Source organism: Crassostrea angulata, chromosome 7 (genome assembly GCF_025612915.1).
Source record: "Crassostrea angulata isolate pt1a10 chromosome 7, ASM2561291v2, whole genome shotgun sequence".
Lineage (NCBI taxonomy): Eukaryota > Metazoa > Mollusca > Bivalvia > Ostreida > Ostreidae > Magallana > Magallana angulata.
The window spans coordinates 4641551-4785729 of record NC_069117.1 but is presented as its reverse complement, the minus strand read 5'-3'; the positions used below and the strand labels follow the sequence as shown (position 1 = coordinate 4785729).

Genomic DNA, 144179 nt, shown 5'->3' with positions numbered 1-144179 from the left:
AAACGAAGTCATAAATTGTATGTATTTTGTTTGTATGCGACTATTTCATCTCACTGGCGTCGGAAGCAAATTGAAAGTGGGGGGGGGGGGCTAGACTAATCCTCAGAAATATTGAGGGGAAAAAAACTAATTCCCTAAATCATGGAAATCCTAATCCGTGGGGGGGGGGGGGGGAGTATACCTATACTTACAAAAAAAAAAACTTACCTACAAAATCCCCCCCCCCCAAATCCAAAGGGGGGGGGGGTATGCCTATGACTCCAACTTCTCAATCTTTCAAGGTAAATTTAGGAACAATTACCTTTGCTGCGAGAAAAAGGGGGGGGGGGGGGCTGAACCCTCTAAGATGCTATGTCCCTTATGGTTAGGTCTAACTTTGCAAAAAAATTGGGGGGGGGCTTAGCCCCCCCCCCCCCCTAGCCCCGCCGGTTCCGACGCCTATGCATCTCAAGAATGGTGTATATCACAATAATGGACTATATATATGATCAAATAACTTGAACCCCCCCCCCCCCCCCATTTAACCAATTCTTATGTAGTATCGAATCAAAATCAAATATTTATCCAACATTATACAGAGGTTGGCTAACATATTAGACTCAACATAAGTCACCATTGTCCATGACCTGTCCATCTATGATGTCACTTAAGACAATTTTGTGTTTGCAAATGCACTATATCATTAGTGGTCAAGGTAGTGCTTATTTCACATTTTTATTCCATATCATTGGAGGTTACGATTTTTGACCGCTAATGATATAAATCTGAAATTATATCATTATAGCGGACGGTTAGGTACTTCGTTAATGATAAAATTATATCATTAGTGGTCAACATCCTGACCACTAATGCAACATTATATCATTAGTGGACGGTGTATCATTAGAGGTTGCTACAGAGCGGTTTTACAAGTCTGTTTTTAAATAGATTGTCAATCAACACAATTATCCACGTTTTCAATCAAATGAAAAATTAAATGGTTGAAATCGGAAAAATCAACCTTTGAAATGTCAAATAACATAAGTCGACAAATATAGCGGACAGTATGAAAGAGTTATAGTTTTGAAACTGAAACTTTTAAGTACATATTACAGTTAGACCGTAAGGATCAAGTTACAATTCTGTTCAAAGACAGTTTAAAACTCTGAAGTCGGAGTCAATTTTCAACAAGGTCAATTTTCAACGTGTTGATGTCATAAGAGGTTTGAAATATATTTTTCAAGCTGTGGAAAAACGACCCCGGGTATAAATTTCACGACTTTTGGTCTCAATTTTCGAAGTTTTACAATAATTTTTGAATATTATAAAATTGCTTATCTTCAAATTTTTCATCAACTAAAATTATCTAGCACAACTCCTTTTTGTTTAATGATGATCAATTTGAATTTTTTGAAGTAAACAGACGAGGTTGTCAAACATATTAGACTCAACATTAGTCACCATTGTCCATGACATGTTCATCTATGACATCACTTAAGTAGGTTGTGTTTGCAAGTGCAAATGTCGTCACTTTTTCCTTGATATTTTGCCTTTGTAAGTATAGAGTGCAGGTATACTCAAGTACGATTATGAAATAGCGTAAATTGCTCAAACCCAGGTTATACGAGTATAACTTGGGTAAACATTGAGTTTATTCCTTATAATTTAATTTTCTGTAACTTACTGTACAAATTTTGAGCGTTTATTTTAAAAAAGTGATATTAATCTGTTCAAAATTCAAACGTAACGTCAAGCGGATTAGTACGTTTTTTGACATTGGTGCATTGTGACGTGTCTTGTGAGGTGCAAACCAGGTTATCCAAAATAACTGAATTTTTCTATCCAATCAAATGCCGCATTACAACCAGAATTAAATTATATCATATTATATCATTAAAGGTTGCAATCCATCCTCTAATGCAATTGAAAATGTGTGCAAATGTATATCATTAGTGGTCAATATCATTAGAGGTTACGATTTTTGACCGCTAATGATATAAATCTGAAATTATATCATTAGCGGACGGTTCGGTACTTCGTTAATGAAAAAATTATATCATTAGTAGTTAACATCCTGACCACTAATGCAACATTATATCATTAGTGGACGGTGTATCATTAGAGCTTGCTACACCGCTCCTATACAAGCTTATCGTAGAAGAGAGGTTTTACAATTCAATTCAATTCAATTTATTATCCTTGAGCTTTACAACTCAGTGAAGTGAACATATTAAGGCAATATAATCATGTACATATCTTAAGATATAAATGAACATAAATGTATAAGTAGCTTAAACTGTAGTATTATTACAATGCTGCGCTCTCATTTTGGAAGCGCTAGATAAATATTTTCCTAAATTATTGAGTTCCTTTGTATTGTTAACACTTAAAAGTTTAGCTAGCTTAAAAACACTTGGTTTTTTGTAATAAAAACTCTTTGTATATTTCTTTCGTAATTCAGCGTAAAAAGGACATATGAGTATAAAGTGGAACTCATCTTCTAAATCTTTTTTATTACAATGATTGCAAAATCTTTCATTTCTTGGCACCTTGTTGTGTCGACCTTTTTCAATATTTAAAGAGTGTGATGAAGTTCGAAAAATACTTATAATTTTTTTTGAAGTATAATCAATCGGTCTCCTAAGATAAGTTTGCAAACAAAAATTATCCACAAGGTGTTGATATAACCTACTCTTCGGAGATGTCGAAAAAGATGACATCAAACTTTGTTTATTAATATCTAATATTCTACATTCAATTATCTTGTAGGTTTTACATTGATTTGAACAAGTTTCGTCAAACAAATATTTTAGACCCATGCGAGATAACTCGCTTTGTATGGAAACCATCCAGTTATCGTTATTGACAAGCATGCTTTCGTATGCCTCCTTCAAGATAATGTTATTTGTATTAATTTTTAACCAGTATTTGAAAATTCGTAGTTTTCTTCTAATTTACAAAGGAAATCTACCCAGTTCATAATACACTAAATTATTTGTAGTTTTTTTGTTGACCCCAAGAATTCTCTTACAAAAATTGAGATGTACCTTTTCTATATCGGGTGCTTTGTGGAAACCCCAAATTTCACAGGCATATGAAAGAATACAAATCTAATTTTCATTTTATTGTTTGGTGGCGATCCTTTTTCGTAGATCATATATTAACAGCAAAGCAGAAATATATTTTGATTTTTAATTTTAATCTGCTGACAAAATATGATGCATATTTTTCAAAACATTATAACTTTTCTTTTGAAACAAATATACACATACATTGATTATGTTGGAAAATGTGAAAACGTATTTGAGATACACACATACATGTTTAAATATAAATCACACCGTAAACCTGATTGTCAAAATGTATACATATATTCAACACGTATAAGCTGTTAGTTTCCATCATCACAGAAAACTAATTAAATCTTTCCAAATGAATTCACAAGAATTGAAAGAATATTTGAAAAACCAATAACAAATGTACATGTATAGTTTATAATAAGTAAATATCGTTTATCTTCTCATCAACTTGAGATTGAGCGTGGTAGGTTTTATAATATCCAAAGAAACGAGAGAGTTTGAAAACTATGTTCAATTGCAATATCACAATTATGATAACACTTTGAATTCTGTCTTTGAACTCATTTAATTACTGCCAACAAAGAATATCAAAGAGTTGTGTAATTTGTGCAAATACCTTTATAAACGCTTAAAATTAAGATAACAATATCATACTATTTTTGTTTTGTCTTGAGAATATGCTCTCCATTTTCCTATTTACTAGAATATGTATAATCTCTGTTTTACCATTGTCATTGTACTATATATACACTGCTATCCCGCAGACTAATTTAAGATCGTGACTTTTAAAAATATCTACATGTTTGTGCAACTTATTTATGTATATACGTTAGACCAATGAATCGTTCTTGGTATTAATAAACAATACAATAAGGACTTCTATAGGAGTAATAACTGTCCTGACTAATCAGACGCCTGTATGCTAAACAGTACAAAACTTCTCTCTGTGGGCATAATGCAGGCATGGGCGGTCTAGAAAAGTTGCCCAGGGGGACAAGTGATAATTTTGTTTTCCGGGAGGAGTGAGGAGTCTGAGGCATTTTTTCTGTTAATTTACAATGAAATTAAGAAGTTTGAGTTTCAAGGATGGACCCCGATCCTTTTCGATCCGTGCATGGTACACGTGAAGTAACTTGTCAGTCATTCATTTTATAAAAATTAAGAAAAAGCCAACATTTAACTTAATTTTATCATAGAGTTAAAACAACAACAAAGTGTCATAAATACAACTAAAATCAAATATTTAGCTAGCACACTATTGCCGGTATTATTTCCATTCGAAAAAAAATACGTTTTGCAGCATGCACGTTTTCTGCGTCTGTCCTTTCCCCACATTCCTCAATATCATCCAGATGTCTCCTCAAGATTCGAGCCTCTGCCTTCTCAGAGATGATAAACTCCACTGAGTTTACTGACACCTACTTGACTTGTTGATCTTTGTCCTTCATTAATTTCCTCTCCTTTTCTAATTCTCTCTTTATTTTAAGCAGTTCCTCCAGTCTTTGTAGTTTGGCATCGTTTGCCTGATAATAATATTTGATAAAACATTCAAACGGAATCAAAATCTGTCTAATTCATATTTTATTATATTAAAAAAACAATTTTACTAGCAGTGTCCCACTTATGTTCGTGACAAAGATATGAACACTCAACAACTTGATATATATCATAGATGTTCTGTACCTTTTCTGCAGTTTTGTTTTTCTTCTCTTTTTTCTTCCCTCCATCTGCTTTGTAACTATTTCCTTTACTTGCCCCTTGATAAGACATAAATTTTAAAAGTTTGTTCAAATTGTTGTGGCTTTTTGCAGTACGTAAACTATGGTAATGGCAATGTTATACATTTTATTTTAGTGTTCGCTCGCCTAACCAAGTATAATCAATTCTTTGCATGTGTAAACAAGTATGGAAAATGGCGAGTAACACTTTTATAAAAAGTGTAGAGGTTGCACTTTTTAAAATGTGCAAATTATATGTGCATTGATCAACCTACTAGTCTACATGTTTTGCAACATAGAGATCATTTCTAGATAAAAACTAACACTCTCTGCAACAAGTAAAACAGATATCATTTACATCTAGTATGTGTTGCTTTTCACTGTAAGCAGTGTGGAGAATAACCAAAAGGCAACAATTATTGAAGAATTACGTTATGTTAAAAACTTTATAAGAACACATTTGATCTAATAAGAGGACGCACTGGCATTCAAAGTCCATCTAGCCAAGATTAGGACCAATTCCAGCAATAATGTTTATAACAACTAAATTTACCCATGCAGTTTATAATTTTTAAGTTGGAAATATTTTGCATGCGTTCAAAAACATCTTCGCAACAATTAAAAAAGTACTTTGATAATAATGCATGCTTTGCTGTATTGGTTGCTTTATTTGATGTACATTAATACTTAAACTGATTTGAGGTCGGAATGAAGACAATGTCAAACATGTATTATACCTACGTACTATCCTTATATTATTAATGCATAACAAGATTGAATATGAAACATCTCGGTATTTTATTATTACACCATTTAATTTCAAATTTAGAAGACACTTTATTTCTGGTTTAATGGGTAATTTCTGACCAAGCTGTGTATTATATGGTGCCCTATTTATGGCCAGCGTACTGTGGCTGGGGTGTGAATTATATCTCATATCAACGATTGCATTGTTTAGAAAATATTAGGCGGAAGAAAGTTTACAGAAGATTAATTTCCATTTATGTGAAGAATTGGCACTATTAACACACTGTGTTAACCTGCAAATCTTCCAGCTTTGGAACATGACAAAAAAAGATTTCTGATCAAACTCTTTAATGGATTGATTTTAATTTCTGAATGGACTAACCACGTTTGATATTACAAGTTATCTTTAGGCTAATGTAGTTCTTGATCAGTGTTCTTACCTTTTCTATTCATTGAGAGTTTCGCCCTTTCCTCTTTTACCTTTTCTCTGTATAACTTATCACAGGGGTGATCCCATTTATTCTCTCCAGTAGCAAAATTGAAGTAGTATATATCTCCTTCTGAATCTTGACTAAACAAGAAACACTAGTATACATGTAGATATCATTTTCTTGATCTATTTATTGTATGACTTCAATCTACTAAGTCTGAAGAATAAGATGTCTACATGTTCCAGTGTCATAAAATATCTCTTCATTTTATTAAGACATGTAGTCTTACCATGGTTTCCAATGGTCTGGTAGAGGGGCACATATCCCCTCCCTAGCGATGTAAATCAGGTGGGGCTCTGTTTTAGGATCAATCCCAATAATTTCTGCATAATCACAAACTTCTAAAAAAAATATTGATGTACATTGATTAAGATAAGTGAACATGAATTCGCAATCCAAGATAATGCGTTTCAAAATAATTCTTTACGTTTATTACCAAAATCTGACTAGATCACATTGAGAAATAATCATGAACAGCGTCGTAAAATTTAGAAATCTGATTGGTCCATTTAAAATTATTATTTCTATTTACTTTGACGTAAAAGGATCGGTGTTAATTCCTTTGAGTTATGGCGCATTTGGATTTACATTTTGCACGAACATTTCCGCCAGTTTTGTTTTGTTTTTTTTAAAAACGGGAAAATCTAATAATATGTAAAATGATCAGATTGAATATAAAAAATAATGCGAAGAATTTCTATAAAAGTTGGATAAATATTTTTGTGAAATTTTCGTGGCATTTCGAAATCAAAGCTAGATATTTTTCTTGGTTTCGCACACTGCACAATATACCTATTGATGTGTCGTCACATTGTGTAATTATATTGTAAATATTGCAAGGCATTCCTGCAGTAACCCCAGTAAGAAGATCACCGCGGTCAGTTATACGCCATATTAACTCCAATAAACATCTCTATATTTTATGCTATTGTTTATTCATTAATCAGGTGCTTTGGAACACACAAAAAACCCATACAAACAATAAACCTATCGTATATTTCAAGATTCTGCCAGTGAACATTCAGATTGTTCTTTGTATACTATAATATAATTTCAATAAAATTGTGTGTTTCTGTCTTGTTCTCTCCAAACTTTCCAGATGTTTATTTAATATATCAAAAATATTCACTTACTCTACGGGCACTTGTGGTAGAACAGATTTATAACTATCTATTTCATATGTATTTATTCGTTTTTGGATTTTCTATTTTCGCTTTGTGTAGTATATTCATGAATATTATTAATCTACAGTTTTATTGTACGTGCGCGTATGGTTCTTTAATTTCATTCATTCATATTGTTTTCCCTTGGACTGAAAAGTCACACTTTCATTGGTTTAAACATAGCACGTATTTGGAGTAGTTGCCCTTTGAAATTCTTTAAAATCAGAGTAGTTTTCCTTAGAATATTGACGTCACATTGTTTTGTCTGGAGCAGAACAAAATGGCAGCGTCAAAATTTGATCAAATCTCTGCAGAGGATAGGGAGAAAACTTTTAAAATTGAATAGCAACAAAACATTGTAAGTGAACATAGGTGAAGCAAAGATTTTTAAAGAGTATTTGAAAGGTGAGATTGAAAATTTTGAAGAGTTTAAATGAATTAAATTGGACGAGGTGTTAGGCATCTTGTACATGGCTTTGCGTAGATCATCGCTATTTGTGAATAAATATGTCGCTTGATAGTCCTCGGGAAAACAAAACACTTATTAGGTTAGTTACTGACTCACTACAGAAATATATTGGGTTGATCAATCTCATAGATGGCTTGGCTTCGCCTTTCCATCTATGAGATCAACCCAATATATTTCCGTAGTGAGTCAGTAACTAACCTAATAAGTAATAGTATTATCCAATAAATTTGATTCTCTATAAGTATATTAAGTAACCGTTCAAACTAAGTAAAATTGGACAATATTTCATTTTCAACGACGTCGGATAATCCTGTGTTTATCAGCTGCATCTTGTGGTATGTTAATATTATATTTATAAAAAAAAATATAGTTATATATTTCTTTACTACCATGATAGTGATTAGGGCATATTAATTAAATTGCAAGGTTTATACTTCATCGTATTTTTGGAGTTAAACTTGCCATAGTAATTTTTAAAACTTGTTTGTAAGTTCTATAATATTAAATTGTCACGAGTTTTACCTTATAAATGAATACTGAAGTAACGGTTGATTTTTGCCAACGAAATATCGAAACTAAAACATATTAAACGTACATGTAAATTTGTATTTTGTTTTATGTATTTTTCTTTGTTTATAGGTCCATGCTTTAAACCCTTTAATAAATCTGTTAAACAAAACGGCTGTCTTTTGGATTTCCTTACTGCTCGATTACACATGGCGCTGCAAGAAAACATCTTCAAGCATACCGTAGGAATTTATTTTCCAAATATGCAGCTAAGTTTCAATCATAGTAGTGAATTTATCTGAAAGAACTTGTTCGACTTTCTATTGTGGCAGTGAGAAGATATCAAGTTGAATGTTTTCCTGTGTTAAAGTCCTTATATTTTCCGCGGTGTGAATTTTGTTCGTGAGTACTGTTGTTACCATTGTTATTTTATCACCATGAAGAAAGCTGAATTGCAGTATAGTGTTCATCAATTAGAAATCAAACTATTAGAAGCAAAACATAGATCACAATCCAAACAAGTTATTGAAAAACAAACTTTTATACCCGAAACAAGAAAATTAAAGACTTTGAAGCCGCCCAATGTCAAAATCAAATGTTTCTATTAATGATTGGATAGATGAAATTGAAATTGTATTCTCAGCTGGAAACGTTAGTCTATAGTTAATATTTTTGGTCTTCTTACAAGGTTGAAAAGCTGCTCTTTCATTTTATACACGATGCGATTTCGTTTTTAAAAATCATAGATGGTATAAAATTAAATGGGTAAAATGAAATTAAAAATGCAAACGTGACATACCCTTTTCACTGGGTTGATAATTTTCATCATGTTTTTCCTCCAGGACCAAATCAGTCCTATTATTGATCACAGTTTTTTCCTCATTCATTTGTTGTGAGTGTTTTGCGTTCAAAGCTCCATCCACCTTATAAAGAAATGTATGTTTAATATGCATTAATTTTCTACGTATCATAATGGTGATTAATGTTTTTTTTACAGATGTGTGTATGTACATGTACACAATAACTGTTTCAAGTAGAATAATAATAATAATATTTAATAGGTTTCATAAATTGAAAATCGATTGTGAAATTCTATCGTGTGACCATCTCAACAATCAACTCAATCATTTTCCCCGAGGAAGTCGATTGAATATCGGATAAAAAATTGTATAGTGAGACTTGACCGCATTTAGATATAGCGAATATTCTAAATTGTTCAAAACCGTACCCATGCCAATTCTGGGGTCAATAGAAGAAATCAAAGTTCAAAGTAGAACCAATTCATTTAAACGATACATAGAAAGAACATATCCTAAGACCTAAAATGATATTTGAACCCCTGAAGTAGCACCAGATTGACCGTAGGGCCATGGTTTTAACAAATTTGAATCTATGCTATCTTAAGGTTCTTGCATAGAAATATCACAAACTGTAGCATTGTAGTTCTTGAGAAGAATATTTTAAAACAATTTCCCAATATATTTCTTTGTTAAACTTTGAACCTCTCTTGGGACCCAAGTATTAATCCTGGAGTAATTATGTTTGAAGAAATTTATAATTTTTACTATTTATACAATCTTTGGTTTAAATATTGGTATTTCTGGTGCAGTGGTTCTTGAGAAGAATATTTTTAAGACAAACACCATATTTGCACTATTTCGCAATTATCAGATTTGGTACGTTACATTTGGCCCAGAGGTTCTACGAAAGAAATCAAAATATGTGAAAATTTACAGACATACGAAAAAAAAACGGACAGACTGATGGATGACGAAAAGTATGTCACCAGGAAACCTTAATTGAATCTTCGAATTAGGTGAGCTAAAAACAAATAATTCTTACCATTCACATGAACATGACACGAGCTCAGACTTGCTTAACTTCGATGCAAACATTACCATGATTACCAGTACATTAATGTGCTAAAGTGACTCCTTCAAATTAATCAAAACACGATAAAAACAATCCTGAGTAAATTCACATTTTGTCATGTGTAATGTTTCATCTGCTTTAATACAGACCCTCAATGATGAAACAAAATATAAAACAACACAAATACCAAACGTTCGACGATTCACTAAAGATACACATTACGATTTTTAACTATCTTAAATTTAATAACTAAACAAATGTAAGATGATTTTCATTTTTATGAATGCGATGAATTGAACTGGAAATGTAACCATGAAGTCACATAAATTGCAGTTCGTTTCACACTTTACTCAGCTGTTTTCTCAGGATTAACACGATTAATAAGTTTCTTTTCAAGTATTGTCACCAAAGTGCATAGCGCAGTGGGTTAAAGGGTATACTACGAATTTGTAAATCATGATTTCGAATCCCGCTGGGAGTTTTACAATTTTACCTCTCCAAATATTTTTAAAAGCTATTTTTTGGTTAAATATTGTAAAATTTGAAAATTCTAAAACATTGGAAGTATTTCAATTATCATGTACTTTAATCCACATTAATATCGACGGGTGTCAAATACCACCTTAAGAAGCGGAACTTAAGTGAGAATAAAAGGTTATTGGCTCAATTACTTTATTATATTCTACAGTGTATGTATATAAGGACAGTTTTACAAGATGCATCCTACGTACTTTTTTTAACAAACATATTAACACTACTTAATACATAAAATATGTTTTGTACCTTTTCTGCAGTTTTGTTTTCCTTCTCTTTTTTCTCCCCTCCATCTGCCCTGTAACCATTTCCTTTATTTTCCCCTTGATAAGACATAAATTTAAACATTTTGTCAAAGTTGTTATGGCTTTTTGTAGTATGTAATTATCTATGGTGATAGCAATATTATTCATAAAAGTACTCATTTTAGTGTTTGCTCGCGTAAACAAGTATGGACCATTGTTTGCATGCGTTTAGAAATAGTACTTTTTAAACAAAATACAGTGTACTAGGCTATTAAGTTTTCACCATAGAAATTATTATAGCTAGATAAAAACAAACACTTCCTGCAACAGAAGAAACAGAGTAGTCAAAAGGAGTAAACCAATGCCCAAATGAGGATGTGTTGTATTTCGCCGTAAGCAGTCAATAATTTCGTTAAGTTTAAAACTGTACAAAAACACACTTCATTTAACAGGAAGCCCTTAATGACAATCAAAGTCATTCCCGCCAAGGTCAGGATCACTTTTGGCAAAACGTTTAATAAGAACTATATTTGCCCATACCTTTTCTAATTTAAATTTTAAAAGATTTCGCATGAGTTATTAAACATTTTTGCAACTATTCAATAAATATAAAGAGTTTTTGCATTTTCAATGGTTTTTAAATACAAATTTAAGCGTTGCTGTATTGGTTTCTTTGTTTGTTTATTTCAAATTAAACTTTAACTGATATAGGGGGCGGGAATGAATGCAATCTAAGAAATGTATATCTGTACACTTTTCCCTACATATTATGCTTACATTAGATCTACATAAAAACATTAACTCATAAGCCATCCCTGTCTATTATTCTACTATTTAATCTCTAAATTAAAGGGACCTAGACAAGATTTCAGATAAAATTTTATGTTTAATGTATAAAATAGTTTACTTCTGTATTTTGAATGATTTACCAAAATCTGAATTTTAGAAGTTATGTTACAAGCGTGACACAGAGGAAAGAAGTCGTTGTTATTTAAACAAAGCTCGAATCTTATATTTGTTTACAAATAATATAAAGTAAAGAAAGTACAATTTCTTTGACAAAATGACTTGTGGAAACAAGATAAACTGATTCAATGTGTTCATAAATAATTTTATCAACATCAAAAATCAACATTAGATTGAAAATGTTACCAATACAAGACACATGTAAACAATAACAGGACTCTAGCTTTGATTACAAAACAAAGAATTTTCACCTCTGTAACTTAATTTTGACTAGATATTTGGCTTTCAAATTTTGACAAAGCATTATGAAACATCCAGATTGAACATTCTTGACATTAAGAGTAAAAAAATAAATTTTGAAAAAAATTAGCTCAAATCCACTCTTAGTTCCTTTAATAGACACTTTATTTCTGGGAAATTTCTGACAGAGCTGTTTGTTATATGTTACCCATTTTATGACCAACGTACAGTGGACAGGTATCTGAATATCTTATATAAAGACAATCACACACTGTTTAGAAATTGTTTTCAAAAATAAATAGGGCAGTAAAATTTTCATTTTCATAAGAAGAATCGGTAAATCTTTAACACACTGTGCCCACCTGCAGATCTTCCTGCAGTGGGACCGCCAAGTGCTTGGGAACTTGAAACAGATAAACATATTGCGTAAGTAACCCTTGAATAATTCCCAATGAACAAAGCATAATTCATAAGCATTTGATACCTTAATAATATCCTTATGTAGTTCTGGATCAGTGCTCTTACCTTTACAATTCCTTGATTGTTTCGCCCTTTTCTCTTTGACCTTTTGTCTGTATAACTCATCACAAGGGTGATCCCATGTAGTCTCTCCAGTATCAAAATTAAAGTAGTATATTTCTCCTTGTGAATCCTTACTAAAAAAAAAAGAAACACTAATATAGATTTTATTTTCTTGATCTATTCATTGTATGACTTCAATATACTAAGTTTGAAGACTAAGCCATCTAAATATATATATATTCGTGAAATAAATATATTTCATAAAATATATCTCTATTTTATTTCAAAGCATATAGTCTTACCATGGTTTCCAGTGGTCTGGTAGAGGGGCACATATCCCCTCCCTAGCGATGTAAATCAGGTGGGGCTCTGTTTTAGGATCTATCCCAATAATTTGTGCATACTCACAAACTTCTGAAAAAATTATTGTTGCAAATTGACTAAGATGAATGAACATGAATTAACAATACCAGATCATCCGTTTGAAAATCTTGTTTAACCTTTACCAACAATGTTTAACCACATCTCATAAGAAAAAATAATGTTAAGTATCGAAAAAATTAGAAATCTGATTAGTCGATTTAAAGTCATTATTAGTCCCCTACCGGTTTTCACCGAAGGGGACTATAGCTTTCCTTTCCGTCCGTCAGTCTGTCTGTCCGTCCGTCTGTCCGTCCGTCTGTCTGTCCCACTTCGGTTTTCCACACTTTTTTTCTTGATGCGTTTGAGGAATAATATGAAATTTGCTCAACAGCTTGTAAATGTCAAACTACAGATCAAGTTTATACTTTTGTAGCGTCTGGTTGACATATTTTAGAGAAAATTAATTTTTCATATTCCATTTTTTTAATGTTCGGGTTCGATATTCTGCATAACAGTGCATTGTTTTCACAATTTCCACAAACTGGTAGGGGACGTGTATTGCTTATGCAATACTCTCAGAATGCTTGTTTCTATTTACTTTGACGTTAAAAGGACCGGTGTTTAATCCTTTGAGTAATGGAACGTTTGATTTTACATTTTGCATTGATTTTTTTTTGGGGGGGGGGGGGGGTCTTGCTTGTTTTGAGGGTTTTTTCAAAGAAGCCTAGTTAATAAGCCATGTTAATAAACGTTAGTCTATAGTAAATATTTTTGGTCTTCTTACAAGGTTGAAAAGCTGTTCTTTTATTTCATACACGATGCAATTTCGTTTTTAAAAATCATAGATGGTATAACTTGAAATTAAAAAATGCAAACGTGACATACCCTTTTCACTGGGTTGATAATTTTCATCATGTTTTTCCTCCAGGACCAAATCAGTCCTATCATTGATCACAGTTTTTTCCTCATTCATTTGTTGTGAGTGTTTTGCGTTCAAACCTCCATCCACCTTATAAAGAAATGTATGTTTAATATGCATTAATTTTCTTTGTAACATTATGGTGATTAATTTTTTTCAGATGTTTGTATGTACAGAAAAGGCACTGAGACGTTAAATTATACATGTACTTCGATTTCAAAATGTGGGCGATCCTTTGACGACAAAATTTTAAAAAAGAAAACTGATTTACCCCATAAAATTGAAAATCTTATTTTCAATCGACTCATTAGTGAGAATAATGATGTCACAAGAACTATTTCAAGTAGAATAACAATAATATTTAATAGGTTTTATAAATTGAAAATCGATTGTGAAATTCTATCGTGTGACCATCTCAACAATCAACTCCAATTATTTTCCGCGAGGAAGTCGATTGAATATCGGATAAAAAATTGTATAGTGTGACGTGACCGCATCTAAATATAGCGTATATTCTAAATTGTTCAAAACCGTGCCCCATGCCAATTCTAGGGTCAATAGAAGAGTTCAAAGTTCAACGTAGAAACATTTTTTTTAACGATACATAGAAAGATCATACCCTAAGACCTAAAATGATCTTTGAACCCCTTAAGGAGAACCAGATTGACCGTAGGGCCATGGTTTTAACAAATTTGTATCTACGCTATCTTATGGTGCTTGCATAGAAATATCACAAACTGTAGCATTGTAGTTCTTGAGAAGAATATTTTTAAACAATTTCTTAAAAATATTTCTTTGTTAAACTTTGAACCCCTCTCGGGACCCAAGTATTAATCCTGAAGTAATTATGATTAAAGAAATTTATAATTTTTACTATATATACCATCTTTGGAGTAAATATTGGTATTTCTGGTGCAGTGATTCTTGATAAGAATATTATTAAGACAAACACCATATTTGCACTATTTCGCAATTATCTTCCTTTTAGAGAGGTTTGCGCCCTTTTCTAACAACTTAGAAATCCGTGCAAGTAATGATGCTTTGTACCAGATTTGGTTACATTTGTCCCAGTGGTTTTACGAAAGAAATCAAAATACTGTAAACCAACTTTTATTCGCGTGCGAGAATTTTCTGTGAGGTTAGCGAAAGCCTCGTCGACGCGAATATTTCTCGCAGCGAACCAGTCCTTGTCATGTGGTTGTTAGAACAACACGGGTTTCGATAAGGCTAGGTCGCGAACATTAGTCGTCGCGAACCAGTTTATCGGAAGTTAATCGCGAAATAACGTCGCCGCGAATAAAAGTTGGTTTACAGTATGTAAAAATTTACAGGTATACGAAAAAACAAACGCACAGACGGATGGATGACGAACAGTATATGACCAGGAAACCTTAACTGAACCTTCGGATTAGGTGAGCTAAAAACAAATATTTCTTACCATTCACATGAACATGACATGAGCTCAGACTTGCTTAACTTCGATGCAAACATTACCATGAATTTGCTAAAGTGACTCCTTCAAATTAATAAAAACAATCCTGAGTAAAATCACATTCTGTCATGTGTGATGTTTCTTCTGCTTTAATGCAGACGCTCAATGATTAAACAAAATATAAAACAACACAAATACCTAACGTTCGACGATTCACTAAAGATACACATTACGACTTTCAACTATCTAAAATTTAATAACTGAAAAGATGTAAGATGATTTTCATTTTTATGAATGCGATGAATTGAACTGGAAATGTAACCATGAAGTCACATAAATTGCAGTTCACTTCAAACTTTACTCAGCTGTTATCTGGATAAACACGATTAAACTGGTATGGGACACGTTTGTGATTTTACGTATTAATTATCGAAATAAACAATAAAATGAAGTGTAACAATGTAAGAAGTTTCTTTTCAAGTATTGTCACCGAAGTGGGTAGCGCAGTGGGTTAAAGGGTATACTACGAATTTGTAAGTCATGAATCCCGCTGGGAGTTTTACAATTTTACCTCTCCAAATATTTTTAAAAGCTATTTTTGGTTAAATATTGTAAAATTTGAAAATTCTAAAACAGTGGAAATATTTCAATTATCATGTACTTTAATCCACATTAATATCGACGGGTGTCCCAAACCACCTTAAGAAGCGGAACTTAAGTGAGAATAAAAGGTTATTGGCTCAATTACTTTATTATATTCTACAGTGTATGTATATAAGGACAGTTTTACAAGATGCATCCTACGTAGGTTTTTTTTAACAAACATATTAACACTTAACTACTTGATACATAAAATATGTTTTGTACCTTTTCTGCAGTTTTGTTTTTCTTCTCTTTTTTCTCTTCTCCATCTATCCTGTAACCATTTTCTTTATTTGTCCAAGTTTTTATGGCTTTTTGTAGCATGTAATTATCTATGGTGATAGCAATATTATTCATAAAAGTACTCATTTTAGTGTTTGCTCGCGTAAACAAGTATGAACCATTGTTTGCATGCGTAACCAAGTTTGGAAATAGTCCTTTCTAAACAAAATGCAGTGTCTATACATTACCAAACTAGTCTTCTTATTTTGCACCATAGAGATTATTATATCTAGATAAAAACAAACATTTCCTGCTACAGGTATAACAAAGTAGTCAAAAGTAGGAAACCAAGGCCCAAATACAGGATATGTTGTATTTCGTTGTAGGCGGTCAATAATCTCGTTATGTTTAAAACTGTACAAAACACACTTCATTTAACAGGAAGCCCTTAATGACAATCAAAGTCATTCCCGCCAAGGTCAGGATCACTTTTGGCAAAACGTTTTATAAGAACTATATTTGCCCATACATTTTCTTATTTTAAAGTTTAAAAGATTTCGCATGAGTAATAAGACATTTTTGCAACTATTCAATAAATATAAAGAGTTTTTGCATTTTCAATGGTTTTTAAATACAAATTTAAACGTTGCTATATTGGTTTCTTTGTTTGTTTATTTCAAATTAAACTTTAACTGATATAGGGGGCGGGAATGAATGCAATCTAAGAAATGTAATATCTGTACACTTTTCCCTACATATTATGCTTACATTAGATCATAAAAACATTAACTCATAAACCATCCCCGTCTATTATTCTACTATTTAATCTCTAAATCAAAACGACATAGACACGATTTCAGATAAAATTTTATGTTTAATGTATAAAATAGTTTACTGTATTTTGAATGATTTACCAAAATCTGAATTTTAGAAGTTATGTTACAAGCGAGACACAAAGGAAAGAAGTTGTTGTTATATAAACAAAGCTCGAGTCCTATATTTGTTTACAAATAATATAAAGTAAAAAAAAATCCCATTTCTTTGACAAAATGACTTGTGGAAACAAGATACACTGATTCAATGTGTTCATAAATAATTTTATCAACATGAAAAATCAACATTAGATTGAAAATTTTACCAATACAAGACACATGTAAACAATAACAGGACTCTAGCTTTGATTACAAAACAAAGAATTTTCACTTCTGTAACTTAATTTTGACTAGATATTTGGCTTTCAAATATTGACAAAGCATTATTAACATCCATATTGAACATTCTTGAAATCATTATTGGTTAAGGTTAAAAAAGATAGAAAAAATTAGCTCAAATCCTGTCTAAGTCCCTTTAATAGACATTTTATTTCTGGGTAATTTCTGACAGAGCTGTTTATTATGTTACCCTTTTTATGACCAACGTACAGAGGACGGGTATCTGAATCTCTTATATAGAGACAATCACACACTGTTTAGAAATTGTTTTAGAAAATAAATAAGGAAGTAAAATTTCATTTTCATAAGAAGAATCTTTAACACACTGTGTCTACCTGCAGATCTTCCTGCAGTGAGACCGCCACGTGCTTGGGAACCTGAAACAGATAAACATATTGCATAAGTAACCCTTGAATAATTCACAATGGACAAAGCATTATTCATAACCATTTAATACCTTAATAATATCCTTATGTAGTTCTGGATCAGGGCTCTTACCTTTACAATTCCTTGATGGTTTCGCCCTTTCCTCTTTGACCTTTTGTCTGTATAACTCATCACAAGGGTGATCCCATATAGTCTCTCCAGTATCAAAATTAAAGTAGTATATTTCTCCTTGTGAATCCTTACTAAAAAAAAGAAACACTAATATAGATCTTATTTTCTTGATCTATTCATTGTATGACTTCAATATACTAAGTTTGAAGACTAAGCCATCTAAATATATATATTCATGAAATAAATATATTTTATAAAATATATCTCTATTTTATTTCAAAGCATGTCTTACCATGGTTTCCAGTGGTCTGGTAGAGGGGCACATATCCCCTCCCTAGCGATGTAAATCAGGTGGGGCTCTGTTTTAGGATCTATCCCAATAAGTTGTGCATACTCACAAACTTCTGAAAAAATTATTGTTGCAAATTGACTAAGATGAATGAATATGAATTAACAATACCAGATCATCCGTTTGAAAATCTTTTTTAACCTTTATCAATAATGTTTAGCCACATCTCATAAGAAAAAATAATCTAAAGTATCGAAAAAATTAGAAATCTGATTAGTCTATTTAAAGTCATTATTTCTATTTACTTTGACGTTAAAAAGACCAGTGTTTATTCCTTTGAGTAATGACACGTTTGATTTGACATTTTGCATTGATTTTTTGGTGTTTTTTTTCTTGCCTATTTTGAGGGTTTTTTCAAAGAAGCGGAAAATTTAATAATATGCAAGTGATGAGATTGAATGTAGAAAAAAATAAAGAGTTGCTGTCAAAGTTGGATAAACATTTTGTGACATTTTCGTGACATTTTGAAATCAGAACTAGGTATTATTTTGTTCTTGCACATTGCACAATATACCTATTGATGTGTCGTCACATTAATTTTGTTATTATTTGTTAATATTTGAGAGACAACACTGCAGCAACCTCATTTAGAAAATCACCGCGGCCATATCAATAACAATAAATCTCTCTATTTTAAGCTATTTGTTATTCATTTATCAGGTGCTCTGGGAAACAAAAAAAAATAGTAATTAACAAATCATATTTCAAAATTAGTCTGCCAGCGAACATTTAAATTGTTCATTCTTTGTTTACTATAAGATAATTTCAATAAAATTGCGTGTTTTGTCTGGTTCCCTCCGAACTTTCCAATTTACTATATTAAATATAAACTCACTCTACAGGCAATATTAAGGTTTGAAATCGATAGCAAAATTGTTCATCGGCAAATTCAACTCATTTAGACCAATACACCGGTTAGTCGTATCTATACAAATCTATGATATATAATTCTTTAGTGACCAAATTACCACTGAAAGCATGATAGAGATTTTGTAACCAAATTGTAAAAAGTGATTCAAAACACCCCCAAATAAGTGTATTTCAATAAATAAAATAAGGAGGATTTGGTGGAGTTGTGGAATAAACACCCTGGCCTTATGTTGTTACTAAATTAAACCGATTACTGTTTTCGTAACTCTTAATGTCGCTCTTACCTAGTAACTGTCGACCGTGTCTGTTAAATATGTCATGCTAATAAGCGTCAGTCTATAGTTAATATTTTGGTCTAATTACAAGGTAAAAAAACTATTTTTTTATACTTTACATGCAATTTCGTCTTTAAAAATCATAGATGGTTTAACTTAGAATTAGATAATGCAAACGTGACATACCCTCCTCACTGGGTTGATAATTTTCATCATATTTTTCCTCAAGGACCAAATCAGGCCTATCACTGATCGCAGTTCTTTTCTCGTTCATTCGTTGTGAGTGTTTTGCATTCAAACCTTCATCCACCTTTTGAAGAGAAGTATGTTATGCAATAATTTTCTATGTAATATAATAATGATTTTTTTTCAAATGTGAGTATGTACAGAGGTAGCTACAGAACTGTAGCTTCAAGAGAAATTCGGGTTGACGGATCGTGAATCTACAGTTCAATCCAAGCAAAAACCTGTACAGTTATTGCGCACAAAAAGTTGTGCACGGTATTGGACTTATCAACCTACTTTAGGAATATATTGTGTGAAAGTGTTGATATCAACAAATTTCTGACTCAATTTCTAAAATGTCAATATTTTGTTTGCATCTAGTTATCTTTAAAACGCCCCAATAGTCCCGTAAAGTGAGATGGTGTGGTTTGTTTACAAGTAAAGTAGCGCGTCTTGATTTTGACGGGAATTCAACACACTACACTTTCAGAGGTCAGTTAGCGTATTTAATAAACTATTGAGGCAGGCAAAGTTCTGAATTAGTAGTAATATATCTCAAGATTTATTTGATATGAAAATTTCTAAACAATATATTTTAAGTTAGTTTAGTACGTCCAAACCCCAGCGCAACTTTATGTGCGCGATAAATGTACAGTTTTTGTACGGATGGAACTGTAGCTTCATAATCCGTCAACCTCGAATTTTCCATAGAGCTACAGTTCTACAACTAGTGTAGATGATGCACCAAGATGTCAATGTATAAACGTATCTCGATTTTATAATATGAGCGATCTTATGACAACCAAGTGAAAATACCAATACTTAATACACACCATGAAATTGAAATAAATTCGAGGTGACTTTCAAACACTGAATAAAGCTAATGAGCCTAGACTTGCCCACCTTCGATACAAACAACACCTTAGTGTGCTAACACGAGCAGCCTAGCAGCTATTGTTCAAGCTGCTCTATAATACTATCTGTATTTTGCGTGGTTTTTATTAAACAAAAATGAAAAAGTTCATTCATTCGCACTGCATCTGTGCACTTGTATGATTCAGCAAAATGACTCGGAGTTACATATGACTTTCCGTATACAAGACACAACTTAAAGTTTATGAAAACCCTACTTCAAAGAAGATGAGGGTAAGTAGTTTTTAAAATAATTTTTAGATGAACAAGCACTGTAAAAGATTACTACAAATCTATATCCCCTCCCCCCCAAAGACTTACAGGCATTTGTATCTAATCGCGATAAAAAAAAATCATGATCAATAGTATTACATTCCATCATATACTAGTATAACATTAATACGATATAAATACAGATCCACACTCCTCAAACGATTAAAAGATATGCTGGAAATGATAACAAGATACCATTTGAGTAAAGTTACATATATTGGTGCTGTGATGACAGAAGACTACATCAATTCATTGTCATAAAAAACATAAAAAGGCGGGAGCAAGAGTCAGGAAAATCTCGAATAGAATTATTTACACTTATTTACACTTTGGTAAAAAGAGACTTGTGGGCCTTTAACGAAAAAAACACTAGCATACAATGCACAGAAAATTAAAGTATATTTTCTAAAATAGAACATATTTAATTTAATATGGCCATGTGACAATTAACCTTAAAGTTTTGAAGTTAAATACATTCTATATAAAATTGTTTACAAACAACGTAGGGCCAACGGCAATAGGTTACCCAAATGTCTCAAGTGACCTAAAAAATACACGTCACTATACAGCCATATTCGTCATCCCTCCTTAACAAAAAGCATTAACACCTGCCCCAAGGGCAGTGATTTTCATTATTTAAAAAGACGAAATTATGAACACCATAACAATGCATTCAGTTTAACTCCAAAGACAATGAAAGTGCAGAAAAATATGTATATAATATTTGAATAATTGTCACTATGTTACCATATTTGCCCTACCAAAAAGGCCTGAACCCCTGACTTATGGGCCATGAATTTTACAATATTGATAGATGGCTCCATAGACATGAACTTAGTTTTTCTAAGATATATTTGGGAGTAGCAAAGATGTTTATAAAGACGCGATACATTTTCACTATATGGCCCTATTGCCCCTGCCCTATGGCCTGAACTACTGACCCAGGAATCATTGATTTAACAATTCAGGTAGAGGGTTTTCTAGCCATGCATTTAGTTTTCTTAAATATATATGGGAAAAGAGAAGAATGTTTTCTAAGACATTTTCACTATATGACCATATTTGCCCGTCCTATGGTCTGAACAACTTTTGACCCAAGGACCATAAATTTCACAATTTTGGTAGAGGGCTTCATGGACTTAATAATTATGCATTTAGTTATCTCAAATATATATAGAGTAGACAAGACGTTTTTCTAAGATTTTATACATTTTCACTATATATATATATATATATATATATATATATATATATATATATATATATATATATATATATATATATATATATATATATATATATATATATGAGTAGTGTAGAAAATTTAAAGATAAAATACATATTCACTATATGGCCAATATGGTACCGCCCTCGAGCCTGAACCCCTTACCCAGGGGCCATGAAATTCACAATTATTGTAGAGGGCTTCATGGACATAATTACCATAGATTTAGTTTTAATAGAGAAGAAGATTTTTTGAAAATTTTGCTTTTTTTTATTTGCTAATTGTTTCCGCCCAAGAGGACCCGGGGTGGTAAAGTTATAAAATAATTTAGAGTTTTATTATCATAGTAATGTTTCAAACCAAAATTGGTAACAATTGGCCTTGTAGTTTTCAAGAAGAGGTTATAAATGTAAAATTGTTAACGCACGACGCACAGACACACAAAGACGGACGAATACCGATAGCAACATGCCTTCTGAGTGACTCATGTGACCTAAACAAAATCTAATAGTTGTTTGAAAAAGGTATTTGATAATCGCAAATTCATTATTCAACGGTCACCTCTATTGATAAAAGTTTGATTGTATAAAACAAAACAAATTCACAATTCACTAACGATACACATTCCGATTGCAACCGTTTTAATGGATACCTTACGAATCTTTCATGATTTTCATTTTTATGAATTTTAATGAGAACATTAAATGACTTTGCTGTACAATTAATTTATTACTGATTTTCTTTAAACAGCAATTTGAAAAGCTATACCTCATGTTCTTTTTAATCAAACATATAAACTTTCAACCATATAATTTGTAACCGATAGTCTTTACCTTTTCTGCAGTTTCGTTGGTCTTCTCTTTTATCTTTTCTTCTTTTGATTTGAAATTATTTTCTTTATTTGCCCCTGGATAAGAAACAAATTTACAAATTAAAGACAATATCATAAATTAAATATTTTAAGAAAGTAATTATTTTAGTGTTCACTCGCGTAAACATGTATGGGCAACTATGGTATTTATAATTATAACTCAATTGAGAAAAAGGGGATAAACCAATTAATTTCGTGAGGAGGCCTTTGCTATAAAACATTTTGCATGTGTTAAAAAAATATACACATTTTGTTACAAAATCAATCAACATTTTTGGTATTTGCGGCAAATTTTCAATAGTTGGTGAATAAAAATGTATGCTTTCAATTGCTGTATCCGTAAGCACTTGGTTTATTGTATTTGATATGAATCAATCTTTCAAAATGACATATAGGCATGGATAATGCCGATTTCAAAAATCTCTTAAATGTAAACTTACCCTTACATATTATGCCGACATTGGAAGAGAATAAAAGGATTAATTCAGAAAACGTCATTCTTTATTCCAGTATTTCATAGATAATGTAATAGGCAATTTACTTTTAAGTTCAAGTTGTGTATTTTCTAATGATCTGTTTTTGCCAATGTTCAAGGGGTATATACCTCATATGAACACAGCCAAACACTTGTTTAGAAAATTACATTGTTCAAATAGTACATGTATAAGGTCGTAAGAAGTTAAATGAATTTTTTTCATTCATGTTAAAATTGATACATCTGTAACACACAGTCTGTGTCTACCTGGCGCTTTTCCTGCCGTGGGACCGCTGCATGCTTTGGGACCTGTAAATGGACAGGATTGTTGATACTGAGGTCATTCTACGTCTTTAATCGTTTGTCTGTTATATCTGAATAGCCTGAACATTATTTATCAGCATTTGATAACACAAATCATTCTTTTGAAGTTCTTTATTATTACTCTTACCTTTTCTATTTATTAACAGTTTCTTTCTTTCCTCCATGACCATTTTTCTGTATAACTCATCACAGGGGTGATCCCAAATACTCTCTCCAGTAGCAAAATTGAAATAGTATATGTTTCCATGTGGACCTTGACTAAAAAGTGAAGCATTAACGTAGGTATCATATTCTTGAACTAAACTAGCTGCAGGTCTGCAGCTCCCGGGGGGGAGGGGGGTGGGGGCATTCAGATGGACGACCTGGGAGTTACAGTCCTGTTCGTCTGGGAGCTACAGAGCTGCAGCTAGAACTTTTCATTTTCTATAATTTCAATCAACTAAATTTGAAGTCATCTAAATTTTGTAGTGTTATAAGGTATCTGAATGATCTTTTCTTATTTCATTTTGAATTACCATGGTTTCCAGTCGTCTGGTAGAGGGGCACATATCCCCTTCCTAGCGATGTAAATCAGGTGGGGCTCTGTTTTAGGATCAATCCGAATAATTTGCGCATAATCACAAACTTCTGAAAAAAATATTTTTGCACATTTAATAAGATACATGAACATCAATCAACAATCTGAGATAGTCTGATTGAGGTGAACATTTACCTTTATTAACAATGATTAGATTTCATTAGGAAATTAAATTGTACAGCTTTGTAAAATTAAAAAATCCGATTGGTCTGCGGAAAGCCAGTATTTAATTTACTCAGACAGTGTTTATCCCATTTGAGTAATGGCGCACTTGGTTTGACATTTTGCACTCAAAATGTTATATGCTCTATTGATATTTGTTGTCTTTTTTTAATATGCGGGAAAATTGCATAGAATATTGTTCAAAGAAATGGGCAATGATCAGATAAAGATTGAATATAGGAAATACAAAATATTTAATGTATAACGCTTGATTAATATCTTAGTGACATTTTAATGACATTTTTTAAATCAAATTTGACAAATTTTTTTTATTTCCTGCCCATTGCACAATATGCCTATTCATATATCTATATCGTATTTGTATATTGATACAAAATAATGTGTGTTATGATTTAAAATTCACTTATACAAACGTGACTTACCCTCCTCACTGGGTTGATAATTTTCATCATACTCTTCCTCAAGGACCAAATTAGGCCTACCATTGGTGTTTTTGTTTCTTAACTCCATCCCCCTGATGAAAAAAAAGTTTGCATAATTTTCTATTCAAAATAATCATAAGTTTGATTTTATTTTATTATTTTGATAATAATAATGATTGATTTTTTAAATTTCAGATCTGTTTATATGAAGGGGGTGTACTAAGATGTCAATTTATATTTCAATTTAAGATATTGGCAATCCTATGACAAAAAAATGAAAATACTAATTATTAACGTACATCATGAAATGAACCTGACAGCAGTGACTGTGAATATACGTGAGCTCAGACTTGCCCACCTTCGATGCCCACACCACCAGTAAATAAATGTGCTAAAGTGATCAAATTAATGGGATTCAAATCAATCTAAACACATATAAAGTTCTGTTTTGCAAACATGACTAAGAGATATTGTTCTTGTTGTTCTTTAACTACTCTCTGGGAGTTTATTAACGAAATGACTCAGTGGTTACCTATGACTATATGGTCACACTGGCCCTACCCAAGGGTCCTGAATTCCTAACCAAGGGGTTTAAATTTCACAATTTAGGTAGAGCGTTTCATGAATATATAACAATTATCCATTCAGCTTAACCCCTCCTGCTGTGGACGAAGAGAGGAAGATTTTCTAGGATTAGATACAATCTCGCTATTTGGTCATGTTAGCCCCACATAAGGGCCTAAACCTTTGACACAATCTTTATGAAGGCCTTAATGAACATCAGAGTCCTGTAATCAGTTTATCTTTCACTTCTATGGATAGAGAAAAGATATTCGAAGATTTAATACATTTTCACTATATATTCATATTGGTCCTGCCCTAGGGCCTAAACCCCTGACCCTGTAAAATGAATTTTAAAATTTTGATAAAGGGCTTCATTGACATCATAATTATGCTTTTAGTTTTTCCCCAACATGTGTGGGAGAAGAGAAGAAGATTTTTGCAAAGTTTACCCATATTTGCTTATTTTGGTCCCGCCAATGAGGCCCCGGGGGAAGTATGGTCATAAATTTCACAATTTATATTTCTATTATGCATCAAACCGAAAAGTGGTAATAATTGGTCGTGTTGTTTTCTAGAAGAAGTTAAAAATGTAAAATTGTTTACGCATCACGCACGTTGGATGACGGACGACGCACGATGGACGACGGACAAAACGGCCACTTAGTCGCTCTGGTGACCTAAAAATTAAATGATAAAAAAGTCTTATGGGTACTAAAAGATTTTTATGTTATAAACGAAATTTAAAAAAAAAAACAACTTATCGCAGATGATTCTTCAAAAAAAGTTACGGAACACTGACACTGACTATAATTGATTGTTTACTTTGTTGACACCATGGAATAAAATTCTTTTTGCGCAACGGTTATTCTTTTTATTTGGTATTTTGTAAGCATGCTGCTCTAAAATTTGTATGTTTCACTAGAGGATACTTGCAAAGGCAGTGCAATTTGTCCGAGATAGATAGATAGATAGATTCTCTCTCGTCATTAAAGCAAACCACAGCATGGCATGCAACATAATTTAAACTCAGTTTTTAATGATTTTATTTCAAAGATAAATGTTTACAATGCAAATTAGTGGTAAACATTGGTTTTTTGATATTTTATTTTGACATCCTGTCGACAATATTGTCAATCTTAAAAACGTTTTGGCGGAGGAGACGAGGTGACACATCGAGCATGCATACTCACGTACCGCTCGCGAGTAGTTTACCTTACATTAGTGCATTATAAACTTGAAGCAGTTCTTATTCATTTTAACCTGCATGACATTTGATGAACTTCAACGTAAATGCCTTATAAACTGTGGTGTAGAGTCGGATAACTATTACCGTGTCGGTCTTCGGACGTCGGTATTAGTTATATAAGGAAATGTTTACTCGTTTGCAGTGGAGGACCATTTTTACAATGTCCAGTCCAAAAAGGTTTAAGACGATTGCTATAAAATTAAACACAGGGAAACGCTGAATCAATTAACGATGGTGCTTTAATAACAGTGGTCTCCGATCAGAGTACACAATACAAGGAGTCACCAGGACAAATTGCACGAAGCCGCAATACAAAGGTACAGTCTCCTAAATTACCTAACACTGGTGACTAATAGCTTGATCAAACAATATTAAAAATACTCACTTTAAAAACTAAATAGAGTCAAATTGCTAAATAAGAGCTTGGGAGTTAAGGTAAACAACAATAGAGATAATTCGAACTGATACAGAGTATGGTAAAGTTATCAATTTCACGAATACGTTAGTCACTTTAACTCCAACTCACTCAATAAAACATTACTTTAACGAGATCAATCCTACTTTATTGATCAATCAAAGAATAGCTGTAAAACTTACTATTGTTGTGAGAACCAGTTTAACAACGATTAAATCCCAAACCTAATATGGAACGCCAGTGTTGCCTTAAGATCTCGGTGGAAACTTAATGTTAGTAAAATTCTCCAAAGGTCAAACATCGAAAAAGCTTTTTTATTATAAAGGAGAAGTTATTGAAAATGTTAAAGAATTCAAATATCTAGGTATCGTTCTGTCAAGAACTGGTTCATTTATTAAAACAAAAAAGCATTTGTGTGAACAGGCTCAAAAGGCTATGTATGCATGGTGTTATAAGAAAAATTAGAAATTTTAATTTACCAAAAAATTGTCAATTTGATTTGTTTGATAAGGTTGTTTTACCAGTTTTATTGTACGGCTGCGAAATTTGGGGCTTTGAAAATCTAGATATTATTGAACGTGTACATCGGAAATTTCTGAAAACGGTACTTAATTTTTAAAAAAGAAGTACAACACCGAATTTTATGATATAATGTTATGGAGAAACAGGGCGCTACCCGTTGTATATTAATGTTTATATAAGAATAATTACATACTGGTGAAAAATGCTAATAAGCCTTGAGAACAAAATTGTATATATACAGTGTACAGATATTTATTTCACAACATTTTAATAGCGATTGTAAAAGCCCATGGATTGATTGTATCCAAAGAATTTTGAACATGTGCGGGCTACAATATGTCTGGCAGAACCATAATTTTGTCAATATAGAATGGTTATCTGCTACTGTAAACCAAAGATTAAAAGACCAATTTATGCAAATATGGTCCAATGATATAAATTGTTCTTCCAGAGGTCAGGTGTATACAATTTTAAAACCATATTTTGGCTTTGAGAAGTATCTTGATGTTTTACCTGTAAAACTAAGAAAAAAATTCATTAAATTTCGTACATCAAACCATCGTTTTCCTGTAGAGACAGGTAGATGGTATAACATTCCTTTGAATGAGAGGCTATGTCTTTTGTGTAATAAAGGTCTCGTTGGTGATGAATTTCATTATATTTTAGAATGTTCGGCACTAGAAGAAATAAGGGGAAAATACCTTAACACAAAATATTGGAAAAGACCAAATTATTTTAAGTTTTCTGAACTCATGACTAATTGCAATTGTAAATCGCTAAGAAAATTGTGTGTATTTATTTCAAATATTTTTGATGCTGTCTGCTTTTCTTAGTTGTTTTCCTATTAGGATCCTTTATACCAAAATCTTACATAAGTAGTTATTCTATAGTCTGTCCTTTTTATTATTTTTTTCCCTGTATGAAAATGTACCTGTTTGTATGTACCTCTGACGATTTGTATTTGAGTGTATTATATATGTGTTCCTCTTGTACCAAATTATTTCGTTTGAGCGAATAAACTGAACTTGAACTTGAACTTGAAGATCAATTTTCACATGATATGAATATTGGTACATCTTTCATATGGAATGGTAACATTATTAAATGTAGTGGTAATATCAACATACATATATTCTCTGTTAACATCATTATAATATACTGTGATGACATCTTAATATTCAGGATTGAAATCTTGTAAATCTGCTAAACGATGCCAGAGTGTCTATTTGGTGCTAGAACTATTATGACTTCGTTGATTCAATTGATTTGGTAAAAATGTTTCCCGTTCTTAACGGCTTTCAAGGAATTATGTAGAAACTAAACAATTTCTTGACATTCGATATTAAATCATGGAAAAAGTAATCCCGATACCTATATTCAATTTGGCATCATTTTAAGGGGGATATGCGGCCATCTTGTACATTTGAGGATAAGAATGATAACATATCTTGAACTGGCTTGTTTCTGACTGAAACTGGCCAAAAATGTTGCCAAAGTATAAAAAAAAACAACAATAAATATGAGATTTTCCATGTTGTTAAATAGAATACACAGCCAAATGTAATTCGTTTACAGTAAACAATAAAATGCATTTGTTTTGGTGATTCATGCGGGTAATGAAAGTGGCAATCATTGCAGAAAAAAAATTACATTTAATTTCTTGCAATGTCGCCACCTTTATTATTAAATTCGTTTCTTAAATAAAACAAAATTTAAACAAGAAGCATGTAAACATGCAAGTGGGTAATTCCGATTTGTGCTTTACACCGAAGGAAAATCTAATCCCAGCACACAAAGGGAAAATAAACATTGTGATCTTTATTTTTTAAATTCCTGATAAGAAAATACAGTACAAGAATTTGCGACACTAAAAGTTTCTCTTGGAAACAAATACAAACAAACTGATAAAATGAACAATACAAATACCGTTACGAAGAAATTTCTCATAGATACATCACATGAAACAACAAAAGTCTGATTGTCAAGATGAAAACATCTAACATCATTTCAAAACGTATAAATATTACACCGTGTCATTGCATGTCGTGATCGAGCTTCAGCGTTTGCCGTAGAAGTACCCACTGGAAGAATCCATTCCAAGTTGTCCGAAACGCTTCCTCTTTCCTCCATACAAATATCCATTGGAACCTTTGATCCCTAGCCTCCAGAAGCGCTTTTCTTTGTCGCTGTCTCGTTTTCCATACAGGTAACCGCTGGATCCACCGAGACCAAGGGTCCCAAACCGCTTCTCGTCATCGCTTCTCTTGCCGTAGAAGAAGCCGGTGGATCCTCCCATTCCCAAACTTTTATACCTCTTGTCCACACCCATGTCTCTTTTCCCAAAGAAGTACCCGCTTGATCCACTAATTCCAAGACGGCTGAAGCGCTTGTCGTCACTGCGCTTTCCGTAAATAAATCCCCGCGATCCTCCAAAACCCAGCCGTCCATATCTTTTATCGAGGTCCCGCTTTCCGTAGAGATAACCGCTCGATCCTCCCATCGACAGCGTTCCGAACCTCTTGTTCATATCATTATCTGCAATAGCTTCCGGCGGAACGTCTTCGACGTCACTGTAGCCGTCCAGAACAACCCCTTTCTCTAGATTGTTGATACTGAACGCTTCCTTTAAACAGTCGTCGCTATTCTTTGTGCAGATTTGACAAAATTGAAAAGCTTTGTCCTCACTGCAACAGTCTGTTAATTTTACAGCAATAATTTGAGGAAGTCTAGAGCAGGCGATGCACGTCTGCGCGATGTTTAGGTCCGCGTCACAGCGCGTGCCCTCCCCCGTGTCACTTACAGGAATCGGGTTCTCCTTGTCAGCTGCGGAGAGGCAGAACATCCCGAGGAAAACTAATATCAGCATCTGGAAAGGGAGAGAAAAAGAAACGTCACATTTTGATAAATGACTGGCCACAATTAAATTATTTTTTTACAAAATAACAACCGTTTCAGAAAAATGGCATGTGCGAGGCAATTTTTATTAGGCAATAGTTATAGCAGACTATTTTATACGACCAATGCTTGAGCTTCTGCAAATACATTCCTGCAAAACTATGGCTCTTTTGATATTTTCAGTTTTGCTGCAAGTAAATACAGTAAATGATTCTGTATCTTAAAGACTGTGTTATTTTATTAAATTCCTTTACATTAAGAAACTGCTACCATAGTTACGCTAGTTCAAAAATTATACAACCTAATCAAGTAGGAAACCAGTCAATTTTTGTATTCGTTTGATATGTACACTAAGTGAGTTTTCATCGTGTTGTTATTAATACTGTAGAGCGACTTTTAACATAAGACGTTAATTTGTATTTGTAGCGTAAGGCGATAGCTGGGGAGGTTTATGTTTTGAGCCATTAGTAGGGGATCAATACGGCCGGACTGGGAACTCGTTAGGGATCTATTAAGGTCACGCATCACTGGCCCGAACCGATGTTATCCCACAAAGGGCGGTAATGACCTCAGTTAGATGGATGGAAGGACGAGGTAAATGGGGACCAGACCAACTGTTCACAAGTTGTTTATCTGAAGTAAGAAGAGTCAATATTTTAATGGAAGCGCTGGGTATGTTTTATATGGTGTCTTATTTAATCGAGATAGTAAATGGAAATAGTCTCAATTAATCTGCATCGGGCTCGTGTTCCGCGGCTCGGAGTGATACAGATTGAGCGGCCTCTCTCGTGGACGGTATTATCTTCTGCGGAATCTGCCGCAGAGAAAACAAATCAGAGAGATTTAAAAGCATTTATTCCAATCAACAACTTTATAATTTAAATGCGATTCACTTAGGATGGAATCCCTTTTTCTGAATAGCTAGTATTTATCAATTCACGTCGACAAATGAATTATGGATATACTGTTCCCACAAAAGAAAACCTAGTTTGCTGTCACATTGACAGCTTTTCTCTCTTAATGGTTTTCTATAATTTTCGTTCAAAATTCATTTCAAATAAATATTGCTTTCCAAACTAAAATGGGGTCCATCACCCCCCCCCCCCCCAACCACCACCACCACCACCAAACCCCGGTCCCCCTTGTGGCCCCATGCTGTAATAATTGTGAGAAAACAGAAACAAGTGAGATTATTTTTTACAGAAGTTGTCTCTCTTATCAGAGGATCACTCCACCTTAACGTTTGTCTAAATGACAGGTACTTGGCGTTATTCCCCAAAACCATTTCACTGTAGGTGAAACAAGATGAATGGTCTACCTATTATAAGAATTGATTTTAGAAAAGGGCCTAAGTTTTGATATATAAATATGGAAATAAGCAGTGTGTCATGATGTCAAATAATTCGTTCTCTGTTATAATATTTACATTGATATATTGTTTATTCTAGTTTTAATCATCATATCTAGACTAGTTCTCGGTTTCATTGGTGTTCTACAGCAATTAAATTTTAAAACTTGCTACTATCTTCTTGCAAAGATTTCTTACTACCAATTCAAAGATAAAAGAGGACATCATAAAAGGAGATTGGATCATGCACACTATTCTGTAATTCAATTTGTACGACAGCCAACGGTCTGATCCCAACTGCTTACTGAAACTGTAGACAACTTACTGAAACTGTAGACAACTTACTGAAACTGTAGACAACTTATTGAAGCTGTTGACAACTTACTAAAACTGTTAATAACTTACTGAAACTGTAGTTAACTTACTGAAACTGTTACCCAACTTACTGAAACTGTTGATAACTTACTGAAACTGTTGACAACGTACTGAAACTGTTGATAAATTACTGAAACTGTTGACAACATACTGAAACTGTTGATAAATTACTGAAACTGTTAATAACTTACTGAAACTGTAGATAACTTACTGAAACTGTTACCCAACTTACTGAAACTGTTGATAACTTACTGAAACTGTTACCCAACTTACTGAAACTGTTGACAACAAACTGAAACTGTTGACAACAAACTGAAACTGTTGACAACAAACTGAAACTGTTGACAACAAACTGAAACTGTTGACAACATACTGAAACTGTTGATAAATTACTGAAACTGTTAATAACTTACTGAAACTGTAGATAACTTACTGAAACTGTTACCCAACTTACTGAAACTGTTGACAACATACTGAAACTGTTACCCAACTTACTGAAACTGTTGACAACAAACTGAAACTGTTGACAACGTACTGGACATGTCGACACTTACTGAATTTGTTGATGGCTTACTGAAACTGTTCACTGACATTTGTATGTACATGACGGCCAAAACATTTGTCGTTCAGTGAAGAAGAATTTATAGAAAAGTTATCGAAAACTTTTTTCAAGTAAGCAATGTTATAAATAATAGAAATTCAGTAATTTGGATCATCTATTCAATTATATTTTGATGTGAAATAATCATGAAATAAGAAAACTTTCCTCTACAATTCATGATTTTTTTAACTAATAAAGATAATAGTTTACGTTGACAAAAAGCACTGACACAACCGTTTAAATCTATCAAACCACATGACCTCGATAATTTCATATGAAGTAATAAAATGCAACAAGCTTGAAATATAGTATACATGTATCTTCACAAGAGTATTAGCGAAACAAATTCAAGTAATATAACATAAATACATATTATTTTCCTAGAGCATGGAAATTTCTTTGCATGATCATTCACTAATCTTTCGGACTTTTAAACAACTTTTTTTGGATCCTAGCCAGTATTTATTTGTTTCTAACCACTACCGCTTCTAAGACGTCAGTGAATTAGGGACATCAGATAGTTATTTTTTACCCATATTTATTTAACAGAATCGCGTACACTTTATTCGCCATGGCTTTTGTTCAATAAACAGTTGCATTGATCAGCACGCACTCTATTCAGCTGAAACTTTTTTTTCACTAACTGCATGACAGAAATTATGCCAATGTGGCTGAGATATAGTTTGGAGGCATCCATTTTTGTGGTATATCATCATGACCTTAATAGGTTTTTTGCAAAAAGAAACATTCTACTCTTTTTAAAAGAAAAAAAGACAAAAAAAAAAGAAAAAAGAAAAAAAAATGTGTGTATATATATATATATATATATATATATCATGGGACAAGATCACTATAGGAGTATTTTATTTTCATGCCATTACACGTGTTTGTATGTGCTTCTTTTTTAAAATGTAGATGTTCCGCGTTATCATATCCTAGTTGTCATATTCTACATTTTTTACATACATTCACTTAGATATTTACAAAAATAAATTTACAATGTCACTCCATACCGGGTATATACCAAATTTTGTAAGGAGTAAATGAATTTAGATGACGATTTTTATTATTTTCAAATAAAAAAGAAGTGATTATATTAATCATATGATATTGGAATTCTGTAACGGGCAAAAACAATGAGCAAAACTTTAAGTGATTATTCGGACTCGTCATTTGGAAAGGTTTAAGGCACGCAGTGGATGAATTCATCTCATTAATGAGAGAGATCAGCTGCGTTGTTAGTGATTTAAGCACAAATCTTCATACCACGTGTCATACATCATTTTATCATTACGTACCAAAAAGTACCTAATCACGAAAAACCTTCATTTTTGGCGGAAATCTACATCTGGGATGCCAAGACAAAGCCATATACAAAAGATATGCTGATAAAACACCGCATTGCCATTGCGTTATACGGCTTATATCCATTCATAATCCGCACACTAGCCATAACGGCGGTCAATTCTAGAGACAAGGGCGGGAGGGGGTAACATGGATTGCTCTGGCTCCGAGTTTCAATTCAATTAAATAATAGGAATTTGCACAGACAATCTTTTTTTATTAGACCTTAATTTGTTCAATAGTAATATTATATTAAAATATTAAAAAGATTAAAAAATTTGAAATGCGAAAATTGTTAACGTTCTCCAATAGTCTGAAACCATTTGAACAAGTTCTCATTGTTAACTGCAAAGAATACTTTTCATAGACGTATGAGCAATTCTTATACGGATATAAACGATCTATTATTATTGTATAATCCTCATGTTGTATTTTATATTATTTTTGTGACGACACATTTTTATTATAAATTAACAGAAATCGAACTTTTTAATACATTTTTTTTTAAGATTGGTGACTACTATCTACTTTATAAAAATCTGTGAATTTTATCTGATATGCTTATAATGAATTCCGTTGTCATTTTTTTTTCTTCTAATTCAACGTACCTGTTTCGAATTAATAGTCTTCACATTGAGATTAGAACTCCTCGGGTAAGTAACACTATTCGGACACTATTTTTCTCCTCAGCGTTTTGCCTATGCAATTCTCTGCACCACTTTCGTTTCGATCGATTGGTTTAAGTGGCCAACACCAAGATTTATTGACAGACAACTTTCTACATCGCGATATCACACACACTATTCAAATTTTTATATCAGATCTGATGCAATGAGAAAATTACAGAAGACAAAATAGCCAACTGCCTGTCACGGAAGGAGCTCCTCCTGTGATAACATGGAGTCGGAGTTTGAAGGCGGAACAAGAAGAACTGGAAGCTTATGATAAAGTGGGAACACTAATGTCTCGTCATGTTTTCTTTGGTTTTATCATTGATAGATAGATTCGTTTGTCCTTCATTTGCAACTGGCTCCATTTAACGATTTTCTTTACACATTGACAATTTACACTACAATTAGCAGTACTCATCACTTTAACTGATGCGCTTCCTCAATCACAAAATGGCCTGTTAATACTTCATATCAATAAAATATTTTATTGTTTCTTTAAGACCAAACAAAAGATTAAGGTAGAAAACACTTTATGGGTACTTTTTCGATATTATAATGGATAATGAATGCATTATATCTACATGAAGTAGCTTTCCTAATCACAAAATGTACTACTTCATACATTTTGAATTGACATTGAAACAAATGGGGAAAAATTGAAGGTTTCTTTAAAACAATTTCACGGTTATCTCTATGCAGTAATTATTCTTCAGTTTTGCAAACACACCGTACTGTCAACCTCGTCTGGAGCAGGTACGAACATTAGTGCCTATGTGTTGAGGGGTGAATTTAATCAAACCGAATTTTGTTTTACATAAAAGAATTTTTTGCCGGAAAAGTACCATTGCTTTGGGGTGTTTAAAATTGTGTTCTGATTGCAAAGATTTTCCCTTTCTATTACGATTTTAATATGGAAGCTTCTTGAAACCATTGGAAATTTCCATTTTGTTAAATCTCTTAATGTATCTGAATACATAGTCAAATAAAAATAACATGTATTAAAGCAATCTAATTGACTGCACCATTATTTCTTTTACCAGCGGATGTAAAAGAACATCTAACCCTGGTCAATTTGATTCTGTAATCTCTTAATTTCTAAGAAAGTGTTACATTTAAAGGCGCGGATGCTTCGCCAATCAACAAGATTATCCTTTTTCCGGTGACCTTGGTGTCAATTGTCGCTCATTTTCTTAGGGTGGTAACAGAATTCGACGGCAATTTCCCGGTTTTACCGGGACCGGCTTCTGTCAGCCAAATCATCGTCTCGCCTTGCTGCCCATTCTCCGCAGCGTAAGAACTATCTTGCATTCTCCCGCTAACCATCCCGTAGCTCATGCGTCCGATTAATAAGCGGAAATTACTCGATTATTTTTTCATGGAATTCCTGTAAATTTGCATAGTCCGGCTCCTAATGGTCATAAACAACAGATTTAATGCTATTTTCACTAGAGATTGTAAAAGAAACACAACAACTCATTATTCACCATTAAAAAGATATGTTTTATATTGTGCAGATAATTCTCCTACAACAACTTTGCAAATTGCTAGCATAATGTTTTTTCGCTAACCGTATAAAACAAATCTTGCTCATGATAATCTAACGCGGCAATTTTAGTAACGAGTAAGTCTAATTCATAACCTTTAAATATGACACAACATTTTTATCTACAAAAATTCTATATATTTATTTACAATCCTGATTTTAAAAAGGACCATATTGTATGATTATGAAAGTTCGCGCATTTTATCAAAGATTGGTGAAAAATAAAAGCAAAGCCACCATCTGATCTATTTAATGGACAGTCTTGGAGCTAAACTATCGCATTAATTATTTATTTCTCTCCGAATTTATTACCGGAGTTGTAAATTCAAAGCGCGATTTTGTTCTTTTATGAATTGTAAAAGAGATCAAGTGAACTCTACAATAGCCAAGATATAATGTGCCAATGTATGTGGTGTCCGTCCTTAACTTAAAATTGAAATGATTACATACCAGCGAAAGCCGTGTGTGGTGTTCGGTCTGAGCAACGCTGAATCGTTTTGTAAAACGAGTTAGATTACCAAAACAAGTTTCCTGTTCAAAATTGTGTCAGCCCATATAGTTTTATTTTATACTTTATATCATATACGTATTCATAAACGATGTTACTACAGGCATACCACACAGTACACAAAAACAAGAAAGCTGCGCGAAGTCATGCGCAATGTGCAATAATTAAATTTGGTTAGTTTGATTTTTTTTTCATGAAAGGTTTAGCTACCTATTTTGCAGTCGCTCTGTACAATGATTAGAACTGTGTCTAGCAGCATAGTGACGCAAGTCTACGCTACTTCCGGGGATCGACGGATGTTGAGTTTGGTTTATATTCTAATCTCTATCAATTGTCCAAATTATCATTTTATTATTTCCGATCCCAGTGCAAACTGTATTTTGTCTTTATCCAAGTACATGACTTTGTTTAACAAAGTCTTGAAAGAAAGTCATCGACGTGCTAAAATGACTTTCAGTGTCGATTAATTAGTAATAAACGGTATTGAATTGAACATATTCCATTGACAATAAAATCAGAGAATTGACAGAATTGCTGCACTGAGTATGAACACTCACATTTTGTAGAATGAATACAAAGAGATATGATTGCACATATATCTGATGAATAACAGGTACGCTGTGGCAGACATTAGGGTCATCAGGACACGTGTTTTTATGGTTTTATTTGATTCTTTAATCTCTTGTAGAACAGTTTGTTAAGAAAGACTCATCACAAAAAATAAAGGATTATGATTTAATATTTTCTTTCTACGTATATTTTTTGACATGCAAAATACCTTAATACAATTGCATGGTGTGAATCATCTTTCAAGTCCGCGCAATCTCATGAATTTGATCTGTACAGTTTTGAATGAATGCATATTATATTTTAAAAAACTGTGAATAATCAATGTCAATGTGAACAATATTTTCGATTTTTATGATATTCACCTTAAACGGTATGTACAACAACAATAATCCTTGAATATGTATATTTTCATCAATTAATTAAAATCGTTATTCGTTATATTTAAAGGGCACGTGGACTAGGATTACATTAATATTTTCAAGTACACAAGTTATCGCAAAAGTCTGAAAAAAGTAAGATAGTAATAGACAATTGAATATTAGTAATAGAGAGTAAAAAAAATAACCAAGCATTTCAATAAAGAGGGCCGGATGGTCAGTGCCATTTTGAGTCTATATGTACCTCCTTTTCAAGAAGAGATATGTATATAGATGTAGAAAAAAAAGTTTAAATTTAAAGCTAAAAAATTTTGCTTTTTTTCTTAACTTAATATTAGTTTATGGCCAAAAAATGGAGTATTTGAAAGTTACGGTAGACCTTATGGGTGTTTGTTGTAACTTTAGTTTAAATTCTATATTCTAAGTAAAAAAGAGATTAATTTTATGAAGTAAAATTACAAAGGTTTATATATAATTGCAAAAATAAATAACATCAATAGCCTTGTTATTTGTTAATCAATTCGATCGTATCTAAATTAAATTTTATCAGAATCTTATCCTGAATTTTCAGGAGATTTACGAAAACGCGCTTCCTGGAAGAAATCACCACGACAGCGGCGCTTTATAGACTTGTCATTCACGATCGCCGAACTTTATTGAATTTAAGAGTAATCCTCAACCCTCACGTCCTATTGGGAAATCAGCGATACCTTTAATACATCTTTATCATTTTTATTGAAGTTCTTTTTTTCATTTTTTTTTTTTACAGTGCCATGAAATGAAACAGAAAAATGCAAAAAGTAAAGATTACAAACAAATAGCAAAAAAATCAAAATCAGATTACTTTTAACTTACCTTCGACTTGTAAACGTGTTTCAAATTATATGCATTAATATTTTTGAATGGATATTATAGCGCCGCTTCTTTATTAAATAGCTACTCGCGGATTAGTTTCCTATCGACTGATCACGCGTTGTATTCCTACACAACTTCCGACCATTACAAACAATCTATTGTTCGATATACTTGGTCCATTTGATGTCCTTAAACGAAATACAAATGGTGAATACCGTTTGCAAACAAACGTGTAAAGTTGTGAAACATATTTCCAGGATTATGTAGCAAAGAAAATAAACGCACGAGAAATTACGCTCATAAACAATGATTAACTTGTTGGTTGGTATTGCGCGAGTTAATGTCGCACAAATCAATGTCCTGCTAATGGAATTTATTGGTTTCGAGACAAATGAATTTACTTTGAAATTTGTATAACGACTACTGTACAAAACATTGCGAGTGCTATCTAATTTATCAATTAAGTCAACGCTTTTTTGGCTTAAATTGTGTGAAACTAAGTGCAGGGAGTATGGGGCGATCTTTTGAAAGTCAATCTGCCCGGGGATCAACGGACACGTTCTATGACACTCATTTGAAATATTTGCTCACTGGAATGGCTATTTACCTCAGAGGAACACTTTTGTTGGGAACATGGTGGAATGATTTCAAAACAGATTTGATTTCGTACTCAAAGCCATTCGCCAAATCAATGACCAATGTTTAACTCAATGTCCAACCACTCCGCGTGTTTATTTTTGTCAGTGAACCCACTTTTGGGAGAGCATGATGATTAATATATGAAGTACAAGGCAGATATCAAATCAAATAGGTCCGGGTTACAGATTTAGTCCGGCGGGAGCGATATCAAACATTAAGATGCAATTTAGTCCATCTTTGAGAAATAAGAATGGACTATTCTCCCCGTGATGTAATTTTCTGCCGTTATAGATTCTTTGTTCTAAATGCGGTTCGGTCTTCTAAAGGCGTAAAGATTCGCAACCTATTCCATTTTGGCTATCTGTTATTAAAGATCATTAAACTGTAAACACTTTCATACAAATAAAAATCTCGACGATTTGAAAAGACTATTGATCTCTATAGCTGATAACGGTATAGATATTCTAAAAGTATCATCTACTTGAAATTGCTTCCTGAAACCAAATTGATGACATCAGTCCCCTCATTCATAACAAACCCTGGGTATAAAAACAAGAATGGACCTTGCGCAAGTATTTTTGACGTGTATTCAATTTCTAAATAAGTATTTTCTTTTTGTGGGACTCTAGAGCAAACAAGACCATGTAAGGACAGTAGGCGTCGGTTTATGTACCCCGCGGGGATTGGTCCTGTTATAAAAGTAGGTTAGGCATGCGCTTATGACAAAGTAGGCTAGACGTGTGCTTATGACAAAGCAGGTTAAACGTGTGGCTATAACAAGTAATACAGACGTAATCTGTTGCTATTGTAGCATTACCACCAAATACTTTTATATCCTCTCACTAATGCAAAATAAACTTATTTAATTTATATTCAGTATTTCTGTTTAACTTCCATAATAAGCAATTAAACCAGAAAATTATTTTGTGTGTTTTGATAAATTGCTGGTTTAAAGGAATCGCAACCCAAACTTAATTGTAGAAAACCCAGAAATGTTGCTTCACACTATAGCACTTCCCGTAACTGTGACTTAATAATAGGTAAGAAACAACCATATCTTGTTGTTTATAATATATTTTAATTGAGATTGGTTACAAGAATGAATAACGTTTAGGCCATATTGGCGTTGATCCAGTCAAGGTATTTGCTGACTCGTACGTAAACGCTGGGGAATCCTTCACACGTGGTGATTCCCCATGACGTAGCTCCCGCCAAAACGTAAGCTCCGTTATCCTTACAAACCAGGGGTCCTCCGGAATCCCCCTATGTATAAAAATTAAACATGAGATGACATATTGTTTAAAAGCAATCACAGCAACATCAGTATTTTGCTACAGTCTTGGACAAATAGAAATGTTTCATCATAATAGAAAATGGTTGTTGATTGCAAAAAACTCACATTACAAGCTGATCTGCCCTCTGCTTCTATGCAGATGTGCGTGTCAAATATGGATGCACCGGAAACCGCTCTCCATTGGTCGGCACAGTTTCCGTTGTCAATGACATCCATTTGGGCCTCCATTAGTACCTCAGCTGTACCGCTGTTTGCTGATTACATAATTAAAGTAATCATTATTAACATGAGACTCTCAACAGGTTCTAAAGAGTGTACACTGTTGATGGGTGAAACATGAAGCATTGGTTTTAGGGTAGACCTGCAAACATTTAATTCAAATGTATGGATAAGGTAGACCGCTGTCAGACCAGAATCAGTCTGTCAATATTAAAAAGGCAGACAAGGATAATACAAAGCTCGTCCCTTCAGTTTATCGACTTAGGCTACGGAAATTAAGTGTTGAGCTACATTTTTTGTTGTAAGACAATGCAAAACTGATAATGACAATCATGGAACCTTCATTGTTTTAACTGAAGGACGGTCCACTTTTAAATGATCCTGTCCCAGATACGAATGGACACAAAAGAAAATCCTCAACAAATATTATTCGTCTCTAGTGTACTTACCGGTTTTGATTGTTTTTCCACGTTCATCATGTTCCTTGTAGAATTTTTATTACATGTATATGTACCGGTTGAATTGGTTGATTTAAGTTCTATTCTAGACTGACCTGATGTCTTTCCCCACCCTGTAATCCAGCAGTCGGGGTTGCCAATAAAGCTGCTGGTTCCTCGGGCGAGGCCAATAATCTCGGCTCTGTTGGAGGTAACCTCTCCAGACAGTTCAAGCAGGGCAATATCGTTAGGGAATCCAGCTCCGTTACCATTGTAGTCTGGGTGCTAAAAGTATCGGTAAGTCAAATTGTCAATTATTCAAAATGACCTTGACATCTTTGTGACATCGACTCTGAGGTCATTTTGTGTATTTTTTTTCTTCAGAAAATGATTGTTTTCCTATTTCGCTGTTTGAAGCTTGATCAAAGGTATGATCGCAGAGATTTGTTAGTAAAAGAATTTTTATCAAAGACACATGTGTCTGAGAGTATGTTGTTGTTAGTTAATCTGGTGACACTGACCATGATGATTCTGTTGACAGCCAGGGCCTGCGAGGTGGTGGTGTCGGACTGACGGTGTAAGCCTGCCACGGCGCGGATATTTCTGGCTCTGTCCAAATACAAAAAATACCATTACATGGTAAACATGTAAGCAAAATCAAATACAAAATATCGTTACAAGGTTCACATGGAAGCAAAGTCTAAGAATTAGTTTTTACGCATAAAAATCCGGAAAAAACTGTTCCTGGTGGTGCTCTGTGTCTGTATTCGTTTAAATTTACAGATTAAAATTTTTTAGTGCAATGAACAATATGGAATAAATCACAAACTATGAAGATTGCCTATCTTTTTCTCGGTCCTCTATTTAAGAGATCAGCTCTAGTATTATAGGGGCTCTGGTGCATTCTTATTCGTTTTAATTTTTGGTTTTTGCTTGTACTTTAACACGCCACTCTGCACGGACTGACCTTATCCTCGGGGAACTCTACTCACTTCTACCCAACCGTAGGCATACAGAGATTGATGACTTCTATGCTAAGACAAAAAAAGTGGGCGATCGTTCCTTAAAAAATAATTTGGTTCTGCGATCTTTCTCTCGCCAGTTGACATGATATAAACCTGAAGTTGACGGGTTCGCAATCGAACGCTGCAGCAATACTTTACAATGATGAGTTTGTGATCTTGTTATTTCTTGTTTAAGGATACCGGTCTTTTGGATTGATAGGGGTTTGGTTGTATTCATTTATTCTTAGATATGCCTTCAATAGTGCTATTTGCAACGTATCATGGCCACTCTCAATCAATCGTTTGATATGAATTTAAAACTTTTACTCTAAGAGTGTTTATCTTTATTATAAAACATGATCTTTCACTTTCAAAGTTTAACGAAAATGGGAAGATGAGTTATAACTGTATATATAGCCTCAAAATACTTTATCACTGTAAACTTTTATAAAGAACCAAAAGTATCTTATACTCTAGACTCACTCTAATTTTCAGCTTTGGATCTAGAGTACGGTACTGTATTTTCACTGCAGATTTTTATTTAAATCTCCAGACTCAATATTTCGCATTTATAATTAATATAGTTAATTCGTTCAGCATTTTAAATTTTGTTCGAATAGAACGTCTTCATAATAGCCTAATTATGTGAAGCTTCGCGTCAGTAACTGTATATAAGATCACAAATCATAATTGATTTAACCTACATCTATACATCATTTAGTTGAACACTCAATGATAATATTGTTAAACAATTTAAACTAGATTTTAGTTTGTTGCTGCTGTAGGGAAAGTCCAAATGGTACATAAATCTGCCACTGATTTCCTACGTACAACAGAATCGTGAGGTTGTACTGTCCGTTGAACAATGCTGCATTCAAGACAGTGTAAAACAATGCTGCATTACTTAAACAATGTAAAAAAAAATGCTGCATTACTAAGACAGTGTAAAACAATGCTGCATTGCTTAAACTACGATGCATTACTTAAACAATGTAAAAAAAATGCTGCATTACTTAGACAATGTAAAACAATGCTGCATTGCTTAAACTACGATGCATTACTTAAACAATGTAAAAATGTAAAAAAAATGCTGCATTACTTAGACAATGTAAAACAATGCTGCATTGCTTAAACTACGATGCATTACTTAAACAATGTAAAAAAAAATGCTGCATTACTTAGACAATGTAAAACAATGCTGCATTGCTTAAACTACGATGCATTACTTAAACAATGTAAAACAATGCTGCATTACTTAGACAATGTAAAACAATGCTGCATTGCTTAAACTACGATGCATTACTTAAACAATGTAAAACAATGCTGCATTACTTAGACAATGTAAAACAATGCTGCATTGCTTAAACTATGATGCATTACTTAAACAATGTAAAACAATGCTGCATTACTTAGACAATGTAAAACAATGCTGCATTGCTTTAACTACGATGCATTACTTAAACAATGTAAAACAATGCTGCATTACTTAGACAATGTAAAACAATGCTGCATTGCTTTAACTACGATGCATTACTTAAACAATGTAAAACAATGCTGCAATACCTAGACAATATGAAATAAAGCTGAATTACTAAGACAATCTGAAAATATGGTGCGTTACGGAGACACTGTAAAACAATGCTGCATTACCAGACAATGTCAAACTACGTTGCATTTCTTCGACAATGTCAAAATAGGCCACATTATTAAAACAATGTCAAACAACGCTGTTTTTGTACAATATAAATCAATGTCGCATTTTAGACAATGTAAAACAACGTTTTATTTGGTAAATGAAAAAAAAATCATGCATTGTTTAGATAAAAGAAAGTGTGAATGAGGACGTGTAAATATTCTACGTATATTTTGATTTCAATATTTTGGTCGAATTTCAAACGTAGATCCTTCCAAGTTCATTGAAATTTAATCTATTTCAAGTGTGTGTACCCTACATTATTTCACAATGAATGTTCTATTTCAATATTTTCAGCGGTTTAAACAATTGTTACCTATTATCAAATCTTAAACCATTCAACGCGCGTATTTTATACATGTATTTATTATTTTCCTCGTTTAGAAAAAATCCTACTTAATTTTATCAAGATAAACCATTGTAGTGCTTTAGATTTGTTCAATTTTATTTAAAATTTACTCTCTATCATCAATGGCTTCAAGCGGCTGTCGCTCACTTTAAGTATAATAAAGAGAAGCTAAAACTATGTGGGATTTCTATCAGCAAAAAGATTTTATCTTTTTAATGCAATTTGACAGTCTGGCATTTAGTATTGGAATCATTAAAAGAGTGATTGAAATTCGAGTATTTATGAAAAAATATCAAAGATCCTAACAACAAAGGCGAAAAATGTTACAATTGAATTAATCGCTAGAATTAGAGCACGGACTTTTAAAAACATTTTCCATAACCTTGGTTGAAAAATTGAATTACTATTATAAATTACGATCCATTTTCACAATAAATTGATGATATTCTATTTGTGCCATCAATGTGCGTGCTGGAACATCAAACACCAATACCGCGAGCGGTTGGCGATATCACCAAGCAGTGCTTACAATTTTTGCGATGTAGGTTTTGTACAACTTAACATGTATTGTAACCAAATAAAGATTGGAAAATGATGTTTTATAAATGAAAAAAAGATATAATCTGTTATTCTATTAAAATAACGAAATGAGTGATTTTATACGGTGTTTTCTGGCAAAAAAAATAATATGCAAAAAACCATCTTTTTTTTTTTTTTTTTTTACAAATTTCATTGGATCTTCATTATTTGGTGGAGCGTTATTTTGGACGAAACAACTTTATGTTTAAATCAAACATAAGAATTCTGGATTTTTGTGGATAAAAAATCGATACGGACCAGACAGCGATTTATTTTGCTGGAACAGACGTGACAATCGTTACTTACATAAAAATTCAAACACTTGTGTTTCTATAATCAACTCATCTTTGACGCGCATTTTAATTTTTCATATCTTTTTCTCGCGAAGCAATGCATTAACACTCAAAAATGGAATAAAATATACCAAAATAAAATACAATAAAAACATCATCTGTATATATAAATTTGCTGTATCTTTTGAATTATTAATTTGAATTTATTGATGATTGGACCTTTAGTAAATCACAACCCGGCTGAGAGGTTCTTCCATTTATGTAACAATAATACGATATATGGAATACTGTAACTTAAATTATGAAAATTGTAAACGTTATCGAAAAATTTATTCCATACATTGGATCATTGTACAAAAAAATACATGTACACAAAACAAAGTAGTGTTGCAAATCATACTTTTATCTATAAAGACCAAATCTGTCAACATTCTAAGTCACTCAGATTTCTAACACATGCTCAATATTTGACTAATTCTCTTTAGAGAAGTGAACAGGAAAAGCCTTCATCCACTTTTCTACAGAGAATACCGTGTATTCGGTAATTTTTGCGGTGATAAATTCTTTTTTAAATCGCAAAAAATGACTGACGCAAATAAAAAATAGGTACAAATTTTCTCCTGTTTCACAAAAAAAATGTTATGTTATACCATAGTGTGATATATTTGGAACCTTCTTACCTCTGTCCGTCCACGCAGTGAGCGGCGGTGAGGACGTAGTTGGGCGCTATCAGGGACCCCCCACAGAAGTGGGACCAGGGGAAGAAGGAGTAGGGCTGGGCCTGCAGCGACACCTGCCACGGCCATTCATTCTCACTCGCCTCGGCCCCGCCCACAATTCGCACGTGGGTGGGATCCAAATACTTGGTGGCACCTAGAATGAAGTTTACGATCAATTCACAGAATTTTGTTTATTTACTAGTATTTATTTATTTATTATTTTTAAATCATTTAATTCTGGTAATAAAGCTGCATTTGATTGGATAGAAAAATTTAGTTAAATTTGTATAACCTGGTTTGCACGTCACAATGCACAAACCTCAAAGACGAACTATTCGCTTGACGTTACCTTTGAATTTTGAACAAATTAATACCATTTTTGAAAAATAAAAAACACTCAATTGTACATAAAAAAAATAAATTATATTATAAACCGCGAATTATAAAAAAGCGTAAATTGCTAGCGCTCCAACCCAGGTTATACGAGGATAACTTGGATTGATATTGAATTCATTCCTTAAAACGTAAACTGCCCCAATCTGGTTATACTCGTATAACTTTAGTAGACATCAAGTTCATTTCTTAAATATATTTTGAAACTTAAATTTTACGAAAACGGTCAAAATGAAAACGTAAAACAAATTTTTAAAAATCAGACATTTTTGTCCATCTGACGACGGATTTGTTAACACCTAAATGTATGACTTACTTGCCGCGGCAATCACAGAGATGAGGGTGATAGCGATCATGTTGGACAAGTATGACTTACCTGTAATAGACAGATCCGGGTATTTATGTGGCACTGGTCGTGTCCCCTCCATAAAGCGCCTACCACACCTGTCGCCATTCTCAGACCCCGGTCTTTTGATGTACGGAGGGACAGTGCTCACATTATACTTCTATTGTTTTATTGTTTAATACGATTGTTTGAAATAACAATACTATAAATAGTGTGGTCAGTTTCAAAGAGACCAATAAAATAATAGGTCATTAAAATCGAGCATGCACCCGTCTTATGACGTAGGCCCACAGACAGACTGCCGATTCTCTTGTGTATTAATTCACTATGATGAGAGACCATACGAGAGATTCAATTAAATCGATAGTATATTATACAATCAATTTTTGTGAGGTTTTTTTTTCATTAATTCAACGTTACATTGAGTTATCTTGTGTGTTTTACTTATTGTCAGTTTATTATACTTACTTTATATTTCATTGATTTGTGATTCTGTCAGCTAACTTCAGCTATATTCATTCATTGTGGGAGGAAGCCGGAATGTACGGAAAACCCACGTGCCCAATCTTTGATATGCGTTTAACTTCAAACCTCGATCGTTAATAAATCTGAAACTGATAAATATATTTGTTAAAAGTTATATATAGCGTCCCTTTTGTATCGAAAGACAATAATTCAAAGGGAGTGTGCGGTCATCTTGTACATTGAGATTCAAAAAACAACACGTAAAACCTCCTAGTTATTGCTTCTTCTTTTTTTATCTTTTGACAACGGTTTTGGTCAGCTTTGGGCAGAAACAAGCCAGTTCAAGAAATGTTGACATTTTGATGGTTAAGTTCGCTTAGTAGCTTTTTCAACAAAAATATGATTTACAGAAAATTTAAAACATGAACATTTTTAAACTTGAGGTCAATGATGATTTTGCAATAAAAATTTTCAACGCAATAATAGCAGCTCATACGGCTTTGAACATAATTACTGTGACATCCCCATTGTCTTTGCAGTCTGACAATGTCCGGCATTAGTCAGCTCCATATAAGTCCGAGTTTACAATTATTGTCACTCTTTCAGTACTGATGTCCTTTCATTAAAATCGGACTGTCTAACGTGAATCAATTTTAAAAGATAGTGTTTTCTGTATTGGATATGTATGGTGGCATATCTCTGCCCCTTGTGTGCAAGTTATTTTTTTATCAAATATGTCGACATGCAAGATAAATATGTTGACATGCAAGATAGTTATGTCAACATGCAACATAACTATGTTGACATGCAAGAAATTGCAATCTGATATAAATTATACAAAATCTCAAAAAATCGCCCACCTGTGACCTCCAAGATTCTAGATGCTATCTTTCTATGTCGACATGCAACTTATTTATGTTAACATGCAAGATAAATATGCTGATATGCAACTTATTTATGTCAACATGCGAGATGAATATGTCAACATGCAACTTAGTTATGTTTACATGCGAGATAAATATGTTGACATGCAACTTATAAGTTGCATGTCAACATATCTAAGTTGCATGTTGACATAAATATGTTGCATGTCAACATATTTATCTTGCATGTTAACATAACTAAATTGCAGGTTGACATAAATAAGTTGCATGCCGACATAAAGAAGTTGCTTGTTAACATAAATAAGTTGCATGTTGACATCAATAGGTAGCGTATCTAGCAACTTGGATGTCACATGTTGGCGATATTTGAGATTTTTTATAACTCTTATTTGATTGCAGTTTTCTTGCATGTCAACATAGTTATGTTGCATGTTGACATAACTATCTTGCATGTCAACATATTTATCTTGCATGTCAACATAATTAAGAGAAAAATAACTTGCACACAGGGGGCAGAGATATGCCACCATAGATATGTGCCTGATACAGTCCTGTATAAAAAAGAAATATGTTTTTTGTTTCTTATCCTCAAACTCCGATTTTTTCCCATACGGGATTCTACTCACAAAGCATACTTCTTTTATCATCACCGTTTGGATTTATTGCGCAGTCTCGCGCCTATAAGTCGCAGTTGCGGCAAGAGATATTCGCGTGTAGGGTGTGTTGTGTTATAATCAAACGTTAAGGCACACATAAAAAGTGCGACCATAAACCTAAATCAAGAAGGGGGGATCTAAGGAAGTGCCCAGAATTTAGAAGTACATGTTTATGTAATTTAATGCTAATATGATTATTACGATCGGTCAACTACTAGTGTCACATATGAGATACCAAACAAATAAGAGATGCTCCTAGTACTCCAGTTATAAACAACAACCAGCATGGTCTCTCTCTCTCTCTCTCTCTCTCATTAATAAGATCTGGATAGCATCAATAAACTTTATTTCCAACGAATATGAATAGTTTATGAATGGTTTGAAGCACTGTTGTGCTCGTTTTGTTTGCACCACAAACCTACTGTACAACATTCATCACATAGTAACGGTACTTGTCAATTCTAGTAACCACTTCTATAATCAAATGAACAATGAGCACATGTATCAATTGTTCTAAAAGGACACATCTCTCTTTTACAAGGAGGTCAGAAAAAATATTGACAATGATGCAATTTAGTGGTAACATCATACAGTTTTGCTGAGGTTTTACAGAATATAAATGATTTCATAGAATATAAATGCCCCATACACCAGATCAATTAAAATGTCAATGTCTGTGAAAAAAACCCACAAATATTTCATCTTTAAATAGTAACTACATAAGTCCACTTCTGATTTTACTGAATTTAATTCAGCCTACAGGAAAAAAAAACCAAGACTTGCCCAAAAACAAAATGTGCACTGTGGAAAAAAAAACCACCTAAAAACTCAATAATACTGTTGTCTGTTGTAACTAAGGATTACAGAAAAACCACAAAAGTGACCAAACATAGTTGTTTTTAGTACTTGATAGAAATAACTTCCATCACAAGAGTAGGGCACAGTTATTGTGAGAGTAAGTGACAGCCTGGATGACCAGGACAGAGCTTAATGCAGTAGTCAGTGACCCAATGTGTGTGTGCGTGTAAAAAAAGGAAGAAAATTAGCTTCTGTCACTTTTTTATATTTACATAGTAAAATAATTAGAGTTAGGAAATAAATACTGCGCAAGAACATGTTCATTATAACATTATAACAAAAGTATCGATGTTTGCATTGAAGGTGTATACATCAAACAAAACAGTTTGTTTCATAAAATTACATTCTTATACACTCGCTATAACAGGAAAAGGCTACAATGTTGACACTAATTTTTCAAAGAAATCTTCATACAAGTGTCAAGCAGCATTTCATTTCAAAGATTTCGTGGTACAAGTGTTAGATATACATTCTATCACACACCTGGTATATAGAGTAAGTTGTGTTTACACAATATACAGATAAAATTGCTGTCTATACTCAGTACAGATAAAATTGTCATCTATACACATATCCCAAACAATTTACAAACTAATCGGGTTGGTCTACTTCAGATTCCAGATGACCAGATACAGCCAACAGCTCTGTTTTTAATAATTACATATTGCAACATTTAAAGTAAATTTAAAAATTCACAAAAATTAAAAAAGATCGTAAGTTCTTTATACTACAGTCAAAGCAACTATCATTCTAACACTTCCAGATATGTAGTAGGAACTTTTCCCTTTTGGGGGCCTCTTTCTGCCATCAACCAATCAGGGTCCAGACCTGGGGTTTTGTAAACTGTTATGAGCTGAAAAAATAAAATATTTCAGATTTAATGAAATACATGTAAGCTAAAGAGAACAGAAAAACAAAATCACCTCCCTAAAACTTCACAGCAAGGATTAACTATACTTGAAAATATGAGGATTGAAATTTTCGTAATTCAGTGAATTTCAAATAAAACTTAATTTTATTAATTTTTCCTATGAGTTCTTAACCACAATCTGAAGTTATATCAATCTTTAAATAAATTAAGTGTTTTTCAAGCAATACAGATTTCACCTATAAAAGTGATTTAGCAGTACATTAAGGAGTTTTTAAAGTTTGCTTTAAAACACCAATAAACTCAGAAAAAACTAGCATAAAATAGGAGGAATGCATTATTTTATCATGTAAAGGAAAAGGTGGATATAATAAATGAGCAATAGATATAAATCAAATGATAATTAAATGATAAGTAGCAGATACTAGTATACACCAAAAGTATGGGTTGTACGAATTATTTTGAAGAAACATTGGCTTTAAACCTTAACAACAAAGAGTTAAACTGTCTAAGAAGTCTACAGTAAATGATCAATAAACTGTCTACAGAAAACTGATTCCCAAAGCATGCAACTCAAATGAGAATGAGTGCCAGATGATGCCTTACTTCATCGGCTAAGAGGGTAAGTTCAGAACTATCTGCTGCGTCATAGTCATACAGGACGCGGGCCTGTTTTTTCTCTATATTGGGCGTGGCCGCTATGACATTGATCTGGGGTGGTGCAGAAGGCTGGAGGGGGACGGAGGAGGGGATACCGGAGGATATACCTGCCCCCAAGGAGTTGGAGGAATTGTTCCCGACACCGGACGTGTGAGAATAGCTGAAACAAAACAAAAGCAGTCAGACACGAGCCACACTTTCAGTCCTAACCCCGCACTTTCAGTCTTATACATCATAACAATTATTTCTAACTATTTTGATTTGGATCAATGTCAAATTCAACAGAAAACAATTTCTTGAAACATGTTAAACTTTCAAAAAAATGATATGCAATTGGAAGAAATAATTTCTTATACATGTATATCAAACCTAGATGATTTTTTAGTACATCAATGTTGACGTTAATGTTCAAAATATAAACAACAAATCATCTTTTTACACCAAAAAATATCTCCTTGGTAACTGTTTTGTAATGGTTATATGCATTCTCAAATTGATATCAATACACATTTTTATATAGGGTTTATGCAAACTTTAAAAAATTAATGTCACACTTCACTCGGGGTATTAAGGGATGTTAAAGGGTGAAATCTGTCTGACTGAAGAAATTCACTGAAGAAAAAATAAATAAATGAAAGCATGCATGCAAAGATATTCAAAGATACTGACTATAACAGGTAGAGGCTTTGCCCCCCCCCCCCCCCCCTTAAAAAAAAAATACCGGTACTGGTAATAATCATGCCAATATAAAATTCTACAATTGAAAATGTTTTGACAACAGTGTAAATAGTAGCATGAAATGCCAAGGTTGAATTCTACAATTGATATGTTCTGTAGTCATTGTAGATAGTTGTTTTCTGCATTTTACTTTTAAAATTTGTTCTGAGACCATAAAAATATCCATTTGTATACGACTGCCTAACAAAAATGATTTGGATTAGATTGTAATATGACCTAATTCAACTGTTAATCTCTTTAGAAGTAGCTGACTGCCAATTTTACAGGTACATGTATTACAAGTACTGTAATATTCTGTTTATAATATATACTACTCATATTTACCCTATATTGTTATAATTTTGCCTCATTAATTGAACGATTCTGCAAATTTTTAAAACCTGACTACCTGATGAGTGTATTTCAGGGAAAAAATTAAGACCTTAAAAAGGCATAAACAATATAGCACTAATTAGATTTCTATTCAATTTGAGCATACCACCAACTAAAGAAACAAAATATAGATTAAAACATGCATATATGGATACAGGGTGTTTCTAAACTTACCTTCCTAATTGTTGCTGCAGTTCAGAGATGTAGTTTTGGCACTGAGCGTAATAGGTTAACTGGGCCTCGATGAAGTCATTCAGACAGCGAAGATGATGGGCCTACAGGCAGAATGGTCAGGGTTTATACAGACACATGCTATCACATATACAGCACAGTTTGTGCCTGGATTACTTGTTTAAAAAAAGTTTGAATTTGAAGACAAAGAATTATTAAATGTGTTTTAAAATCATCTCTACAACTAAACAGACATTTCATGAACAAGTAAAAATTTTTCGTAAAGATGCTATATCATGTATAATTTTGCAATGCAAAATTTGAACTACCGTATATTTCATGGCATATAAAAGTGACTGGTAAAAATAATATGTTGACATACATGTGCACTGCTGACCCCCTCCAGAAGTAGCTTGGTAATCTCGGCCTGTCTGTCAAACTCGGCCTGGGCCACGCGTAGGTCTGCTTCAGCCTGCAAGTACAGCGAGAAGTCTGACAAAACTATACACGACAAAGAAAATGGATCCGACAGCTCACGCGTCAAATCATTAGTCAGTCAAGCAAGGCTGTAATAATGGCACTAATTCAGAAACTATAGTTATCATGCAATTACGCCAACAGAAAGAGAACACTACTGAATTGTTAAATGTAAGTCATGATTTGTTTCTACAGGACCATGAGCCAAGACCTATAACATAGGCTATTTTTAATCTAAGACTATTTCCTAAAAAATCATGGACTGATAGAATGAAAGTGTCATGTCTCTGTTCCTCCATTAGGTAAATACTCAAGCTTAACACTTAGGGATAAATATTTCATCTTTTTACTGTTGATTTGATTAATACAGTTAATTCAAAGAAATGTGCATTTACACCATAAAAGGCTAGTTTTGATATGTCTTTAACCAGTTTGTTTAAAAGATATGGATGTGTACGTGAAGGTCCAGATTCTCAAAATTCAGTAACTGTATTAATGATTTCAATGGTAAAAATCACAATGCTGCTTGCAAATGTCATAATGTCTCCAGATAATATAAGGAGGATAGGCGAGCTTATTGGTTATTAATGTTTATGCTGTGTTGGAATATTTCAGCCAGATTACAGCTAGGATAAGAGACAAGTGTGTACAATGATGACGAACCAATGAGCCTTCACCACATGCAAACCCAACCCCAGCATATTTTACATGAAACAAATCGATCTCAAGCTCTTTTATTCAAATAAAAAATAAGAGATAAGAGCATGCATTAATTAAATCTTACTCTAGCCACTGCATCGTCCTGGTGAGCATGTAAACAAACAATCAGCAAGTTTATAACAGTTCAATACACACACTGCTCTCAATCTCATTTTATAATACTACATGCATTGTCTGTTTAAAATTTCAATAATTCCTTCTTTTTTTTTTATAATTTCTGTTATCGCTCATGTTAATCCTAGGGAAAACTTTATTTTCACAAACAATATAAATAGTTTTAATAATTTCAATACGACAATGTAAATAATTACCAGCATTGTTCTAGTAAAAACCCAAAATGTGATGCTTGTGCAATAAAAGGCAATGTACTTTTGAAACATTGGGTTTATATTTGTCAGATTTAAGATAGGGATATGACAAACTACCTACAGACATACGGACAAATTGGGAAGTACCCATGTTGGGGATGACTTGAGTGAGCTACATGGTTTAAATTGGTATAATGACCCATCACATAAACAGATCTCCTTAATCCTTCTTTGACACCCTTTTCCCCTAATAACAAGACTAAATTATCTCTCCCCCACGTTGACTACTAGTAATTCAAACACACAATAGATAATTGATTTTTTTTTTCAATAGAAAAGCAGTTCAGGTACAATAGGGAAACAATTAATGAAGAACAAACTTGGGGAGGGGTACATCAAACAGGGATGGTGGGGGTCTAGATAAATATAGCACTGGAAGTCTTTTTGGGATCGTAGAATCTAGAATTTTTTGGTAGATATCATTCATTGGACAGCTATATAAGGATGCAAGTCAGGTCTCTGGTTGGAGGTCATGGCTGATTCTTTTTTTTCGGGGGGGGGGGGGGGGGGGGTTGGAGGTTAAAAGTTATCAGAAATTTGATTAAATTCATGAATTCATGCAAACATGCAAAATTAAATTATCAATCAGTATTGAAACCTGCATTAGATTACTTGCACAAAACAGATTAATATTATTTGATCTATGTTACATGTACTTGGTTAATATTCTATTGGATACACTTCTCATGAATATGTCAAACAGGAATATCCATTTCATGGAGTTAGTTTTAAATTAAGCTTTAGATAATTTCTATCGTTAACTATTTGAAGTTACTATATTTATCAATTAAGTTGTTATAAAAAAATTTCCTTTCAATTCATAATTGCAAATTTGTTAGAATGTTGGAATTGAATTTGCAGAACTATTTTTCCACTATTATAAAATATTTTTTTGCCAAATTATTTTCCATGTATACAGTTTATCAAAGTAATTTACTACACAGACTATAAAATAAATGGATTTACTGTAATTTGATTAATGACCAACCAATGAAATTGCTGAAACATAAAATATATGTAACAAGACAGTTGGCTTCACAAAACACATAGCATGGGGACATTTGCTATAAGACATTTTTCTAAAGTACATGTATGTGCTAGACTGACAGATGGAATGATCATAAATTTAAGCAGCAAAGAAAAAAGTGATAGTTACAAGATGAAACCTGACAGGGTTTTCTTCCTGGAAGCATGAACAGACATGTACAGAATTAGCATCTAAAACTGCAAACCCTAGTTCCTAGTATTATATTGTGGTTTCATTAATATTCAAGGGTATCAATTTTCGTGGATGAAGTGAAAATCACAATTTCAAAGCTACGTAAATTTGTATCCAATGAAATCACAATTTCAAAGAAATGTAAATTTGTAGCCAATGACCCTATCAATACAAATTTTTAGAAGAAATTGCACTTCAATGAAAATTTAATTTCATGGATAAACTTAACAATGAAATCCAAGAAAATTGGTATTCAATGAATATTGATGAAACAACATTATCAGTATCTGTATATAATTGAAGCTGCTTGATCCCATTCAAAATAACATTTTGTTGTAAACAATGAATTAATTTCATAAATATATAAAGGCATGTATATCAGTAATAAGCAATGCACTTTGCATTAATTTTTCCATTATTTAAGCAATTTTTCCATAAAAAAAATGGTGTACAAAATACATTTACAAAACAGGAATGATGTCATGAATATTTCAGTGGGTAACTTAAATAAGATTGCATCCCTTATAAAGATTTATTCCAATGTAGAGAACGATTTATTCATAACAGGACTTTGGCCTTTCCCAACAATGACATACCCAATAGATTTCACTAGTGTTTGGCTAATTAAGGAATAAGAAATCATTCTTTTATTATTATGAGGTGATAATTTTGGTCAGGGTGTGGTCAAATCAATAAAGCTCGAAGAGCTTTATGATAGATTTGATCCAAGTCCCGACCAAAATTATCACCTCATAATATTCAAAGAATGATTCTTTATTACTTATATTTACATAATTTTCAGCAATAATTGTACAATATTAGAATATTGACATATTTATATGATTTTCATTTCTTTTAGTTACACAAGCCCTATCTGCTCCCCAACAATACGTCATTTGAATTTATTGGACTGTACGTTACAAAATCTATACATAGTGTTATCACAGACAAAGACACTGAAAATGTAAATATTAAAGATAAAATCCTGTGTACCAGTACATATCTTTTTTCTATCCTTTTTCTATCCATTAGGTTTGCATAATTCAAATGATATATTATATGAAATCCTTCAAACATTTCTATCTTTTGAATTAATATGATATATATTTTGTACCAGATGCTTCATGTACTTTGATTGCCAAAAAACCTGATCAAGCAGCCATAAGAAATTTATAACTGGATGTTACATAAAATGTAGATTTATTTTATCTGTAAAATATTAGATTTTGAAAAGATGTAGCATGCAACATTCATACTGAAAAAAGAAGAAGAGTTTAAATATTTTCCGATTCCCAAAAATTTTAATGAAAGATAATGAAAGAAAGATAACTCTGGGGAAACCTAGGCGAAACAAAACATAAATCACTAGAAAACTGTAAATGAATAAATTTGGCGGGGTTTACAATAGACAACAGTGTAGACTGACCTCTACCATCATCAACACATTCTGTGGGGAATTCTGGGACGACTGGAACAGGTACAAACACACAATGTAAACAAAGACATCACAATCTCACTCACTCTCTCTCTCTCCTGCCATTTTTTGGCTCATTCTTCATCATTCCTGCATGTTAAAGTCTTTCTTTTTCTTTCTCTTTGCATGTCAAATTTGTATTCCATACTTTACATTCTGATATTATAGACAGAACTAGGGATAATACATGGACTAAATTAAACCAAATTTTCTCTTTTGCAAAAGTTCTTGTACTTTACCGCAAAGCAATATCAACAATTTATCTGTTCAATCTATCTGAGAGACAAGCACCCAGAGATCTACTATAATCAAGTTTGGCAGTGTCAAGTCAAGCTTCAAATTTGTGTATTGTTTTACAATGGTGGATTCCCTGAAGGGACAGATGAAGTAGCCTAGAGAGCTGTGGTGTTTGTCACACAACACAAATCTCTTTCTCCAGTGATTGGGAATGAATATCAGGAAAGAAAGTCTAAAATCATCCCCCTCCCATACTTAATTTTAGTCATAACATTTTACTACCAAATCATTTTTTCTGCCCTTGCTTATCTTTCCCTCTCTGCCCTATAACTTTTTCTCTTCATATTCCCTTCATTAACACACACAAACATTACAGTCTTCTTCTCTTAATGTCCTTTAGCTCACACCACAAAATCAATCTTACACTTCCAATACAGTAACTTTAACAGCCAACAAAGAGCAGCAGTGAAATATTGATGAAATAGTTATAAGTGTTTTAACAAGTCTGCATCATATCCCGTCACAAAACACTTCAGAGATAATGATTCGGTAGTTACCTGCGGCTGGGATGTCGACTTGGCTTTACGCAGTCTGTTCTTGGACGCATCCAAATCCAACCTCTTTGTTTCCAAAATTTTCTTCTCTTTCTGCAAGTATAACAGTTAAAATTATAACTCCAAAACTTTTGTTTTCATATTTATATGTATGATTCCAAAAGCAAAGAAGAATAAAGAAGCATGCAAATATTACAGTCAAAGACCAATTTAAATTAATTCCTATGTTTAATAATTATTTTCCTTAGAGTGAAAGTTTGAACCTTTCTTAAACTTCCAATAACTGCATTACATTTAAGGTGATATGGGACACCTGTCCATATTAATAGTACATTATACTAAAAATACCGTCACCATTTTGAAAATTTAAAATTTTACAATATTTGACGATAAATATCTTTTGAAATTTTTGGACAGGTAAAAATTTTAAAAGCCCCTGCGGAATTTTAACTCATGATTCAAAGATTCTTAGTTAAAGGTCTAATACATTGCGTAACCCTGTTAGGTAATAGTTTTAGGGAAAGAAAAAGTTTATAAAATTATGCTTGATTTTGTTGTTCATTTAGATTGGAAGTACAACAAAATGTGGAGGTGTGCCATACCACCTAAAAAGTACCAATTAATAGAACAATTTCTTTTATTGAAGGAATTGTAGAATATATCTGCAGCAAAGCTACACTTGTTTGAATAACACAGAGCACTGGAGGTCTCATTCCTAGTCTGTTGACAAGGATTAGGAAGATAGAAAACTGTGTTCCTCATTTCCTGTCCATTAATTCATGTGGAAAGATACAATTATCTGGTAACAGACGCCTGTGGTATTACTCTCAGTGTCTTGGACACACAGTATGGGACAGCTGATGTACAGTCCAAAAATCAATGGGGAAGATAAATACAACGGGGGAGACCAATGGGGAGGAGAGGGGTGATTGATCACGGGCATACTGTTAACAGACTCGATGGGGAGGATAAACACAAGAGGGGGGCCACCTGGGAGGAGAGGGGCAATTGATCACGGGCATACTGTTAACAGACTCAATGGGGAGGATAAACACAAGAGGGGGACTGACTGGGAGGAGAGGGGCGATTGATCACGGGCATACTGTTAACAGACTCAATGGGGAGGATAAACACAAGAGGGGGACTGACTGGGAGGAGAGGGGCGATTGATCACGGGCATACTGTTAACAGACTCAATGGGGAGGATAAACACAAGAGGGGGACTGACTGGGAGGAGAGGGGCGATTGATCATGGGCATACTGTTAACAGACTCAATGGGGAGGATAAACACAAGAGGGGGGCCGCCTGGGAGGAGAGGGGCAATTGATCATGGGCATACTGTTAACAGACTCAATGGGGAGGATAAACACAAGAGGGGGGCCGCCTGGGAGGAGAGGGGCAATTGATCATGGGCATACTGTTAACAGACTCAATGGGGAGGATAAACACAAGAGGGGGGCCGCCTGGGAGGAGAGGGGCAATTGATCATGGGCATACTGTTAACAGACTCAATGGGGAGGATAAACACAAGAGGGGGACTGACTGGGAGGAGAGGGGCAATTGATTAGGGGCATACTGTCAACACAGTTTCAGGCAGTCCACTTCTATCAGAACCTATCACATGCTGATTGTGAGAACCTTGGCACATGATGATCATTGTAACAAATCATCCTAATACTGTTTCTTACTAACATTCTTTAATGAAAAGAATTGAGATGCTCAAAACTCAATTGCAAAAGAATACTCATCAAAAGATTTTGGTCTTTTACAACAGATGTATTAAGAGTTATCCCTGTAGCCATTATTTCATAATCTAAAGACTCGAGCCTCACTGTCCCCAACATTTTGATTACCCAACTCAGTTCTCAATTCAGATCAATTAAAGAAGAGTGCATAAATCTGAAGTTAATCCTCGGCTTTGATGCTAAGTATTTCAATGTGGAAAGGTGGTGCAGGACCAGGGTGCTAAAGAGGGAGAATATGATAATTAGGTAAAAAAATAAATACACATTATTAAAACTCATCTTTAAACTCTTCACTATAACATACTAGATGAATGCACATTGTCATAATTTTAATTTCATTGTCATAATTCTAATTACATTCACAAATTACTTTGATTTCAAATTTTTTCAAAAACTTATTGCCTAACAGGTTTTTTATTTCTCTGATCATAAAATAATTAAAAACTAAATGTTCCAAAAAAGTTATCCTAATTTTCTATCAAGCTCCAAAAGATGTTGGTCTCTATGGAGCAACTGTTAGTCATTACAGCTTCTTTCTCAGCCCATTGTAAGCCTTCAATACAGATTAAAACATGTCTGAGAATCAATATCCCACAAAATACCCCTGAGTGACAGAATGCCTGCTAATGAACTCCTATTGGATTCTGTTTCCTTGATCAAGTCCACTCAACACAAGCCAGAGTATTACTGCAGCTTCTAAATCTACACGACACTCTGCCTCACTCAATACCTAACATACTCATGCGGAGGCAATCCAGTCCACTGGTTTTATTGGTTTTAATAAACGCAGCTTTTACTTTCAGGATTCTGTAAGTTGAGCCTAATGCTTTAGTCTTGCAGGTTACCCAGTTCAGAATGATTACATCACGGACTGTCTGTACCTCTAGTGGTTCAAGGTTCGATGTACTCATCTCTCACTGCACGGTGGGGGCAATAAAATAGAACCAATAACTGCTACACTTGACACAGACCAGAGCAACTTAAAGAACAACCCCTTGTACCATAGGAGTCAGGAATATCTTAAAACATGCAGTGGATTATTCTTGTGATCTTACACAATTCTACAAAACCAAATTGGCATAATTGAACTCTTCTCCAAATTGGATGTCTCGGAGTTCAACATCCTTATGCAGACCATTGAAAATAGACAACAGAAAAAGCAATTTTGAGGATAATATCTATAAATCTAGTAACAGCCTAGACTTTAAACTGCAATATTAGAGGACTTAACACCTTTTTAATCAGCATAAAATGATTTAGTTTAATAATCAAAGATAGGAGACAGACAGGATGTACATTATGAAGAAATACCATAATTTTTGAAAAATTTAATAAAACTCATTTGTAAAAAAAATAATTTTTTGCATCAATTAAAACCGTGAACCTGAAGACCATGATTCAGTACCGTTAGTTTGATGCCGAATCCATAAACCTACGAAGTTAGACATCAATTTGTTTGACACAAGAATAGTGTACTGTTACAAAAACATGTCACCAAGGGTAGAGGAGCCTTAATGCTCAACATTTTTTCAGTAAAATATTTAAAAGAGAACACTATAAAAAGTTTTTAAAACATGAGAAAGGTCATAAGGTTTTTTTTCATTACATATATTACTTTTGACTCGATCTTCATTAAATCCCTAGAAATTTATGCCCAAAGATATTGAGATAACCACAGTATCATCAGTTTGAGTGAAGACAGTGAGGTAAGTTGAGGTGACTAAGCAGGTGCCCCCCCCTCCCCCTCCCCCTCCAGCCCCCAGCTTACCTGTATTGTCTTCATGTCCCCCTCCAGGAAGTTATGGAGTGGCTGTAGGAAGTTGTTACTTGTGGTCTGGATGAACTCCCTCTCGGCATTTCCTATCCTAAGCTGGGCCTGCCCACACTTTACTAAGGCATTACCTGCAGACAATGACAGTAGATTGTATGTGCATGATTTAGTTTCTACACATTATTTGTGCTCTTCCAATTCAATTATAACTTTCAATGTATTCTCTCTAGAGAAGTGGACAGGCATAACCTATATCCAATTCGTGGATGTAGGTTATGCCTGTCCACTTCTCAAAAGAGAATAACTTTCAATGCTTTCTGGTTAAAAATGTAAACATACATGTATGCAATGAGCAACGTTTTTCAGTGCACAGGGCATTATGATTGCAGTTGCTTTGCTGGCACAATTTCCGTTCATGCCATTACAACATTTACTGCTTATAATACTTGTACATTCATTTATTAACAACAGGGACTTTATGTCATACCAACACTTGTCTGATTCATGATACAGTGATTTATTGTTTGAAAGTTTGGAGAGAGTTAAGAACATGGCAGTTTATATTTTCCCTTTTTTGATTTACAATCACAATAATTCAAACAGCATGGTATGCACATATAACCTTGGCTTCATATCAAGTAAAATCACTAATTACATTTAATACATATGCTAGATAGTAATTTTCAATTCATTGAATTCTTTTCTTTTTGCATGGGAAACTTTGGTCCTGATTCTTGCACATGATTCCTAATTCCAAACTCTCATTACATGACCATTAATTCAATACTACAATATTCACTTACTGTTCATAAGAAGAGTTTACAGCAATGGATGTTTAGCTTTGCTTTACAATGAACAGCAACACTACAATCATTTTTCAACAGTTTACCAGTCAATGCTAGCACCCCACTATTTAACACAATTACAGGAAGATTTAGGCAAGTACATGTAACCTACAAAATGTCCACTAGATGTCATTAATTATTTCTACAAATGTCACTCAGGGTTAACCTATAAACATTAGAAGAAGTCATTACCAACTGATTAACTTGTACAGATTCAATTAATTCTGGTTAACAGAACAATTACAAGAAGTAATTAATCACTGATTAACTTGTCTGGATTCTAGTCCATTCTAATATGTGACCCAGTGACATACTTTTTAGATACTGTTTACTCCCTTGTCCACAATAGAGATTTACTTTACATGCATTGTGAGAGGTCATTGATTTTGGATTATATCCAATGCTTTTAATTTTAAAATCTTGTTTTATTCAACAAAAAACAAATTTCAGAACTCTTCATCATGTTCATTTAGAGATAATACAATCTTGGTAAGCGAATGACAGATGTTGAATGTATTCTACCGGTATATATTCATGCATGAACATGAAAATAGTACCTTTACATTGATTTTCAAACATTGATTTTTACAAGCACATAAAAAATTCTCTTTCATATATTTTCTTAAATATCAAGTGGTATGAATATTCAATAAACATGTGTTGGTTTCGATAACTTGAAAACATTCCTCAGTCTCATGAGAGAATTCGGTTTAAGGCAGCTAGCCCACCAGTTTGACTTCCTGACAGTTCATATGCTGAAGCTGATACAGAAAGACAGCAATCCAAAATAATTCAGCAACCGCAGAAAAAATACACAGTAACCAACAGGATACAAATAAACTCATGGTGTGAAACTACCACCATTCCCACACAAAACTGTTCTCATTTCTGCAATTCATACTCTATGCCAATACCTGTTTTATTTTGCAAAATTTCGGGACCTAGCTTCAGTTACCTAATCTAACTGAATGTAAACAATATCTCTTTGATTGTTCAATATTTTTTCTCAAAAAACACTGATTTAATAAAGTGCTTCCCTGTATTACTTGAAACAAAAAAACATTCTTATCTGTATCAGTGAAAGGTAGAACAATCCTTAATAAGTATTGATCTTGTTTTTAAGACCAGTGTATCTACAACGATCATAGCAATTGCTTTTGTGTAAGATAAGTGTCCTTGACCCATCACATTCTTAAAGGGAGTGGAGAGAATGGTACCTTACTTTGACCTATACCTTGACCTCTGATGTAAAAAACTTGAACAAGGTCAATGACCACCATTTACTGATTTACTTCTGGGGTTGTGGGTAGAAAATAGGGGCGAGCAGCATTGTTTATATACATGTGCATACTATTCCATACAAATTGCTGACAAAGGCTAATGTGTTAGAAAAGGACAAAGTATTGTACATGTCTATATATTTTATATAGTTAGATCACTGATCACACAAACACAATAGGTCACACAATATTAATCTCCTCTCTAACCACTACATCATATTGAAACACGTCTATGACGACTTGCCACACTCACCATAAGTTGTGCCCGGACCAAAGTCATTGCCCCCATCCACAAGCACATGCCCCAGGACTTCATGGTGGTTCACCCGGTCTCTCTTCTTTTTGTCCAACTTCTCGTATACAAAATCTTCCATTCGTATATCTAAAATGCAACATTTCATGAAAACATCAATGTAACAAGTTTATGATATATGATAAAACTTATTTTGGTTTTCATATACATAAATAAACATATAGGTACATGTTTTTTAATTACTTGTGCATTATTAAAAGTACTGGATGACCTTTTTTTATACAGTATTATGTCTGTAGGACATAACTTCTGTTTTATTAGTTTACCAAACAACAACAGCTCTTCACTGTCAAAGCTCCTTTTAGGAGTTTAAAAGCTTGCATAATTTTTAGAAGATTTTATTGATATTTGTGCCCATGGACATCATAAAGTAGTGTTAGATAACACACAGGCCAACAATAGTGCCGCCGACTTACTTGGGTTGGGTTGTAACACACTTTCGGTCTGTTTCAGGATTTTCTCCGTCCATGCTTTGGTTTTATCAGCCCTCTGAAGGAGATTCTCAAAGTGAGCATCAAGCTCTGTCTTTTCTGCAGACCCTAGTTTCTCTTCAGTGAACTGCAATGGAAAAAGAATCAATAATGGTCTGAAAATAAGGTCTGGGAATTGACAGAATAAACAAACATCAAAACTTAGTTTCAAATTCTTTCATAAAAAAAATGATGTGTTATTATGAAAAATCCGGAATCAAGTTAAGTAGCACCCAAACTGACTCGTACCAAAACAGACTTGTTATCAATTGGTCCAATTGTTAACAATAATATTTGGATTGTTAATAATATCAGATAAGCGTTTAAGCTAAGGTTTTGATATAATTACAAATAATTTAGAAATTTTGAGATAACTGAATGTAGAATTTTGGATATTTTGTAACAAAGTTTAATGTCATCTCCTTTAAATTTGCCAAAGACTTTTCAATATCAATATTTGACAGACAATTTCTGTTTACATGCAATCTTATCTTAAAAAACTGATTCATTATATAGACAAATTTGATAATTCGTCTAATATAACTGACGTCATTTTTCGCTCGGACTGTTTGATTACAAGTCTGTGGGTAGGAGTCAGTTTGGTTATGAGTTATGAGTTATGACTGTAATTCACAAGTCCTGTCTAGAAAATGACGGCTTAAGGCTATATATACTCTACAAACCGACCGATATATCTAAACTGGTTGCTCTTGTTTGTTCTGTGACAGACTGTGACAAAAATATTTGATACACCAAAAAATTCACAAAAAACAAGTATTTCCAGACATCCCACCTTTCCTATTCCTATAGGAGTGTGAGAGGGTGACCCACAATGACCCACAGGCATGCACTGCATACCTTCTGTGGGTGACATCCATGACTCAGGCATGCACTGGATGAGTACACCTGGGCTTATGAATGAACCTACCTGTCATGACATTCAACAAATTCCAAGTGTTACTTAAATTACTTTTAACACTTAACAGAATGATAGCACTGTGTATTTCACTTTTTTATTCATTCAATCTAATTTGTGCCTAGAATGTACCATCCAAAGCACTGCAAGTCTATATGGATTTAGTAAATTTCACAGTATTGGGGAGGCATAATTCATGGACAATGATCTCAACAATCATATCTGTATTGTATATCTTGCTTCGATGAGCATTTGATTTTTGGGATTGAATTAACAACGGATGTTGATGAAACCACAGAATGCTGTGTATAACACAGTGACAGATTTTAGAAGTTACAATATATCTTAAACAATTATAGGCAATAAATATGAGTGCCTAGTCTTTGGGACTTACATGTCAAGATCAACACCAAAATGCATAATACTGTAAATTCCTTATATTACGCGAGTACTTAATTCCGCGATCCCGCTGGTTTCTACCAAATCGCGAGAATATAAAATCGCGAACGTTGAACTTTTTTCCTTATTTCTTATAGTTTTCAACTCTCAGAAAATAATGGCAAGATTTTAAAATCCGCGAAGGATGCTTCTCCCGATTTTACGCGGATATTAATTCCTCGCGTTTAATTAGGAATTTACAGTATATTATGGGAAGCATTTTTGGAAAAACAGACGAAGATTGTTTATAGAATAATCTGTGTTTACAAATATGTAGCAGTTTAACTTGGGCTAGGACATTACATTGAAATATTGATAATATTGATGTAATGTGCAGGCTGTATTACTTAATAATAAAAGTTTTGACAATACGGTAGTTAAATTACTGCAGTGTGCACTGATTGAACAAATTAACAAATGCAAAAATGTGTTTATTTACAATACATGTCCCAATACTAATACATGTACCCAAATAACAATTTTTTTCCTTTGTATCCAGTTTTTTGAAGAAGAGCTTGCTTCAATGTAGACGCTCAATAAAAATTGAGAAATTTGTGAAATCCAATTCAAAATAAAAATCTAAATTCTTGATAGATATAATTCACCTCTTCATTGATTTCCTAATTAACATAATGATGACAAAGATAAACTTTATGAAAAGATGACATGTTAGTTTCTTATACCTATCAGACTACAGATACATACATGTAATTAAATGGTGCCACATAATGTATACACCATTATTACCGGTACATTTTTGTCATGTTTTCCAGTTTTTCAAGAAAATAGAAGTTTTCTTTTACCGCTAATATTCTAATTGCTAGCATCGCTAATTATACCTGGTAATTCATAAAGTTGAAAAAAAAAAGATCTCAACCAAAATCAAATTATAAGAACTGCATTGCACATCCCTAAACACAGGATGGCATGATGTTTCTTTAAAAATAAAATAAAACAAATGTTGCCATTTTCCAAATTAAATATTCATAAAGGACACATTAAACAACATTTAAATGGTGTGCAATTGACAATGCAAATTTTGACTTGTATAACAATATTGTTTCATAATCATCAAACAATGACATCGGTTACCACTAAAATTCATTGTGCCCCAATAGTTATGATACATGTAGCTCCTGACATAAAGTGTCATACCTATATCTTCTAATTTAATATAAATAAGTACTTTCTTCTGGTGGTTGAAGTATTTAAGTTTCAAAAGGTTTTGGGTATTTTTATCAATTGAAATAAATTATAATTCCATCTCAGCTGGTGTATGCAATACATTTATTTTGATTATGACACCATAACATAATAATGGTGCAAAATCCCTTAGACTGAAAAAATCAATTATCTAGCAAGTCTAATACATCTAATTATTATTGTATTTTCCTACAATAAACAAAAAGCACATTGTGATGCAAAGGATGCTATAGTTGTAATGCCCCATTTCACTTCCACGTGAAAGTTGCAAATAATTATAAGTATTAGGCATCACTTTGAAGAGCATTCTTAAAAAGAAATCAAGAGAAATGCACAGCCTCCCTCATTATTAAGGCTTTAGGTAATTGTACATAAAACACAAGTGACTAATGTATATGACCAACACTAACCAAGTCAGTATAAAGTGAGCTGTATTTTTTCACACAATCTATTTCAGTCATCGTCAAAGACGGTCAAGTTTTACCACCCAATTGCAGTTTCCAACTTCCATACCGAATGAGAAAGAGAGAGGGGGTATAAAAGGAATTCAATACACATCCATTTTTTACCTACAGCTCAAATGGGAAAGGCCTTTTAAAAAGAAAGTCACAAGTTTCTAGGGGCGTGAGACAATTTTAAGGGTCTCTGTAAATTTCTGTGAAACACGACATCAATTTCTATATAAAAATACCATTAATTACCTGAACTGCCCTATTGAACACTGTAGATGCGTCTGACACAAATTTCTTCATCTTGAATAGTCCTGTATTTGCATCCATAATCTGATCGATTGGTCGGACTGACAGACAAATACTTCCGGTATGCTATCCCGAGGCAAAATAAAATTGTAAAATTAAACAGAAGTGGTTACAAAGATCGTCACCCAGGAAATTTTATCAATATGATTTATTAATTTGGAACTTTGTGAAAATTCTCTTTTTATTTTTAAAGAAAATAACAAAAAATAAGTGCGAGCCTTCAAGTTGCCAAGAACAAGTTTCAATATGGCGTCCAAGGTAAGCCAGAATCGAGTTATACTACAGTCGTAACGTTATCCTTGCATTCCCACTGACATAAAGCTGTACAATTATACTTTCTAAACAATACTTCTTAAAATTTATTTTAAAAAATCAGATAAACAAATCTCTTCTCTACAATTTATTTTCTAAACTTATACAAAATCAAAATTAAAAAAAAATAAGGTCACAAAGTTTGTTTTGTCAACATTATACACATATTGACTTGAATAATGTAATATAGGCCTACAGCGTTCAATGTCAAATAGCCAAAATTATACTTAAAACAATTTTAAGCATGCTATGGTTATTCAATCTCTGTGTCCTAATGGCCAAAATTAAAACTGAAAGTTTTTTATTATTATTTTTTTTTTTTAAATATGAGAATGTCAAATTTTAAAATTAAAAACCTTTTGGATCTATTATCACAATTTCTGTTGCACACACAAAAACTGTTGTTAAATTGGTAAAGCTTTAAAATAAATACATGTAAATAACTCTGTTCTAAATATCATTGCACCACATAATAATTTGATAATTTGATATTTATTTATACCTTACGGCATACTTTAATTAATATCAAGATGATTAATTCAACAATAATTTGTAGGAGCATCCACAACTTAAGAGGCATTAAAGATCGCCTGGATAAGAAATATCAATGCGTCTTGTGAGAGTTCAGACTATGTTTATTCAATGCATTAATTAATGTAGTATGAAAAAATCTCAATATTTTACCTTTAAATGAGTAGATTCTTCTAGCTTATTATAGGTTGCAACTACCGGTAAACATATCAGCTGGGATTTCGCATTGCAAACAATTTGATAGAACCCAGCTAGTAATATTGAACAATCATTTAGGTGTCCATAGTTATTCCTAATACAAAAAATGGCTGCCAATTTTGTTTATAAAATTATAATCATTAAATCATGTAAGAAATCTTACTTTGGTCTTGTCAATTTCTGTGGTTAAAAAAGAGATGATATGTTAATAAATAACTATGAATTTCAATGGGACAAGTTTGTCAATTCTGTAAAATACAGTCAAACTTCATTATCTCAAACTTAAGATTTGACTGTTTATAAACTTCAAGATATCTGAGTATTCTTTAAGATATTGAGGGTAAAATACTTTTTTAAAAATAGGTGGTTGGGACTTAAAAATCACTTTGACATAATCCATCTTATTAGAGATATCAGTGTTCGAGATATCGAAGTTAAATTCAAATGTATCTTGGTATTAATTATATATACATGTCAAGGCATACTCCATGTGATAATCACTAAACTATGAGGTTTTTGGGAAGTTTGGGTAAACTGGATAGAATAATAATACATGTATTTATGTTTTATATATTTAAGCTCTATTAATTTGATTTGTTTGATATTTTGATAAGGCACACATCATATCTATATCAATAATTTTTTTTTCAAATAACTGAACTGGTGCATCTGATAAGTGCTTATTAGATGCACCAAAATGATGAGAAAGAAACTTAATTGTTATTTCAGGTATAGGTTTGAAAAGCTCTTATGCTGATCTAGGATAGGTAGATATGTGGGACTTACGATCTCCATGGTCCTTAGCGGACTGGGGGCCTCCTATCCCAGAGAAGGATGCATCCTGTGCCCCCCTGTGTCAGCACCCTCCCTGCTGGCAGTCCAACATGAGGAAGGTAAAAGGAATTAAGGACCTTCCTCCTGAAATCCCACCAAAAGAGGAGATAGAAACAGGTTTGTAATATTTTCTGACATGAAAGAAATCACACGAAAATTGCTGATTTAATTCTTTGTAGTTAGAATAAGATGTATTCTTATTCTAATGTGATAAAACTCTTATTTTCTAAAATGTGTATAATGTATGGTTTTAGACTTGCCTACCCTTAAAGTATGCAACATGTTGGATGACTATGGAGACGATCCTAGAGATCTTTATCCAGCAAAGTTTGCAGGGAAGCCCCAGCATGTTCGATCCAGTGTAAACATTATGCATGTTCCTAAGTCAAGAAAACCAAGGTAACTAAGAAAAATCCCAGAAAAACTACCAAAATGTTCGTAGATGTACCAGAATAAAAATGAAAAAAAACCCAAAAAACTACCAAACTTTTGAAGATGTATCAGAATGAAAATGAATCATTTAATAGGCTGCTTTTATCAAGTTTCTTCATATGTTACAGATTTTGGAACTTGTGTACATTAGAGAGTGTTGATCATTTTGTAATCTTACAAGAGAAAATTACTTTGGAATTCAGTAGTTTGAAAGTGCCCTCCCCACCCACACAGACACCCGTCAGTGAGAAGAAGGTGAAGAGCGCGCCCAAAGGGAAGCCCATTCAGCTGGTGGAGGTCCAGGAAATGTTTGAGCTCGAGGATCTAAACAAGGCTTGGGATGACAATTTCCTCCCAAAGAAGTTCTATGTGTGGGTGCCAAACCCCAGGAGGAAACAGAGGCAGGAACAGGCGTAAGTCAATAGTTACTGATTCCTAGGACTATATACCTTAGTTTGATGAAAATCTTATTAATAATAACACTTGTGCATGTATCAGGATATAATGAATTTTGTTATAAAATAATTGTTGAATATCTTGTAATAGAGCATCAATTAGTGAGCTAGCCAAGAGTGGTCCCCAGAAAGTGTTGGTGCGTGACATGACAGAGGACATGATCCCACGCCACATTGAGTATGAGCAGACCACTAAGGTAAGCTTTATTCCCCCCCCCCCCCATAGAACCTTTGTGGATAATATCATTTAGTTTAACCAAGTTTTGATGATAGCACTTAAATTTTGCCTGATGTGTTACGTGTAAGGATGCTGAGATTTAAACTTATTAAATTAATTTTCAAAAAGACTTACCGGTACTTTTTTATTGTGAGTCGTATGGAGTCTATTTATTATTGTATGAGTATCAGTATTTAATGAAAACAAATAAAGGATGAATAGTCAATCTCAGAAACTGCACTCTGTGTGATGATTACATCTTCCTCTGTTGAAATAGAAATTACGTGCAAAGCATGATCTCTTCACCTAACATGACGATTCATTAGAACAGCGTTGTTTTTTTGTTGTTGATTACTAACCTGTTGCAAAGAATCGATATCCATTTTAAAGCTGCAAAAAAAAAATATAATCTTAACACTGGTACTGAATATATGGGAGGGCAGCAGATTTGACTGTGTGTAGGTGCATGTTGTAACTGTTTGTTTTTCTTTGATACATTAGCCATATGATGGGCCAGTGATCAAGGTATCAACATGTAGATTTAGCCTTATGTAGATATATTCAATAACTATCAACTGTGACAACAAACATTCTTATCTTGTGCTTCATACTCAATTTATGCATGCAAAGTTTCCTACCCTTTATCTATGGAAAATACTACAAGACTCTAAAATCATATTATACTTTGTTACAATTGTAATCTGATTGCTATAACATATTTCTTATTCATTGAATTTTTTTTGAATTTATACTCTAGTGTCATTATTTATTTTTATTCATTATAAACAATATCAGTACCCTAATTATAAGTTTATTATACTTTTTAAGGTAAGAGTGCATTATTCTGTTTTACTTCATCACCCTAGCTTCCTTATTCCTCTGGTTGTACTAAATACTCTGTACTGTTCTGTCTACCGTCCCCCTGTACATTTCCTCTCATTAACTTCTTTCCTTTATTTATGACAATGCCTTGCCCTACCTTTTTCACAAACTTGGACAAATTAAATTCCATGACACACTGTCATTAGTTCATTTAATGTTGTATTGTTTAATTTTTGTAATGATGTATTATGAAAATGCTTTTCTGTTTAATTTCTTTTTTAAATTATAAAATAAGATTAACTGTTGTAGACTTGATTTCAGAGTGATTGATTGGTCTCTCTTTTAATAGCTAGAGAATCAAGTTATTCATTACTAATATCAAATGTTTTAAATTCTAAACTCTCCCAAATAATGTTAATATTAAATTGCACAATTAAGTCTAAAGATGCTGCATTTTATTTATTTCATAAAAATAGATATGTTAATCTGTGTCCGGGAAATAAATTAGAAAAATGAACAGAGCTTCAAGCTTTATAGAACTTGAAATGTTTTAGTTTTAATAGTGTTTTTTTTTCGATTTTTTCTAATGGCCCTTTATAGATGAGGAGAAGACTTAACTCCCCTGCCTCGTCCCGCTACAGAACTCCTTATTCCCGTTCCTCCGCGGGGCAGCGTGCTGGACCTCATTTTTATGGAGGATCAGGGTAAGGCCATGCAGAGTTCCTTGTGTACTCATCGTTTATCATCTGTCAATAATTATCTCTAAATCATTGTTGTCAAGTTCTAGAAATTGATGGAATGTTTTTTATAACATTTACCTCATTCCATGTTATGATCAACACAAGATATTTTGATTATTTAATTTTTTTACTTCTTTTATTCTACTGTTACTGGTAATACCACATATAGGTAATTTTAACACAAATGATTGAATGTTTTGGTGGATGGGAGAGAATGATTTGATTCGGTCTTAACAATCTCTGTTTTTGGAGGCTAAATCAATTTTAAGATGATGATCAAATTTTGACCACATATACATGTACATGTATTAGGATACATCATGTTGCGGGTGAAAATTTTCTCCATTTTGGAGGATAATAAATTGATGAATATATTTTAGAGACACTGCAAATACTCTGAATATAAACACTTGACTATTTATGGAAGTTAATTAATGAAAAATAAAATTATTAATCATATATTGCATTTTAAGATTTTGTGTATAATTTTCATGACATCCAGAGTTCTGATTTGATGTTAGAAAGTACTTGTACATGTACGTACATCAGATTTATTTTTGTGAATGCATTAACTCCATTTCAAACAAGAATTTATTTATTCATAAAAAATGGACATATTGAATGTGTTTGGACTTGAATTTGGCACAAATTAATATCAGGGGACTGAAAAAAACATTTACCACGATTATCTTCTTAGATGATTCATTAAATTGGAATTAACCAATACAATTCACATAATAAAGAGAAGTTAACTGTCTTAATTCATTTTATAAAATTAAATCTGAGGGGATAGCTTATATAATTTGTCAATATTTTTGAGGAAAATGTCTATCCTCCAAAAACAAAGGCTGTCTAGACCAGTGTTGCTGAGGTGATCTTTTTACAGGGATTGTCTGTCAAATGTTTCATATCTTATTAATTTTGTGTGGTGTTTTTTAAGTGTAATCTCTAATCATATAGAAGTGGTCTGTTTGGCTTGTATTTGATTGCTGTGATGTTTTTTAGCATTGAGGAGTTACTAGATCTTCCGAGGGATATTTTAGTAAGAGTGCTGGATCACGCAAAACAGAGGTAAGGAATATACCAGTTGGTGAATTGAGTTGGGCGTTGGATGGCTGACGTTACTAATATAGAGTCATAGATCTTTATATAAGAACTGATAAATACAAATCTGTAATTAATTCTGGTTAAAGCAGATTGATATCTAGATCTTTATTGATAAATGTCACTATCTTTCTAATCATAAAAAGATTTTCACTTTGATTTATTAGGCTGACCTACCAGACATTATGAAATCTATAGGTATTTTTTATAGTTTTGTTGCCTTTCTTGCAATATGAAGTTTGAGAAACAATATCAACATTATTTTGTTTACTCTTTCAGTGATTTTGCATCTAGTCAGAAACTTCACGAACTAATCAGTAAGTTTGTCCCTATCATGGACCGAGAACCTACAGACATGACTGCAAACAGCACAGACCTGTTACAGCAGAAGAAAATGAACATCTACGAAGGGAAGGAGAAGAAGCACAACGAGTCCCATCTGATGGAGACCAAGCCTGTCTATTACCTGGACGAGGATGGCGTAGAACAGGAAGTCTTCCCTGAACCCAGGATGTCACGGGGTCATAGGTTAAATGACAGTGATTATGGGTCGTATCGAGATCTGTACATGAGTGGAACTAGGGAATTCCCAAAACTGAAAAAACCTCTGCCACCGATTGGTGGAATAGGTAAATTAAGTTAACATAAATTGCTATAATGTCAATATGTAAATACAATCATGTTCGAGATTTTATTGAATATTGAGAAATCGATCATACAGTAAAACTCACTTAAATACATGGAACCTTGATATCAGGAAGTCTTGGTTAACAAGAACTTATAGCATGTATATTTAATTTTGCAATTTGATTCTAAACAATTGAATTGTGGAATTAAGCGCAAAATAAGGAATCCACAGTTATATAATCTGCCCTTTTGATATTAAGTGTCCTGAGGATGATGAACCCAAGTTTGCCAATGTTTAATTATTGGAAGGGTTTGTTTTTGTTTAGTAGATGACAAGGTCAAAATTCCCTCAATTTCCCTGGGCCTGCCACAACTTCCAAGTGGTGTTCAGCAGACCAGAACATTCAATTACTCAAGGAGAAACTACAGAAATTTGGACCTTACCATCGGTAAATTAAAATGAATTGCATCAACAGATGTTTGACTGTGAAATCAGTAATAGGACAGCTAAATTTAGAAAGGTGTCAGATGGTTTTACTTACATCAGTGTTTTATTTATAGCCCCAGTGCCTACCCCTCCCACCAGCTACAGGACAGAGGACACCAGCGGGTCTGACCACGGAACCACTGTCCATGTCAACATCCCGTCTGCAGAGTCAGTCAGGGACGGGGTGCCTCAGTCAGCAGCTGAACAAGCTGAGCTAGCTGTACGTATCACTCAATAAGTCGGCTGTTCAATTTATGGTTTTATTTTTTTTCAGCTATGAACCTTAAGGCTGTCTTCTCTTCTCTTTGAGGACATATGACTTTTTTAAGAGGGATAAACCCTAGGGTATTTTGTCAATGTCCACCTAAGAGTATTTTACTATTGGAACAACAAATATATTTAAACAATTTTTATATGATTTAAACATTCCTTGACAACTGTTTTGACTGTAATTGATCAGAACCAATCACGCCCGACCACCGACTCTCGGGATCTTATTGATGCATTGGCTGTAAGTATTTGGATCAGGAGTCCAGTTTGTAAAGCTACCAAACATTTCTGTTTTGAAATACATGTATTACAATTACAAAACTAAAGCTGTTTTAGTACCTGTGATAAGCAAAAGTAAATTATTGGCATGAAATTGAACGAATGTTATATAGCTTTAAAACTGTAAAGTATGGTATCAAATATTGGTTGCCTAAGGAACTTAAAAGGATAAAATACAAACTGGACCCTAAAGAATGTTGCATTATGGGTGTGGTTATAAATGTTTGGTTGAGAGCGATTAGTGTGATGTGGAGTTTAGGCTGATGGTAATGCCTGATTTGTGCTTAATGAGCATTGCCGCCCTCAATCATTTGTAAAGCAAATTAATTCAGCTGATATCATCATCACTGAAATTTCATCTACTTATATCTACTCAATCATATGCATAAATGTTTAAGTTTTTTTTATTTGCATATTAAACTGATCTTATTGTATTTTCTTGCAAAGAAATTTAAAAAAGCTTGCTTTCACTTTGTAGTTTGAAATAAACTGTGGTCTTCTGAATGTATGAAGGTTTTACTGAGAATTGGTTATCAGTTTCTAATGAATAATAGTTTCAGGTTAGCAAAAAGTTGCGGTATAGAATGTGGTCGAGTTTCCATGATGCAGTAAGTGTATGGGTGTGGTTACATCCTGTAGTAGACTGGAGGTGTTAGAATAGCGAGGAAACCCCGGGATTTCTCCTTCCACACAGAGAGTACCTGGGGTTTTGTGGTGTAGTGCTCATCATCTATACTCTGTGTTTGGCTAGGTTTCCGATTAAATAGGATTTTTTTTATTCCAGGTTTAAATATTCATCATAGAACATAATAAGAATACACTGTCAAATTATATTTTTCACAATTTGACCAATTGTAATGATTCAATAATGTTAATGCATGCATATGATATGTATATGCCCAAAAAATTATTTCAATATCAATAATTGAAACTTTCTAAGCAAATTTGCGAAAGATTTAAAGTAGTTTTTGCATTTATAAATGTCAAACAGTGACTTCTTTCTTCATGTGAGCCTTTTTGTTGGTGTTGGCTGCCATTGGCTAGGGGACATTGTATTTACACAGACTGTGGGAACTTTTGAATAGGTGGTGGTACTTTTGACCTAAATGTTGACATTAGTGATCCAGTATTTAGTATTTTTTTTTTTAGTACTACGGGCTGTACACTGATTTTGAGGTAAAGTATTTTACCACCAGGTAGATATAAAAGCAACTCAGGTGACAGGAAGACAATAAATGTATCCAAATGTTGCATGATGGGTTGTCTTCACCATTGGAAAAACAGCAAGTGTTACTTTAAACAGTCTCTCTATTAATTAATCTTAAATGGGGGTTTGACTTATAATTTTCTTTTATTTTAGTTAAAAACACTGAATACAACCTGTCATGCTTTGCTGTAGATTTTAACAGTCACGATATACATATAGGTTTCGGAGAGACATTGATTTTATGATGTACTGGTACAGGTTGATGGTTTAAGATTTACTTGCATGTTAAAGCTTTTATAGTTCCTTACTGATACCTAGGGAACAGTGTGAGGTTAAATCTAAACAATATGGTGCGTGGCAAATTCTAAACTTAATGTGTGTTAACTATGTAATCCCTTCACTCATGATGTGCAATATATCATCTTACTTGTACATCAAATGGGAGCTTAAATTAGTGTGTATATAGCGTGTAGAAACATGTCAAACTCACAAAGGACTAAATCAAATGTCTGTGATCTCTTTATGAATTAAACAAAACAAAAACAAAAGTATTTTGGTATTTTAGGTGTTTTTGCATCTTCTATTTAAAAACTATAATCTAAATTGGATCGGAAGTTTTGAGATACACATCTACGTAATAATACAAATTGAGTACAAACATTATACAGACCTTACATTTAACGCCCAAGTAGATGTTTAGAGAAAGAAATGACAGCATACTACATTGTACCTTACATTGATAACATGTGAAACAAAATAACCATGTAGACCACCTATATAATATAAGAAACCATAATACCATTTAGTATTTACAAATATAGTTGATTATTACATGTATCATAACACAATGGAATAGCATGGCTGGGGAGTCTTGATCTTGTTTTATTATCTATAACTGGTTTAGACATCTTCTAAAAAAAAATCATCAACAAAAACTTATTAACAAAAAACAATACTTCATACAACAAGTTTTAAAAGCTGGCCTTTATTAGTTCATCTTTCATAGAATTTCATCCATTTTAATTTTCACTCGTACCAATATCATTCCAAGTTATTCCAGATGCTGATATTAGGTAAACATTGAGAGTTATTTTTGTGGTTCCTTTCAGTCTTCCAAATCTGAGAGGTCTGCCCCGCGTACCCCTCTGCATGCCGTGAGCCCTGCCCAGTCAACACGTGTGCCCCAGGCCCCAGCGACCACCCCAGCCACACATGGACAGATGTCCCCCATGAAGCTGTACCGAGACCAGTCAGGACTGTCCACAGGTTCCCACAAGAAGGCAACCACCCCCTCCCGCCAGAATCACTCCCGCGAAAATACCAGGTCCCCCAATGCCGAGATTAGGGCCCCCACCAACTCCCCAAGGGCTCTCACACCTGAACAGACAGGTAACATCACACATTTCTCACCATCAGAACTCTCACATCTGACATTTAATTACCATTTCCTTCCTTTTTGTATTATAATCAATTAATTTTCCGTAATCTTTAATAGTATTCCTTAACAATTGTTTTTCAAAGTTCCTATTTACTTTAACTAGCTGTATAGCATGTTTAATCATTGTTTACAATGTATACATCTCTTTGTTTTAACTAATCTAATTTTCATAGTTTGCATGCTTTAATTCATATTAACTTCATAGGAAAATTCAGGAGACTGCCTGGTAAGTGGACCATTGGTATTTACTGTCGACTGCTAGACATCATTCTATGATTTTCTCTCTTTCTCATCACTGCCCTTTCTCTCTCTCTTTCTCTTTCACCTTTTTACTGCCATAGGACAAAGCTTATTAAAGTTGAAATGTAGAATATTTCACCATTGCATTCAGTTTCCTGTAGCTTTATAGCTTACTAAAATTATGTGTACCATCAATTTCTAAAAATAAAAGCATGTTGAGTAAAACCCAGTTATAGCAAAACCCTTTGGATCTCAATTTAATAAAATTAACACTTTTGAATAATTCTGAAAATAAACATCCATCTTTTTCTCTCCCTACAACTTCATTAAAGTATTACCATGAGAGAAGCCATAGTATAAATCATTTAGAATTCAGTATCAAAATGATACATGTGCAGTGACCTTAATTCATGCAAAACATTACTAGTATTATCAATGTGATATTCTGAATGTTTGGTCCTTGGAAAATTTTAATTACGATTTAGCTTACCTAATCTAATCCTTTCAAGAAAATGGATACGGAATGCTTACAATTTGTGTTAATGAGTTTGAAACAAAGCCACATAAGAAGTATACAGATTTTTAACGTTTTTAATATCCTTTTATCCTTGTATCTCTATAGTAAACTGCAGTATGAGACAGCAATTATCTTGGGTAAAGAGAGGTTATTTTTAGGTTAGCAATGTGGCCCACGGGCCTCCTGCTCTAATTAACTTGCTTTTAACGTAACAAGAAATATAAAGCAGACATCAGTAATTGATCCTAATCGTATAGTCTTCATTTACATGCACTGTAAGCTCTTCAATTAAGCTAAATAAGCTATTTTAGGAGACAACTAAACTAAAATGACAAACATTGGTTGATATAGCTGTTTTTTGGCACAGTCTAGCATTGACCTTGGTCTTTAAGTTAGAACTCTTATATTTCGTCCAATATCTCCATTTGAACACCATAAACATGTACATACACCTTTCTTTTTTATTCGATTATAAAATACTCGTGCCTATAAAATTCATACATATGGAAGACAAAAGCGCCACTTACCGACTAATCAAAGAATAATCAATTTTTGAGAACAATTAAGAAATAAACAGCAAGTTAAAAAGTTCACTTAAATATGAACTTGTTTACGTGATCAAATCAATCAAACCGTAAAAATTATGTCTTCTTGACCCAATAAGAAGTTCAAACAGAAATGACGTTTTTTGATTTTTGTAAGCAAATGTAATGAAGCATTTTGAACTGCGGTTACTATGCTTGCATAATTACCATGATGCATGTCAAATACTGGCGGAGCGTCATTTTCGTGTTTACAATGTTGATTTAAAAAAAAATGAAACACAAGTAGAAACTACGGAAACATACAAATGGAAATTAATTGTACAATACAATTGGAAAATGTAAAATGTAAATATATCGCCATACAAATATGATAATCATGAAACTTTAAGAATACAATACAATGTTCTGAAAAACATGTACGATATATCGCAGCTTTAAACCTGGTACACGTAAGTTCATTCCAGATAAAACCCGTATTTTTATAAATTACAATGCAATGTCCAATTAGGTGTGCTTTGATTATTTGTAACTCTCATCCGCCATGACTCGTTTTTACAGGACTAGGGACGATAGAGGAGACGGGACATGAGGAGGGGGAGGGGCCACACCCTGTGTCACGTGGTGGGAGGAGCGTGCGCTTCGCTGAGGAAGTCCCAGAAATTCCTCCACCCCCGTCCTCACCCCAAAATCCAGACGACCCTGAGGAATCGACGCCAGGGGTGGAACAGCAAAGAGAGGGCCCCAGCTTCCCTGCTTCCCGCCAAACAGGCTTTACTAACCAGCCAACCTTCAATACGATGGAGAAAGAGCTATCTCAGGATGAAATCCAAATCAAGTCCGCCAAAAAACGCGATTCTCTGCTGTCCACGCCTGAGCCCTGGCCCCAGGTAAATGAGGCTGATTATGATGTAACACCAGCTCATACAAAAATGACTCTGCACGGAAGTAACGAGTCTAAAGTGAACGACTCGCGACTGGCGCACATGGATCCGTATTCCGATAGGTCTGTCGGTACCGGAAGCACAATTCGTGCCGATATCACGAGCAGAGACTCCACGCGAAGCTACATGACACAGAAAGAGGAGTCCCCGGGCCCACCCCCACCGTCACCGGAACCAAAGGATCGGAACGACGAGCCACGGTCGGCACGAAAACGAGACTCTAAATCCCGCGAGTCCACCACCATGACACCGCTGTTGGAGGAGAAGGATGAGGACGCGGCATCACCGGATGTCCACATCAGGACTCTGATCATTGAGGTGCCACCACTGGGTCAGAGAGAACCAAAGGAGAAATCCAAAGGTAAAACTCGCACCACCGACACATTCGTCAGTATCGACATACCAGCTCAGCAGGCAGCGGAGGGTGAAACCACAAACGGCAAAAGACAGCTGATCAGCAAAGGAGGCAGACGACTTGAGCCGCCGTTGGAGGAAAGAGAGGAGGACTCCACAGTGGATGGAGGTATACAGCGTATTTCGTTCATTTTTTCTATGTAAATTCGTTGGGGATTCTTCTTTTTTTTGGGGGGGGGGGGGTCAAGACCAGTTTGTAATTTTTCTTTCTGTCTTTTAGAAACCATTAACACACGGGAGCAGAATCTGTCGGTACAAAGTTCCGTCGCCGGTAGGACGACGGCTGATGGAGACACGGAGACAGATGTTGGATCCGCGGGGGTGGATCCTTCCATTGGCGGGAACGTCTCGCCGACGTCAACTATCACCGGAAACGAGAGAGTCGCCAACACCGATCTGCGACAGTTTATAGAACACCAGGAAGCGGAAACGGAAAAAATTGAGGAAGACAATGAACCGAAATCCAGCGAGCGCCGGAAAGATTCTTCCGAGATGCTAGGATCTCGCGACTCACACATGCCAGACGGCGAGGATCAGAATACAGAGGAAAGAGGCAGAGAACAGGAACCACAGGGTGATAGGAGGGAGACAGAGGGGGCAGAGACGGAGGAGGACGGGGGTCCGGAGGGAAACGTCACCCAACGGAGCGAGCAGGAGATCACAGAGTTTGGCGGGGATAACGACGCCTTCAAGTCTCTGCTGGCGGAGGAACTGGCCCGGATAAACCAACAGGACTAGTCCGCCTCAATAGGCGCAGTGATACTGTGATAATATATCTGTGATAAACAAACGATGCCTAGGGAGACATCTGTCTGCGATAGGTGTTCCTGTATTGTGATACTGTACGTGTATAATAAACTTAACTTTTTGTGAAAAACATGCATACATAAGTTTTACTTGAATATCGTTTTGGGATACGTTGTTGCATTAAATGATGAATAAATCCCTGTATTCTGGACCAATGTTCAGTGTTTTTGCTGGTTACAAATGTTACATATTCATGTATCCATTCAATCATGCGACAATATTTTTCCGACATATATTTCACCTGCCAAAAATATTTTTTTAATTCCTACAAAATTAGAGCTATGTTTCTTTTTTGCGCGCTTCTCTGTAAATGTGTAAATACTTACGTTATTTTAGAAGTGTTTGAAGCATGTCACAGACAATGCGGACATGAACGTTCGCCTCATTTGTAAATTTTGCTCCACTGTTATAAAGAATTAACATCATATAAAATACTATAATTTTTGTTAGGGAAATGAAATCATGCATGCACTCTTCATCTGCAATAATGTCGTGCAATTCCTCTGTACTTGTCGGCTTTCTACTTGTACTTTGCTGTGATATATGTTGTAAATAAATCCATGGAGAAGAACTGTTTTTGTTTCGGCTAAATGAATTCGACTGATTAAGGGTAACAGGCTCAAAACAGCTCACAGATCTGACTGTTTTGGAACCACAGACTAAACCTTAAGATGGTGTCTTTTACTAATTAACAATTTTTTAATTGCCAATGAGTCCATGACTAATTAAGTCATGGACTCATTGGCAATTAAAAAATTGTTAATTAGTAAAAGACAATGGTATGGAATACATCCATATTGTGACGAGCTTCCTATCAAAATAAACAATAAAATTCAGTAGAAAATTTATAAATTGTCTCTTTCCTAAATTGTTACCAAACAGCGTAGCCCAATGTGTTAGAGCTGCAACTGTGAAACTGTGATTCATGAGTTCGAATCCCGCTGGGATTTGTATAATTTTCACCTTTCCAAAACCTTTTGAAACATATTTTTAGTCAAATATTGTTAAACTTGAAAATTCTAAACCAGTGAAAGTATATAATAATATCCACATTAATGTCGTTAGGTGTCCCATACCACCATAAAGTTAGGACAATATACCAGAATATGCTTAGTAAATATGTAAATGACAACATAATGACGACAAACGCAAATCGATTTACTGGTGATTACACAAAAGAAAAAAAAACTATGGTTTATACACAGGGTTATTTTGTATTTCAATCAGATTGACTTTGGGTGGCGAAACAAAACATGTTCTATTCCCACAGTTTAATTATCACTATACATAGGTAAATGGCATGAATATTTGGAAAACTTTCGTGTTTTACCAGGTTTTACCAGTTGACTCGGAAAACTTTCGGGTTTTACTAGTTGACTCTCCCGTGATCCTATGACTTGACGGTGTAAGTCCGGTTATTCCGAAAAACGTGATCTCGCCGAGGTTATAGGATTCACTGAATGTACCGCCGCAGTACGACACGGGACCATCCTTCGTGCAGCATCACACACAAATTAGGTTAGGACAACTTATCATAACCATATTAGACTACACCGATAGACGACCGCTGGAAATCATGAAATACAAAGCCCCAATAATAATCACTGCACTGACACACAAAATGAAGCAGTACTTGTCAAACAACTTGGCGAACGTCTTCCACGTCTCCAACTCGTATTCCGGAAGCTCATCGCAGTCCTCATAGATCACCTCAGACGACTCTCCCAGATGAAAACTCTGTCTATAGATGGACGCGTCCTTACCATCAGAGGAACCGACTATGGACACGATGGGCTTACTGAATTCAGTTTGCTGAGAAACACCTGGGTGCGACTCGGGTTCAGGGCTTCTGTGCTGATTTTCTGCCGACCTTATTCTACGTTGTCTACAATCCGACTTAAAAATTCTTCCAAATTGTTTCCTTATCTTTTTGCACCTTAAAATTCGAGTCAGCTTACAAAGCCACTTTGGTAAAGGTTTCCGTTCATTTCGGAAATGGAACCTGAGGCCGATGATGGTCAGAAAACAAATAAGGGTGGACAAGATCAGTAGGACCATCAGGACAAAGGTCAGCACGGAGATGGGTTTGGAGGACTTGGGGATGGTGTCAGACACCAGGGTCAGGTACACGGTGATGGCCAGCAAGCACGTGATGGCGTACCCGATCCTCTCCCCGGAGTCCGCCGACAGCAGGAACACCATACAGTTCAGGAACACCAGCAGGACCACTGGAATGAAGAGGTTGATGATGAAGAAGGAGGACCGGCGCTCCAGGTACAACTTGAAGTAGATATATTCGAACGGTCCGTCCCCGACCCTCTCCGCGGCCGTGTCGTACAGAATCCATTCCCCGTTTTCTGTGAAGTTGTCCAACTTGATGTTGTTTTCAACGATGAAGAGTTGGAGCTCACGGTGTCGGTAGTTCCAGGGAATCATCACAATGGTACAGACCTGCCGATCGAACGGAAAGTGTGTGACGTCAATATCACATGACGTTTCTAAGTAGTCTCCTGTGTACCACAGGGCCACTCCGTTATCATTGTAACGGATCATGATGTCATCAAATCCGATTTTTCGGACTTTCTTCACCGGATTCGTCACCACGAGATCTGGTTTCCACACGAGATTTTGCGGGACCAGGATCTGCCACACGTTGGTGTAGTCCGCCTTGTCCCACATCATCCGGGGATCCTTCCACGTGACGTCTACGTAAACGACCGTCGACATAGTGCCGGACAGCTCGTCCACGTCGTTAATGGCGATCAGGTGTAGCGTGGCCCTGACGGTCGTCTGCTGGTCCTGGTCGTCGTTTGGTCGGATGTACGGATTGTAGTTACTTAGAAGACCCCTGTATAGTGTTTCCACTGACGTTCTGTTTGCGGATGTATAGTTAAATAAAACGGTTAAAATTGTCCAGGACGCAGACCACTGCAAGGGTCTTGTCTTACACTGGGGCATCGTCATTGATTTGGTTATAGACACGATGATGCTGACCACTGTATAAGCACACTCATGTCTGCAGACTTTATCATTCAAATGAATCTTCGATCATAAACAAAACGCTTTTGAAATGGTACCATCTCTTTCCCGGGCCGAGCTACTCACTGGCCCCTGCAAATCCGAGAACCGTGTGTTTTCGCAGCGATTACATTCCATGAAAAAATATTTTTGTCCTAGAACAAGGAATGATGTCACACTGACCAAGCCTAAAGGACAAATAGATTTAAATGAGGTTTATCTACAGGCCAGGGATTGTTGTTGTTCCGAGCTAGAACACATTTCCCATATCACACTGACATTTAAAGACACGCATTGTAAAACTTTGATTAAAGGCAAAAATAAATAAATAATACTGGAAGCAATTTTCAAAGGGTCATCGAACATCTAACTGGGGTTGTTTTACTTTTACCACAGAGTTTCTGGACAGGGTTGTTAACGTTCTGATTAGTCATTTTATTTTTTTGATGTATGGGTTTGGGTTCATCTAGAGGCCATGTTGGTCAGAATCATAGATTTCATTAAATGTTAGCATAATAAAGACTTAAAACACAAATTAATATTTTGACTCTTTTTTGCTGTATAGGAAAAGTAGTACATGGACGAATTTGTCTGAAAGAGATTGTGTGAACGAGGTGACCATCGTACTACACTTGTATTTGATAAGCAAACATTGATTCGAAACTTATTTAAATAAGATACCCTCATTATTTATAAAACATGCATGATTAGAGTAAGCCGTAATATGTTTACAATTCAATTTCTTCTCATTTATTTATTCATTACCTTCCAATGAAATTTGATTAGATAATAACTAAATATTATATGAAATTAGCATACTTAAGACACGAGTATATTGCAAGTATACTTAATTGAATATTGTTGGATTTACACATTTATATAATATTCTATCAATATATATTCAGTTCAAAAACGTTGATTTTTTTCTGTTCTATGTTGAATACAAAGCACCATATTTGTACATGGTTGACAATAGCATTATTTTGCTTCTGTAAAATATTCTTATGGTTTATTGAATTATTCTGTCATTGCAATAACTATTTATAATTTTACACGACGAATTCAAACAGGAAAATTGCACTTCGAATTCATAAAACTTTTCAAAGGAGAATAAACTAAAAAAGTTTGCTGTTGCTATGAGTTCACGCTGTTGGTTCCTTTCATTCTGGCTGTGATATTTTCTTAATCACGATGAAAACGCCATTTGATTAAAATCAAAAAGGAATTTAAATTCGTACCTCCCCAATTAAATCGATGCCAGTGGTCTGACATAAAGACACGGTACCTGGTGACCGTCCGGGTGAGACCCCGTATCTGTTTCTTTCTCAGATCAAGCATGCACTAGTTCTACTGAACCCGACAAGTCATACAAAGTCGAGCCACTTGACTTGGATGCAGAAGCAGTATTAAAATTGATGTTCATTAATTCTTCTTCATTTACCTTTACAAAAACTAAGAGCACTGTTGCACAGAATAGAGAAACTGAGATTTTTCATATCAACCAAGTAGTACATCATTTTAATAATAAAAAAACCCACCAAAACGAACAATACGCGATCTCGTTGTCGGCCGGGACTGGGGTATTCTGTCTGTTTTCAAAAGAAAGTTCGCATGCACGAAGCATCGGGGGGATGGGGGGGGGGGGGGCAGCAAAGATTTTTTTTCTAATTTACTTATAAAAAATGAAATATCAAGGAGTTGCACCCCCACACTCTTTTGTGGTCATGGGAAATCTTCAAGTAATTGTATAATGACCAAAGCTCAAGATCAGGACATATTCAGGTCACAAGGTCTTTGTGTCAAATTTTAGCTTCTAATCATTTTCAATTCAAAATATGGCCAAGACAGAAAATATGTCTTTTTTCAACAATGACCTTGAACTTGCACAACTTAACCTGGGTCAAGATCATGACACACCCTCAGGTCATAAGCAATCTTATGTGAAGTAGGAAAGCCAAATGTTTCTCCATAAGAAAGGTATAGACTGGACACAAATTATAAACTTTTTCTTTTCAATGACCTTGAACTAGCTCTAATGATCTAAGGTAAAAATCATGACACACCCTCAGGTCATAAGCAATCTTTAAGAACTTTATGTAAACTTCATAAGAAAGGTTTTTATATCAGACACAAATTTTGCACTTTCCCTTCCAGTGACTTTGAACTTGCCAAAATGAACTTTAGTCAAAATCAAGACACACTTTCAGGTCACACATAAGCAATATTTATGATAAGTAAGAACGTTTAATGATTCTCCATAAGAACGATATGGATCAGGCACGATTGCACAGATGGATGGACAGACAGGTGATTCCTATACAAACTTTGTTTGTGGGTGATATAATAAGAATGGATACATTTTAATGAAAAGGTAACGGGTAATAAACAGTTGCTCAGAACTCAACCAGTTCTCCAGTACAGAATCAGAACTCAACAAGTCCTCCAGTACAGAATCAGAACTCAACCAGTTCTCCAGTACAGAATCAGAACTCAACAAGTCCTCCAGTACAGAATCAGAACTCAACCAGTTCTCTAGTACAGAATCACAACTCAAAAAGTCCTCCAGTACAGAATCAGAACTCAACAAGTCCTCCAGTACAGAATCAGAACTTAACAAGTTCTCCAGTACAGAATCAGAACTCAACAAGTTCTCCAGTACAGAATCAGAACTCAACAAATTCTCCAAAACAGAATCAGAACTCAACAAGTTCTCCAGTACAGAATCAGAACTTAACAAGTTCTCCAATACAGATTCAGAACTCAACAAGTTCTCCAGTACAGAATCAGAATCAACAAGTTCTCCAGTACAGAATCAGAACTCAACAAATTCTCCAATACAGAATCAGAACTCAACAAGTTCTCCAGTACAGAATCAGAACTATAATTAACAAGTTCTCCAATACAGAATCAGAACTCAACAAGTCCTCCAGTACAGAATCAGAACTTAACAAGTTCTCCAATACAGAATCAGAACTCAACAAGTCCTCCAGTACAGTATCAGAACTCAACAAGTTCTCCAGTACAGAATCAGAACTCAACAAGTTCACAAGTTCTCCAGTACAGAATCAGAACTCAACAAGTTCTCCAGTACAGAATCAGAACTCAACAAGTCCTCCAATACAGAATCAGAACTTAACAAGTTCTCCAATACAGAATCAGATCTCAACAAGTCCTCCAGTACAGAATCAGAACTCAACAAGTTCACAAGTTCTCCAGTACAGAATCAGATCTCAACAAATCCTCCAGTACAGAATCAGAACTCAACAAGTTCACAAGTTCTCCAGTACAGAATCAGAACTCAACAAGTTCTCCAGTACAGGATCAGAACTCAACAAGTTCACAAGTTCTCCAGTACAGAATCAGATCTCAACAAGTCCTCCAGTACAGAATCAGAACTCAACAAGTTCACAAGTTCTCCAGTACAGAATCAGAACTCAACAAGTTCTCCAGTACAGAATCAGAACTCAACAAGTCCTCCAGTACAGAATCAGAACTCAACAAGTTTGCCAGTACAGAATCAAAACTCAACAAGTTCGCCAGTACAGAATCAGCATCCTAGTTCCAGGCCAAGTGGACATAACACTTGGACAAGATCATATTGTTGAAAAGTAAGAGCTCGATCGCAGTTTATTTATCTAAGTAAGTTTTAAGACGCCTTGTCCTGAACCCACTACCAATTGGGTAATAAATTTCTCAAGTTTGGATGAGACATCACTGGAAATCATATATCCATTAGACTTAGTTTGTCAGCTGGGTGCCCAGGAGATGGTTGATAATTTATGCATAATCTCTGGTCCCCTCAAAAAAAAAATTGAAATCTAAAACAAAATTCACAATTCTGAAGCTGTTCCTCAATATAATTTTCACATTATAATGATTCAAAATTATCAATGAAACTATCATGAAAACTTTGCAGTATTTTAACACAAAATTTGGCTTTGAACTAGAACTGTCCTAATGGGACTAATATCCCCGCAAGGCTAATTTCAAATGGGACAAATAATTGAATTGAATAATAAAGGTTTGGAACACATACAAAAAATATTCTAGAAAGCTGTTAACACATAAGGATGTCATGACACAAACATTCTAGCAAGCACATTGATTCTGATGATTTATTGCATAGTGTAGCTATTTAAATATGTACATATTGTAAACACAAATAACAAGATACCTGCAATGCAATGCTCTCTAGTGATACCGCCACTCTGATGTGAATAATATGCCAAATAATTTAAGAGAAAGTTGACATCAAATTTGTTAGAAAATAAATGCCCCCATATGGCATGCCTTAACAAAGAAATGTGTTAAAATTTCAAGCATCTGTGATGAATAGTTGCTAAAAAATCGTTGACGAAAATTTGTCAGACGATTAAGGATAAAAATGAAGTTTTCATTCAACAAGAAGATGACATCTGATTGGTACAAAAATGAATCCCAATGTATGGCATTCCTACACAAAGAGTGTGTAAAAATGTCAAGCATCTGGAATAAATAGTTCCTGAGGAAAATGTGAAAGAAATTTGTTACAGACAGACAAATACACAAGGGTAAAACAGCATACCCCCTCTCCTTTATACCGGGGGCATAAGAAAAAAGCTGTAAATGCCATATTACCTCTAACTCAGTATAAAAATATCAAACAAAACTCAACCTAAGCTGCCTGCTCTCTGAAGTGAATCTGAACTGACTAGATCTTCATTTACTGCTTACTAATTATAACTACTACAGTAAAACACATTTATAACGAAGTGCCAGGGACAGGCGATTTTGCTTCGTTATAAGCGTAATTCGTTATATCCATTAAGTTTACAACATATATTATTGTCACAGGGAATGAAAATCACTTTGCTGTAAATGTCAATTCATCATAAGCGTGTTCGCTATAACCATGTTTTACTATACTAGGAGTACATACATTCTACATCATTTCTGAATGCCAAGTTTCACAGAAACTCACAGATATAAAGGTGGATCAACCATGGACAATATCTATATAACACTGATGTTTAACTTACTGGTAGTAAGAATGTGTTACAAACAGCAAACATGTATCTGAGAAAATGTCTCAAAAATGATAAATGTAAAATGGACAAAATAATTGCTTGAACAATTTAAGTAATCTCAGTTGATGCCATACTGATCGTGTTTCATTTCTATGGGTTAAAAGGTATATGTTCATAACCCAGGTAACGATGCTTTAGAATACATAAAGCTTTTTATAATACTGTTTATTCCTTTAAAAAATCATTTTTAAATAATGTGTTTTTAATAACATTACAATCTATACCAAACGTTAAAATTTTGATTATGAAAATAGACTCTGATAAAGGAAAAAAAAAAAAAAAATATTTGAAGCAAATGATATATTCTAGCTATGAAAATGTGTAGGTTATACAAAAATAAAGACCCTTTGTTTATAGAAGCTGCAATATATAAGGTGGGTTATTTTGGCAACACATATCCCTTGCTGATCAGGGGCCCCCCTTTGTGGAGGAACACCACAGGCCAAACGGTTAAGTGGACAATGGTCCCCTTCTTCTCGTGGAACTTGTACAAGTCTTTCTGGATAGGTGTATTGGGATCTGCAAACTCCAGGGACATTTGGGGGTCCTGTACACACATCAGCCACAGCTGTTCAATACAGACTTGGATATATACCCTCAGCTTCTCTCCAGAGCTCAGAGTTTGGAGTCTCTTCTTCAAAAAGTCAGATTCCTCACGTAAGAAAACCTAAATGTATAGAACAAATGAGCTTCAGATCATTCATAGAACCTAACATGAAGCCGATATTTTACAAATTACCTTCGAAGATTACCTGGTTTTGTGAATAACTTAGGGATAAAAATGATCTTATACATGGTATCTCAGACTGGTTTAGAACTCTGTTTGGTATGTAAGATTAAGGTTTGGACAATAATCAAAATGTACATGTTACATTTTTCACAGGATTTTCTATAAACCTACCAGTAAGGAATGCATTAAACTTCAGGTCTATTCATATACCTTCTCAAAGATTTATATCTAAGCTAGATAATACATAAATTAAAATCAAAATATAAGAAGTTTTTGGTTCTCTTGAGAAAATTAGAGTGACTATATCAAAACAAACCTTGCACACTTCTGGAGATGAAATGGAGGCAGTGACCTTTCTGTAGTCTTTGGCATGTTTTAAGGTAGCTGTTGTGAGTATTTGGACCATGTCCTTTGGGACCTGTTGCAAGGTAAATTAAAGATACTGAACAGAACTTTGGTGAAAATTGTAAGTTTAATCAAGCACAGTAACCATTGTGGTTAAAGTAAAACAATGAACAAAAACCACCGCTGACATGACTCAGAAAACAATGAACAAAAACCACCGCTGACATGACTCAGAAAGTAAACAATGAACAAAAACCACCGCTGACATGACTCAGAAAGTAAACAATGAACAAAAACCACCGCTGACATGACTCAGAAAGAAAACAATGAACAAAAACCACCGCTAACATGACTCAGAAAACAATGAACAAAAACCACCGCTGACATGACTCAGAAAACAATGAACAAAAACCACCGCTGACATGACTCAGAAAACAATGAACAAAAACCACCGCTGACATGACTCAGAAAGTAAACAATGAACAAAAAACCACCGCTGACATGACTCAGAAATTCAATGAACAAAAACCACCGCTGACATGACTCAGAAAACAATGAATGAAAACCACCGCTGACATGACTCAGAAAACAATGAACAAAAACCACCGCTGACATGACTCAGAAAACAATGAACAAAAACCACCACTGACATGACTCAGAAAACAATGAACAAAAACAACCGCTGACATGACTCAGAAAACAATGAACAAAAACCACCGTTGACATGACTTATTGAACAACTTTTCTATGAGGAAGAATCAGAATGCAAATATCCATACAAGTAATTCATTCTTTATTTCTTATTTCAACATCTTTAATTTGAATTTTTTTTAATGACAAATACATGTATTCATGAAGGTCTCTCATAATAAATGTTCTGCAAAAGGTCACTGAGATTGAAAAAAAAAACAGGCTAAATATTTAAACTTTCAATTATTCATTTGCTTCAATCAAAATTAAAATGAAGTTGGGTTGGAAATAACTCCCAGTTTTGAGCATGATGATGACTGAAATCAAATGACACCAACTCCACACATATTAATAATCGCTATAGGAAGAATTATGAGCTTTTTCAATTATGACCTTAATTTTTAAAAATGTTGTGAAAGCTATGTATTAAAAACAAGTGTAAAATAGACTTACATGCAGTGAATGCTTTATTTGAAATGGTTGAAGAATCGGTATCTTCATGACAGACTGAAGGTCCTCTAATTGCTCATCAGCCTTCTTCATGCAATATTCATAACCATGCTGAAAAATGGTATGAATGATGAACAATAAATATACATGTAACACTAACAAATCCATAATCAAGCAAATCTTACACAAATGTAAGTAAGGATTTCGCTTAAAATTTTGATTTTTGTAATAAAAAGTAAAAGAAATGGAGAGTATTCATGGAGGTCTTACAAAGATTTCAAACAATACTTCCAGCTGCTGCCTTACCTGAATTATTTGCAGTAGGTTAGAAATAACACTCTGATCATCCATCCCGCCACCTGTGAGTTCTTCGAATGCTTCGGACCACTCATCGTCAAAGATTAGACCAAACCTCTCCCCAATCTTTGTAGGCCGGTTCTTGTCACTGAGGTCTGTAAAAGCTGCATTACCCTCAGTTAACTGTTTACTGGCAAAACTGCTTAATCTGTTCAAAAAACACAACAACAATATTAACCAAGAACAAGAAATATTGAGATGGTGACCATCTCAAAGGGTCCCGCTTAAATAATGAACAAATGGTTCTAGAGAAGAAGATTTTTAAAGATTTACTCTATATATTCTTATGTAAAAATTTGACCCCCATTGTGGCCCCACCCTATGCCCCAAAGGTTGATTCAACATAGGTTTCAACTTTTCTTGCCTAATGGTTTCTGAAAAGAAGATTTTGAAAGATTTACTCTATATTTTACTCTGTTATAAGTTGACTCCCCATTGCGGCCCCACCCTACCCCCAAGGGTCATGATTTTCACAAATTTGAATCTACACTACCTAAGGATGCTTCCACACAAGTTTCAGCTTTCCTGGCTGATTGCTTTCTGAGAAGAAGATTTTTAAAAATTTACTCTATATATTACTATGTAAAAGAGTGGACTCCCAATGTGGCCCCACCCTATCCCCAAGGGTCATGATTTTCACAAATTTGAATCTACACTACTTGATAATGCTTCCACACAAGTTTCAGCTTTCCTGGCTGATTCCTTTCTGAGAAGAAGATTTTTAAAGATTTAATCTATATATTACTATGTAAAAAGTCGACCCCCCCCCCTGATGTGGCCCCACCCTACCCCCAAGGGTCATGATTTTCATAACTTTGAAACTACACTACCTGAGGATGCTTCCACACAAGTTTCAGCTTTCCTGGCCTTATGGTTCGTGAGAAGAAGATTTTTGAAAATTTCTCAAAAATTTTCAATAATTCCTTATTATCTCCCTTTGCAAAAGGGCATGATCCTTAATTTCCACAACTTTGAATCCCCTTAGCCTAAGGATGCTTTGTGCCAAGTTTGGTAAAAATTGGCCCATTGTTTCATGTTGAAAATGTGAAAAGTTTACAGACAGAGAGATGGACAGACAGACAGACAGATGACAGACAAAATGTGATCAGAATAGCTCACTTGAGCTATCAGCTCAGGTGAGCTAAAATGATTACTGATATATACTTGCCTGTTTGTAAGCTCCTCTATCTGTGAATTTTGATAAGTCCATGATTTGTGTAGGTCTGAGTAAGCACCTTTCCAGTTGGTTACATTTTTGTCCCCTGGGTCTACAATTGTTCCAAAGGCTGAGTTTTGACTGTTACTGTTCTGTCGTTCTACAGTACGTTTTACTGGTCTGGTCTGTGAGTCCTGGGTCCCTGGAGGTCTCCTATTTGAGTTATGTGTCCCTGAGGGTCTCATACTTGAGTTCTGTGTCTCTAAGGGTTTTGTATTGGAGTCCTGTGTTCTTGGAGATTGTGTATATGAGTTATGTTTCCCAGGGAGTCTTGCTTTTGAGTATTGAGACTCTGGCTCAAGAGAAATGGGCTCGTTTATTATGTTGCTCTGCTTTTTCAGCACCTTTTTCCCTGACTCAGAACCTTGAATCTCGGTGATAGTTTTTGTCCTCTCGTCTGGTTCTGTTTGAGGGAATTTTCTGCTTGGTTGTGGGTATGTTCCAGCCATCTGATTGGAATCTAAAACCCTGTTACAGTCAATATTGTTTCTAAACTGATCATTGAAGGGTGATGCCCCTGTTGGGGGTACATCTGTGGATGCTGGAATGTCCTCTGGATATCTGTACGTCCATTCTGAATTAGGATCACACTTATGTAGTAGGTCTTCCGCTGAGCTTAAGATGTAGTATTCTTGCAAACTCATCTTAGCTAACCTTTCTTTGTTCCCAACAGTGTAGTGTTTTATGAATTCATATAGAGGTCCTTTCTTAGGCACTTTTCTATCAAACTCTTTCACATGAACATCTTCGGGTTCTTGAAGTTCATAAACAATTCTTCCATGCTGGAAAAAAGTAACAAAAATATTTTAGTGTACATAGTTCTTGTTTAACATGTTTTCCTTATCCCCCATTCTGGATGTCTAGCCGAAATACACTCTGTGATTTCAGATAAATGTGGCAGAAACATTAATTAAGGGAAATCTAAACAATATCAAATTACCAAACAAATTATAAGACTATATAATTCTGTAAACCAATTTTTATTTGAGGCAACTTTATTTCGCGATTAACTGCAAATAAACTGGATTGCGACAACAAAAGTTCATGACCAAGCCTTATCCAGACCTGTAATGTTATAAAAACTATAGACATAGGATTGGTTCACTGCAAGAAATATTCGCGACGACAAGGCTCTCGCTAACCTCGCGAAAATTTCTCGCATGCGAATAAAAGTTGGTTTACAGTAGTATCATCTTATCAAAAAACAAGTATAAAGCAGCTGATAGCTTTATATTGTAGAAATAACTAATTCAATAAAACTGCTATATCAGTATATTTGTGACATTAAATCAAATTATTTACTCCATTACCATGTCCAGCATTTACATTTTATTTCAATGTGATTTTTAAAATATTCACATTTAGTTAAATATGCATTCACAACAAGAGGCCCATGGGCCAAATTGCTCACCTGAGCAACACATACACTGTGGAATCATTAGAATTCATGATGGCTCAATTTTCGTGGTATTCGTGGGTAGCCCTCCCCTACGAATTTACATTTTTGACAAAAACAAATTTAAAAAGAGTAACTTTTCTTATTGAAACTGAAAACTAACACATCCATGAAATTAAATCCTCTCGAATAAGCAAAAAACCCACAATCCATGAAAATTGACCCCCATGAATTTAAATGATTCCACAGCAGCCACTGATAATAAAGTGAGCTTTCTGGATCATGCATATACAAGATATCTGTACAATGTAAAAGAATAGATCTACAGGTAACTCGAAGTTCTTGAGTCAAGGGTCCTAATTTTTCCCCCTATATAACTATAGGCAAATTTACTCTTGATTTCTCAAACTCTTGCTCTTTCAATACCCTTGATCCCTTGAAGTCAAACTGCAGTCCCATTAATCATAATCTATAGTTTTTACTCTCGATACCTCAAAGTGTCTGTGTATATCCAAGCATTACCTAATTAACACCTACTTGGTCATCTAAATAGCTCCAGGTGTTAAACGCAGAACCTGTGTCACAGGTTGTTTATTCAGGCAACACTTGTCCTGCAAGGTGATTGTTGTTTGCATGATGATTGACCTTACTGATACTGAATCTATAAATAACACTGACCATTTAACGATACGTTGGAGACGCAGTGAAAATGAGAAATTAATTGAGACGAAACGATAATTTTGAGCCATGGTCAAAATTTTTGAATTATAAACTGTACTAGAAATTATGCTTATCAGCATTATTGTTATTTTAAATGATTATTGCTTGACAAGTTCTTACAGCAGTGAAGGACCCATACAGTGGGAACAATGGATGATACTACATTATCTAATTTACAACATGTCGTCTCGCAGTCCAATAGTACAAAGGAATCTGATCATAATATGATGCATGAAATAAATAATTACAGTGTATCATTAATTTATTCAATATTAGTTTCTATTAAGTTTTCAAAACATCCTGAATGTATATTTAACTGGAAAGAAAACGTTTAAGGATGTGCGTAAGGTTAGCACTAAATAAATGGCCTAATCATAACATTCGATAAGACTAATTTTGAAACCCATCGGTCAACCCGAAAAATTTTGAACTCTTGAAAACTCGAACTCTTCATACCTCAGAGTTTTTCCTCAGTCCCATGGACTTCGAGCTGTCTCGAGTTACCTGCATATAAAACGATTTTCAAATTTTTCTGTAAATGTTCATACGTTAGATATTGAGCCCCTTTCGTAAGAAGATGATTTTATAGTCCTGTGACTGATTAGATTTGTACAGTACTAGAGGAATTCCTATGTAAAACTTTAACCCCCCCCCCCCATACAATTGCGGCTTCACCCAATTCCTTGGGATTATGATTTGAATGAACTTAAATTTACACTACCTCACAAGTTGCAGAATTTTTAGCCAAATGATTTTTGAAAGGAAGATTTCCAAATATTCATCTTTATTAAGGTCTTCCGTTTCCAACGGAAGACCTTATAGTGATTGTAATGTTTCTTATTATTATTATTTTTTTCCTTTTTTTGTCCACAAGATTTCTCAGAGATGGCTGGGTGGATTTTCTTGAAATTTTCAGGACTGATAGTAAATGATAATATCTCTAGGCGTTTTTTTCTTTTTTTCAAAATTCACTTCCTGTCGTCCGTTTCCTGTCCCGCGACAAAAAGCTATGGACAATGAGATCTCAGAAACGATAAAGACTTGAACATCCAAACTTTGAGGGATGATAGATCTATAGTTGTAGATGTGTTTAAACTATTTTGTTTTGTTCGTCGTAACTTCCGGTCGTCAACGGAAGCACTTCAAAAAATTAGCTTTTACGCATTTAATATATTTCACGGAAAATTGAAATATAAGTATAAATGCTTACATATGTCATCTTTCCAATGTTAACTAAACATAAAAATTCTACTTCCGGTGAGATATCTCAAATATCTCATGTAGCCTTTTTTAAAACAAATGTTTGTACCGCAAGATCTCATAAACAGTAAGTGATCAAGACACGAAACTTATGTGAATGATAGACATTTGATAGAAAATGTGTTTAACCGTTTTTATTTTGTCAACCGTCACTTCCGGTCCACACAGGTAGAGTTCAAACAAATCAAGTTTTTTAAAAGTTTAACCAGATTTCTCAGAGATGGCTGGATAGATTTTCTTGAAATTTTTAAGACTGGTAGAAAATGATAAGTTCTCCAGGATTTTTTTATTTTTTCAAAATTCACTTCCTGTCGTCCGTTTCCTGTCCCGCGACAAAAAGCTATGGACAATGAGATCTCAGAAACGATAAGGACTTGAACCTCCAAACTTTGAGGGATGATAGATCTATAGTTGTAGATGTGTTTAAACTATTTTGTTTGTTCGTCGTAACTTCCAGGCGTCAACGGAAGCACTTTAAAAATTATGTTTTTACGCATTTTATTTGTTTAACACAGAATTGAAATATAAGTATGAACGATTTCATATGTCATCTATCCGATGATTAATAAACAAAAAAAATTACTTCCGGTGAGATATCCCAAATATCTCAGGTAGTCTTTTTAAAACAAATATTACTACAGCGAGATCTCATAAACTGTAAGTGACCAAGACACGAAACTTACATGGATGATAGACATTTGATAGAAGATGTGTTTAACCGCTCCCATTTTGTCAACCGTCACTTCCGGTCCACACCGGAAGAGTTCAAACAATTCAAGTTGCTTAAGAGTTTAACTTTTTTTGTTTGACACTGTAAGACAAATTGATAGACAATTAAGTCCTGTTGTGTAATGGTTAAGTGGTTAAGAAATACTAACTTTCATTTACATTGAGCACTTCCGTTTGTCCATTTCCTGTCCTTAGACAAAAAACCTTGATTCCTAGAGATCTAAAAAACGGTGACGATTGAACAATCAAACTTTGTGGGATGATAGACCTATGTATGTACATGTGTTTACACTATTTTGTTTTGTTCGGCGTAACTTCCGGTCGTCACCGGAAGCACTTCAAATTTTTTTTTTCTTCATATTTTATCTATTTTACATAAAATGAAAATATCAGTATACAATCTTACATATGTCATCTATATAATGTTAAATTAGCAAAAAATTTTTTTACTTCCGCTGAGACATCTCAAATATCTCTATGTAGCTTTCCTTTTGACAAATTTGATGTCTGCAAGATTTTTGTCATTGTAAGTAATTGAGACATGAAGCTTTTATGATTGATAGAAATTTGATTGGGGATGTTTTAAACGGGTTTAATTTTGTCAACTGTCACTTTCGGTTCTTACCGGAAGGGTTCAAACAAATCATGTTTTTAACAAGTTTAATTTACTTTCTTGGTTGTTTCATCTAGCCTGATAAGCAGTGATGTACGCTAAGCAAATGTACGAGAAATACCAGCTTTTGTTTTTATTAATCACTTCCGTTTGTCCGTTTCCGGTCCCGAGACAAAAAATATTGTTTCAAAGAGGTCATAGATTTTTGCAGAGACATGAACAACCAAACTTTAAGGAAAGATTGACTGGAATTATGATATTATAAATGGTTAACAATTTTGTTTAGTTCGGCGTTACTTCCGGTCGTCACAGAAAGTAATTCAAAAATTGATTTCTTTTCCATTCTCGTTGTTTTACATGTACGTAACATCTGGATATATCATTCACAATAATTATCTTATTCACTTTTTTTTCTATGTGAGAGAAGCAATGTCTTACAGTTAAATTGATATATGTTTATCAAAACAAAAGACCTTGTTGTTGCTTTTGCAACAAGAGTCTAGTTTACTTCTACAATTGCATGTAAATTGAAGATGAAGAATTAACATATTCTTATCCAATGCAGCAAATTTACAAAAGAAAGAGAGGAACTATTTGATTTAATTTCATCTAAAGCATTAAACATTTTACTAGTTTACAAGACAAACAAAAATTATTTTGGATTTTAAACTGTGAAGAATTAGATATATTAAACTCTCTTGGTAAATTTTTACAAAAGGCATTGCCTTAATTTGTATTTCCAAGTCAAATATTGGTTTTTTAACTTTTCAATCATTTGATAAACTATTTCAAATTTGTATGTACATTTGTATTTTGACATATTTATGTATGGTGTTTAACATAAATAAACATACATATATATACTAATTAAATGTTCATGTCTGTCCTAGCTCTTTCAATCATCCAACTCTTTCCCTCTTGTATACATGTATGTTCATTGAATGTTTTATGTGTACATTGAATGTTGTATGTACAGTCTTCATGTTGCCCCTTGAGGGCCCTTAATTGGTTAATAAAGAAATTGAAAAAAATTGAAATTGAATTGTAACAATTTGGTTGAAATTGATGCAGTGGTTCTTGAGAAATCAAATGTAAACAGTTTACAAAAGGACAGATCGACAGACAGACTTGAGCTTTCAAATCAGCGAATATGCAATAATTCATTGTTTGATAAATATTTTTTTCATTAAAAAATGATAATTTTGGCGGAGTTATCGCCCTTGACAAAATGTAAACAAAGGGAACTAATTTATTTGTTTGCATTAAATGGAATAACTGTGCAGTGGTTTTTCTTTCTAATGATTTTAAAGTAATCATAATGTAATTAATATGGGTTTTTGTTTGCTATATATTAAGTAAGATCATGTCGATATGTATGAGGCGGTCCTATGATATAGCAGTAGTTAAATCAGTTTGTCAAAAAATCTATCAATACGGAAATATTTTAAGAAACTAATGTTATTATGAGTTTCCTCTATTATATACCTCAGTGATGTTCAGCGTGCCCCTGTTTACTATGTCTAAAAATATCCCGACGTCAAATGCCAACTTCAGCGTGTACTACTATATGTAAACAGAAATACCGCGATACCATTGAACCCGCGATATGATAGGAAACAAGTATAATCTATATTTAGCATAACAAAGTGTGAATTTCATGTCTGATTAACAGTTTATGATTCTTGTTGTTTTAATCTGATTTTCCTCTGTTTATAAAACAGAAGCAGACAACTGTTTTTATTGAGAATAAAAAAAAAAACAACTACAAAACTGACCAGTCAGGAAGGGCCCCGCTATGACAATTAATATAGAGAAGTGAAAAAAACTTTGAATTCCATCCTCTTTATATTAACAATGATGAAAAATAAATGCCTGGCATAAGATATATGTAAAGAACTGCAATATATATAGGATCTCATGATTTGTAGTTGGATATGATTTTCATCCAACAATTAAAGTGTTAAACTGAGGGGTAAAAATATAAGGGTGCAGCTCATGGAATGAAAGTTTAATTTGATTACATTTAAAAAAAGAAATATGAAAATTATAAGTAACAACTGTATTTTTAAATTTTCAAGATAATTCCTGAATGTCCAAAAACTCTAATTAGTAACCTTGTATCTGCATAAAACAGGGATAACCTCATGTCTTCTAAAAAAACTAAATTAAATGTGTATTTAAAAAAGATTTAAAGAGGTGTTTTATAAAATGCAAGCCTTCAGTGAATGCAAATACATTGTATCACCCAGGGTTGACCTCAACTTCAAAACAAACATCAGTTGCAGACAAAGGTGTTCATTAATTTTCATATGACAGATAGAGATAAGCCTCTAAATTTTCTGCAGCAGGCAAGATAATTAATCCCAGGGGGGTAATTGTCCTGCTCTCTCATCCTTTTCTTCTAAATTTACAATAAGATTTTTTTTTCTTCAGAAATGACAGAATGGAGTTATTATCTGATTACCTGTTAAAATTAACAGCATTAAGGTAGTCCTATACTCGGCACTAAATGGGCTCAATCATTAAAAGCTTAGCTTTAAATGACAAATATACATTCTAGCAATACATATACAAAAGAAAATATGCATGTTTACATGCTAGTTTGTTTGTTATCACCTCTCAGACGGGTGTACCCCCTTGCGAAAATTATTGAAATTTGCCAGACGTCCGTTTTTCCTAAAAATAATTACCAATTTTGGGAAAATTAGAACTGAACATACAAAATAGAGTATAAATATTTATTTAAGCCATATCTCATCAATTATTTTTGCGCAAATTTTTGTAAGTAAGTATGCTTTATGGACCTGATGTATCAAAACAGAATACAAAAAATGCAATGCTAGTATCGCGTTTGGTAATTTTTTTACTATTTTATGGACTCAAACTTAAATTCATGGTGTTTATTCTATAGATTGACATCTTAGAAAAAAGATTTGGTAAAATAAATTATATGTTGACGGATAACTTTTCACGCTATAAGCTCTAAACCAAGTAGACCCTGACGAAAAAATACGTAAAAATCACATTTTGCTACAGTTTTCTGCCTAGATCTGTCAACAATGTTAGATATCATTTAAACATTAATTAATTGACGATTGATTGAATTCGAAATAGCTTCTGTCTCTAAATTTAAACCGATTTTAATAAAAGAAAAATAATATTTCGGGGGAGGGGGGCATCAAAACAAAGAAGATATAAGCATACCTGAGATCCTAGTTAATCAGAAACTTCTGTTTTTCATTTTACTTTAACAGAATCGAGTTTCTCAACATTAATCATTTCTATCTCTCAAAGAATATATATATTACCGTTCTAATTGCTTATTATTGCCATTGTTTACAACAGCGATGTAGAGCAAAATCAATACCGGGTATCTAAAACGCTTTGTAAAAGTCGAACCAATATTGTAAAATCCGTATTATGACGTAATGCGATACTCTGACTACTTTAAGGCAGAAAAAAATAAAATAAAAAATTAAAAAATAAAATAGTGAAAAAGGATATCATAATAATATATATCTTGATTTCAGAATTCAATAAAATTATCATAAATCATTGTGTATGGTATTTTAACCAAAATAAAGTATGAATATTATATTTTAAATCCATATTTCAAAGAATGTACACAATACTACACATCATTCAAAATTGACCTTAACTTCAAAACAAAGTTCATTTGCAGACACAGGCAGTGCAGTAATTAATCTCAATATGACAGATAAAGATAAAGCTTAGGATTTTCTTCCTGTGGAAGGTTAATTAATCCCAAAGGACAAATGTTGCACAGCCTTCCAAGTATACAATGGTAACATTCTCAGCAGTTATCCCTCTTTGCCCGTTCATTCTTATGCATAGTTAAGGAATCTACCCCACCACCCCAACTCCAAACCCAGAAGACATAGAACCAAACTTAGCATCAAAATATGTATATCTGCCTACTGAACTACCATACCAAATTTGAACTTGATTGGGCAACCATAAAAAAAGTTATTAGAAAAAAACAGAAAATTTGTGGACGGAAGCGTGACAGACAGACAGAGTGATTACTATAGGGCAACCGCAAATCGTTGCATAAGCAATACACGTCCCCTACTGGTCTGTATTATTCTATGAAAGCTTCGAAGCATACATCTATTTCAAAACTGTTATAAACGAGATGTTATGCTTTAATCAGAGATAAAAAACCCAGAGGAAATTCAAACTACATTGTTGATATGGAAATGAAATAAAAAATGGGTAAAATACTCTTTATTTGATTTTCTCCTGTCATTTCGCCAAGTCCATTAAGTAATTTGTGAAAACAATGCACTGTTATGCAGAATATCATTTCTTACCGTCTTCTGTACCCCGAATAAACAGACCAACCCGATAACGAACCCGATTGTAAATTATAATACAAAAAACCCTGTCGATTAAATTTACAACACATTGTTTGACACTATTTTACAGAAATTATTTGTTTGTTAGAAACAATAAAAGGAATAGTACTAATAATGAATGATATCATTACAGACTACATACTTTCCCCGTTTATTCAACACACATCGAACCCGATAACGAACCCGAACATTAAAAAATTGGAATATAAAAAATTTATTTTCTCAAATTTATGTCAACCAGACACTACAAAAGTGTAAACTTGATCTGTAGTTTGACATTTTGAAGCTGTTCAGCAAATTTCATATTATTCCTCAAACGCATTAAGGAAAGACGTGTGGAAAACTGAAGAGGGACAGACAGACGGATGGATGGACGGACGGACGGACGGACGGACGGACAGACAGACAGACGGACGGACAGACGGACAGACAGATGGACGCAGAGGAAAGCTAAAGTCCCCTCCGGTGAAACCGGTAGGGGACTAATAAATACCAAGTCTTATTAGAACATATCTACAGAGAAGGGTCCCATATCCCAGTAAAGTTCTACATTAAGTCTTGAGTAAATCTTAATTGATTTTCTGTATAAAATCAACATTCAGCTTTCTCAATAAAATACACAAATATCCACCAATCCATTCTACCTATTATTTATCCGTCCTTACCTCTTTTGGAAAATCCTTTTTAAGGGCTGCTTCTTTACACACTAGTTTAACATATTCTCTCATGTGCTCAGGTTTGAGGATTGGTTCGTTTTTAGAAACTTCAAATAAGTGCATAATTGATTGTTTTGCACAATCGTCACATCCTTCTGGCCACAACTGTACATCTAGGTCATCAGAAGGTTTCTGTCAAGAATTTAAATTCAATCAGTATCTTCCTATATAGATCTTTTTTACAAATATAGGATCAATCTTTTTATGATTTGTTATAGTAAATATGATCTTATTATTAAACCTACAAGTTGTGAGTTTCTATTCCATGAGAGTTTTGGCAAGGGGATAAAAACATCATTCATAATTTATACGATCACAAAATATGGTATGAATGATTATTTTATCATATGTTTTCAGCCTGTTTTTATGTCTACTGGCAAATATCTATTTTTATAGGCTTTAGATTATTACAGAGGTGAATCCATCACAATTTGCTGCAAAGTTGTGATAGATATGAATTTAAAAAAAACAAAATGAGTTTTTAGAAAGATAAAACAGGAGGCCTGTGAGCCCATTCACTCACCTGAACACTGCAAAAAATACATATATTATCATAACAGTACCATAACTTCATCAAAGGGTCGGATCATGTTGACTTGCCATGCATGGATATTCAGATTCAGAGATTGTTGTTGGTTTATTAGTTTGAGTTATATGATTTGAATTAAACATAGCCATTTTCTGACTAAAGGAGAATGGAATAAAATGATGAATTTTAAACATCCATTGAAGTCTCTATCTAACCTCAAGGGGTCATGCAACAACATGAACAAAAGAAAACTTATGTAAATTATCTTTTGATATTACCCGTATATACTCGCTTATAAGTCGATATTTTGGGAGTAGAAATTTGAATAAAAAGTAGGGGTCCAACTTATAGGCATGACATACAATCAGATAATTTTTCCACTGAGTAAAACTTAGTTTTTGGGTGCCATTTTGCTTCCAACTTTTGACTTGCGATCCCTATACTTGACATTTTTAGTTTTTAATTACTAAAAAAGATAAACACTTAATAAATACATTGAAAGTTTCAACTGTATTTCTTAAAATATGAACAAGGTTTATTTGATAGTATTTTTTATTTAAACAGGCAATTATTTACGCCTGAGGTGATAATAGCTGTAGGTATAACTGTACTTAAAACAACACAAGCCAACACTGAGTTTAGGAGGCTAATTACCAACCCTAATCAGTCAGTAGAGGATAAAATCACTGTCATTTTATTTCCAGTAGCTTTTAAAATAGTTTTTGAGCTATAATCAAGTTGTAATGAGTGTTTAAAAAATATAATGGCGTCCAAAATTGTAAGTTACAAACTTCAAGAAAGATAACTCTGTTTACAGAAAACTATTTAAAAAGATGGCGTCTAAAAGCGATCTAGTGGGCTTACAGAACAGCAATTTCTGTTTAATACTTAAAAATTAAACACAAGAATAATTGTTGGTCTGTTTAAAAAAAATAAAGATCATTTTATAATTATTCATAATTAATTACACCTGAGGTAGTAATAGCTATATTGGTGGCTGTAGGTGGTATGTCACCTAAAACAACACAAGCGGTGCCGGACATCTCATCGAAAGACAACTCGCCGAATGCGACGACTCATCGAAAGTCAACTAATCGAAAATTAAACAATATAAGGTAGTAATGTAAATGTTAATCAGTGCGAATACAATTAAAATATTTGATACCTTAGGCTAATAGTTATTGTGTTTTACTTTTCACTTTTAGTGTCTACTTTTTAGCTCACCTGAGCTGAAAGCTCAAGTGAGATATTCTGATCACATTTTGTCTGTCGTCCGTCTGTCCGTAAACTTTTCACATTTTCAACATCTTCTCAAAAACTACTGGGCCAATTTCAACCAAAAAAGGCACAAATCAACCTTAGGCAACGGGGATTCAAAGTGTGAAAATTAAGGGTCACACCCTTTTTCAAGGTGAGATAATTAGAAATTAATGAAAAATTTCCGAGAATTTTTCAAAAATCTTCTTATCAAGAACCAGAAAGCCAGGAAAGCTGAAACTTGTGTGGAAGCATCCTCAGGTAGTGTTGATTCAAAGTTTTGAAATTCATGACCCCTGGGGGTAGGGTGAGGCCACAATGGGGGGTCGAAGTTTTACATAGGAATATATAGAGTAAATCTATAAAAATCTTCTTCTCAGAAAATAATCAGCCTGGAAAGCTGAAACTTGTGTGGAAGCATCCTCAGGTAGTGTAGATTCAAAGTTGTGAAAATCATGACCCCTGGATGTAGGGTGGGGCCACAATTGGGGGGGGGGTCAAAGTTTTACATAGGAATATATAGAGTAAATCTTTAAAAATCCCCTTCTTAGAAACTAATCAGCCAGGAAAGCTGAAACTTGTGTGGAAGCATCCTCAGGTAGTGTAGATTCAAAGTTGTGAAAATCATGGCCCCCGGGGGTAGGATGGGGCCACAATGGGGGGGGTCGAAGTTTTACATACGGATATATAGAGTAAATCTTTAAAAATCTTCTTCTCAAAAACTAATCACCCAGGAAAGCTGAAACTTGTGTGGAAGCATCCTCAGGTAGTGTAGATTCAAAGTTGTGAAAATCATGACCCCCTGGGTAGGGTGGGGCCACAATGGGGGGTCGAAGTTTTACATACGAATATATAGAGTAAATCTTTAAAAATCTTCTTCTCAAAAACTAATCACCCAGGAAAGCTGAAACTTGTGTGGAAGCATCCTCAGCTAGTGTAGATTCAAAGTTGTGAAATTCATGACCCCTGGATGTAGGGTGGGGCCACAATGGGGGGTCGAAGTTTTACAAAGGAATATATAGAGTAAATCTTAAAAAATCTTCTTCTCAGAAACTAATCAGCCAGATGATTCTTTATAATTGTTAAGACTTTGGCTCCAGGACAATTCTTCGGCCTCACAAGAAGGTTCAGAGTTTGATGTAGCTTTATATCCCATATATAAACAATTGTTAAGGAGCTTTTTGAGAACTGCAATACTCAACATGTGATATGACTATAAAATCATCCTGTTAGAAAAGGGACTAATGATTATAAACATAAGAATATCCAGGGGGAAAAATGGATTTTATTTATACAGGATCTACGTGTATTATTGTACTTTGTCCAGAATGTTTGTATTATGAGTCCATTAAGCTGATTTTATCATACCTATTGTTCCTCAGGTGAGCGATGTGGCCCATGGGCCTCTTGTTCACTTTCATTTTCACTTTCGATAAGTTTCGATGAGTATCGATGTATTGTCGTATCCATGAGATGTCTATTCCATGACTTGTCGTATCGATGAACTGTCCATTGGGTGAGTTGTCGCATCAATGAATTTTTTCGATGAGTTGTCATAGACCCCAAAACAAGCTAACACGCCACTGTTAAAAGGGGCTATACCATCTTAATCAGTCAACAGGGGATCAAAATCACTATTTTATTTTCAATAGTATTTTAATTTAATATTTAAAATATTTTTACAGCTTACACCAAGTTTTCATTAGTGTATCAATAAAAAATTAGCGTCCAAAATCGAAAGTTATTCATCCAGGATAGATGTCTTAACTGAACACAACACCTTGAAAATGCATTGCATCTAGAAATGATAACAGAGGGGTCAAACACCAATATTTTTAAATCTAGAATATAGTCATGCTTGATCAAATGTGCTTATTTGATTGACAATCTGTAGACTGATTATCCAGAAAAAATTACCAACTTATAAGAGGGTCAATGGCAAAATCTTGTAAATAAACCTGAAAAATGGCAACCGACTTATAGGCGAACAATACTTATAAGCGAGTATATACGGTACTAGCAAAATGTGTTTGAATTTTAAAAAGATTTTCAAAACTCCTCACCCTATCATTATTTCTTCATTACTAGTAACTCGTCTTGGATTGAGGGACATGACCCTTCATTTGTCAATGACCCCCCTTCATTTGAACAACGTAATAAAGTTGGTGATCCTTGTGGGGTATACATACCCTGTAATCATGGTAATAATCATACTGTAAAACACCACAAGGATGTAAAAAATGCAAAGTACATGTACCTCATAAGAATCATAGTTCTCTATATCTGAGAGCTGCTGATCTGAAGCTTGTAAGGATTCAAACTGTATCCTTGCCCCTTCCTTCCAAACAGATTTGATATTGGTCCCTATTAATTTGGACAGTGGAGACTGGTCTAATCTCATAACAATGTGTCTTTTGGGATGCTGCGGGTCTTTTAATGTATCAAAAAACTGAAACAAAAGTCATTTCTTTTAATAAAACACATTTAATTTATATTCCTGATTAAAAAGACACTGTTTTCTATACTGCGTAATCATTAGATTTTACAGTACATGTACTGGCTCAATTTTCCTGGAATTTGTGGGTACCTCTCATCCACAAATTAACTTCGCAGCACTGGTAAGGTTTACTTTGTGGTCGCACCGACCAGAAAGTACGGGAAATGTTAACTATGACATCATACAAAACAACAAGTCGTCAAAAATGCTAATAAATAATGTAATTTCCGATCATTATGGGGGCAAAAACATTAAACTACATTAAAAATTACCTTTGCGTGCAACTTTGTAGTTAAAAGAGTCCAACAACGATAAATATAAAAATTGACTGATCGCGGTGCACTTGTCGATGTCATACGTCATACTGTAAATTTTTACACATATTTTGTGTAGAGAGAGGCGGATCAATCAATTTTTTAACATGGAAAAATTCATTTTATAAATTAACATTACCTTAAAACAAATATTATACCATTAAATCCATTCTATTATGCTTGTTTTGATTCGGCATGTGATTATTATTTAGAGGGTGTATTGTTTCTTTTCTAGAGTGTTTAATGTACAAGTTCTAGGTGTTTGACACCGGGAAGCCTATCTTAATCTGCTTTTACAAGGGCATACGCTAAACAGATCATTACAATTTTTTGGATATATATTAAGGGAATGTTTAATTTAATAAAAAGTGCTGCTGCTTCGATGAAATCTATAGAATGAATTAATAAATACGTAAAATATTAAGCGAAGGTCATATAAATTTCAACCGGAGCTCATTTCTTTGATATTCATTCTTATAAAAGATGAACTCTATACAAAGCAGCAGCACTTTTCAGAATCTACCAGAAAAGAAGAATTTAATTATCATTTAAATTTTTAATTCAAATAAGGGTATGCCCTTGTATTATTGAAATTTGTTTATGACCTCCATTCGGGAGAATTATCAACAAATGTCACGTGACTATGAATTCAGGGGACCACACTAAGTGTCATACAAAGTAGCATTTACTATACTTTTTCATTTAATAACACATTTATATCATGATGAAATTACTTTACATTAATATTTTGCAATAAAAGATGCATTGTTTTATGAACGTTTAAATCCGCTGCTATTTTCCTAGTAAGCCTTAACAGTGTTGCGTTCCTCCACAATTTAATAAATTAGGGTAATAGGGACTACCCAAACAGAATTTATTAAGAGTGTTAAATTCTTAAAATTGGGCATAAGTGAATGAACATTGAAATATCAGATGTTTAAGAACTATGAATTCTGAGTATGTGTCCTCTTGCAGCAGAAAATGTATATTTTTTTAATGCAATACACATTTATCAACATAAAGCTAGTTTATTGTTCACCAAATTATACCTTTAACATTTTTTCTTGAATGATGCTTACCAAGCATACACTCTTAGACTAGTCGAAATTCTCATGCAGTTACGGTAATTTGTTCAATAATTATGAAAATTCACAAACAGTAACTGTTACCATACTTGATGAGTGAAAAACAATTTATGAGTGAAGTGAATATGAACAGTAAAATGCTCTATTTGAAGGTTCATTTTAGCTCTGTAGGTTTGTAGCAGTGCAAGTGGATTTTTTGCAGTGATTGTTATACACCCTTCTATCCAGCAGAGGAAGCATTTCATTGTTTAAATATCAGATACCTGGAGAAATAATTCAGCAATAACTTTGAAAATGGGTTTGAAATTACTGATACATGTATCACAATACTAATGACAAGATTCCAAGTTCTCTTTCCTTTTGTTCTCAACTTTTGTACATCAATATACCTGATACACACTAACTTACAATGCAACATACCCGCATTGTTAAAAAATTGCATCTTTCTTTAATCATATCTTTTTCAGTATCAAATAATAACATTTCAACGTTTTACTCACCTGTTTTGGATACTTGTATGCTAAGGTTTTTTCACTTTTCATTAAACTTTTGTACTCATCCCAAGCTTTAGCAAGCTGAATTTTGTTCATTCCATCTTTTGTTTCTACTTCCTTGAGAAAATTCTCAATTTTATCTCTGGAATGTCTCTCATTGAACGTCTGGTTCCTCCCTGATGTGTAAGTGTTGGTTGAGGCAGATCTGTTGAATGACTGGGAAAAAAACAAAAAAGAAGACTTTTTTTTAATCAATTCTGTGTAAAATCCCCCCCCCTTTGCAGAATTCATGATTTGAACAACTTTAACCTACTCTACATCATTGAGGATGCTTCTAAACAGGTAACAGCTCTCTTGGCCAACTGGTTTTTGAGAAGAAGATTTTTAAAGATTTTTCTTCATATATTATTATGTAAAAATATGACCCCCCCATTGTGGCCACACCCTACCCTCAAGGATCATGATTTGAACAAACTTATACATAAACTACCCGAGGATGCTTTCACACAAGTAACAGCTTTTTTTAAAGATTTTTCTCTATATATTACAATGTAAAAATTTTAATGCCTATTGTGGCCGCATCTTACCCCTGGGGATCATATTTTGAACAAATGTGAATCTACCCTACCTGAGGATGATTTCACACAAAATAAGCTTTTCTGGCCAAATGGTTTTAGAGAAAAAGATTTTTAAAGGTTTTCTCAGTATATTACTAATTAAAAATCCACACCATTGTGGCCCCACCCTACCCCCTGGACCATGATTTGAACAAACTTGAATCTTTACTACCTGAGGATGGTTCCACACAAGATAGAGATTTTCTGGTAAAGATTTCTAAAGATTTTCTATATATTTTTTATTTTAAATCTTCATCCCCCCAACCATTGAGGCCCCAACCAAACCCTCAGGACCACGATTTGAACAATCTTGAGTCTACACTACCTGAGACCTTGTGCTTCCACACAAATTTGAGCCTTTCTAGCCAAATGGTTTTTGAGGAGAAGATTTTTGAAAAAATACCAATTTTTTTTAATAATTCTAAATCATCTCCCCTTTAAAAAGGGTTTGGCTCTTCATTTGAACAAATATGAATACCCTTAAATCAGTAATGATTCATGCCAAGTTTGGTTGAGATAAAAATGTGAAAAGATTACAACGACAACAGACAACGGATCATCTTGATCAGAAAAGCTCACTTGAGCCTTAAAATTGGCTTTGGTGAGCTTAAAAACCTGTAATGTACAATATAAAACTGCAATCATAAAAGATCATATTACATGGAAATCCTAAATAAATCAATTCTAAAAAAGATAAAATTAAAATAATATCCTCTAAGAAATTTTCCTCAACCTCATGGGTGATGCCTCATGGGTGATGCCACATGGAACTCCATTATAATTAAACAAAGTTAAAAGTTAAAAATGTTAAATCAGTCGGTCATTAAACATCACGGTTCAGCAGCTCAATGTTCATTGCTTTTATGGTGGTTTGACAAATTAATATATCATATACTCAGTCATAAATTATGGTTTCCGACTTTTTTGCAAAATTTCTCTTCTGAAACGCCCCCTCTCTACAGGGATTATCCTTGTGCTGCATTAAAATCCTGGGACAGACTATAGAGTGAAAAACGGTTGTTTTCCTGATTTGAAACGTCCTAGACTACATTGCTTCATGTTTCAATTACAACACCAAAATTAGTTAGAATAAGGTGATGTTGCATCGCAAACGACATGAAAAGTACCCGATGATATTGTTGAATATTTGTGGAAGGAGTTTCTTGATCTTTATTTGTTAACTTAAACAATGGGTCAAAACATAATTGTAACAATCTATGACTATAATGATGATTTAAATTAAATTGAAATTCATCAAAGATATTCATACATCATTTGTTGATTCTTACAAAATATAAAAATAACAAACCATTTTAAACTGATATATCCGATATTATGGATGTTTTTCTTTAGAAAACTCTACTTTCGGTTTCTTCCTAAGAAATCCGTACCCGATCAATAAAATTTTGTATAAAATCATTCTATAATTTTTTAATAAAATATGCATGAAAAGGTATTATTAAAATTGGGATTGATATCTCAATTTTGTTGTCATCAGTAAACTTGTGAACCCAATTCCTAAAATTCCATCGGGTTTGATATGCATTTAAGGAAAAATGGCGGCATCAACAAACTGATACGAACAAGTTTTAATCGCGTTTACTTTATGTAAGTTTAGTCCCATATGAACCAAAAGGCTAAATCAGATGGTATGTATAGACTGTATAATATACATATGTAATGAATAATACCTAATTTATTTTCATATCTGATATTAAGTAATTTGTGTAAGTGTTGTTATGTAAACAATCAGAAAAAAGGTGATCAGGGCTCTACTGTACTGCAGTACATTTAATTCATTCTAAAAGATGATATTGTGCCTCAAGTCGTCGATTCATTTCAATTTATTTGAAAGTGCTGGGAGTGATGGACCATTTCAGGATTTGCTCTTTTTGTTTTAATTTTGTACTTCGGATCTGAGCACCTCTGGGTGAATTTTTTCCAAAATCGTTTCAATTTCCGCCCAACCTTAGGTCCCCTTTTCCGTTACCTTTTCTTTGATATTTTGATTTTCAATTAAACATCGGTATCCAAACTATTTTTATTCATTAGGCTGGAAAAAAAACCCATAGATATCTGGGGCTCGTTTCATAAAGGGGTCGTATGCCAAGACTTAGCGCTATGCCAGTATAAATACAGGACTAGTTCAAATATTTGCACTCATTAAAGAGTGCATTTTTATGTCCAACTAAAGTTAAGCCAAAATTTTATGTCTATTTAATAAGTTATAGATAGTCACAGGGTTGCAAATAACATTTTCAAACCCAGGGGCCATGTGGCAGTGATTTTTCTACATTTTTTAAAAGGGTCCTGTGGCTATTGATTTGGGAAAAATCATTGACATTTTGATCAAATTGGGAAAAACAGTATCAGTATAAATATTGTAGCCAAGATGAAAATCAAATGCAAATTAAAATAAAATGAACAGAAGCAAATACAAATATGATGCTTTCTTTTTTTTTTTCCATGAGTAGCCCTCTTTTTCTTAATTTTCTTAACGTAATACTTCGATTTATGCGACATTACACCACAATGTCTCACAAATCACGTTTACATCATTGTTTAAAAAGCACTTGAAAGGTCTAATATATATTATGGCATATATTAGAGCGCTTGACCGACGAAGAATAAATGGAGGCTTGCCAAGTCATACGAAAAAAATTCGGGTCGTCATTATCGATGTGCAAAAAAAAAATTCTATTGATTGAATTGGGAAAAAATGTTGATAAATTTGGGAAAAATTCAGTAATTTTTGCTAGGGGAAAGGGCCGATATACGGACCCAAATTTAGTGTAGAAAAATCACTGTGTGGGCTCCCAACTTTTTAAGTTATACAAGCCCACAATAGTTTATAGGGGCCCACTGATATTCACAATGAAGTTAGTTTATAATATTAAAATATATACATGTAGAATAAAAATTGTGAAGTGCCATTATTAATTTGAATTAGATCCAATTTATTAAATTTAATTCTCTATGTGTTCATACATTTTATAGATGAGATGTTTTGTAATTGTTAGAATAGCTAAATGACAAATAAAATTAGTCCTGTATTTCTGTGTATTGTGGAGGCATTAGTCCAACCCTTTGACCCAGTTACAACTGTTACCATATATAAAGGATCTTATTTTTTTAAGATAACTGTAAACAAACGGTTTTATGATTATTTTAACATTAATTTGGCAGAATTATTAACTAATTACAAATTACCAACTAATAGATGTAGTAATTTCAACACTAAAAGTAATAAACATCGGTTGCACAGTATGTGGTTGCATCACCGGTATTTATAACCCCTAAAGATAAGAAAATCTCGAGTTATTAATTGCAACAGGGGTTAACTGATGCTGTGAAAACGTCTTCAGAATTAGTTAATTAATTATCATTTGATTGCCTTTTGGGATAATTTAAACGATTGTAAACTCATAATACAGAGCGACTTTAAATTCTCTTATGGAGGAAATTCCAACGAAGTTGCCGATCAAAAAGTGACAATTTCGTTTAGTTGGTCCTTGATTGCCAAAAATTTTTATACTCGCCATGTGGGCAACTAAATCTTTAAGAAATGGTCGCCCACAGTAAAAATGACTTGCATTTGCGAGTGGGCGAGTGGTTATTTGCAACCCTGAGTCAAAAGTTTGGACATAAACATATTTAAGCATATATATTAAACGGCAATTGTATTTTTTATCACTGTTGCAATTTTAAGTTCTTGTCAGGCTTAGGTACTGAAAAAGAACAATTTATACTTTTATTTAAGTTCTGGATTTGATTGTCACAGGGTTTAGTCTAAATAAAACTACAGAGAGAGAGAAAGAGAGAGATCATATCATTTAAGGTGAGAAATACATAATATATACCGTATATACTCGCCTATAAGTATGGTTCGTCTTAAAGTCGGTTGCCTTTTTCCAGCTTTAATTTGAAGATTTTGCTGTTGACTCCCTTTTAAGTCAGGTCACTTTTTCAGGACAATTGATGTACAGATATTCTCAATAAAATACCACATTTTATCATACATGTTTTGAGTTGTAAAAAAAATTGTCCTTGTTTCACCCCATAATTGCTTCTAGACTATTTCTATCATGGGTCTATGATGTTAATAACTTTTGATTTTAAATGCTATTATTTTTTATAACATTAATTACAAGTTGGTAATAGCTTCAAAACTACCAGGTATTTAAATAGAGACCTTTTGAAAATTTGATGATGGTGATTTATTTCCTTACTGACTGATTAGGTTGGTAATTAGCCCCTTAAACTGGGGTGTTGGCTTGTGTTGTTTTAGGTGATATGACCCCTATATCTATTATCACCTTAGGTGTGAAAAACTGACTGCTTGAATTTTCTTTTTATGAACACAGGTTCAATGCATTTATCTGGTTATTATTTAAAAAGAAATATAACTTACTTCTCTCTTGTCAAATTTTTTTTACTATGTCTCACCTATAAGTCGGACCCCCACTTTTCACTCAATTTTCTACTCCCAAAAATCCGACTTATAGGCGAGTATATACGGTAATATCATTTACCTTTAAATATACCGGTATATATAAAGAAACCAAGGTGCCTCTCTTTTTTTCTCTTTTTTTTTTTTGAACTTCTCAACAGATCTTTTACAAAGCATGTTACATGTAATCAAAGACCTTCATATTAGATTTACATTTAATATACCGTATTTTTCGGAAATTAGGTCGATACTTTGTTCCCTGACACGTGGACCTCGCCCTATTCATCGCTTCGCCCAATTTATGTTTTTTTTTTTTGGTTGGAAAATTTGATATGAAATTTTGCAAAAATTAATGCAACCCTCCAATAAAATCATGAGTGTTTACTATAATACTGCTTGAATTTCTGTGTAAAAATCGTATGGATTTAAATCAATATACTGTAGTAATTTATCATTTAAACAAAATTAAATGTAAATAGATTTATTTCTTCTTACATTTCTTACTGAGATCACTGACTGAATAATCTTTCGATCATTATTATATGCTGTCATGCATTTTGATCGTGTGCTTACGATAAACAGGAAATCGATTTCGCACGATAAAAGTAAAATGAGAACCGTACAAAGGGTAATTACGGTGGAAAAATATCGTCGGGTAGAGATAAAAAAAACAATTTGTTTTCATAATAGAATACATCAACAAGTTTTTTTTTTGTATATTCAACATAAAACTTTCGATGAAATTTTAGCCAGGTGTCTCTGAAATCAGTCTGGGTAGCGCTTACTTTGTTTATGCACAGTTGAACTCTCTGCAAGTGCTACTCATGCCCGCAGGCTTCAATAAGATCAGAGGTTGACTCGTGTGTATATACACAGTAAAAAGTCACACAGAGACACAGGGTGGCATGTGCTACCAAAGTCATGCCTAAAGGCTAGGTTACTATCCCCCGGTTGACACCAGTTTGTACACATGGCAGGGAAATAATAAAAAACGATCTTAAATTAAAACCGGTGGTACTGAATTAATTGGTTTGAAAATGTTGATGCAATTTCAGACATTTTCTTATGATGTTTTCAAGAAATACATTTTATTTCCCTTTTGTTTAAAACTGTGAAATAAGATTAAAGGTTACTATACGATAACGTTATTGGTTTAAACCATTTATTCATTAGAACTAGCGGTAATTTTTTGACCAATTCTTCGAAGTCGAACCTATTTATACTTTTTTTTATTTTTTGGCTAAAAACGGCCTCCTTCGCCCAATAAACTGTATCGACCTAATTTTCGAAAAAATACGGTACTTTCATGTTAATTAAATACTGAAATCTAATTGGTTTATAATTGGTTTATAATCCATTCTATTACCCATAGTGTTAGAAACACACTTGGCAAAGGGTTACACTATATAAATAGTGCCTGTTTGGGAGGGTAACTGTTGAAATTGACACCCCGAGACAACCATTGTTAACCGACGCGAATTGGAGGTTGTCAATGGTTTTCGAGGGGTGTCAATTTCAACAGTTACCCTCCCAAACAGGCTCTATATATTTTATTATACTGAATGTCTTAATTTTAAAGAGAATTTTACTGCTTTTATATAGAAATGAAGTGAATTCAACGGCGAACCGTACGCGCATAATTTACGCGCATGTAACAATTCGTTGTGTTACCCATTGCCAAGTGTGTTGCTAACGCTGAGGGTAATAGAACGGATTACCAACTGCATCTAAACCAATCAGATTTCAGTATTTAACATGAAAGTATAATAAAACAAATTGCTATATGCACATACGATTTGCCGCAAAATTCACATACAAAAATTTAAGGTATTCAATGTATAAAAAAGGGATATTGAAAAATTTTGAATCATTTTAAATTATTTCATATTTGAAAAAAGGAGAGTTTACGCATATATATTCACCAAGAGATTTGTATGAAATTAAAGTTACAGTTACTTTTTACAATATTTTAATAAAACAGGCACTGCCCTTAGACTTTAATGTAAAATTCAAGGTGCAATTAATTGGACAATGATCAAAATTTTGATGAAAATTGCTTTGATGGGGTATTATCGATATCACCTTGAAAATGGAACCATGATTTGAAATATCAGATCATTTATTTATTAGGTAGAAAATTTGGTCATTATACTTTACTTCACTTCGGTTGACAATGGATTTCTCGGGGTGTCAGTTTCAACTGTTGTCCTCTCAAACAGGCACTATTCATATCTTCTTTAAGTTAAGATATACAATATATTACCAATTTAGTGGTAACACAGAACAGTTTTGACAAATTAGCAATTCGAACTGATTTGATAAATACCCTTTACTATTTTTAAATACTAGATACAGAGTTGTCCATTTAAAGGTACATGTATAATAATACATTATGTTGCAAACCATTGCAAAATTACTATAAACAAAAATGCTTTAGTTTGGCTTAATTCCATTAAAATGCGCAATGACTAAGAGTGACAAAGGTCAGAAAATTGTCATACTGTGAATTATGAGGATATGAAAAAACTTTACTATATGGCAACTGAAATTTACACACACTCTGTAAATTCAAAATTATCAATATGATAAAAGTAAGAAGTTAATACCGGTACATATTGTTTGGACTTCCTAATTGCATAAAATGATATACTGATAATTCTATTGATTTATAAGAAATGTAACTTCACCAAAAAATGCTGATTGAGGACCCGTGCTATCAATTAAAAGTATTATTTGACCATGCTGAATATTTTAGCAATCCATGTATATGATTAAAGATTATGCATGTATTATACGGATAATACATGTAAAATTGACATATATGTTTAACACTAAATAATGCTCCTTGCGTTGATATTTCAGAAAATCATGTACTGTATACCCTTTATTGATTCTGTTAAGTGTTTTATTTTTTGTATAAAATAATTGTGATACTAAGTGCTTTATGTTTAAAAAAAAATTGAATTATATAGTAGTTGTGATACAATAGATATTATGGTATAATAGTTCTATATGAATGGCACGCCAAATTCACAAAAATGAGCTAAACATTATTTCACAGAAAATAAATTGTCAATCAACTGTTAACTACAGTTTACGAACCACAAACTATAGTTAACAATTTGTTAACTATAGTTTTCATCTGTAAAACTATATTTAACGGTTGTAAACTATAGTTAACGAATGATAATCAAAGTTTATCTGTCAGCATATAACGTTAACAATAGATTTTGCTGATAAATATAGATTCACATCTGTAGACTATAATTTACATTCCTTAACAACAGTTGAGAGTTGATAAATCATAGTTTCACAATCGTAAAACTATATTTATCTGATAAATTATGTTTTCCAATCGCAAATGGTTTTTTCAGTGTTAATTATAGTTTTACACTTCTGAAACATAGATGATTGCGTTAACTTTGATTTACAGATGTGAAATATTAATAGATTAACAAAAACCAGATAAACTAGGTTTATCCACTGTTAACTATAGTTAACAATAGGTTATTGTTAACTATAGTTAATGAACCTTAAACCTTGGTTAACGATTTGTTCACTATAATTAACAATCAGTTAACCATAGTTTTCATCTGCAAAACCATATTTCACGGTTGTAAACTATAGTTTACGAAAGATAATCTAAGTTTATCTGTCTGCAAATAAATATAGATTCACATCTATCGCTCTATGTGATTGTTAAAAGGTATTAAATTATGCATTTTTTTCTTTTAAGAAAAAAAATGACTACATACAAGTAACTGTTCAATCAAATATTGCTCTTTTTGGCTTCACCAGAATAGCATTTGGTGTGTCCTTTATATATACGTATATGTAATACATGTACACTGTACTATAATTTTCTTTTCATCTTTTGCAGTGATGAATCCTTCTTTCTGAAGAAAAGAAAAGTTATGAACTGCATGAAATAACCGACCAGCATTCATCTGCATAATGCTGAGTCTGATACACACAGGATAAGGATGTGCTGACATTTGTGAACTCCAGACAATGAATGTAAATCAGCGAGAGAATGCACAAAGGTCGGGGGTTGTAGTGGACTTTGATGATGCAAAACAAGCAGGGAAAACTGCTGTGAAACACAATGGACCAACTTCATTGCCTGCTTCTCTTCAAAGCACTCTACAGGGCCCATCTAGTGCTGCAGACATCACTGGACTCCTGCCAAACATGTTCCTACAGACAATTAACTTTGATGCAGCTTTCCAAGAGCTAGGGCTGAGAGGGAAGTCCTCATTACAACCAAATGGTGACCAAGAAGATGAAGAAAGAACTGAAGTTAATCCTTTGGAACAACAACAAGTGATGGAGCAAGCAATGCTCTTACAGAGATTTAAAGAGCTCAGGCAGTGGCAAATGCAACAACAGGAAAAGTTAATGAATCAACAGAAACAGCAACTAGAACTTTTACGCAAAGAGCAGATGGTGATCAAAAGTGTGATCGGCAAAAACAAAGACTCTGTCAGGGGATCGGAATTGAATGATGATGCTCTAACTAGAACTCCTCCACCCTCCCAAAGGTTTGTGAGATCAAGGTTTGAACCCAATTTCAAACCATCAGAAGCTCGTGACTCCAAGTCTGTTCCCCAACAGGAGTCACTGCTAGCTAGTGGTCAGCTTCCAGTCCCTGTCATGTATGTCCCATTCAATGAGGATAATGATGAAGCCAATACAAACCCAGATCTTTTCAGCGACACCAACTCCCACACAAGTGAAATGACAGAGGAGAGGCTATACAGAGAAGAAATGGCTCAGAGAAGAGTAAGGTCACCAGATAGAACTGACAGCAGTGAGGAAGAAGATGAAGAAGAGGAGGAAGTGGTAGATGAGGATGACGATGAAGATGAAGAAGACAGAGGTGAAGAAAGTATAGAAAAATTGTCAGATTATGATTTAGAGGAAAGAGATTTTGATGATGATGATGAGGAGGAGGAGGAGGAGGAAATGGAGAAGGAAATCATTGATCCAGATGACAGACCAATTATGGTCACCAAGACATTTGAAGAACTACTGGAAGAACAATTAAGAGCTGAAAGTGAAAACCAAAAATATGAAACTGAAAGAAATGTGGAAAGTCCAAAACACCAGTTCTTGAAAAAAGGAGAGGGTATTGCAAGGTTTGGTGCTTTGAAAGAAAAAAAGGCTAATATGAGACCTCCTCATAAACCCCCATCTGAAAAACCAAATCAACATTCAGAGAGACCAACTTCAGGGAATACTTCACGTCCAACAAATACAAAGACATTGTCCTCGAAGGCAAATGCAAAAAAAACAGATGAATTAAAGAAGAATGATAAAGGGCTCCGAAGTGGACAACCAGCATTCACCAAGCCATCAGGGTCAAGAGATGCTAGTGAATCTAGTAGAAGTGTTAAACCGTACAACACCCAGAGTCTGTCCTTATCAAACAAAACAGGCAAGGGAAGTAATGCAAAACAAGATCCCGTCAGGAAGAAAAACTTTGAAAGAAAATCTTCCTTCCCAGATGATGCCTCTTACGTTGGTAAACTGCGGGAAAGAGAGATAAATGAGGAGCTGGAGAAAGGAGATCTGGAGGAGTTTGAACTTCTGGAGAACTTGGCAGACAACATGTCATACTGCAGTAACACATCACTGATGGTTCGGAAACTGGAGGACAGAGTGAAGGAAAAGAAAAGACCATCCAAATTAACACTGAAACCTCTCTCTAAGAAATCTAAATGTGAAGCTCAAAAATCCCAACACGAGAAGATTACAGTCAAACCAGCAGAGAACTCTGTTCCAGTTGAATCAGAAAAAAGGGGACCAGTTATGCAGCCAAACAGAGAATCAGTTGTGCAACCAAACAGGGAACCAGTAGAGCCAGTACAAGGAAGATATGATTATAAATTGGAAGAAAGTGAAGAAGATAAGACCGATTCTGATGACTCTGAATCCAGTGACTCAGAGAGTGGGACAAGTGATATAGAGAGAGACAGTGATAACTATAGAGACAAAGGCTTTGTTGGTATACACAATGATGAAGACTACAACGCCAATCAAAATGCTGAAGTGTCTCCATCAAAATTCATGAAGAGAAAGATAGCACAAAGAGATAAATCTAGTCCAGTTCCTCAAGTCACAAGGGAGAGGAATGTCCTGCATCTTTTCAAGTCTTCAGGTGTTGAAAAGACAATTGAAATTAAGACTGATTACATTAATCAGAGTGGACTGCAGAGTGATTCAGATGAAAGTGAGAAAGGATTTCAAATGCACAGTAAACTGTTGGATAGGAATACGGATGATAGTGACAGTGAAGGCAGTCTAGTGTCTTACTCAGATCTCAATATAAAGAGAAAACAGGAGGAAGGGAAAAACAAAACTACCTCCAGGAAATCAGACGTATACGATGATGAAGAGGAGTGGGGAGATACAACATTGAAGGCAGTCTCACCTCACCCTCCCAATCAGAAAAGTGAAGAGGAACAGGGAGGCACTCCTCCTACCTCCAAACTAATGGCCAAATTGTTTCCTAAACTGAAGAAGGCAGAATCAAAAGAAACGCAAAATCAGCCAAACTTCCAAGTCAACAATATTATGCCATCTGAAGGGCTTCAGTCAAAGTTATTAAGGGAAAAATTATCAGAATTAGACAAGGAGATTGAGAAATTTAGGAATGAAAATGCCAATCTTCATAAACTTCGAATAGAGAGAGAAGATGGGTTGTCAAAATTAAAAAAGGAAGTTGCTGATTTTGAAAAGGAAAAATCTGATGAGTTGAAAAGAATACAGGAGTATAAAACTGAAGAGATGAAGAAATTACGTCATGAGAAAAAGGTGTTTGAACAGTTACAAAAGGCAAAAAGAAATAACCCAGACAAGAAGGAGAGGGAGGAAATTGAAATGCTAAAAACTCAGTTAAAAGAACTACAGGAGGAGATGAAGAGGAAAGAGTTCAGGTGGGCCTCAAATGATTCTCGAACTAAAGAAAAACTCAAACTGCTTGAAAATGAAAATTTACAGCTTAAGGAAGAGATCAAGGCAATGGAGAGAAAACGCCTTGAGTGGCTGCAGAAGGAGAAAAATGCACAACTTGAAAGAAATTCACAGCATGAAAAGGGTGCACAAGGAACGAATACTGCAGCTAAAACATCAGCAATTCCAAAGGCCATCTCTACTTCTGCTGAGTTCCAGATGACAGACTCTGACGAGGAGAAGGACCCTGTCAGAGATATTCCCATCAACAAGGCAGGCAGCTTCATGTCTTCTCATGTTCCTCAGCAGACGGGCAGAAACAGACAGCAGAATGGCGAGGTTCCTGCTGCCTCTAGACAGAGACCCGTCACCAGCTCAGGGAATCTCTACTCAGCTCAGCCAGACATTGCAGTCAACCCCAGGGCCAGTCAGAGTGATGGCTCCCAGGGAATCAAGGAGGAGGTACCCAGGGGGGACCCTATTGTTTCAGCGGTTCCCCAGGACACCAGTATTTATACAGAAGGAGGCATGGATGGGTCTTACTTGGAATGTGTTCCCAGAAAGACTGCCCAGAAATATTCTATTGATCGCTCGGTCATTGATAAAGGGGACAAAAGATTCAGGGAAATCCAACATCCTGATGGGAAAGTGGAAAAAATCTACAGTACTGGAGTACGTGAAATCTTATTTCCTAATAGGACCAGAAAAGAAATATCCGCTGATGGGAAATCTGTTGTTGTGTCTTTCTTTAATGGTGATGTCAAACAAGTAACTGCCGATCAAAGAGTCATTTATTACTACGCTGAAGTACAAACTACACACAGCACTTATCCAGATGGACTTGAAATTATACAGTTTCCAAACAATCAAGTGGAAAAACACTATCCAGAGGGAACTAAAGAAATCATTTTTCCAGATCAGACTATTAAGTATCTGTTTTTAAATGGATCAGAGGAAAGCATATTTCCAGATGGAACTGTGATTCGAGTGGATAGAGATGGAACCAAAACAATGGAATTTCCGAATGGACAGAAAGAGATTCACACTCAGGAATACAAGCGGAGGGAATATCCGGATGGGACAGTGAAGACAGTGTATCCAGATGGACGGCAGGAAACGAAGTATTCCAATGGTAGGATCCGAGTGAAAGACCGTGATGGAAATGTTATTATTGATAGGAGATCATAATTCTTATTTATTGTCAATTTGAATTGTTAATTTTGTTATCTTTCACTTTAATTTGATTAATACAACAAAAGACAACTTGACAAGAACATTCCATTTAGTACTGTGGTTTCGTCAGTTGGTATTAGGGGGCATCAATTTCCATAGATTTACAAGGCTACATAAATTTGTTCCCAATGATCCCAACAATACAATATGTTAATAAATACTGCACTTCAATGAACTTACAATTTTGATTTTGACTTACAAAATCTGCAAAAATGGGTAATAAAATCCAGCAAAGTTTAACATTGATGAAACCACAGGAATGAACTTGTTTTTAGGATTTTAGAATTATTATAAAACAAAGAATTACATTTGTGTTTAAAAGTCATTTATAGAATTTTTATAATTCAGAAATAATAGTCAAATAATTTTAAACGCTAGAAATAGGTTGAACAAGACATATGATGTGGTTAGTTTAGTGCTACTATGTTGATGAGCTGTATCATCTGTATTTATTTAACTGTGTATATTTATAAGGTTGGTTCATAACAAGGAGCATACAGCAGTTGTTTTCATCTTAGTATTGTGTTCTAAAGATTTGTCATTATTCATATGCAATTGAGTTTACTGCACTATGTGCAGCTAATTTTTGTTTACATGTACATCTAGTAATACTATGTGGAACAATTTCCATGTTTATGCTTGGTATTTTTTTATTTTTAAACTCGTTGACAAATATTTAGCATTGTAGAGAAAGATAACTATAATTAGTTGTTATCAAGAGAATGCATTTATCCTTGATATAAATATAAAATATCAAACGTTTATAACACTCCCTTTCTGTATTCAGTAGGTAGATAAATCAACCACCTCTTATTATAAATGAAGTGCCAAGGGTGTAAAATAAATAAGATGAATAATATAGATGATTGTACATGTCAGATTAGAAGGTAGTGGATCATCATGTTTTACTAAAAAAAATGGAAAGTTGAAAAACAGTTTGTGTAAGCTTTATGCTAAAACACTAAGTTTTTCTCTAAAGCAATCCTTATTTTTCAATATTAATTTTCTCCATGTCTTTATTTTTATATTCGTGATGAAATTAAATTAAAAAATTTAAATTTTACTCCCATACGTGTATCAATCAATCTGAATCAAAAATCAATTTATAATTATATATCAGGATATAAACTCGAAGATTAATCAAATTATTTCAGTAGGCTATATAAATTTTTGTTTAATGCACTCTGTATGTAAATCCTAGCTATTGTTACTGGAAAGTTATGAACTTTTCTAAATGGTAAATGACATTGATAAAGAGGAGGGACATACTCAAATTTAGGCCACCAGGTTCCTTTCTTGGTATTTGATATTCAACAGTGAACTTTCTACAGCTTCTCCACGGCTACTTGTAGATCTGATAGATCTGATGTTGCTATTTATTTTAATGAATATTCTGTGTTAAGTTGCTCATTCCCCTGTGACTTTTAATAAAATTTCTTTAAAAGAGTGAATTTTGTTTTTAAAGTACTGTAAACTGTAATATTACTTGGCCTGTAAATTATTTGCTGAAAATAGAGTTTCAAAAATTTTAATTAAGGAGGCTGGATAGTCAACAAATTAACAATCAGATCTGTGTAAAATTTTAAGGTACGATTTGTTTAGCGATAAACTATAGAGAGCTCTTCCTCTAAAAGAGGTCAATACAATCTAAAAATGGCCACGACTATCGAGCCTTCTTAACTTATCTTTGAAAATACCAATTAACACATGACATAAGGCAATGTTCATGATTTAGCTGAAGCCCTTTCCCCTTTACATGCAGAATACACAGCTACATGTTATCTACATGTATTTACAGTATTAGAACCATTTTAACAAGAGCTTGGACTTTGGGCAGTATGTAATAAACTACGATTTGATGAAGGCAGGGTCTACTAAAGGTTTACTGTCCAGCCATTGGATAATAGATATGCATACATTGAACGCAATGATACTCTTCCAACTTCATCCAGGGATGTATATTTCAGTGAAACAAAGTTTCACACAGCAGAGCAATGGTTTTGACAGTCTATGAATATTAATGAGGTTCTGTTAGCGAAATAGAAGAAAGGAGGACACTGTTTGACAGCTTGTTTTGATGAGCAAAGTAGTTAGTAACATCCATCTGAAAGTCCAAGCTCTTGTTAAAAAGGTTCTAAGTGGGAATTGTGAGCTTCATGACAAAACCAGGGACTTATTTTCCTTCAAGATAAAATTGTGGCATTGAAGTTTGATATACCAGTAGTACCGGTATAAATTGTAGGCCTAATACCCCAAAAAATTATTGATGCAACTTTTGAAATGTTTGCGTCTTGATGAACTTTGTAGCAGTGACTCGATTTACTACCTGCATACCTCAATACTGGTATTAATATATAGGCTGATTAATAGGAGATTTACAGACACTTTGGTCACATTAATATCCATGTAAATTTAGTGATCCTGAAGTTAATCGCTGCTACTGTATCTGTTGCACTCAACTCCAAAATCTGGGCTAATCAATTACTTTCCCAATACATAAGACACTAAAGCATTTATGCTATAGAAACAACAAAAAACAAAATACAAGAATAATATAACTTTTATTGAATACATAATTGATATGTGTTCAAATCTAACCATACTAATCTAATGACAATTCACTAGTAGCTAACAATGCTCAACTAATAAGCAGAGACTTCATTAAAAATTTCAGGAGATATAAAATTGCAAAGCCATGCTGAAATAAAACATCAAGTTTAGTTAATAAAATCCTGAGTGGAAAGCTGCCGTTTATGAGTGTACCAGCCGTTGTTTACTTCCTCTTTGTGAGTGTACCAACTGTTGTTCACTTCCTCTTCATGAGTACCAACTGGTGTTCACTTCCTCTTCATGAGTACAAACTGGTGTTCACTTCCTCTTCATGAGTACCAACTGGTGTTCACTTCCTCTTCATGAGTACAAACTGTGTACCAGGTACTTCCTCTTCATGAATGTACCAGTTGTTGTTTACTTCCTCTTTGTCTGAGCATCTGCCAGTATTCTATTTCGATTACCTGCATATTAAAAGATTAGAGATTTACATCATGTATATTTTCGGCCCATATTTTTATTGCCCATCTACATTCATGACATTTGCAAATGGTTTCATCCAATCTTAAATACACCTCAATAGCTACAAATAGATACTCTATTACTGTGGTTTCATCAATATTCGTTGAATACCAATTTTCGTGGATTTCGTTGTTAAGTTGATCCACGAAATTTAATGTTCATTGAAGTGCAATTTCTGTTATCATTTTGTATTGATAGGGTCATTGGCCTCGAATTTACGTATCCTTGAAACTGTGATTTTCACTTTATCCACGAAAATTGATACCCTTGAATATTAATGAAACCACAGTATACTCTGAATGGAATGAAATGGACCAGTATTTGGTCTAATTAAAAGCAATTAATGAAAGTTCGTCAATAGAAAATGTATTCAATGCTGAGTTCTTAAAAATCCAACCAAAATAAAGTTTACTACGTACTGCAGTAGATACATGTATATTGATAAAATAAAGAAGCTGATGTAATCAAATCTCCAGTGGAGCTGTCAAGACATTAAGTTAGAACAACTACAAATGTATCTAGTTGTCGCTTGTATATCTATTCTCTGACTATTCTCTGACTGATAAAAGATTCAGGCCATGTGTATCAGTCACACAGGCTAAAAGTGAGAAGAAATTCAAACACATGCTGCTATTTGGCTTTAGAACTTTCCGGATTCCTTTACAGGATGAGACAATAGAATGAAACATGCTGAATCAAGACGCATACAATAGCATTCTGATGATGGCTAAACAGTATAGGACATGCTGCTATCTCAGTCACAAACCCGAGAGGTATCACTGTGTGACAAGGAAAAACACAAAACTGATGAGGCCAAAGTAAAAAATATCTTAGTTTTCCCTTTTTCAAATAATCCAATTAAATCAAACCAATTCATTAAAGTAAAAACATTTTATGATATCAAATTTTCTCAAAAATTGTCTTTATCACATTGACTGTAAGAAACAAAATGATGGGCATAACATGTAGTTTTTATATTATTTTTAAATAATGTCTACCCCCCAATTATGAGCCTATTGTATTTATCAAAAAAGATTCAGATTTGAGGGGAAGCAAATTTTATTTTTTACTGGTGGCCTCAGACAAACTGCCATTCAAAACAACTGAGGCATTGCTCCAAGGATTCGGGACATGCATCTGTTTACCCTTTGTTTGTTTACGCTTGCCACAGGTGTGACAAGTCTTAACCTTTGTCAAAGGCTCAGATACAGAGTCTGAGGGCTCAACATGTTGAATGCTTGAGGAATAGTCTGCAATATTGGTAATGGTATAATAACAAAGGTATACATAAATACAGACAAGAATATACAAGAATACAATGTCAGATATCATCAGGTCTGTCTTACATACATGAATGCTTACTGATAGTTGGCTTTGTGTCAGTTTTATGAATATAAACTTAAACTGGTTGCAAAAGAAGGTTTTGAAGATATGAGAGTGAAAATCAATCAAACATTATAGGCTAGAAATTCCTTATAAAAGTGTAAAAATGCTGAGTTTGAATATGTCATTGAGTAGGCCTACCGTCTTGTCAATAAGTGTATAATAAATGGCTTCAGGTTTTAATGATGATACTGATTAAGGACAACCCGTTTTACAGGTCAGACAACATGGAACGATAAATTATCACATTTATAATACTTTGCAGCAGTCTCACGACAATGAGATACATGCAGTACAGATAAACAACAGACAAAGATTAGATTTACTGACACCCACCATCCTTCAGGGGCGATGCGGCAGGGACTAGATTCTCTTTGCTGTGTTTAAAGGCTATGCTGGGGTCAAACTTTGTCTTGCCATCATTGGTTCCAACCTTGTCTTCAAGTTTTTGGATGGTTCTCTTTTGTTTGGTGATCTGCTCTCTTAAAATGGTCACTTCCTGATATCAAAGAATAAGTACATCATTTTAATTTAAACCTGCTAAACCCTGTACATTTTCAGAAAACTCAAATTTATTGTAAAATTCCATTTCACAAGAATGAAATGACATATACATATTCCAACACAATGAATAGTCATTAAGAAAACAAAGCCCACCTTCTTGAGGTTGATATTTTCTTCCTTGATTTTAGCGACATGGTGGATCTTCTGTTTCTGGTTTTGATGTCCAAGAAGTTTGGCATACTGGTTGGCTAACCTATCCATCTCTGCCTGGGCATGGTTACTCCGCCCTACAGTAAACCAAACATTGCATTAAATTATTCTGTTACACACACACACGTAAATCATAAAAAATATATTTTAACTTGAAAAGGTGGATGTTTCCCTGCAATTTATACTGGAACTCAAAGTACCTAATTTCAGTTAATTAATTCATATTATCACCAGATATTCTGTTTGAAATAAAATTTATTTCATATCATTTTTTATTTCAAATATAATTTAATTTCTTTTTAAAAATTGCCAGAACAGCTAATGATATACTTTATTGACCATTACCAATATCAACTCTTCTATTTCTATATTTACCCAGAAGAGCTTGTTTCTCCAATTCAAAAGCATCCAGTTGTTCCATAAAAGGTTCCACCTTTGCCTGGAGATCCTCAAACAGTTTCTGCCATCTGAAATAATGAGTCATTTTTGTCATCTTTTACAAATGCACCCATGCTCACTGTATACCCGTAAATTTTAAGTCTAAATAATTACTCTGGCCTCCTTCCCAGTTCCCAAAATTCACTGCAACTCAAGTAAAACCTATCTACTGAGTCTTTTAGAAATGAGGGTGATCCTGAATTTTGAAACCGCTTACTTCTCAGCTTCAGCACTCATCCGCTCCAGTTCTTCGGTGTTTGCCTGAGATTGTAAAGACTCTTTTAGAACCTCCATTTCTTGAGCATGTTTTTCTGTTTCTTCTAAGCTTTTGACTTCCAAATCTCTATGAGCACTGTTAGGAAATAATCATTTTATAGTGTCTCTCCTCTGAATAGTATCTCAAAATGACATGCATGATTAATTTGGTACATTAAATAAAAAGTACTATATTATTTCAACATATGTACCTCTGAAGTTTCTGGATTTCACTCATCAAGCTTTCCTTTTCAATCTCTCTTTGAGACACCATTTCACTGTTATTTTGATTCTCTGATTTTAAATAATCTCTTTCCTCTTCCAGTCTACAAAAGAAACAAACAATATAACTGAAATGGTTGACAAAGAATAAAATCACACAAATGATATTAATCATCGGGATTTTAAAATGAAACTACAGTACAGGAATAGTCTTCCTTTACATTAGCTGTACATGGACCAGCACTCACCTGTCTATGGTCTTTGTGAGGGTGAGTCTGGTCGTCTCCAGGTCTGAACACTTCCCCTTCAGGTTGTTGAAGTCCTCCTCCAGAGTCTGTCGGATCTGTCTCTCACTCTGCAGCTCTGACTTAGCCTTACTGATCTTCTCCGTAAACAAGAGGTTGTCCTCCATTTTCTTCTTCACAACATTGGACAGCTCAGCCTGAAGCTGGTGGAGCTCCTTCTGGTTGGAGTTGGTGGAAATGTGAAGGGATTTCTGGAGTTCCTGAATGCTGTTTGTCAGTTTTAGAATCTCACCATCATGTGACTGGGTTAAATTCACCATCTTTGCCCTCAGATCCTCCACTTCGGCTTTAAGTTTACACTTAATTTGCTCAGCCTGACCCATTTGATCTGTCAAACATGAATTTTCCTCTGAAACAGATAAGAGCTTTGATTCCAGTGCCTGAATGTGACCCTCCAGCTCAGCCTGTGTAGAATGGGACATACTGGACAGCTGTTGACGGTCTTCCTCTAGCCTATCATTGGTCTCCTTCAGCACCTTGACCTGTTGACTCAGTGATGTAATCACTTGTTCATAGGACTGCCTCTGCTCCTCCAGCTGATTGAGATGAGCAGAAATAGACTTCTCTTTCTCCCCTATTGCTACCTTCTCTCTCTCTAGATCATCCACAGCTTGTTCTTTCTCATTTTTTAGTTTCAGAATCTCCACCTCCAGTTTTTCTTTCTGGGTTGAAATATCTGCTGCTTTCTGGTACAGACCGGCTTTCTCTTCAATCAGTTGTTTCACTCGTTCCTCAAAGCTGTTTAATTCAGTGGACATTTGGTCCTGATCTTGCTCCCTTACAGAACTCAGGTAATCAATCTCTTTCATAAGCTGGCTATTCTCCACCATTAGGCTTGTAATACTCTTCTCTTTCTGTATACACGCATTCTTGTTTTCTTCCACTTCTTGCTGCAATTTTTCAATGTCAGCTTTAAATGCAGTTTCTGTTTCCAATAACAATTCCTTTTCATTTAAGATCTCCTCTGTTGTTTCCTTAAGTTTGATGTTCAGCTCAGCAACAGCCAAATCAAGCTGGTCTTTTTCTGTAGAAATAGTCTTTAATTTCTCCTCTATGTTGCCATTTTCCACTGAAAGAGTTTCTATGAGTTTTTCCTTTTCAGCAAGAGAGGAATGACTCTCAGTGATGCTTACTTGTAGTTCAGCCACTTTACAGAACAGTTCGTGCTTCTCTTTGATTGTAGATTCTAAATCTTTTCTCAGTTGACTATTTTCTTCCCTCATTTCTCCTTCCTTCTGCATGATAGACTCCACGGAGCATTCCTGATTCAGTTTAAAGTCTGCATATTCTCTCTCCAGACATTCCACATCCGCCCTCAGAATTGCTTCTTTCTCCTCAAGGTTAGAGACAGTGGCTTGATGCTGTAAGAGTTGGTCATCCTTCTCTGAAATAATTTTCTGAAGATTGTCATTCTCAGCTTTTGCTTGCTGTATATTTTCTTGCAGAATCCTAAGATCATTGTCTTTGGCTTCACACAAGTGCTCAACTTCCTGCTCAGATTCTTTACGCACACTCATTAGATCTGCTTCCAGTTTCTCCACCATGCATTTCATCTCTGAACATCTGAATGCTGCCCCCTCAACTTCCTTTTTCAGGGCCTCATTTTCCTCCATCAAACTGATTTCCCTCTTCTCCAAGTCAATAATTTGGTCAGCATGCCCTCTTGCAGTCTTCTGATGGGTTTCTTCCTCCTCTTTCAACTGCTTCCTCAAAGATTCCTCTACTTCCTTAATTTCTTTCTTTAATTTCTTGACTTCCTCTTCCTGTTTCTCAGCTTCCTCCTTCAGGTGCTGTGTCTCTATTCGAGCGCCCACCAGTTGAACATCCAGATCCGTAATTCGGTCCTCCTTTTCCTTTATCAACTCAGTCATGCCTGCACACTCCTGATCATTATCTTGTATCTGGCGTCTGAGCTTTTCCACTTCTTCCTGTTATCAACATTATATCACAATAAGAATTCAGAAAAAAACCCAGCTTTGATTTTACATACATGTAGTTAAATCAAATTTTAAGAAGTTTCCAAGCAATCTTCAATGATATCTTTAACTTACCATTTGTTCGTGCATTTTTCGAATCAGTTCATTGTTCTTTCCTTCCAGACAAGAATATTCCTTTTGAATATTGCCAAGACTTGACTGTGATATCTCCAGCTGCATACTTAGACTCTCAATCACTTCTTTACTTGATTTCTTTTCCTGCCCTAAAGGGAAAGAATATGAAAATTTGCATATATTCATTTAAGTTTATATCAATATATACAAAATATGCCTTCAGTCTGTGCAATTTATTGTGTATTTGCCTTCACTGGCAGGAAAAAGAAAGATGCATGCTAAAGTAAAACATATCTTTAAGAATATCATCTAGTTAAACAATATTTAAACATACCATGGTTTCTTTCAAGGATCTGGAATTTATCCATAAGAATCCTTATATTCTCATTTAAAGTATTTTTCTCTCTAAAAAAGGAACATTAAACACTGATTGAAATTTCATTTTCCATTAGAATAAAATATACATGTACAACATTATAATTAATTTTTTGAAAAATATAGTAAGTGTTTATCTTTCTTAAACAACTCTGAGTACAGGGGATCTCCCTGACTTACTCCTCCAACTGCTCCATTTTCTCTGTCAGTACTGCTACCTCAGCCTCCAACTCAAACGCCTCCTGGTCCATCTCCCCAGCTACCCCCGACACTGCCACCACCTCACCCTTCAGATACCTGAGTCACAGAAATATATATAATATATAAAATGTGTGTTTGAGGATGATTCAAACACCCAAAATGTGTATGTGTTGAGGATGAATTAAGAAACACAAAATGTGGATGTTTTGACGATGAAATAAGAAACACAAAATGTGTATGTTTTGAGGATGAATTAAGAAACAAATAATGTGTATGTTTTGAGGATGAATTAAAAAACACAAAATGTGTATGTTTTGAGGATGAATTAAGAAACACAAAATGTGTGTGTTTTGAAGATATCAGTCAACACTGCCTCTCATACTGGACATCAGGAATACTTGGGTGTATTCTACTTGAGTCAATAAAAATATTAAAATGTCTAAATAAATAAAAACCTCATCATGTTTTTGTATATGCGACATAATAGTCTGAAGCCATGTCTAAAGGTCAACTTACTTTACAACCATTAGATCATTTCTGGAAAATAGTACATGCATGTTTTGTCTATACAAGCATCACAGCTTGGATTTTACGAAAACCCCTTGATACTTTATTACATGTACTTGTTTACACACATACAACATATGTACAGTACTTATGCTAGAAATGAGCACAAAGATAACGGATTCCATCCCACGGTGCATGCCATTTTACCTGATTTCATCCTCCTTGGTCCAGTTCTTGTCAGTCAAACCTCTGATCTTGTTATACAACTGTCTCTTCTGGTCTTTACCCTTTTCTCTAATAAAAAAATTCACGGCCAATTAACCAACGAAATCCTGTTTATCACAACACAATTTCTTTCTACAGTTATGATCTTGTAGACATTTTACCTCTCGGCCTGCATTTCCTTGGACACTCTGAGCACCTCCTCCTCAGCTTTCTTCAGTGCTGACTCCAGATCCACCAACTGCTGTTGGGCATGGCTACACTTTTCCTCCATTGCCTGCCTCAGCTCCTCTACTTTACCACCATAGCTCTGTACCGCCTCCTCAAACCTCTTCCTTAGTTTCTGTCAGAAACAAACACAAAATTAGATACTAACCAAACAACATCACATTGTACATGCCTTATCTGGAAAACGCATTGAAAACATTACACTTGCCCCCATAATGTACTGTATATTCCTAATTAAACGAGGAATTAATATCCGCGTAAAATTGCGAGAAGCATCCTTCGCAGATTTTAAATCTTGCCATTATTTTCTGAGAGTTGAAAACTATAAGAAATAAGGAGAAAAGTTCAACGTTTGCGGTTTGATACAAACCAGTGGGATTGCGGAATTAAGTATTCGGGTAATATAAGGAATTTAGAGTAACTAGATGAATAACATGACAGAAAAATTTAAACATTTTTAGCAAAAATACATTATGTTTGGATAGTTAGATTTGTTTCATCAAATCAAACAAGATTGGGAAGTTCCAAATTTTTCAAGTATGCCCCCATAAAATATGACAAACCGATGTTTGTCTCATCTAATGACCCTTCAAAGTTACCTCTGCATTTTTCTTTGATGTTCCAGATTTCTCATTTGACATGGTTCCTCCTTCCGTTTTATTGGGCTTGGACTCTGTTTTTGAAGCTTCACGCTTCTGAGAACCATTATACTCTGTAACCAGAGAAACAAGAGTTTATAATTTGAATAGTTTTGCACTAGAAATTTGTAAGCTAAGCTTTTTAAAACAGTAACAGTGTGGAATAAAAAAGTTCTGTGTCATTACTACATTTTTCAATCGAATACATCCAACATGCCTTCTTTTGCTGTTCTATAATTTCTTACCAAAATCTGCAGCCTTCTTTTCCAAAGTAACTATGATAGATTCGAACATAGCAAACTCTGAGAGTTGGGTTTTCATCAGGGCATCTAATTCCTGACGGAGGCGGTGAATTTCTTTGTCTTTGACCTCGATTTGATGTTTGAGGTTAGACAGATCAGACTGCAACGCCTCATTTTTCTTCCCCGAATTTTCCGCTGCAGCAATCTAAATAAAATAGGAGAAAATTGTTGAAACACTGAAAAAAACCCAGGATCCTCTCAACATTTTAGGACTATGGAAGAGAATTACAACCTTTGTTTTGAGAAGGTCGTTGCCTTTACTGACATCCTTGATGGTTTTCTCTAGGCTGGCCACTTTAGCTATTAGAGAACTGCGGTCAGTCTGGGCATTGTTGAGACGACCCTCCAATTTTGTTATTTCTTCTTCTCGCTGATATAACTGCTTGTCTTGGTTGGTTCTCTCTTGTAACAGTACACGAATCTAAAATAACAAAAGCCAGCATTAACCAATTTGGTTATCATTTGTATTACAACATTTTAACTAAAAGTCATTGTAAATTTTGACTCAAAGAATGTTTAAGAAGGAAAAGTCTTTCGCATTTAATTGACTGACACAAAAACTTACACTCTGTTAACCAGGGCTCAAAATTTCGACTAAATAGGTCACATTTGCATCTTAAATTCAGGTTTTTCAACTTAAATTAAAAGCCAGTCGCCATTTGGCAACCAAATATATCCACCCGGATCATTTTTCTAATTTTACATTGGGTTCAATATTCTGTCAAAGAAGACAAAATGGCAGACTATATAAAAAATGTGGTTTGTCTCAGTGTTGTATACAAAGAAGAGATTTTGTCAAATAGAAGTTTTTATGCAAAACTGCATGAGACAAACATGTTTAGTTATGTTTGTGAGACTTTAACATAACAAGAAGGTAAAATGATTTTGTTTGATTAAATAACTCGTTTCATGTATCAACTCCAAACAACACACAATATTGGAGATTAGTTAATCTCCTAATCAAAGTTAAAGAAAATTTCTAGTGCCAGAAAAAATAAAAATCAAGAGTTCGTTGTGTCATTTATAGAGGATAGGATTGGATAGATGGAAATTCATTGATTTTTTGCCATACATCAAACATGCAACAAATAAAACCTTTCCAACAATACACTTCTTTTAATATTTTCTATAGTTTCTTTAATGAAAATATGCAAATATCTGGCCCTGCCGTCACCAACTTTCCTCAAGTCATTACTCAGCCTCAAGTCTGATTTTTTACTTCAAATTCATGCACTTTTCCTTTGAGGATTTGAGTTGAGGACTGAGCTGAGGGATTTAAAAATGTTGGTGACGGCGGGGCCTGAATGTTATATAGCTGCAGATCTGTAGCTCTCGGGTTGAAAAAATTCGGATAGACAAACCAGAGAGCTACAGTTCCAAGCGTTGTAAAAACCTCCGATTTACGCCGCCGTTTTTGTGTCGCTCGCTTCGGGAATTATATCCGACTTTAAAAGCATTCAACCGCCTAAAAAATTGGATTTATTAATTAAACATATAGTTTACCCTAACTCTGCTAACTTTGTTTTCCTTTCAATGGTTCACAACGGCCATCCTTCGCCTTGGAATGTCATCGTTTTAAAAAACTCGCCTTATGACAACCATGTTTACCTAGTAGCGAGATCTCGGGTGCGTCGATTTACCCAAATGGACCCAAATGAACCCAAATTCAAGCGGAAAACAATTATAATACAATCCTCATAATTTAGGGAAATTTGGAAAAATAAAAGCCGAAGGTCCATAACAATAATTAAAATTATTTTAAAAAGTTGTTTTATTTTTATATAATATTTATATTATTTGAATATAATTACATACATTATATACTTTTACAAATCGAGATAAAATGCTCATCTTTATTTTTCAGAAACAATTTTTAAAGATATACTGAAATAATTTTAATTATTGTTTTGGACCTTCGGCTTTTATTTTTCCAAATTTCCCTAAATTATGAGGATTTTATTATAATTGTTTTCCGCTTGAATCGCCATTTGGGTCTTTATTTTTCTTAATAACGGCTAACAACCCCATGAAATGACTAAAACAAGTGATAATATTAGTAATAAGGATTTTATTATAATTGTTTTCCACTTTATTCGCCATTTGGGTCCATTTGGGTTCATTTGGGTCCATTTGGGTAAATCGACGCACCCGAGATCTCGCTACTAGGTAAACATGGTTGTCATAAGGCGAGTTTTTTAAAACGATGACATTCCAAGGCGAAGGATGGCCGTTGTGAACCATTGAAAGGAAAACAAAGTTAGCAGAGTTAGGGTAAACTATATGTTTAATTAATAAATCCATTTTTTTAGGCGGTTGAATGCTTTTAAAGTCGGATATAATTCCCGAAGCGAGCGACACAAAAACGGCGGCGTAAATCGGAGGTTTTTACAACGCTTGGAACTGTAGCTCTCTGGTTTGTCTATCCGAATTTTTTCAACCCGAGAGCTACAGATCTGCAGCTAAATGTTATATTGAGTTTTACTACTGGGGACATAAATTCGAAAATGGTAAGTTAAATTTATGGTAGGTCGTCATTTGGCGACTGTGACCAAAAGCCTACTTTGAGTCCTGTTAACCGTAGGTTGATGAAAGTACAACACACATTATGAAAATGATAAAAGTTAAAAACATACACTGTTATCCACCTTTTGTATGCCCAGTTTCCCTACCTCTCTTTCAAGCTCTTTGATCTTTGCCAATTCAGCTGATGGAGTCTGGTCTGGTTTCTTTGCTTTAGTTTTCAGGATGCTAGTATCAATCTTGAGAAATAGAGATTCAAATCATGATTTTTACAAAGAAGAAAAATATTGATTGTTTTTTTTTAAACAAAGAAGAAAATATTGATGTGCTTTTATAGAATGCAATAAATGATGCTAGATCTGACTTACAACAGAGGTGTTGATGCACATAGAATCACTTGGGATTCTTTTCTTGGAGGGAGTATCCAACATGTCTGATCCTCCATCTTGAATTCAAAAAAAGTAAAAAAAAAATTTTTGATGCATCATTACCAAAAATTACATAGTACAATTATATTTTTGATATTGAAAGCATATAAACAATCATACAACAACCCATATCTTCTGTCCTCGTATATTATGTTAGCAAATGCTAAACACATGAGCAATGTAGAACAGATCCTAAGTTGACAATTGTAAAGCTTGCCAGTGATTGACCTTTTTCTTCTATGCTTATGTGTGCAAGTTTTGATTTTGTTTTACTTCCATTGCATGGTCAAGCACCTGTATGGGACCAATATTTTATTTACCGAATAGAGTGTTTCATTGCTTTGCATTTGCACAGATGGGTGATAGAACCAAAAGTAGAGTCCCAAGAATGAAGCCATGATTTATTTTGAATCAAATCAATCTTTTTAAGACTCACTAAAACATGTCAATAATTTGCAACTTTATAGGTGCATTTGATTTCAGACTTTTTCCTAATGATCACACAAGCACAAACTGACTCATAGATTGTTTTAAAAAAGTTGTCTCATACAGTAAACTTGCCACAAAATATGCCAAACTGGTTGATTTAAAGTGTTCTTTCAGTTTTTCTTCAGAGGAGCCACAGTGTGAGGCAAAATAAATGAAAATTGAGTTTTGTTTGATAGGTAAAATAGAAGACATATCATTCATGTGTATGACCCTCAAACACAAGTGAACCAACCATATAGAGAGCTGTGCCCAATCATGGACAGTCATTCATTATTCATATTCAGCCTAAACATTGGTTGTTTGTTGTGGCTAAAATCATAATATCTTTAACTGTTGCTCACTTTAACTTTGCAGATCAAATATTATTATTCTAATTATCAATCATTACTATATTATGTGCATTTCTCTCAAGGAAAAGGATTATTCCAACAATTATCCAGCAGGTATTTGTTTTGATTTAAACTGCCATATTGTACCTTTCTATTAAAAAAAAGTTCCCTCAGAATCATTTGAAAGCTTTATTTTATACAAATATTGACTGGAGTTGAGTGCAACATTGATTACTGTGGAATCATTCAATTTCATGGTCGCTCAATTTTCCTGGATATTAAGGGTATCTCTCATCCACAAATTAACATCCTCGATAAATTAATAAATAAGGGTTAAAAGTTATATTTCCTTTTGTAAGTATAAGAGAATACACAATATAGTTTAGCCCTGAGGAACGAAATATTTCCCGACTTGAAGAAGAAGGCATATATTCCACCCAAGGGGGCTAATATAATCAATTTTTCCCGAAAAGCACAGTCAACATTTGTTTTTTGTTATATGAAGAAACAAGCTTAATTTGAAAGCAGATTATCATAATTTTACTCAGCTGAACATAAAATCCACACTTCAATTATGAGCAAAGTCCATTTCCAAAGTTACTTTGGCATCACCAGGTCACTGCTGATATTCTGTCGCAATAGGAATCAAGCTTCAGAGGTTCTACTGATTTACTTTCTAGTAATTCGCAAATCCTTAGATCCGTTATGATAGCAAACAATCGCATTGCGCGTCCATTGTTTACTTGCCGTGACTGATTGCTTATTATTACGTCACCTTAATTTGGAGACGCAACGATTTGTTTACGTTACCGTGTACAAATCAACGAATCAGAAGCAATCATTTGAAATGGAAGGAATTTTCTCTAGATATTATTCCTAGATGGTCAATATTAAAAATCTTACAGTTATTGACTATTCTTCTATATAGAGTTATATAGTGAGAATATACTTCTGAATATAACAATAATTTTTAATGTGCACTAAGTACTGCTCACCAGCATCATTCAAGCTTCCCTACTAGGTAATGAGTGAAAATGAACACACGGTAGAATCAATACATAGATACCAGCAGTATAAATTATGTAAGAGTCATAAGATAATTATAAGAAATGCAGATTTAAATTTAAAAGATTCATTGGGGGGTTGATTATGCTGCAAAATTGAAGTGGACAAGACATACACATTACGATTTTAAACTCAACAAGCGACCAATGTTAAGGCTGAATTTTTAGACATGGAATAATCAAGCCGAGCTGAAATCTCTGCTGAGACCTTGTCCAACCTTATTCAGAATTCAAGACTTAAGTCCTTATACCAACTATCTTAATCAAATACATACCTAAGAAAATCTATAATTACCTTTTGGGGGTCTGAATCTTTCTGATTTATCAATGATTCCTCCTGCTTGTTTTGGTGCTAATTTTGGGTCATAACTACCAACAGGAGGGGCGCATCCTGAAAAAATCATATCAACATTTATTTCCGATCATCAACATATTTCCTGTCATTGAATTAAACTCTCGTCTTTTAGCTGTGAACGCCTGTGATCAAGCCTCTATATAGGGTCTTAAATCCTGTGATTATTTTTACGAGATGGATTTCACGCTAGATCAACATTATCAAATAAATTCAAACTTTTCCAGACTTACCCGACACCTCGTTGAACCTTTTGAGGTTGGCTTTTGGGAAAGACATTCTTCTGATCTGGTCTTCACTTTGTCATCGGTGATTGTAGCCGCCAATGTTCAAATACGACCATCACCTAATCCTTCGTTGTTCATCTCAGCCAATCAGGTGCGACCGGAAAAATAAAAGTGATTGTTAAAACCTGTCGGCGACGATAATATTTCCGAAAACATTTACACATTGCTAATACGTGCGTAAATTATCAATATTGTGTAATATATGCTGTTTAGTAAATTTAGCTATCATAATCAAGGCTTTAATTTAATTGAAAACAGACATATACAAGTAAAAAATAAATAAATAAACAGATTCATTATTTAGATTAATAGAAAATTTTAAACCACAAGAGTTGTCCTTCTTTTTTTGTAAATCTTCATTGTTGACATGTGGTACACTGTTTTGTCACTTGTAGTTGTGAAATAATATACAGAATGGGGAGAAAGAAAACTAGTGGAAATCTTGGAAGGTCCATAATAAAGGATCGATTTGGTAAACGGAATGTTGTTAAGAGTGACGACTCCTTCCTCCATACCAGCGAGCTTCAGGATGGGTATGACTGGGGGAGACTGAACCTCCAGTCCGTCACAGAACAGAGTAACTTGGACGATTTTCTGGCAACTGCAGAACTCGCTGGCACAGAGTTCGCAGCTGAGAAACTTAACATTCAATTTGTAGATCCTCAAAAGCATACAGGACTAAAACCCGAGGATCTGGAACGAATTAAACAGTTACACAAGGAACATGAAACCTTACTTCGGATTCCAAGAAGACCCCATTGGGATGAGAGTACCACAGCTGAACAGCTGGATCACATGGAGAAGGAAGCTTTTCTGCAATGGAGAAGAGGACTGTCTTCCTTGCAAGAAATTGAAGGCATTATCATGACTCCATATGAAAAGAATCTTGAGTTCTGGCGACAGTTATGGAGAGTTATTGAGCGAAGTGACATTATTGTTCAAGTAGTGGATGCCAGAAATCCTCTTCTGTACCAATGTATTGATCTTGAAGAGTATGTCAAGGAAGTTGACTCCAGAAAAGTTAATGTTTTGCTGATCAATAAAGCAGATTTTTTGAGTGACAGTCAGAGAGAAATGTGGAAGGAACATTTTGATAAAGCTGGAACTCGAGTGGCATTTTGGTCTGCTCTAGAAGAAACAGAGAGATATGAAAAAGCAGAGAGGGAAGAGAGAGAGGCAGAAAATATCTTAGAGCCGGAATTTGAGGAAGATTATGATGAGGAAGAAGAGGAAGAAGAAGATGAAGAGATGGACGACCCCAACAATGTAAAGAATGAAAATCAGCAACAAGAAGAAACCGGAGTTGAGAGTGAGGTCCTATCAGCTGAGACAGCATCTCCTGCAATCAATGAAGTCAATGATATTGACAAATTAGAAACAGCACTCAGCCATAGTTCAACTAGGGCTGAAGCATCTGGTGGTCTAAATAACAATGTGAAAGTCTTTAATGCAGAGGAGTTGCTGGATTATTTCAAGAGCATCCATCAAGGAGAAAAGGTTACAGAAGGACAGACTACAGTGGGAATGGTAGGCTACCCTAATGTTGGGAAGAGTTCAACAATAAATGCCATCCTTAAAACCAAGAAAGTCCCTGTATCTTCAACCCCAGGGAGAACCAAGCATTTCCAGACGCTTTATGTGGAGAGTGATTTGATGTTGTGTGATTGTCCCGGTCTTGTATTCCCCTCATTTGTGTCAACAAAAGCAGAACTGATTGTGAATGGAATTCTACCTATTGACCAGATGCGGGACCATTGGCCCCCAGTGAACCTTGTGTGCAGTTATATTCCAAGATCAACCTTTGAGGCTTTGTATGGTATTAATCTTCCACCTCCATCAGAAGGAGAAGACCCTAATCGACTTCCTACTGCGGAGGAACTACTGACAACCTACGGGAGTATGAGGGGGTACATGGCTGTAAATGGGACCCCAGATTGCCCGCGAACTGCAAGATACATCCTGAAGGACTTTGTGAATGGACGCTTGCTCTATTGTCATCCTCCACTTGATGTAGATCCTGAAGAATTCCATGATTGTGGGTTAGTTCCAAAAGACCTTATGGAGAAGCAAAGTGCTTTGTTAAAAAAGAAACCTAAGGAGGCGACTCCTTCCCAAAGCAAGCTGGATAAGGACTTCTTTAAGAAGTTAAATGTGGGCATGCATTCAAAGGGCTCCGTCAACATACGTCAGACGGGAGGAGTTAGTATGGGGGGAGGAAGTGTGAGTGGCAGCATGACCTCAATAGCCGGCAAACCATGGAAAAAACACAACAACAAAGGCAAACGAGAAAAACTGCGCAGAGTGTACAAAGATGGAGAATGAAATTTCTTAAGAAGACAGTTGACTTGTTAAATTTGAAATAATTGTTCAATGAAACTAGAAGAAACTCATTGAACATCAAAACTAGTGCTTTTTATCTGACACTGATATTGCTAAATGAACATGACTGAATTTTACATGTTAATGCACTGTTAATAGATATTTTATTTTGAGAAAAGGGCAATTTGTCAAAATTTGAATTATACAAATAGCTTATATTTACTGCAAAACATGTTTATCAAATGTGCATAGATAAAAGTCAACATTTAAGAAATAAATTCAAGTTACATGTTAAATACTTTTAAAATCTTATTTTTTGGAAATCATTATTTAGCGGTTGTTGTTGGTTGTCTAAAATTAATAATTTAAATTATTCATTATGTTGAAGGTGGTATTGTACCTTGAGATTTTAAATATATTGATGGAAGTACTTAAATCATCATCTTTCAATTTTTGAATTGTATAGTATTTGACCTTACAATGTATTTGTCAATGAAAAATAAGTACAGTCAAATCTTGTGATCTCAAACTAGATGGGACTGGTTAAAAACTTTCAGATATCAGAGTATTTGAGATGTCAAGGGTAAATGACTGAAAGTACATGTATAAGTGGTTGGAACTTACAAATCACTATCAAGGTCACACTACTGACTAGTATAATTTCTTGTTTATCATGACCCTGCACGCTCGTTTTTAATTAAAACCATACAAATAATATTATTAATATTAATTTCCCACATCCAGGGAATTCTGTGCTGTTTTATTTCTGCTCTGTTTTTCGCATTTTAAATGGTTTTTAATTCATAAATCAGAAACAAGTAGAACAAAAGTGTAATGGTCTGCACAATTCTATTTATGTACCAGGAACAAGAAATTATATTGATGTGGCCTGATAACATATCCATTTTATTTGAGATGTTTGTGTTTGAGTTACTGAAGTTAACTGTAATACAAAAAATGTTAAAGCCCCAGCATATTTTGAACTGAATACTTGCAGATTTAGTACAGGCACTTGAACCTATTGGGCTATGCTGTTATACGTCAAAATTGTAAAAGGAATTCAAAATAGTATACAAAGTTTAGAAAGTATTTCACAATATGGATATATAAACTACTGTTTTGATTTTGATTTTCCATACATTGTACTTTTGACACACAGCATGCTGAACAATTTAGAGACAGACAAATAGGCAAATATTGAAGCAGTAGAAAACTAAAACATCCTTGTATTAAATCATAAGAATAGAGTAACTGGAAGACAGAGTATTAAGTAAAATTGGTAATAATTACACGTACAGTAGAACCTAGTTATAACAAAGTCCTAAAACCCCTTGATTTATTTCCCCATATCCTTTATTCCCTAATATTTACATTTTCAACTGTCTTTGTCTGTAATAACATTACGAATCAATTTTGAAACTAAAACCCAATAACTTAATAAAACATGAGTGGCACAAAATGGGCGTGTCTTATTTATAATATAGCATAACCGGCGCGGAAAACGGTATTGGCTGCGCCGCGTAGAAATACATAGCATGTGCTAAATAAAAATAGTGGTTTTAAAATATTGTTGTTTTAAAGTGTACAAATTGGAAATAATATAAATATAAGTAATAAGGAATCATTCTTTGAATATTATGAGGTGATAATTTCGGTCGGAGCGTGGTCAACTCTATCATAAAGCCCTTCGGGCTTTATTGGATTCGACCACGCCCCGACCGAAGTTATTAGCTCATAATACTCGAAGAATGATTCCTTATTCCTTATATATACTAATTAATTAGTACAATAAATATAGACAATTTGCAAAACGCCTATGACAAGTTAAGAATAAGATGTACCCATTGACTATTAACAATAAATTAAAGAAATTATGTGAAGACAAATACATGTACTTCCAAACCTAATATGATTTTAAAGATTTAGGACTAAGACTTTAAAACATTTGGTTTTAAAAGTCGTACATTTTATTATTTTTACTCATTTCTCAACACCAATTCATTTATCGGACTATTAACTTCATCACAGTTCGTTATTACCATCACATTTTAAAAGGAATTGTTACTAATCTTTTCAGGGATTCCACACAACTTTACTTTATTTGTGATTTAGATATATCGTACTGAACAAGATTTACATCTGGGTATAAACATAAATAATTTATTGGTTATTTCAACGATTACAATACGTCATAACATTGAGGTCTCTTATTCCTCATAATATGTTTGAAGTGTTATGTGGAAAATGTGTGTGTGGGGGGGGGGGGTTCGTAACGAAGAATTTTGACCCAGGTTGAAAATTATCCCTGTGTCATTTTTTAAATGCAGCCCCTCCCTGTAGATTTTTCAGAGTTTAAAATTTCGTTAATGCAAATGCTTTATCTAGGGCTTAAAAAATGTATGATACCCCTTTACCCACAAAGAGAAGATGGGGGAATAAGATAGCGCAGATGCCCATTAATTAAGTCGTAAAATACATTTTCAAATTCAATATCTTCTAACTAACTATACTTGATAATGTTATAATACAAGTTTACAAAAGCAAAATCTATAACTAAATTCAGTTTTGAATATTTAAAAAAACGGGAAGAAAAAAATAAATTCTAACGTTTTGGTGGTATCGAACTCACAACCTAAAATCCGGTGCTCTAACCACTGAAACTCTATCGTTTAAATGCTTTATGCGACGTCGACCACGAATTTACGGTCTTGTATTATTATCTTGAACGTTCAATTGTTGGGATACAAAATGACACTTTTAAAGTATAGTGGGTCACCTCTCCAAATTTTTGTTGATTGAAATCCGTTTGATTTCCACTAAACCTTACATAAACTATGGCAAAAATATGGAGCTCAGATCCATTCTATAAATGACATTTAAGTTCTAAAAATGACACTATTTGAAGGTTTTGACACGCATACGTACGCCAGTCTGAATCAACCTATTCCATTTAAGGATTATAAATCGATGCTATGGTAAAAGTTACATTGTTTTTAATAATTTAATTAAAAAAAAATGTATAAGATTTGTTGATATTTTAATTTTATAGCAGTTTACACGCCTTATTCACCCATGCTCTTGTCTGAAATATTAAGATCAGTTAGAGCTACTTTCAGTTCAAAGACAGTTCAAAACTTTGTAGTTGGAAATTTTCAACAAGGTCATTAACTTCTCGACGGGTGCAGGTTATCAGATATCTGTTGAAAATTTGATATAGGGTATTAATTACACTACTTTTCGTCTCAATTTTCAACGTTGAAAAAGTACCCACTGGATCAACCTTCAACGTTGAAAATCGTCCCAGGTCAATTTTCAACCCGGGTCAATATTGTTTGTTCTCGGAAGTAGCTTCGAAAAATTCGATATATTAAAAGGGTGTGCTAGGTGCGCATTTGCCGTAACAGTAGAAGCTCCCAGATTTGACCAGTATCCAAGTGCCACAGTTCACGCTTAACTCTCAATAAGGGGTCCCAAGGGGCTCTAACGTTCACACAGTTGTCTAAAAACTGTAAATTGCACTGCATTCGATTTGAAATTGGCTATTTAAAATACATGCGTTGAGATTAAAGTTTCCGACATGCTTAGAATCTTTAGAAACTTCGATAAAACACTCTAGCACCAACAGCTGTTCGGGACCAGGACGATGTTACTCATTCCTAATGTCAAGGTAACACATAGGTGATGCTTTTGTGATCACCTGGCAGGTATACACAGGTGGAGAGTGAGGGCCGGTAAAGTTCCAGGGACGAAGAGATGGGACACAGTGGGGGTCCACGCACGGTCTCAAGTTAATCGGTCACAGTAATGTGACAAAAACAATAGTATCCACTATCGAGCAATCATTTTCACAGCACTCAGAATGTTTGTCTAAAGCTCCAACTACAC

General features: G+C 34.1%; 11 protein-coding genes across 31 annotated transcripts; 4 read left to right on the top strand and 7 right to left on the bottom strand.

The window, feature by feature from the left end:
- Nucleotides 1–3157: 3157 nt before the first annotated feature.
- Nucleotides 3158–27286, bottom strand: LOC128155750 (uncharacterized). Its single transcript, XM_052817596.1, has 21 exons — nt 27209–27286; nt 24802–24893; nt 24135–24246; nt 23747–23877; nt 23563–23604; nt 22783–22856; nt 19501–19624; nt 18113–18224; nt 17821–17951; nt 17658–17699; nt 16115–16221; nt 13782–13905; nt 12836–12947; nt 12537–12667; nt 12374–12415; nt 10810–10883; nt 8954–9077; nt 6245–6356; nt 5965–6095; nt 4743–4816; nt 3158–4582 (listed from the first exon to the last, which is right to left on the bottom strand). Exons 2-21 carry the CDS (start codon nt 24887–24889, stop codon nt 4478–4480), a joined length of 1992 nt encoding a protein of 663 aa, XP_052673556.1. The 5' UTR covers nt 24890–24893; nt 27209–27286; the 3' UTR covers nt 3158–4477.
- Nucleotides 27287–29351: 2065 nt separating this feature from the next.
- On the bottom strand, nt 29352–38836 carry LOC128155751 (uncharacterized). 2 transcript variants are annotated; one of them, XM_052817597.1, is made up of 2 exons: nt 38636–38836; nt 29352–30414 (listed from the first exon to the last, which is right to left on the bottom strand). In XM_052817597.1, exon 2 carries the CDS (start codon nt 30412–30414, stop codon nt 29605–29607), a length of 810 nt encoding a protein of 269 aa, XP_052673557.1. In that variant the 5' UTR covers nt 38636–38836; the 3' UTR covers nt 29352–29604. The 2 variants fall into 2 exon arrangements, with proteins under 2 accessions (XP_052673557.1, XP_052673558.1); XM_052817598.1 differs by lacking the exon at nt 38636–38836 and adding an exon at nt 34720–35045.
- Nucleotides 38837–40332: 1496 nt separating this feature from the next.
- Nucleotides 40333–46701, bottom strand: LOC128156286 (fibrinolytic enzyme, isozyme C-like). The gene is made up of 6 exons (XM_052818356.1): nt 46571–46701; nt 45823–46015; nt 41746–41833; nt 41341–41509; nt 40674–40822; nt 40333–40537 (listed from the first exon to the last, which is right to left on the bottom strand). The coding sequence occupies exons 1-6, from the start codon at nt 46680–46682 to the stop codon at nt 40385–40387; spliced, it is 864 nt and encodes a 287-aa protein (XP_052674316.1). The 5' UTR covers nt 46683–46701; the 3' UTR covers nt 40333–40384.
- Nucleotides 46702–48934: 2233 nt separating this feature from the next.
- On the bottom strand, nt 48935–67157 carry LOC128193036 (endophilin-B1-like). 7 transcript variants are annotated; one of them, XM_052866216.1, is made up of 12 exons: nt 67005–67157; nt 63693–63834; nt 63217–63345; nt 60836–60969; nt 57325–57414; nt 56483–56524; nt 54994–55020; nt 53534–53551; nt 52655–52744; nt 52276–52376; nt 50938–51151; nt 48935–50316 (listed from the first exon to the last, which is right to left on the bottom strand). In XM_052866216.1, the coding sequence occupies exons 1-12, from the start codon at nt 67080–67082 to the stop codon at nt 50209–50211; spliced, it is 1173 nt and encodes a 390-aa protein (XP_052722176.1). In that variant the 5' UTR covers nt 67083–67157; the 3' UTR covers nt 48935–50208. The 7 variants fall into 7 exon arrangements, with proteins under 7 accessions (XP_052722176.1, XP_052722177.1, XP_052722178.1 ...); XM_052866217.1 differs by lacking the exon at nt 53534–53551; XM_052866218.1 differs by lacking the exon at nt 54994–55020.
- A 105-nt stretch (nt 67158–67262) lies between these two features.
- On the top strand, nt 67263–81049 carry LOC128193062 (uncharacterized). Of its 13 annotated transcripts, none has more exons than XM_052866267.1 (18): nt 67263–67319; nt 68832–69053; nt 69191–69335; nt 69572–69781; nt 69915–70020; nt 70542–70565; nt 71463–71566; nt 72608–72673; nt 72986–73335; nt 73663–73782; nt 73895–74040; nt 74281–74331; nt 74924–74977; nt 75519–75545; nt 76686–76965; nt 77220–77240; nt 78875–79780; nt 79892–81049. In XM_052866267.1, the coding sequence occupies exons 2-18, from the start codon at nt 68876–68878 to the stop codon at nt 80407–80409; spliced, it is 3306 nt and encodes a 1101-aa protein (XP_052722227.1). In that variant the 5' UTR covers nt 67263–67319; nt 68832–68875; the 3' UTR covers nt 80410–81049. The 13 variants fall into 13 exon arrangements, with proteins under 13 accessions (XP_052722227.1, XP_052722226.1, XP_052722229.1 ...); XM_052866266.1 differs by having other exon boundaries at nt 73660–73782; XM_052866269.1 differs by lacking the exon at nt 70542–70565 and having other exon boundaries at nt 73660–73782.
- A 566-nt stretch (nt 81050–81615) lies between these two features.
- LOC128156824 (neuronal acetylcholine receptor subunit alpha-6-like) lies at nt 81616–83928 on the bottom strand. The gene has a single exon (XM_052819128.1). The coding sequence runs from the start codon at nt 83440–83442 to the stop codon at nt 82027–82029; it is 1416 nt and encodes a 471-aa protein (XP_052675088.1). The 5' UTR covers nt 83443–83928; the 3' UTR covers nt 81616–82026.
- Nucleotides 83929–85331: 1403 nt separating this feature from the next.
- Nucleotides 85332–87108, top strand: LOC128155875 (uncharacterized). Its single transcript, XM_052817758.1, has 3 exons — nt 85332–85441; nt 85886–86271; nt 86402–87108. The coding sequence occupies exons 1-3, from the start codon at nt 85332–85334 to the stop codon at nt 87106–87108; spliced, it is 1203 nt and encodes a 400-aa protein (XP_052673718.1).
- A 485-nt stretch (nt 87109–87593) lies between these two features.
- LOC128156821 (uncharacterized) lies at nt 87594–110344 on the bottom strand. The gene is made up of 9 exons (XM_052819126.1): nt 110266–110344; nt 108346–108555; nt 106207–106398; nt 102113–102295; nt 92303–93132; nt 91084–91282; nt 90781–90888; nt 89609–89710; nt 87594–89229 (listed from the first exon to the last, which is right to left on the bottom strand). The coding sequence occupies exons 1-9, from the start codon at nt 110266–110268 to the stop codon at nt 88942–88944; spliced, it is 2115 nt and encodes a 704-aa protein (XP_052675086.1). The 5' UTR covers nt 110269–110344; the 3' UTR covers nt 87594–88941.
- A 164-nt stretch (nt 110345–110508) lies between these two features.
- LOC128156819 (centromere protein J-like) lies at nt 110509–121691 on the top strand. Of its 2 annotated transcripts, XM_052819124.1 has the most exons (3): nt 110518–110605; nt 112738–112794; nt 117287–121691. In XM_052819124.1, exon 3 carries the CDS (start codon nt 117418–117420, stop codon nt 121546–121548), a length of 4131 nt encoding a protein of 1376 aa, XP_052675084.1. In that variant the 5' UTR covers nt 110518–110605; nt 112738–112794; nt 117287–117417; the 3' UTR covers nt 121549–121691. The 2 variants fall into 2 exon arrangements, with proteins under 2 accessions (XP_052675083.1, XP_052675084.1); XM_052819123.1 differs by lacking the exon at nt 112738–112794 and having other exon boundaries at nt 110509–110605.
- A 2444-nt stretch (nt 121692–124135) lies between these two features.
- Nucleotides 124136–138080, bottom strand: LOC128156820 (hyaluronan mediated motility receptor-like). Its single transcript, XM_052819125.1, has 19 exons — nt 137922–138080; nt 137632–137727; nt 135395–135471; nt 135176–135265; nt 132739–132927; nt 132450–132651; nt 132166–132278; nt 131503–131681; nt 131324–131410; nt 130589–130705; nt 130368–130438; nt 130034–130182; nt 127926–129910; nt 127668–127781; nt 127418–127552; nt 127138–127229; nt 126706–126839; nt 126385–126547; nt 124136–124607 (listed from the first exon to the last, which is right to left on the bottom strand). The coding sequence occupies exons 1-19, from the start codon at nt 137965–137967 to the stop codon at nt 124561–124563; spliced, it is 4086 nt and encodes a 1361-aa protein (XP_052675085.1). The 5' UTR covers nt 137968–138080; the 3' UTR covers nt 124136–124560.
- A 230-nt stretch (nt 138081–138310) lies between these two features.
- LOC128156823 (large subunit GTPase 1 homolog) lies at nt 138311–140590 on the top strand. Its single transcript, XM_052819127.1, has one exon. It carries the CDS (start codon nt 138390–138392, stop codon nt 140295–140297), a length of 1908 nt encoding a protein of 635 aa, XP_052675087.1. The 5' UTR covers nt 138311–138389; the 3' UTR covers nt 140298–140590.
- The last annotated feature ends 3589 nt before the right edge of the window (nt 140591–144179 follow it).

Excerpts from the sequence above, each read along its gene's own strand:
- LOC128156821 (XM_052819126.1), bottom strand. Across the intron at positions 91,283-92,302 it reads ATAGAGGAGCTTACAAACAG|ATTAAGCAGTTTTGCCAGTA; the intron begins GCAAGTATATAT and ends TTTTTTGAACAG. Across the intron at positions 89,711-90,780 it reads AAATAAAGCATTCACTGCAT|GTCCCAAAGGACATGGTCCA; the intron begins GTAAGTCTATTT and ends ACCTTGCAACAG.
- LOC128156819 (XM_052819123.1), top strand. The coding sequence starts at position 117,418 with ATGAATGTAAATCAGCGAGAGAATGCACAAAGGTCGGGGGTTGTAGTG.
- LOC128156820 (XM_052819125.1), bottom strand. The coding sequence starts at position 137,967 with ATGTCTTTCCCAAAAGCCAACCTCAAAAGGTTCAACGAGGTGTCGG. Across the intron at positions 132,928-135,175 it reads TCAAAGAGCTTGAAAGAGAG|ATTCGTGTACTGTTACAAGA; the intron begins GTAGGGAAACTG and ends TTGTTATTTTAG. Across the intron at positions 130,439-130,588 it reads AAAATGGAGCAGTTGGAGGA|AGAGAAAAATACTTTAAATG; the intron begins GTAAGTCAGGGA and ends TTCCTTTTTTAG.
- LOC128155751 (XM_052817597.1), bottom strand. The coding sequence starts at position 30,414 with ATGCTGATATTAGTTTTCCTCGGGATGTTCTGCCTCTCCGCAGCTGAC.
- LOC128156824 (XM_052819128.1), bottom strand. The coding sequence starts at position 83,442 with ATGACGATGCCCCAGTGTAAGACAAGACCCTTGCAGTGGTCTGCGTCC.
- LOC128193062 (XM_052866266.1), top strand. The coding sequence starts at position 68,876 with ATGTGGGACTTACGATCTCCATGGTCCTTAGCGGACTGGGGGCCTCCT. Across the intron at positions 69,782-69,914 it reads AAACAGAGGCAGGAACAGGC|AGCATCAATTAGTGAGCTAG; the intron begins GTAAGTCAATAG and ends ATCTTGTAATAG. Across the intron at positions 71,567-72,607 it reads CATTTTTATGGAGGATCAGG|CATTGAGGAGTTACTAGATC; the intron begins GTAAGGCCATGC and ends GATGTTTTTTAG.
- LOC128193036 (XM_052866216.1), bottom strand. The coding sequence starts at position 67,082 with ATGGATGCAAATACAGGACTATTCAAGATGAAGAAATTTGTGTCAGAC. Across the intron at positions 57,415-60,835 it reads GGGACATGAAGACAATACAG|AAAGAGAAGAAAATTTTGGA; the intron begins GTAAGCTGGGGG and ends TTATACTTGCAG. Across the intron at positions 56,525-57,324 it reads AGTCGACATCCCAGCCGCAG|TCGTCCCAGAATTCCCCACA; the intron begins GTAACTACCGAA and ends TACCTGTTCCAG.
- LOC128155875 (XM_052817758.1), top strand. The coding sequence starts at position 85,332 with ATGGCCAAGACAGAAAATATGTCTTTTTTCAACAATGACCTTGAACTT. Across the intron at positions 85,442-85,885 it reads CATAAGCAATCTTATGTGAA|TTGCTCAGAACTCAACCAGT; the intron begins GTAGGAAAGCCA and ends GGTAATAAACAG. Across the intron at positions 86,272-86,401 it reads AGAACTCAACAAGTTCTCCA|AATCAGAACTCAACAAGTCC; the intron begins GTACAGAATCAG and ends TCTCCAATACAG.
- LOC128156823 (XM_052819127.1), top strand. The coding sequence starts at position 138,390 with ATGGGGAGAAAGAAAACTAGTGGAAATCTTGGAAGGTCCATAATAAAG.
- LOC128155750 (XM_052817596.1), bottom strand. The coding sequence starts at position 24,889 with ATGGAGTTAAGAAACAAAAACACCAATGGTAGGCCTAATTTGGTCCTT. Across the intron at positions 10,884-12,373 it reads CACTGCAGGAAGATCTGCAG|GGGAAAATAAAGGAAATGGT; the intron begins GTGGGCACAGTG and ends TGTCTTATCAAG. Across the intron at positions 6,096-6,244 it reads CCAGACCATTGGAAACCATG|TCAAGATTCAGAAGGAGATA; the intron begins GTAAGACTACAT and ends TTTCTTGTTTAG.
- LOC128156286 (XM_052818356.1), bottom strand. The coding sequence starts at position 46,682 with ATGGAGGGGACACGACCAGTGCCACATAAATACCCGGATCTGTCTATT. Across the intron at positions 41,834-45,822 it reads CACTGCGTGGACGGACAGAG|AGCCAGAAATATCCGCGCCG; the intron begins GTAAGAAGGTTC and ends GTATTTGGACAG. Across the intron at positions 41,510-41,745 it reads CTGTCAACAGAATCATCATG|CACCCAGACTACAATGGTAA; the intron begins GTCAGTGTCACC and ends CGATACTTTTAG.